The following is a 144,179-nucleotide window of genomic DNA, read 5'->3' as shown; positions in this document are numbered from 1 at the left end:
TGCTGAAGGGGAATTTCAGTCTACAAGCTTTCAGTCTTTATATCACATGTAATATCAGTAATTAATTTGTAAATTCCTACATTTACTGAAATAGTGAGCATAAAATCCACCACACACTCATGGAAATTAACTGTAATGTGAAACCTTAAGAATAATGAGTGATGACTCGAGCAGCTTGAAACATAACTAATAACCACATCTACGACCACTTAATATGCTATTCTGTTTGTTGTTGTTGTTGTTGTTGGTGGTGGGGGTTTTTTTATGGTGCCACTTTTAAGTTAATTTAGCCATGTTAAAGTTAGCTAGCAGTTCCACCATACACATACAGGAAAATTAACTGCAAATTGAGACTATTTGAATAATAATACAGTAGATATGACTATATCTACCAAGGAGCCTACATGTTAGCCCACTAAGTCCAGCTGTATTGTAGCATAATGTTATGGCTAAACCTTCCCCAAAGCTATCACTCCATGTGGCTAACATAAAGTGTACCGCACTCATGAAAATGTCACTGTGATGTGAGAACCTGGAAATGAAAAAAAGAACACCTTCAATAGGTCAGAACCTATGTAACAAGTGTAAACACTTATTGTATTATTCTGAGCCCAACAACAGGCTATTTTATGCTGCAGTGTCTTTAGTCAAGCTAACTCTGATCAGAACATCTGACAAATGCAAATAACTGTAAAGTACCTGTAAATAACAATACACAGTAACCATGGTGAAAATGTATTGTGCATATAAAGGTGATGTACTAGTCTACAGAGCAATATTTTACATTGACCAACTTAGCAGTTACATTTAATGGGATTTTTTAAATTTTTTTAAGTTGGGTTGTATGAGGTACATGGCAGTAGTAGTGGTATTAACCTTCAGAGATTTCAGTGAGCTTGGACTCTTCAAACAGAACATGCTAGGGTGTATAGCACCACAGACGGGTACACTTGCTCCACATAATTTTGTGTTTTAGGTAAAAATGGGCCAAAAAACAATGTGGCAGAAATGGGTTAAAAGTGGCGAAATTGGTGTAAATTGGCAAATTGTGCAAAACTCATGAAAGGTGGCTTAAAAGTGGTTTAAAAGTGGCACCAATAAATACTTTTAACATCAGAACCCAATAATAGTTTGAAACAATTTTTAGCTCCAAAATGAGGATACTGTTAGCCAGGATGCTAGAACAAATACTACTGATATAACACACATCCACTGATATCATTAATAAATCACAGCTGGGAAAGGTCCATTCTCTGTTTATCAGGGACCCAGCCAAATCTGTGTGCAGACTTACTTTGCATGGATTTGTCAAACATTACTTTGATTTCAGCAAAAATATTACCAAATTACCATGTTTTTATTTTACGTTAAACTCAATATTTGTCATAAAAATTTCTTAGTTTTTCAAGGTATCTGGTGACCCCCTCTCAGGGGGAAGAGTAACATTTCTCTTCATGAACTGGGACTAAATCTTGTGTTTTTTCAGTGCATGCATAGCTGCAAAATCAATCAGTGCAATCACAGTCATAATGGTCGCCAATAAACAAGCAACAACAAGTAATTTTTAAGTTACATACTTTATTTCTTTACATTTATTTACAATCTCCATTTAAAAAAATGTGTTCTAATGAAAGTGCATCAGGGCTCAAACGGACTCCTAACTTACACCGATTTTTTTTCTTTTGCTACGGCTCAGTTTCTTTGATGAAATTAAAGGAAATTATGCATCAGTGTTCCTCTCATCACTGAGGGAAGCGTTGGACCTGTAAAAAAAAACATCTAATTAATGGACTGTAAACTGCATATTGCACACAGCTTGCATTTTAAACAGGCGTGATATTGTCACCTCACCTGTTTAGACCAGAGGGTAGCTGGCTGCAGTAGCAATACCACACTGGTTGTCCTTGTTCCTGGACATCATGATGTATCCCTTGCTTCCCCAGCTCAGACCCCAGCTATAGAAAAACACGTATGATTATTGGCATAAATTAAAGACAAATGAGTGGAAATAAGTTATTATTATAGAAGACATAATGGTGATCAAAGTGAAGTGCTTTCATTGAAAGTGGCAGTTGGCAACATCCTGAGTGAGTTTCACTTCATTGTAGCTGCTATTAATAAGACTGTGTGTGGAATCAGCAAGTTGGACCTGTGTCTGCTTTGATATGAAGCAGGTTCACATTTGCAGAACAGCAGGACTTAATTTATGACATGTTTTACCTGTTCTTGACCAGCCAGTAGTCCTTTCCACCATCAGTGCCATAACCAACAGCCAGGACACCATGATCCAGCTCTGTGCTGCTGCAATCTGGTTCATCATACACTCCTACAGACATGCAAGCACAGTTACAAGAAGTCTGAATTTTCTACTTCCTTTTTTGCATTTGACAAGAGGGATATTTTTCTTTACCTGATTCATAGAGCTGGAAGGACATGTGGCCTGCATCAATACCCACAGACACAGGCCCGATGGTGGCCACGGCCTCCTTCAGGGCGTCTTCATCACCTTCTTTCACATCGACGTAGCCTGTGCATGTGGCTCCGATGGTGTCAGGGTTGAAACGGCAGTCACCATCCTATTTAGAGAAAAAAAAATCTAAATTCAAAGAATGCAGACACAAGCAACTGAAAGGAAGGCTAAAAAATAGCTTCAGAGTTTGGAATCAAATGTGTCCACAAGATGGCAGCATTTTTCATCTTTAACTTAAAACTGTCCTAGTGGCTTTTTGTGTCTCCAGTTTTGATTTTCAGCATTATCAGTGCATATTTTCATTAATGCAAGTGAAGGAAAATTCCTCTCACCTCAGCTTCATAAGGATAGGAATCCTCTGTGTCGATGCCTCCATTGGCCTGGATGTACCTGAAGGCATTGTCCATCAGACCTCCGCCGCAGCCCATGTTGCCATAGTCTCCTGAGCAGTCCACCAGCTGCTGCTCGCTCAGAGACACCAGCTTTCCAGTCTTCCTAAAGTTCTGACCCTCCAGAGAGCCGGTCTGAGAGAGAGACAGTCATCAGACACCAGAGAACAGCTGAGTAAAGTTAGAAAGAAAGGACTTTGTCATTGTACATACTGCACTAAAGGCCCAGCAGGAGCCGCACTGCTTCTGATCCTTGACGTCAGTGACGTATCCCTTGTCCCTCCAGTCCACAGTGGCGGGAAGATCGGTCAAGTCAGTGAGGCGGAGGAAGGTGGATCCACGGCGAGGCTGAGAGGTGTTGAAAGCGCCCAGGCAGCCCTGAGAGATCAGGCGTCTGTACTCGTCGTTTTCCTAGGGAAGAGAAATTCATCCGGGAAACTTACAAGGTTGGAAAGGATTAAGGAAAATGATGCCACATTTGTGTGTTTTGTGCTCACCATGTCTGCGAAGTAGGTCATGCCAAGGCGGTAGGACTTGATGCCCTGGTCGGCCATGATGTTATGCACAAGCACCACTCTGCGGTTGTTGAGCCAGATATCCTTTCGGTGAGCCTCCTCTGATGGAGAGCTGTAGGTCCTTCCTGAAAGAAATTGAATAAAAAGATTGGAAGATTATCTTTATGATTGAATGATTTTATGATTTTAACATTGTCCTGCCAGAAGATGTGGGTAGATTAAAAATCCTGTGTGATCACACTCCAAATACAAGCTCAGTATCTTCACAGAAAACCAGTCAAGATCGACTGCATTCAAAGAGACCACACAGAGGATGTTTCTCACCAAACTTGAGTTTCCAGGCGTGGAACTCCAGGTCCTCCAGAGAGATTCTGGCAGAGCTGGCCACGGCCAGAGCAGCAGCGACAACCAACAGCAGCTTCATCCTGACTGAGGAAGAAAAACACACCCTTGTGACTCGCAGGAAACCACTCTAGTTGAGACCCAACTCTTTCACTTCGCTTTTGCTTCTGAAACGCCGTCACACGCACACAAACAGAGTATCAGAATCCCTTTCATCTCTCACCCAGACTCTGTCTCATCTTCTGAGTTTGCATGCGAGCACAGGAAGGGTTGTGCTATTGTGCAGTAGCTGCTTACCTTTGTCGGCGTGTGGTGGAGGTTGAGGTATCAGCACCTGTAGGTGATGCAGGCCTGTGTCAGATATGAGTTCTTATATAGCCGACTGCAGTTATGACCTGCAGCATGTCCAGTCAGGTGGATGTCAGCAGCTCGTAAAGAGACAGAGACGGAGAGTGAGAGTCAATGATTGAAATAAGGAAGGAGGGGTTATTCATTTTGTGAAATTCTCACGACGCCATTCACTTGGGAAACATATGTCAGCAGAATAAGAGGAATCACACTCATACATTAAATCGAAATGCTTTTTTAGGATATGAGCAGTTACTCAACAGTCTGCATGTGAGAAATATACAGACCAGGGGATCTTTCCGTGAAAACCCACTGTGAGATTGTCCTGATGGGTATTTCTCAGAGCAAACAGTAAACATACACTAATCAAAGCGTGCACTAATGTGCACAGCCGCCCACCTTTATATTTGAACCCTACAAATTAAATGAGGGTAAAGTGGAAAATGTGTAGGCATCAAACGCTGCTGTTCAAATGTAGGTGGCACTTTCACTAACAAAGACTCACAGTAAAGTTTGATCTGCTGGAATGATCTGGTTTTATTTGAAATGGAGGAACCCTTTCTTTCCTGCTTCAGGCATCCCCTCCACAGCAAAGAAACTTAGTACTACATCCTTATCAGTAACTAACAGGAAATGATCAGTCCACATGCAAACATTCAAATTTTTAGTTTGACTGGAAATTGGCACACATTCTGTCAATTCAAGTCTTTTTCTCTCAGTTGATGTTGTTTGACTTATGATTCATGAGAATTTCCATCAGCAGTTCAAGACTTCCTTTCCATGCACACATCCTGTTTTCATCGCTACTGCAGATATAACCCATCTGTCATTGTCAGGAACATGAGTATTCTTTTCAATTTGGAAATCAAATACACAGAATGACACAGAGTAACAAGTGGAACAACAGAAATCATATTGATTTGTCTCTATAATGAAAATTAAAGCATCCGAAATGCTTGTCTTTGCTCATATAAACTTTTACAACCTCATATAAGCAGTATTTTCATCCTTAGCATAATTATTTTATTGTCTGTTTCTGCCTTGTCATTGTGTTTGCCCGTTTTCTTCCTGTTTATTTGTCCATCTGTCACAAGGCTTTCATGCCATGACAACACTAAGACCATAAAGTCACTATGTGGAGGAGAAAAACTGAGAGCTAAGCTTAAAGTTTACAGATGTCATTAAACTCTGTCACCTTGTCTCTTGTTTCTGCATGTCTGAGCAGTTTGAAGCCAGATGTGTTTGTACACATAGCTGTGTTTCTTCTCATACCTACAGCAACAGTGATTTTGAAAGCTAAAATCTGAACTTAGCACAGAAAGTAAGGAAATTTGTGTTTGGATTAGATTTGCTTCTTGGCAGTAAATCTTATACTGTTGGAAACCCTGTTTATTTCCCTTTTAAATGATACCACATTTGTAAGGAACATGCATTTATGGGATGAGCAACAGAGCTGAGTGTGCGAGTTGCACCCATGAAAATGTGTCAAATCTCTGCTAATGCCAAATAACTTATTCTCCTGGTGTTATAGAGTGGGGCAGGAATGAGCCCTAAAACTCAGAAGTAAGTTAACATTTTAGCCCTTCCAGTTCCCTCGTCTGAAAGTCTATGGGAATTTTGAATGAGTTTTCGGTTAAATGTCTGAAAAAAGGTCTGCGGTGAACACAAGCTCAAGAGAGTTTAACATTTTATCCTACAACATAAAATATATCTGAAACGTGCCCAACCTTTGAATTGTTTATCTTTTCATGCCTTAATAAAGGTGGTTGCTAAAAGACAGTTAACAAAGACAACAGCATACTATACATCATCATCCTAAGCGCAGCACTGAGCCTGCCGTTCACTTGTATCCACAGGTGATGACTTTAAATTCAGTTGACCATGTTGTAGTTCAATATAGCATGACAATAGCTTTTTACTTTCGCCAGTCAGATTAAAGAACCAGATATGATGTTTATATTATCAATTTGTGAAGATTATCTTTATGAACAAAACGTGCAACTTTCATGAACTTTTATTGGACACAGTCCTTATTTTCAGTAATAATCCAAAAACCCACTGAAAAATCCCATAGGCTCGACACCGAGCTTCAAGACTCTCGTTTTGAGCTCCTGGTAGCCCCAGGTGCTGACCATCAAGTGCCAATCAGGCACCTGATGGTCAGCACCTGTGGGCATGGGCCCTGCTACAGTGGTCAGTAGGTGTCTGCTCCAAGAATCGACATGTCGTGTTTGACTGACCCGGATAGGGCTGTGTGATAGGACAACTTCAAGCTGGTGTTCCACAAAACCAAGTTGCAGCATTATTAAGAGTTAGCCCTGGCTAACAATTACTTCATTTTGAAGCTGAAAAGTCAAGCTATTATTGGGTTCTGATGTTTCTGATTTACTCTTGCCATTTTAAACCCTTTTTCATCTCTATTTCTGCCTGTTTTACTACATTTCTTTTCACATTAAGCCCATTTTTACCACTTTTAGCCAATTTTTGCCACTCTTAACCCTTTTCACTACTTTAGTCACCCCTTTAGCTTTTTAACTGCTTTTCACTAATTGAGCTGCCTATTTTTGCAATTTTCAGCGGATTTTTGCCACTATTAACCTTTTTGCCACTTGTAACCTACTGTATTTTTTTCACTTTTTAACTGCTTTTCACCATTTTAACTGCCCACTCTTGCCATGTTTAGCGGATTTTTTTTGCCACTTTTAACCACTTTTCAACACCTCTACCATTTTTTCCCACTTTGAACCTATTTTGTCTCTTCTTAACAGCTTTTCACTATTTTTACTCTTTTTTTCACTTTAAGCCATTTTTGCAACTATCAACTCATTTTTGTCTATTTTTGCTTTTATTCCACAATTGTTACAATTTTAAAACTGTTTTTCTTTTAAATTTTTTTCAGTTCCTTCCTTCTTGAGAGGTTTTTATGTAGGTGTAAAACATGTTTATCACAGAATAACCTTACAATTGATCTTGATTTTTCTGACATCAATGCCCCATCATGATTGAAACACATGAATTCAATAAGTAACAGCTGTGGCCAAATACTTGTCCATGTGTATTGCTTATACTACTACTAATGATACATATATTTTTACCATCATTAAATGAATTGTTTGCATATAGAAAATGAGCTTAGAGGTCTTTCCTTTCCACTTAGTGGGCAGGCTAAATTAATGTCACCTTTTTTGTCTACATGACAAATGTTACCTACACAGCCCCTGTGTGGCTACACCCCAGAAAGCTCTTTCCTTTAGTTGCCTTATTGATATGAATATTGTCATGAACTGGCACTGCCTGGAAGTTAGGAAAAAAGGGAGAATAATCTGGATAATTTATGACATAAAGTTTCTGCAAGAAGTTGAAATCCCCTTGTGTACTGTAACGGAGTAGAAAGAGGGAAGTAAGGGTTGTTATCGGTCAGTACTGTTAACCAGCTCCTCCCGTGAACAGCTGATGTTGGTTAACACATTCAGTCATCATTTACAGTAAGGCAAACCCTAAAATAAACCTTTATTTAATAAGATTATCAGTGGATCCCCTGGCCTATGACCTATCATGTGACATGACTGCAGTCATTAGACTTCACATAAGAGATGATAAAAATGATTGAGAGTCTTATGAAATACTTGAATTCCAAAAGTGTTTTTATTTATTGCATAATTTATTCAGTGTAGAAATGTTTACCTTTTATTGTTTTTCCATCTCCAATAAATTCAGAAAAATGGCTTCAATCTTTTTACAACCAGACACTCAAAGACAAGTAAACAAAGTGTCATTCCTGTTTTCATTGCAGACACACTGCGTAACTTTGTTTTTTACATCTTTCAGAGTGTTAATAGTTCATTTCCAGCTCTGCAGCCAAACTGTCATTCCCATCATACACGAGCTAACAAAAACAAACACAAATAGGCTGCACCATGTGGAGGTGTTGGAAATTTGGTTCCTGGTTGTTGATTGGTTTCTTTTGACTGTTCAGAATGAAACATGACGGCACGTGTGCTCAGAAATCAGACATGGACTTTTAAAAGTACTCATAATAGAACATAGAAACACTTTCTTAAGCTGTTTGCCAAGGACACACAACACTACCTATGAACTTCTGTAGTCTGTGTGTATACCATATGTGTATTGTGCTGACTCATGAGCCTGCCGTGTCACTTGACTGTTGTAAAGGGTTTATTGTTATCACAGGCTTTATGTCTGTATAAAGGTGCACTTGACCTCTTTGTTTCAGACAAACATTTCACTAAATGCTTACTCACTGTCTTATGCAAAATTACATTAACGGCACAAAACACCAACAATCAGCCGTGTTCATATGGCTTCAACATCCTGATCACTTTGTTTCAAAATGATTCTGGAGTTCAGTGAACTCAAAAGAGCTGACAAAAGCCACTAAAAAGTCCCTGACACACTGTACTGATCAAAAGTGTTCATTGTATTATGCTGAACACTTGTGAAGTACTTTGCACACCTAATTCTAAAGTAAATAAATATTGTGTTATACTTACAAGATTGCTTGAATTATTCCCAAAAGAACTATTTTGAATGTACAGAACAACACAAAAAAAGGAAACAACCACAAAACTATTTCCCAAAAAGTTGGGCACTTTTTCTTTAACAACAGTGTGTAAACATCTGGAAGTAAGGAGTTGCTGGAGTTTTGTGAGAGGAATGTTGTCCCATTCTTGTCTGATATAGGATTCTAACGAGGGTCTTCTTTGCTAAATTTTTCCTTTTATTATGCTCCAAATGTTTTCTATTGGTGAAAGGTCTAGACTGCAGGTAGGCCAGTTCAGCACCAACACTTTTTGACTGTGAAGCCATGCTGTTGCGCTGAATATGGTATGTGGTTTAGCATTTTCTAGCTGAAATATCCTAAGCCTTCCTGACAGTAGATGTTGCTCTAAACCTCTATTTACTTTTCAGCATTGATAGAGTCTTTCCAGATGTGAAAACTGCCAACCCCATGAACACTAATGCAACATCATACCATCAGAGCTGCAGGCTTTTGAACTGTGCACTGATTTCATGCTGGATAGTCATCTCCTCTTTAGCCCACAGGACACGGTATCCGTAGTTTCCAGAAAGAAATTCAAATACGATTCATCTGACCACAGAACAGTTTTCCATTTTGCCTCAGTCCATTTTCAATGAGCCCTGGTCCAGAGAAGACAGCAGCATTTCTGGATTTTGTTTTCATATGGCTTCTTCTTTGCATGATACAGCTTTAACTTGCATTTGTGGATGACACGGCTATCTGTGAGCCCGTACAGGGATTTACAGCACAGAATCATGCCTGTTTCTTAATGCAGTGCCACCTGAGGGCCTAGAGACCACAAGCATCCAATACTGACCATCACCCTTGTCCTATATGCACAGACATTTCTCCAGATTTTCTGAATCTTTGATGATATTATGCACTTCAGATGGTGGGATATTCAAAGTTACTTCTGAGAGACTCTGCCTCTCTAAAATGTTCCTTTTAAACCCCGTCATGTTGACCTGTTGCCAATTAACTTAACTGGATGCAATATGCTCCTTCAGCTGTCTGTCATTAGTACCACTTACTTGTCCAGCCTTTTGTTTCCCTCCCCCTGCTTTTTTGAGATGTGTTGCTCCCATCAAATTCAAAATGAGCTCATATTTTTAAAAAAATGGTGGAATATCTCAGCTTCACAATCATATGCTTTGTTTATGTTGGGATTCTTTATCTTTTGAACAGCCTTGTGTAATCACTGAAGGTTGTCTTTGTTGAGCAGAGTGGTTTAAATCAAGAAGGGAAACTTGATTGGTAGCACATGAATGGAATTATTTATAGACTGGGTTTGAATTTCTCTCAGTACCACTACTTACCAAAGCAAATAGCTTGTGTCTGCCTTAGCCACATCTCTAAGCACGTATTATCAGAGTCCTGAAAAAGACATTTACGTATGTTCCTATCATCCATGACCAAAAAAGGAAGCAGTCAATACAAAAAAAAAAACGCACACACTAAAGAAAGACACTGCTGTTGAAAGATTCATTCACACCTTTTGTCTATAACCTGCAGGATAGGTCAACTGAAGTTAAAGAAAGGGGAGATCATCTTACTTGTATCTTTGATAAGGGTACAGTTATGCATGGAAAATAAAATTGCACAAAAATCACAACTACACAGACACTGAAGCTAAATCAGGACTGTTAAAATTATTGGCTCACAGCAAATCAAAATGGCTCAGACCAAACAGTAAAACACATCTGATATTGCAGCTCCCACACTTAAGGTCACCAAAATAGGGGGATAAAGGGGTGATCTTTCAAGGACCTGGCCAAATGGGGGCCCATGGAGGTCAGGAAAATTATGGTCCATTGTAAATATAAGCTGTGATGGCTGTGATATTCTACTTTTAACCTAAATAAAATAAAACTCTCATTAAAGCCACAAAAAAATTGTTTATCTATGTCATAGTATTTAGCCTTCTATGTAACCCTTTTTCTTAAATCAGAATAAAATGGGTAAAAAGAAGCAAGAAATAGGCAGAGAGTGTTAAAAATGGCTTAAAATTCTAAAAATGGGCAGATAAAGTGATTAAAGGAAGTTACAAGTGGCAAAAAATGAACATAACAAAGCAGGAAATAACATAAAAAGTGGTGAAAAGGAGTTAATTGTGTCTAAAATGGCTTTAGAGAGGCTACAAATGGCAGAAAGTGGCAAAATGGGTAAAAAGAGGCAAACTGGGCAGAGCAGGTGGTGGAAATGGTTTAACAGTGGCAAATGGGTAGAAGAGGTGGTGAATAGGATATAAATGGGCAAAAAATGGTTAAAGTGCCCAAAAATTGATTAGAATGGTAAAAACTGTTTTAAAGTGGAATAATGGATAAACACAGGCAAACAAAAATAGGAAGAGAGATGCAAAAAAATGTTTAAAAGAGGCAAATTGGACAGCGAAAGTGGTGTGTTTCAAAAAGTGTTCAAATAGCTTGCATGCAGCAAAGTTGTCAAAAGAGTGGTGAAGTAGGGTTTAAATGGGAAAAAAAAAATTTAAATTGGCAACAAAAAGTTTAGAGTGGAAAAAGGTTTAACAGAGACAAAAAGAGGTTGGGAGTGGCAAAAACAGCAGAAAAAATAAAGGTGAAAAGGGGTTAAATGTGGCAAAAATGGGTTAAAAGAGGCAAATTTAACAGGTAAAGCGGTGGATTTAGAAAGTAGCTCTATAGTAAAAATGCAGCAACATGGGCAGAAGAGGTGGTGAAATAGCATCTATACGGGAAAAAGAGCCAAAATGGGAACAGAATGGCAACAAAAATTGGTTTGAATTTGGGAAAAATGGGTTAACAGGGGTAAATATAGGTTGAGAGTGGCAAAAATTGGTTCAAAGTGGTAACAACAGCAGAGAAAATAACAGTGAAAAGGGATTAAATGGAGTAACAGTGAGTAAAACTCTGCGGATGGGCCTACCCACTCTCAGCCGCCTGTCCCAACACAGCAAAAGGTCCATCAAGAAAATGAAGGCCCTTTCTCAGCACAAGAAGCTGAAACCTACTTTTTCAGGCTGTGCTGCTGCCATCAAATTTAAATCATATTCTTTATGAAATGGTAAAATGTCTCAGTTTCAACATCTGATATGTTGTTTATGTTCTATTGTGACTAAAATATGGGTTTGTGAGATTTACAAATCATTGCATTCTGTTTTAATTCATATTTCACACAACGCCCCAACTTTTTTGGAATTGGGTCTATTTGGAGAAGAAAGCTGAGAGCACATGTAGGTTGCAGACTGGGCAATTTCTGTAAACCATTATTATTTTATATATTGCTTTAATCTGATGTAAATCAGGGCATTTCTGACATTTAGAACTCTTTCATTTCTCAGCTGCAGTCCTCCAAACACACCAGAAGAGGGCAGCATTTCCATACCCTTTAACGCCCAGTCTGATGAAGCCTTTACACAATTATTTCTAGGGTTTAATGATGCTTGTGTTGTAAAAGAAATGAGTCAAGAGAAGCGCTGGTTTTGTGGCATTTACTAGTCAAACAATGAAATTCACTGATGTTGTCTTCTGTATAGACTTTATTTATAATTTACACTCAACCTGCTATGGTATAATGGTTAATCATTAATACTATGAAGAGTCTATTGCTATGTAGGTGATATAGTGTTACAAAGGCCGTGTAGGCACACTAACTGTGAAGTCCATTCAGAGGTATGGTGTGAAAAGAAAGCCTCAGGCCCAGTGACAATACCAGTGTGAAAAGGCCTTAAGATGCTTGGCACAGGAGACTGAAAGGAACGCTATCCCTGGTAAACTGGGCTAATTTCATTACTCTACATGTTTCCTCAGCTTAGAGCCAATCACATAGTTGGCTGCTCTCTGGCGGGGGGTCAAACATAACAGCCGCTAAATTGTGACGGTGGCCCATGCAGACTGGCATACCTTAGCACATAATCTGATTATCGGATCAATAACGCAGCAACATTTGGTGCATAGCTGGAATGGTTGGCTTCTTCTCTGGTTACACATTGCTAGCATTCACCAGTCGTTCCCACTTTATAGGTGACAAAGTGTGAATGCAAGCAGGACTTCAAATGGAAGGCCTTTTGAATAAGACGTGCTGCAGAGTGTAATCTCAATCACATCTGGCTGTGAGCTACTGTCTCTGAGAGCTAAAAAAAAACTACACACATAAAATCAGAGGCTGATCTAAACACTCTCATCAGTTTCATATTAACAGTACATCCAGGAAGTATCCAGACCCCCTTCATTTTATACTTTTGTTAGGTTTTATTCTCGCTAATCTACACTCAGTACCCCGTCATAACAAAAGTAAAAACAGAATTCTTAAATGTGCAAATTAATATAAAATTGGAAACTGAAATATCACAATGAAACGACCAAGGCTGCCCATAAAGGGGGGATAAAAAGGAAAGCTCTCTGGGGCCCAGCCAAATTGGGGGCCCATGAAAGTGGGCAAAATCATGGTCCACTGTAAAGTAAAGCTGTAATAACCATATTTTATATTTAACCTGAATAATAACCATTCTTATCATTACAACAAAACATAAATCTTACTACTGTAGTACAATATAGCCTTTTTAAAAATGTAAACCCCTTTTCTAAGTGTATATAGGAGTACATATAAATGTCTCCCCTACCCAATCTGTAATATATTCAACATGTACATAACAGCTGTAAATATTATTTATAACTTTTTTGATTTGTAAGTTACATTTCTATATTTCCTATTTTGTTTTATTCATTGGTCTAATTGAATGCTCTTTTTACTCTTGTGTGCTTTGTTTACTCCATTCTTGCTGCTGTAAATTTGGAATTTCCCCTTGCAGGACTAATAAAGGAATATCTTATCTTATCCTGTCTCTTATCTTAAAACAGAATCACTTTTTGTCAACAAAGTGGATGGGCACACTGAACTAAACTATTTGGAAAGTAATGTCAGACTTCAGAGCAAGGCCATGGTGGAGACAAGCGTCAGGATGTCCCAGAGTGAAGACGAAACTGAGACAACTTTAATGGAAAATAACTGAATTATTGTGAAATGCTGCCAGAAAGTAAGCAAAAGAAGCAGAGATGGGTTTAAACTCATAAAAAGAAAGGGCAAACATAGGCAAAACAGTGGCAAAAAAAGTAGTAAAAAGCAGCAAAAATGTGTCTAAAGGGCTGTAAAATTTAGCCAGAAGCTGCAAATATTGGACAATAGTGGCAGATATGGACAGAAAGCAGCAAAAAGGATAAAAAGGAGCAGAACAGTGGCTTAAATGTGCATCAAGTGGCAAAAATTGGTTATAATGGGGAAAAATGGCCACCAAGCATGCAGCAAAATGGGTTGAAGGTGGCAGAACAGTGGCTCAAACACGTCAAGTGGCAAAACTTGGTTAAAAGTGGCAAGAAAGGGCAAGAAATGGGATGAAATGGCAAAAAGACAGACAACTGACTGGAGTTGCAAAAAAAAAAAAAAAAAAGACAAAAAATGGGTTGAAAGCGTCCAAAAAATGTAAAACAGTCAAAATTGGCAAAAGGGGATAATAGTGGTAAAAATGGACAAAAAGCAGCAAAAAAAAAGGTTAATATAGGCAAAAATGGGCACAAAGCAGCAAAAATTGGTTAAAAGTGCCAAAACTGGCAAATATGTGATAAAGGTAGCAAAATGGGGGGGGGAAAGCAGCAAAATTGGATTGAACAATGGCTAAAACATGTCAAGTGGCAAAAAAAAAGTGTCAAGAAAGGACAACAAACAGCAAAAATGGGTTAAAAATGGCAAAAAGACAGAAAACGTGAGCAAAAAGTGGCAAAAATTAGCAAAGATCGGAAAAAAACAGGTTAAAGTGTCCAAAAAACATGTTTAACTGAGCCAAAAGTGGCAAAAATTGGTTAAAAGTCGCTAAATGACAGAATACATTGGTAAAAGTGGCCTTGTGGGCTTTCATGTGAGAGTTTTCTGTCTGGACACTCTGCCATAAGTTCCATATCTGTGAAGGGCTGCAGTGATGATTGTCCTTCTGGAACTTTGTCCCATCTCCACACAGGATCTTTGGAGCTCAGTCAGAGTAAACATTAGGATATTTGTCCCCTTCGTACTGAGGCCCTTCTCCCCCAAATTTCTCAGTTTGGCAGGCTGGCCAGTTCTTGGAAGAGTCCTGGTTGTGCCAGACTTCTTCCATGTGAGAACTGTTGGGGCCACTTTGCTCTTGGGAACCTTCAGTGCACCTGAATGTTTCTGAAGCCTTCCCCAAATCAGTGCCTTGCAAGAATCCTTTTCTCTGAGCTCTGCAGGCAGTTCCTTTGACCTCATGGCTTGGTTTTTGCTCTTATATGCATTGTCAGCTGTGAGGCCTTCTATAGAGAGGTGTGTGCCTTTGCAAATCTTGTCCAATTAAGTTAGTTTAGCACAGGTGGACTCCAATCAAAGTGTAAAAACATTTGCATATTTTTAAAACTCTGTCCTCGTTTTGTCATGACGGGGCACTAACTGTAGAGTAAACTCAAGGTGGTATGAATACTTTCTTAATACATTACAGTACAGAAATTGAACTAAAATTACATTCTACCATAAATAGCATAAATAATTTTTGTGATGTGATGCAATGCAGAGACTTAACAGATGCAATAATTTACCATAAAAATATTTATTGACATCACAATCTTCCTGGGCACAAAATGAGAAATAGCACACAAATAAAGTCAAAAAATATTCATAAAGTCCGATCAAAGCATCCAAGAATGACACAGAGAAATAAGGAACAAAAATGGAACAAAATGAAAGAGAAACACAATCTTGAATCTGTCAGAGCAAACAAATACTTGTTGAACTGTTTGATATGTCTTCGACAAATGACCTTAGCTGATGTACGCCATCACCACTTCTTGCTTTAGAAAACAACTCCAGAACACTGGCCTAACCAAACATGTTTAGAAATGCACATACACACCAATAAATAGAATACTTTATTTCAAAATTATATCATAACAATCAGGAAAAAAGGTAATTGAGGACAGTCACGGAGAGAAAACCAGCAGAATCATCACTCCTGTTTATGTTGCATTTGTTGATACGCAGATAACTGGATGATGTTCGTTCTAACAAAGAACATGAGACCGAGATAGCCAGGGACATTGGAGGGAGTCCCTGCTCGCCGTAGTCCCTCCATTCATCCCTCTATCTCTCTGTCCACTGCTAAAGTCTGTTGTGATCCCGTCTTTCTCGGTCCAAACAGGTCACAGTGGCTCACACTTCGCCAAAGCAGCAGAGAGAGCAGAGGAGAGAGGCAAAAAAAAAAAAAAAAAAAAAAAAAAGAGAGAGACAACACAGATTTCTCTCCCTCGCTCAGCTTTATCTCCATGGTGCACACACGTCGACCTGGAGCGAGGCTGTGTACTGGCAGGGGGAGACCATGAAACAGAGAGCAGAGGGGGTTGGAGTGGGGGGTTTGTGAGTGTGTGTTGGTGGGATAAAGGAACACGCTGCTTCAATAGCGGAGCAGGTCCAGGGACTAATTGGATCTGGTAATGGCTGGTCAATGTGACTGAAGGGCTCGTTAGAACCAGTACAGCTCTTTGCCTTTCTTGTGCTGCTGGAGGCCTGAGAGAGACACAGAAAGACGAGGAAACAATGATGAGGACAAAGGCCAACAACAGAACACAGGTTGTCATGGAGCCTACTTTAGCCAAACATCCTGTTTAAGAGAAAGAGACAGAGAGTCTGTGTGATGATCATTGGTGTTTGTGTAAGTGCAAGGCTTATTACACATCACAAGTGTGTGCACTGGTTTTCTAGAGTATTTACCTGACACGCCACATAGACTGTCTCATACACTATATGGACATAAGTATTTGGCCATACCTGCTAATTACTGAATTCAGGAGTTTCAATCAAAACTGTTGCTACAGGCAGATAAAATCAAACACTAAGCCATGCAGCCTGCGTCACTGTGATGGCCACCTTTGTAATAGGATGGTTGGTGAAATTCCATCCCAGCTGGATATTCTCCAGTTAACTGAAAGTGATATTATTAGAAAGTGGAAGCATTTAGGAACAACAGCCTCGAAGCAGAAGAACACACAGAATCACAAAGAAGAGCCAGCGACTGCAACATGACTGTGCCCCAGTGCTAAAAGCAAGGACTAAAGACATGGTTTGATGTGGAAGAACTTGAGCCCTGACCTCAACGCCATTGAGCAGCTGTGGGATGAAATAAAATGAAGATTGCAAGTCAGCCCTTCTTGTCCAACATCAGTGCCTGACCTCATAAATGTTCTACAGAATGAATGGGTGCAAATTCCCACAGAAACACTCCAAAATCTTGTTTAAAGCTTTCCAAGAAGAGTGAGGGCTGCTATAGCTGCAAAAGGGGAGTCAACTCCATATCAAAGTACATTTGAATACAATGTCTTTAGTCCCTGTTGGTGTAATGGGCAGGTGGCCAAATACAGTGTATGTGTTCTGACATGTATTGAATAGTATGACTACCCAATATTTAGACTAAAATGTTTTGTTCAACTTTTCACTCAGAAAACAGTGGCTTTGCATCATTTCATTTTGTTATATAAATGACAAAAAAAATCATAGGTGACTTTTTCCAAACACTTTTGAAGACTAGGTTTACTTGCACAACAAAAATGTTACAGGTTGAAAAGTTACAGTAAGAATTTTTCAGAAATTTTGAGTAAATTTTTGGTATTTTATTTTATTTTATTTTATTTTATCATTCCATATTTAACTCTGTGACGCCCCTGCATGCTTTTACTGTGTTACTAAGAAGTGTCCTTCTGTCTGAGGTACCTTAAAGCTTTCTGATGTGGAGCATCATCTGGGTCAAACTGCTCCGCCCAGGCCGTAAACACTGGCTTTATGTTCATCTCACTCTCTCACTCAGCTAGACACATTTCTGTCTGCATTCTTTTTTCCCCGGAAATATTCATTTGTAGAGAAATTTCTATAGGAATTTCATTTTTCTTTGAGAATTCTTATCAGTAAAATCCTTGAAGAAAATTTTCCAAATATTTCCCAGAAATTTTCCAAAAACTTTCCATCAGATTATTTTAACTTTCAGAAATGTCCTTCAAAAGTCTCGGGAGTTTTCTGTGACAATATTTCTTGAGCTATTTTTCATGGATTTTCTTTTTTTTTTTTTTTTTTAGAAAACCCTCAAAAATCTTTATTCCCCCAATTTTTCCCCAATTTTTTGTCAGAAATGTTCAGCTTTTGACAACAGCACTTGACCAGGAATCTTTCTTTTAAGTTCTTTAGGAGATTTAATGTTAAAAATTGTCAGAAATAATTAAAAGAAATGCATCCAAAATGCTTTCAGAAATTTCAGCAGGAATTTTACTTCAATCAGAGATACTTGTCTAAAATGCTCTTTAAAATTTGTTGGAAAATGTATTTCCAAAACTTTTGACATATGGCGGGGATTTTTCTCTCTGAAATTTCAACAACAATTTTCTTTAAGATTTTTATCTTTTTTAAAACTTTAAAGTAGTAACATTTCTTTTTTAAAAGTCTTTATTTTTTATGGAAATCTGTGCTGGAAATGTACAGAAAATATTCATCCTTTTAACAAAAATTTAAACTATCATTTGAGCTATAAGTGAGCGGGCTACTTTATTACTTTTTTTTTTTTTTGCAAGTTTCATATTTCATACAGCAATTAAAAAATATAGATTTGATCTTTGTCTATTTCTCCTCTAGGGGATCAGGTGTGTTTATGTGAGATTTTCATACATAGTTTTTTGAGTATGTCATAAAAACAGTCTAAGATGATCATTTATCTTTCCATAGTGTTTGCAGCAGCCTGAAATGTGTCAGTGGTTACCTGCATCCATGTTGAGAGCCAGCGTCTGGCTCACGTCCCCTGGTGGCAGCAGGCCGGGCCAGGAGGCAGCGGGCTCCAGCTTGCTCACTTCATAGTGGCTTGGCAGTGAGGGGAGGTGAGGGGGCCTCACTGTGGGCATCAACAACGGCCCATAATGGGGCTCCAGAGCTGATGGTGAGTACAGTTCATGCAGAGGCCGCGGGGGCCCGTAGGCTTGAGCCTGAGGATACCCCCAGCTCTCTGGTGGGTGAGGGTGGGTATGAGGATGAGCGTGTGGGTGAGGGTGAGCGTGTGGATGCGGCAGACCAGGGTGCAGCCCTGATGCGTACGGGTCCATGGAATAAGAGGGCGCACTGGTCTCACAGTGGGAGCGGCTCTGAGGCGAGGAGTAGTTACTGTCCCAGAAGGATGGAGGGAAGCTTCGTCGACTGCTGGGTGACGGTGTTTCTAATGAGAGAAGGGGAAAGGAGGATAAACAATTACATTCAGGCCAAGGCACAGACTCTTGCACAACTGTGTAGTAATACATTTGATTTATAGAAACAAATGGAGAGGCTGGAGCAACCCGTGCTTTAACGCCGATGTCACTCACATGACTGCTACACCCTCTGGCCCAGATATCTTTCCCATTGGATCATACTGTCACACACAACCCTCACCCCAACAACACACCGAAATAAACACAACTAGTGTACAGAGGGAGAGAGAGAGAAAGGTAGAAAGAGACATCCCTATATCCTGGAGTTCTATATAAGGCAGACACTCTGACCTGGAGGGAGACCAAGGCCTGCAGGGCCCTAAATCTTCGCTGTGGTGACATCTCTCACTCTCATGTCAGCCCAGTACTTCTAAAAGTCTCACAACCCTCTCTTGCACACACAAACACTCAGTAATGCAGCTCTGGCCCTGCTCTTGCACCCGCCACCCCTCTCTTCTGTCTCCTGCACCCCCACCTGTTGTTTTCTCTGCCCACCCCCCTCCTCGCCCTTGACAGAATGTCAGCGGGCCATTATATGTTTTTAGCAGTATATTTTTATATTTAGATATTCCTCTGAAAAGAGACACCATGCGACACCCTGAGAGCTAGTGTTTCCCTGTGCACCCTTTCACACAGACCACAGCATGCGTGTATAAATCTGACAGGCAGGCAGGCAGGCAGGCAGGCGACTGACTGAGGAACCATTGTGGGGCTAGAGCTGGAGGGGGAGCCAGAGCGGCAGAGCGGAGACGTTTGAAGGGGATACGCCGGCGAGGCTGTGCACTTACGGCCATGTATAAACATAGCATCTGTTGTGAGGCAGGAAGCTTGTGTTAGTGCCGAAATGAAGACGTCCGGCTGAACCGGGAAAAGAAAGTAGCAGCGACAGCAGAGAGGGAAGAGAGTGAAGGCTGTAGGCCCTAAATGGATATCTAAGGGACATCTTCAGATTGCTGCTAGAAAGATATTTAAGGCAAAAAATGACAAGTTTTTCTCATGAAATATAGAAATATTAAAAAATTGAGGGCTTAGAATAAAGTTAAGAAAGTAAAAGATAATAATAAGAAACATCAAACAATGAGCTAATTCTGCTCATCATTGATGCTTTCTGAGGAATAACTATGAAAATTAACTTTATTTGCATTGTTTCATCTTAGTTTTGACTCCTAGCAGAGTCTGCCGTGCCAAAGCATACCACACAAGACGCCAAAAATTCAAGCCTGTTAATCGGAAGCTGCCTCTGATCATTTTTGGATTCCAGATTTATCACAGCAAATCCTCCAAAAATCCAGTCCTGTAAAGTGTGCATGTTTCCCCTTCTATTATCTAAATCTTTTCCTAAACCAGAGTCAACGAGCTCCCCTAACAGCTCCTGACCTTCATGACCCCTGAACCACGAGCCCTGACCTCTCCAGGGACAACAGTCACAACAAGCGGCCCTTCAGTCATATCACCTGATCACATCACCTGTCTGGCTCTCTGCTGTGCTCTGCAGAACTGTCAGCTCACCCTGTGTGGCCTTAAAATGACCACAGGACACCTGTTGAACCTGAGTTCACTAAAATAAATGGTGATTGTGAAACTGCTGGGCTGTAGCAGAGGGCAACCAAAAATTACATTGATTAAAGTTTCAATGGCAATTGAACACAATTAATCTTTAATAAATACATCGTTTTATTAGTTTACCTAAAAAACAGATTTTGGGGTATTTCTGGTCACATACATTTCTTTACTCATAGAAGATTGCCTCATATTTGTTTTATGCCTTGCTCTTGTGAACCTGTACATATGTGCAGCTTTAACATAGTATGGACAGTCAAGCCCACCCAAAGAACTGGCTGGGCCTTTGAACAACCCAGTGAATGGACCCTCCCAGCTTTCCATTTTTAACCAATTTTTGCCACTTTTTAGCTGCTTTTCAGCATTTTACACACCTTTTTTTTCCCACATTTTCTGCCTTTCTTAGCTCATTTTTTTCTACTTGTATTTCAATTTGCCTAATTTTTGCCACTCTGAAATGACTTTTCACCATTCTTTTCTATAATTTTGTTTTGCAGCTTTCAACCCATTTTGCCACTTTAAGCCACTTTTCACCATTTTAACTCTTTTCTGCCTTTATTGTTTTTAATACTTGTTTCCCATCTTTGCCTCTCTGAACTCATTTTTGTCGATCTGCAACAACTTTCTTCTGCAACTTTCTGCCACTTTCAACCCATATTTGTAACTTTTTAGCTGCTTTTCACAAATTTACACCCATTTTAACCCTTTTCTGCCTTTCGTAACTTATTTTTGCTACTTGTTTCCCATTTTTGCCCTTTGAACCCATTTTTACCAATGTGCAACAACTTTGTTCTGCAATTTTCTTCAACTCTCAAGCAATTTTTGACACTTTTTAGCTGCTTTTCACAAATTTACACTAATTTTTCATCCTTTTCTGCCTTTCCTTAACCAATTTTTACTATATATTTATACCACCTCTTTGAACCTCTTTGAACCCATTTTTGGCACTCCCAAACCACTTCCCCCCCCCCCCTTTTTTTTTTTTTTTTTTTTGATTTTTTGGCACTTTCTACGCATTTTTCCCCTTTTTACATTTCTTTTTTTTTTGCCTCTTTTCACAAATCTATAATTATCATTTTTACCTTAAAGCCTTTTAGGTTCTTTCTACTATATTCTCTAGCATCCTGTTGTTTTTGTACATCACGGCTTAGCTTTGAAGACTGACATTACTTACCAGTTGGTTTAGTCAATGTGCCCATCCCTATCGGTAACGTTATCAACTAAAGTCATTCTATTGTAATAAAAGGGTTTCATATTTTGAAAAAGGCTACTCATTCTATAGCATAGATAGCCTAAATAAAACTCAGCTTTATGTTGCTTTGATAAGAGTGGTTAGTATTCAAAATAATAAAATATACAATGGACCATTATTGTGCTGACCTCCATGGGCCCCCTATTTTGCTGGGCCCCTTAAGGCTCTCCCCTTTATCCCCCCTTATGGGCCTCCTTGTGAACAGTGTAGTATACCTGTGCCCTGTTGGTCTGGTGCCCTACGTTTGCCCTCTCCATCCATGTAGGAGCTTAGTGCCCTGGAGAAGTGCTCATCCACCACGCTGCTGATGTCACCATGGTAGTAGGTGAAGAGGACACATCGAGAATTCAGGTACTCCGCCTCAGGGGCCTCCTGCTTCTCCTTGGGGCCCTCTTCTGGCCTTAGAGCTGCAGGAGTGTAAGAGGATGAAGTAGAAGAGCTGGATGAAGATGAGGAGGAAGTTGATCCTCCAGTGCCTGGGCCCCCAGACATCCCCTCGGGAGCCCTGGGAGTGTCCATAAAATCCCGGCAATGAGGAGAAGTTCTGCTCAGACCTGTGGGAGCCTGAGAGAGGGGGGTCAGAGGGGGGTAGGGGGGCACAGGCAGAGGGTTATGACAGGTGCTGGAGAGGACAGTTCTTGAGTTGTGTATGAGACATTTTGGCATAATGTTTTTCTTTGTGTTTGGCTGCGCTGGCATAGAGGAGCGTGCGTAAAGATACGTTTTTAAATCCAGGGCGAATTCTAGGCTTATTTAGAAAGAAAATACATTTGCATATAAAGACAGTGGCAGACAATAACCAAAGCAAAGTAGACTTTTTCATGTACACATCAAGACAGACGGTTTTCCATGCGATGGTTCGCTTTTACGCACAAGCAGCATGAACTAGCATAATCGCTACCTAAAAGTTGAGCCCTACCATCCTATTTGCACTTTCAAAACTACAAAAAATATTCCTTTCATGGAAAGGCTGACACATGTTTTCACTGCTTACCTGTAAGCTGTTAACAAAAGCGGGAGCAGTCGGTGCGTACGGTGCGTAATGTCCATAGGCTGGGTACATAACATCCAAACAGCTCATGGTAAATGAGCGGTGTCTTCACTGCTCTCTGGAAACCGACCTTACTGCGAGAGAGAATGACAACATCCCGAGGTTTTTTTTCTGCTGTAGAGAAGCGCGCTCAGTGATCGCTGCTCAGTGTAATGGGCAAGCTCTCTCCAGACACGGCATAGTCACCCAAGAAAAGAGCGCACCTCTCGACTCCCTGTGTGCGCCACAGCAGCTGCGGCAGCAAAATGTGATGAGGTTTATGGAGCAAGCATGAGTGTGCCCTGTCCTGTACATCTCTGTGTCAACCCCTCCCACCTTCACCAGCCCACACGTCCCCCACATCACCACCACCAACACTCCCACCTCGGATTATGGATTGGACGCATGCAAAGGGATTGTTTCCTTTGATATGAAAATAAGAAGCTGTGATAATGAAAGCATGTGGGAATAAACCTTGTAAAGGTTAGAGAATATCAATTTAGTTTAAAGGCAAAGCCTGTCTCCACAACATCTTAATCCTGCTGTAAAATAAAGGTTAAGTTGAATGTGATCCAATGGCACAAATAGATCATGATGAGGTCAGTGAGCTTTAAAGCCAGCCTCACAACAATGAGCACATGATACATGCACTTTTTTATTTCTTTCCATGTAGTGAAGATCCTTGAAACTTTGTGCTCTGTCCAAGCTGAAAGTGTATCCACGGTCTTAAAACAGCCATCGGTTGCCAAGTAAACCCTCGAGTCATCTGAAGTATTTAGTGTGTTCCCAGAATGACACATAGGTGTCAACTATAGGTTGCATACACTGGTCATACCAACAGGGAGGAGAAAGGGACTCTGCACAAATCTATGACAAATTATCACCTATCAGCAGTGCAAACAAAAAGATATTTTCACATGCACACACAAACATCACAGGTGACAATCACAAACACATGAGGAACAGAGAATCTGCCATGCCTGGATGTAGAAAATCACAAAGAAATTCATCTTGAAGACATTAACTTAGAAAAACAAGAAATGTTGGACACATTCTCAAAAAGGTGCAGTTGATTTCTTTTGTTTTAAAGGCTTGCAGGTGTCTAATGTTGAGGCATGCCAGTCTTTTTGACAGGCACTTGCCTGTAGGCCTTGGAGAATAGTGTGGAAAATTTGCAGAATTCCATGGACGAGTGTCAGATGAGGTGGAATGTCTCTGATGTATGCGAGTGGACGAGCAACTCAGGAAGTTACATCGTCCCTCCGCTGCGTTCTCTAGATGGAGAACATGACCAACATGTCATCTGCATACATCACACATGGTATGAATAACTAGAGGCAGGTTATTGGCATGCTAATGAATCGAACATGCTCTTAAATAGCAGGGGATGAAGCTGACATGCAGCGTTGTAGTTCTCACTTTGAGCTTGTCTTGCATCAGTGTCTTGATAAATTGATTTAACAGCATAGTGCTGCAATGTAATACTGCAAGATGCACTGTATTGTGTTGCATATAGCCTCAGTGGAGCTCAGTGTCAGATCTTAAATGAATCCATGTTGCTTTGCAAACAGATCAATCATAAAATTATTGTGCAACTGATCAGTCAGTTTCTTATGCTGCAGGATTTGCAGTATGGGCCATTTGATCTATATCCATGCAGTGTAATGCAATGGAGTCATGGGGAAAGAGAGTGATGCAATGCTGGAAAGCTCACTGTTACACCAGCGTGATCAACAGCTGCAGCTGACAGAAGGGAATGGAGGCCACTATTAGTATTAATGGCCATGACTACATTTCTCTCTGTGTCTCTCTCCCGCCCTCCTGCTAGTCTTCCCTGGTGATACACAATTTTTTTGATCACCCAGTGTTCCCCCTGGAACAGGCACCCATGTCTGTGTTTGTGCCTGAAACACTAGTCATCAACTGACCAAACTAGGAAGAAATCAACTTAGCCTGAGTCAGTCTTCCAATTTGAGTTCATCAACAACACCAAACTGTACATGCTGAAATCTTTGCATGTAAAGAACAGTATGTGCAAGGGTCTACAGTTGCTCTTGTGTCTCTCTGTGTGTGTTTGAGTGCAACTTTGTGTGTCTGCATTTACGTGTATGTGCTGAAAATAAACACAGGTTACATCACTCCTTGTGACCCCGCAGCACATCGAGGCCCCTCCTCACTTAAAAGAGGTCTGACCGGTCAAAGTCTCTGATTGGTTGACATGTTGCAGGGCCAGTTGAGGTAGTAACGGCAACCTGGTTTTATTTAGAGCGCTATTCACATTGCAACACCGCCATTAATAGTTTATACTCGATGCTACAAATGCCTGTGTACAATTAAGATATAAGGGAGCGCCTGCACTTTAATCCTGACCAGTAAAGTTAAAGTGAATCAAAGAATCATGTGTGTAAATGCATGTCAGGACAATAAGAAGCTTCTGGTGGTGCTGAGAGATGAACCTGAAACCATGCAAGCTACCTCCTGAAACAACAAGGCCCTTTATTAAGGTCCCAGTCTGGCTTGGTCCCAAGGGGGTCAGACTTCAGGATTCCACTGTTGTTTATATGCTTCAGTGTGTGCGTATATGTCCAAGACAGAGATGTACAGCTGCCCCGTTGTCCAGTTGCACACAAACTTATCTCAGCTGTTCAGAATCATCACCGAGTGTCATCAGACACACAGACACACTGCTCTGCAGACACACACCCGCAGACACACACTCCACACAAAGGGCCACATATGGACAGGTTTGGCTCATTCATCCTGCTACACAAATGTTGGTAATAAATCCTCAGTGATAGAATGTGCAAGTGTGCAGCTATTTTCTCCCTAAAACAACTCGCGTATTGTCCACCAGACCACCAGCACCCAGGATACCACAGTGGATGAGTCACTTAAATATACATCAGGAATTTTAATGATCGTGTTTGTTTAAACAGCCTCATTAGAAAACTTATACAACCCCAGTTCCAAAAAAGTTGAGGCACTAAGTAAAATGTAAATACAAACAGAAGGCAATAATGTGCAAATCTCACAGGCCGATGTTTAAGTCACAACAGAACATGAACAACATATCAGATGCTGGAACTGAGACATTTTACCATTTCATAAAAAAAAAAACGAGCCCATTTTGAATTTGGTGGCAGCAGCCCACCTCAAAAAAGTAGGTGCATGGCAACAAAAGGCTGGAAAAGGAAGTGGTACTAGTGAGAAACAGCTGGAGGAACCTTTTTGCAACTAATTAGGTTAATTGGCAACAGATCAGTAACATGACTGGGTATAAAAGGAGCATTTTAGAGAGGCAGAGTCTCTCAGAAGTAAAGATGGGTAGAGGTTCACCAATCAGTGAAAAACTGTCTAAAAATTATAATATCATTAAAAGATTCAGAGAATCTGGAGAAATATCTGTGTACAAGGGACAAGGGCTAAGTCAGTACTGGTTGCTTATGATAGTTGGGCCCTCAGGCAGCACCGCATTAAACACCTGATGATTCTGTACTGGAAATCATTGCATGGGCTCAGGAACACCTTAAGAAATCATGTGAACACAGTTCACCACGCCATCTACAAATCCAAGTTAAAGCTATATCATGCAAAAAAGAAGCCAAATGAAAACACCATGCAGGAATGCCACCGTCTTCTCTGGTACAAAGCTCATATAAAATGGCCAAATGAGGCAAAATGGAAAACTGTTCTGTGGTCAAATGAATCAAAATTGTATTTGTTTTTTTTTGAAACCATGAAAGCGGTGTCTTGCAGACTAATGAGGATAGTGACCATCCAGCTTGTTATCAGCATTCAGTTCAAAGCCTGCATCTCTGTTGGTATGGGGTTGCATTAGTGCCTCTGGCGTGGGCAGCTTACACATCTGGAAGGCACTATATCAATGCTTAAAACAGGTTTTTGAGCAACAAACACTCCCATCTAGACAACATCTCTTAAGGAAAGCCTCAGCTGTTTCAGGTAAACCACATAACACATCCATCACAACATCAGGGCTTCACAGAAGAAAAGTCCTGGTACTGGACTGGCCTGCCTGCAGTCCAGACCTTTCACCAACAAAAAATCTGGCAAATTAGACCCAGGATGATTAAGTAGCTAGAATCCTACATCAGACAAGAATAGGACAACATTCCTCTCCCAAAACTCCAACTGATTTTCTCACTTCTCAGACATTTGCAGACTGTTGTTAAAAGTAGAGGTGATGCTACACAATGGTAAGCATGGCCCTGTCCCTACCTTTTAGAGATGTATTGCTGACTTAAGTTCAAAATTAGCAATTTTTTTTTCATGAAATGGTAAAATGTCTAAGTTTCAACATCTGATATGTTGTTTTCATTCTTTTGTGAATAAATGAGTTTATGAGATTTGACAATCATTGCATTCTGATTATATTGACATTTCACACAGTGGCCCAACTTTTTTATTGGGGTTGTACATTTCACATAATACTTTTACAGTCTATCATGATTAATGCTACTCCCTTCTCATTGGTTTTAGTTCATGGCAACAGGTTTGAAAAGTATTTCAATGGAAAATGAAAACCATTAGAATAATGGAAAATTTTTCAGTTAAGTATAAGGAAAATTTGATGTATTCCATACAAAATTAATTTTTGATATGATTTACAAGAACAACATGTAGCATCATAGTTCTGTTTTTGCCTTCTTTTCTCAAAAAAGTGATCAAAATTTTAAAATCACCATTTTAAGAAATCTAGTCAAAGTCCATTAAGGGGATATTTCTGTATTTTTTTAAATTGGGTTGTAAGGTAGTTGGCAATAGTAGTGGTATATTCCTCCAGAGATTTCAGTGAGCGTTGCCCCTTTAAGCATGGCATGCTTTGGGAAGCTAGGCTATACAGCACTACATACAGATGCAGACACCTTTCACAATGCTGTGCTTCCAACTTTGTGGCAACAGTTTGGGGAAGGCCCTTTTCTATTCCAACATGACTGTGACAGAAATGCAAGCTAGGCCTTCCAGTCTACCAACAGTGCCTGACCTCATATATGCTCTACAGTAGTTCTAAACTGGTGGGTCGCAAAAGTGGGTCCCGAAGCTGTGTCCAGTGGGTTGTGAAATTTTCCTGTGATAGTGAGAAAATTTGGGTCATTTCCTCAAGATTTCAACTTATATTTATCCTTTTTCCCAGAAGAGTATTCATTTTATCACTTTTCCCAGAAAAAAAAAAAAATTTATCCTTTTTCTAAAAAATAATATTCTTTTTCCAAGAAGAAATATTCATTTGTATCATTTTCCAAGCAAAATCTAATTATTTTTATTCTTTTCCCCAAGAAAAAATATTTGTTTTTATCCTCTTTCCCAGAAATAACATTTTCATCTTTTTCCCTGAAAAAAAATATATAATTTTTGTCAACAAAAAACATTCTTTATTTTTATCCTTTTACCCCCCCAAAATATTATTTTATCCTCTTCCACAAAAAAATCTTATATTTATCCTTTTCACAGAAAAAAAATATTAATTTTTCACCTTTTCCCCAGAAAAAAATAACTGATTTTTCTAAGATAATTAGGAAATTCCTCAAGATACTACCAAATATTCATGCTGTCTTGAAAAATGGAGTAAATAAAATGTATGCATGAATGTCCCTTTGTAATTTTGTGCTTTGTAAGTAGGTTTAATTTATCCTGTGTCTTTGATCAAGCATGTTTTCTTTCATTTTAAGGTCAAAATTGCACATTTTGAGTGGCTAAACGTTTTAAAAACTTTGGGTTGCAGTTTCTCATGAGTCGGGTGGTGGGTCACCAGGTGAGAGCCAATGCTCTACAGAATGAATGGGCACAAATTCCCACAGAAACAAATCTTGTGGAAAGACTTCCAAGACAAATGGGAGCTGTTATAGCTGCAAAAGGTCTGGCACACTCCATAATAAATGGTTTGTATTTCAATATAATGCCATTATAGTCCCTGTTGGTATAATGGGCAGGTGCCTGAATACTTTTGTCCTTATAGTGTTTGTGTGTTGATTAAAAAGGAAATGAGAGAAAATTCAAGTGTTGATTTAAGAGATCCTTAGAGGAAAAAATGCCTGTCAAATTTGCCTGCATTTACACATACTAGTGTGAGAATTTCTCCACAGGTAAATGCACTCAGTGTTGACTGTTAATTTAAGGCTAACCCTCTGAAATGTGAATTAACAGCATCCTCTAAGAGGCTGACAAGTGCTACATACCTAACATCCTATCAGTGAGGGTGCCCCGCTGCTGCACTGCCACTGGGTCACTAAAATATGCACACACAATCCCAAATTCACATACTCACACACAGGCACACAGGAATAAGGTTTAAAACACATTTAAACTGATAAAAGATGCACACAGAAACACTAATCTGCCCATGCTGGTGTGCCACTGAATTCCTGCTTCTGTGTGCCAGAGGTGGCTGCAGCTACGTGGGCACTGTGGGAGGCAGCGAGAGGAGGGAAAGAGATACGGAGGGTAGAATCACAAATTTGGCGTGTCACATGGTCAAACAGAGAAGATTTACAACTGATCGGGTTCCACATCGGCAGCATGGTGTTGTGGCTTCAGAATGCCAGGTATGGGAGTGAGATCAGACTCCGGCTTTAGTTTGTACACCCCTTCTGGCAACTGCAGCCGGAGTGACTGGCTGAAGATGGCAGTGTTATCAGGGGATTTGGCTTTGGGAATATAGTCTTTGGTTGTAAAGTCTTTTAACACATTACTGCTTGTGATGATTTACATTCCACCTAATGCAATCTTGGCTAAAAAATGTGGAAAACGTGTAGGGAAAAATGCCTGACACCAATGCAAGAAGGCATATTAAATTAGCCTGACCATAAAAAGAGATGTAAGATAGATAAGGAGAAACCTGACTATGTTGAAATAATACAGCCTTTCTTTTCTCTTCCTTCATTTTATTTCTTGCTGTACAGTCAGTGTCTTTGATTTACTCACCGGTGACATCATGGAGACCACAGCTATTTTTATTGGCTGGTAAATGGCCAGCTCTGCTCCATGCTATGCCACCTGTCCAATCCGCAGCAGTCAACAAGCCTGCGGAAAGAAAAAAGAAAAACCAAACAGCCAAAAATGATTGAGAGTTGAAAGGCGGAATATGATACAGGCATGCCATGCTACTGTCCTGCGCATGTTTCACAAGTCAAATGTCTTGTCACTGCTACTGGTTTTGCTACATCCCCATTTGTCTGTGTTATTATTACTCTGAGCACAGTTCACTCTGTCCTCAGCAGATACTCATATACATAGCTGATCATCACAGTCTTTGTTTTATACTCAGAGTATAATTTGAACAAGATTTAGAAAAAAAATCCTTTACCATGCCCCTGAGGAGTGACTTTAGCACGTATGTTTGTGTAACTCCAAATGTGGGATATTCCTGGCCTTGTGTTGTGTTCTTTGGTGCTGTTTAGTCACATGCCATGTGACTGACCCTTGGCCCTGAAAAAATAAGTAGCTGAAGAGGCCCTGCATCATGTCAACTTTAAGGTAAAGGCTAATGAAACTGTAAACTTGAGCTAAAGGTAAGAACTGAGTATAAATAATTCAACATTTGGGAGCATTTGCAGCTTTACCATCAGGTTAAGGTAGGCAGCCTTTGCCTATCATAAAAAAAAAACAGCTAGACTTGGAGGAACTATCAGATTGGTCCTCATCATATCTTACTGACAGGAGCTTCACTGTCTCTGTCAGGAAGCACTTGTCTGCCTCCTCGCCATTATCTTGTGGTGTCCCACAGGGCTTGGTCCTGGGACTTTTACTGTTCTCTCTATATGCAGATGATATACAGCTGCACTTTTCTATTAAACCTAGTGAGGCCTTAGGTGGGGTGCAATGTGGCACAGGGGTTAGCGCTGTTGCCTCGCAGCAAGGAGGTTCCTGGTTTCACTGAGTGCAGAGTTCGTATGTTCTCCCCCAGCATGTGTGGGTCCTCCCCCGGTACTTCTGCTTCTTCGCACCACCAAGACATGCTCATTAGGTTAATTGATCACTCCTAATTGGCCCTGGGTGTAAATGTGAGGGTGCCTGGTTGTCTATAGATTGATCGGTGACCAGTCCAGGGTGTACCCTGCCTCTCGCCCAATGACAGCTGGCTCCAGCCCCCCAAGACCCCCAACGGTATAAAAAAAGGGTGGATGGATGGATGGATGGATGGAGGCCTTAGGTTGTTCAGGCTCCAATACTGCCTTAAAGCTATAAAGAACTGGACTGCAGTTACAGCCCTCCCATCACACATCATCTTATCACTGTGATACAGCAGCAACAAGCTGAGCAAGCCAACCCAGATATTCCTCTTGACACTTTCCAACTCTTTTTGAGGGATCCAGAGGTGTTCCAAGACTAGACATGATATATAATCCTTCAAGCGCATTGTGGGTCTTCCCCAAGGTCTTCTCCCAGTTAGATGCGCCTAGAAGACCTCCAAGAAGGGCACCTAGAGGGCATCCTGATCAGATGCCCGAACCACCTCAACTGGCTCCTTTTGATGCAAAGAAGCAGCGGCTCTAGAGTTCTCCACATCACAACTCCTCACCCTATCTTTAAGAATGAGCCCAGCCACCATCTGGAGAAAACTAATTTTGGCCTCTTGCACAACCTCATTCCGTCAGTCCCAGAGTTCATGACCATAGGGGAAGGTCAGGAGGTAGATCAACTGATAAATTGAAAGCTTTGCCTTTCGGCTCAGCTCCCTCTTCACCACAATGGACCAGCACAACACCTGCAATACTGCTGATGCAGCACCAATCTGCCTGTCAATCTCACTCTTCTTTTTACCCTCACTCGTGAATATGACCCCAAGATACTTGAACTCTTTCACCTGAGGCAGAGACACACTCCTCACCCGTAGGGAGCAATCCACTGTTTTCCAGCAGAGAGCATTGGACTTGGAAGTGCTGACCCTCATCCCAACCATTTAGCACTCTGCTGCAAATCAGCCCAAGCCTGCCGGAGGTCTCTAGCTGAGGAAGCCAACAGAACCACATCATCTGTGAAAAGGTCCCAGAACCAGAAACCTTCCTTCTTGAGTTCCTGTCCGTGAAAATCACAAACAAAATCCAAGATTAGGGGTAGCCTTGTCGGAGGAAAGCACGGTCTGGGAATGTGTCCAACTTTGTGCAGATGCTGATGGCTCGCCACAGTGGCCTGCAGTACCCCCCACATGACCTCAAACACTGCATATCACCACAAACACACCATCCCCACTGTGAAGCATGGTGGTGGCAGCATCATAATGTGGGGATGCTTCTAGGCAGTAAAATGAATGCAGAATTTATGGGAAAATTGTGGAGGGCTGGAGAATTTGTGGCTCGACTTGAAAAGGGATGCAGTTTTGCAAAACAAAACAAAACTGAGTAAAATTGCATTGTCCCAATGTGAAAGGCTGACTAAGACCTATCCACACAGACTCAGTGCTGAGATTGCAGCCAGAGGTGCATCTACATACTGTTTTGAAGGGGTTGAATATTATTCATATATATATATATATATATATATAATCTATTTAAGTGACTTTACTTTGTACTCTGTTCTCACATTGACATTAAAGAGTTTTCCTGTAATTGTTTTCTGTCAGAAAAGCCAAATTATATTGACTATGATTGATTTATAAAATAAAAAAAAGGGTAAAACATCCAAGAAGGGGAGTACTTTTGTACCTATGTGTCTTTTATTTTGTTCCTATATTTCATGCTTTGTTTGTTTCTGCTTTTTGTGGAAACCACTTTGTGACCTTTGAGTCTAAAAAAAGTACTATATAAATATTTTTTTCTTACTTATATGCTTACCTTGAGCCCCTGTCAAAAAAACAACTTTTGTCAGTCTGTTATTATTGCTTGGTTCACCAATAATACATCGTCTTTTATGTCATGCTCTCCCACCCAACACCCTCAAACCCTAATCCAGGAGTAGTCTCCTTCTATAAGGTGCCTGTTAATCTGCAAAATAAGGAAGACTGCAGGGTGAGGACATTTTTGGGGAGCATTGTGCACTTGAAAAATCAACAGTATATTTGATAGATGCTTAGAAAAAAATGGCTTATTTAAAACTGCTCAGGAGACTATGAAGGACAATGAGCATTGCTTGTTAAAGCAAAGACCTCAATGACTATAAAGAAAGTCTAATGTATTCTTTTCATGAAAGGTTGTTGAATGAGCAGGTATATGCTTGGTGCGTCTGTAAAGGCTCTAAAATATGTAAAACAATTCCTACGAAAGAGCACTTCACAAATGGAAAGGATGCAATGGAAAGGATGCAAACCAAATCTTAAGCATCCTTGAACTGATAATGATGATATGTGAGAAGAACAGTTCTAAGAGTGTCTCACAGGAAGATATATGCATAACACTGCTGAGTGGATTTGTGGGATAATTGCAAACATCACAGAAGTTCTGGACCTCACTGCTTTCCTCGAATCATGAAAACTTGTCAACGACTAGGAGTCCACCTTGTGGCAGAGGCATGAAACAGCAACTACAGCTTTTTTTTTTTTCCAAGAGGGCATCGGACTATTCTGTGAAGCAACACTAGAGGGTGATAAAGAGTAAAGATAGAGATGAATGATGAAAGACCAAAAAGTTGTTAAAAAGACTGTTCTTTCCCCTGCTGTGAATTTCTTTCATAGTAATAAAGATAGTTTTCTTAAGGTGGTTCACAACAGTAGTTCACTTTTTATTGTTGGAGTAACTGACCTGTCATAAAAACGCTTAAAACAGTCTTGAGACATTTGACCTTGTCTGTGGGTTTGTTTTTGATTAAGTAAAAGGGGATATTGAGGAGCAGTGGTTGATCTATTTAACATCACTGTGGCTGCAGGGAGAAGTTACAGTGGCTTAACCAAGTATGTTGAAAGGGACAATAAAGCCTGTGGTTAATATGTAAAAACCACTGCACTAATTATGGACCTTAATTAATTGCAATTAATGTGATTTATCTTAACATAGCTAGCTGTTAAATTCTTCAAAAAGACATTAAATATAGGTCAGAAAAGCTATCAAAAATTATAAAACTTATCATGTATGCCTTTTTTTACAGTCATCTGTTAATTTGTATGCTATACACTTTTATTTATATATAATTTACTATCTATTTATTTATCCATTAACTGATAGGGTGTTGAGGCCATTGTGCAGCGGATTTGTTTTTGGGTTTTTTTCTTTTCCTTGTTCAAGTATTTTGACTGTTTTAGTGCTAAAAACATAAATTTTGGGGTGTTTTGGGGTATATTTATTAATCTCTATACATGTTTTTATACACTCACGGTGTTTGTTCCCCCAGTCATCAGCAGTAAAATTAAAAAAAAAAAAAAAAAAAAAAAAAAAAAAAAACTTTTATATTACTAGGCATCATTACTTCAGATTTGTAGTTTTTCCTGTTCATAACCAAATGGTAGCCATTTTATTACATTTGATATGAGGGGAATCTCGTGTTTTTTCTCCTTGGTTTCCTATAGTGGCACTATTATACATTTTATAAAAATATTATTAATATTATTATTATCATTATTATTATTATCATTATTATAAAAATCAGAGTTGTTGCTCATTATTAACATATTCAAGGCTGTGATAATCCCCTTTAAGGAAATCCAACTTGCATTGATGTAAATAAAAAACTTTTTTTTTATTAGAAACATCAGGGTTTTGTTTTGTTTTTTTGTTTTTTTTTACATTTAAACTAGACTGGTTAAATTCCTTAAAATTAATCTTTTTTTTTTTTTTACAAAAATGTAGTTTTGGCAAGGACACCCTGTGTGTAACAATTTATCAAAGCCAAAATTTAAGAGAATAAAAATGCACATATAATCAAATTTTTTGCTCATTATTAACATGGTGTGAAAATCCCCTTAAGAGAATCCAATTTGAAAGTAGTATATTAAACTTTTTTTTCGCGTGTGTGTTTTCTTACATTACAACCATTTGAGTTTTGCACTTAAACTGTCATTTAAAGGGATAATTTTTTTAAAAAATCAATATTTGATATCAATGATCAGATCTGGTCTTGCAAAAAAAAAAAAAAATTATCAATGTATTTTTTTCTTGCTATCATGCATGGTTTACATCCAAGACCCTGAGTGAAAATCTTGTCTTTCTTTAAAATCTTAAACTTTAAAAAATAATTGTTTTTGCTCGTTTATAACATATTCAATGCTGTGGTAAATCCCTTTAAGGAAATGCAATTTGCTAAATCAATCAATATTTGATATTTATGATTAGGTCTGTTTTAAATTATTTCATTTTATGTGTTTGGGATTTTTTAATTTTTTTTTTTTTTTTTTTTTTTCTTTTTTTTTTGCCGTCCATATATTTTGTAAATTTTTGGCAATTAACACCCTGAGTGTAACAATTTATTAACATTTATTAACATCTCAATCCTTTGTAATCCCCTTCAAGGAAATCTAATTTGCATGAAGTATCTAAAAATATAGTTTCTACGTGTTTTTTACATCAAAACCTTTAGCATTTAGCAACTGGCTTTTAAGGGTCAAATTCCAATAAATTAATGAATATCTCGTGTTTATGAATAGGTCTGCTATTGAGTTAAAAAAAATAATGCAAACGAAGCTGGGAAAAAATCATGTATATTATTTTAATAGTATTTATGCCTGGTACTATTTTTGGTTACCAACACTATGAGTGTTACGAATTCTTTACATTTACTGAGGGTTAATTGTTGTACTGATTATTTCAAAGTCCAACTAGATAGTTCGGAGTCTTTATTACCATGCCTGTGTTGTACAAACCTGGCTCCTCCACGCCACAGGGGGCAGGTGTCCGTTGCAAATAAATGCCATCGTGGGTTGACGAGGGCCGCCCAGCCATGTTGAGGAGTCTGTCAAGCAAACTGCAGCCCGCCATTGTGTAGAAACCAGGCTCTGTAGAGAGATAGGGGCGCTTGGCTGAAACTCTTCAATAGCTAGACCTATCCTACACCCTGCCGCTTTTATTTAGGAGTAAATACAGTTACACAGGCTCCGGGTGGGGAAAGACATGTCAGCCAGCAGCCTTCTTGAACAGGTAAAGAGAGGTATTTTCTGAACATTTACGAGGGCCAAATTTCTCAGCATCGCGACGGCTAGCAAGGATAGCTTAGCTCAAAGGCAGCGGCTGTGGCTCAGTAGTGCAGTAGGCCTGACCACCTGCTAAAGGAACTGACTGCTGAAATATATCTCTTCATCTATTTTTCCCCTTCCTCTCTTCTCATAAATCAAACCTTCATGAATCACCTGGACCCAATCCAGAGACCGAAAGGCCAAGCTAATAAAGGTAAGAGCTAATATTGTCTAACATTGTCGACCTGGGTCCTGTGAATGCGGATCTTTTACGTTCGGTACGCTTTGAAAATCTTGCGTGCGCGGATGCAATAGCTTGCCCCAAGCAGCTCGGTTTAGAGGCCTGTTTATTAGTGTTTTAAATGTTTTCACGCTTAATTCGCCGCTCCAATTCAACACAAAACCACGTTTCGTTTCACTGGAGTTTTCTTAACTCTTTATTTAGTACTCAGTACTTTCTTGTATCCCTGTAAAGGCACTCTTAAGGTTCCCACTGATAGCATTAGCTTCCTCCTGACTAGCTAGCGTTGAATGGCAGCATGATACACATCAGCATCCTTTTCCTGGTTGTACAAACAAGCCCTTTTATTGCAGTGACAGGTGTGTGAACACGCTGCTATTATACAATCTCTGTCTTTATCGGTCACTTAACACTTATGCTGGGCTAAGCTACAGGTGCCATCCCATCACGTTGACCACTCGGCTAAAGCTAAGTCCGTCATGTTGAAAGGACTCTTGGCGCTCGTTAACATGGAGACGCTACGCAGTGCATGCAGCTAGCCACACAGCTAGCATGCTAGCATAGCAGGTTGCTAAGTTAACCTAAAATGACACGTCTTCCGACATGCTTTTCCTGTGTCCAAATGGGCCGCGCACTTTCCCGTCATCATGTTGTTCAGACTGTTGTGTTAGTTACTATCTGATATCTGTTTGCTGACTGTTTTATGGTGCCATTTAACTCGTCAATGCTTTGTAAAAGGGTAAAACGATCTCACGTCTTCAAACATAGACACACCAGCCATAACGGAGACCAAAACAAAACTTGTTAAAACAAATTGTCAGACACTTACCACCCCGGATAAAACTTAAGTCACCTTCTTTGTACACTTGTATTTACCTTTGAGATGAATATTTTAACAAAAGAATATGCCTTATTGTGCGGTGTAACAGCTTGCAACTAACAATAAAGTAGTAGAATATATCCAGATGCCGATTCAGCTCATAATGCAAGCATAAGATAGGCGCACCATTTCATGCTTATTGCATACACAAAATAGCCTCTTTAAAAGGTTTAATAGTAACCTAAGTTTTTAAAATACTGTATGGCTGTACAAATTCCCAAGGTACACTTAGACTTGCTGCCACATCATTTGAGAACCACTGATCTAAAGCATACTAAGCAGTTATATTGTGTCCTGTCTGATTATATCCTTCTCAACTGCTTTTACGGGGTTTTGCACAAATTCAGCAAAGAGCAGTTTCATTAGGCAACAGGTTTTGATAAGGCTGATGTGAAATGACCAGATAACAAAATGTCACATAGACCTGCACACCATGTTTACATCAGTGTTGTCTTCTTTTCCAGTGCAAAACGGAGCTGTGACCCAAAAGGATACTTTGAATGACGATGAGTTTGAGCCTTACCTGAATACTCAGGCCAGACAGGTATGTTTTCATCGACCACAAATCACTTTGTTTTTACTTGGCATACCCTCTTGTTACCAAAAGACTGCAGCACCTTCAAAGTAGTTTTAGCTGGGGATGCATGATATCTGTATCGGCAGATATCCGCTTAAAGTGAATTATTGTTATCACCAGATATGAAATGTTTTGTTGATATTTTGTCTATGACAGTCTAAGAAAATATTCACTATACAAGCAAACATGGAGTTTCAGGCTGGATCAGTAGACCTATGTCAGCTGAAGTCTTGTTTTTTTTTTTTCAATATTCAAACCTATTTTGTTTTTATGACAGACAGGTATAAAAACAAACATAAAACAAATCAGTAAATACAATCAAAACAGTCAGGGAGACACAACAGGCAGCAATAACTGTACAATAATTGAGACTATGTAGAAGCATTATTAATGCATCAACTGTACAATTACATGAAGGTGTTTATACTGTCAATCAGCATCTTCATAAGATCAGGTTCTTCCTTCCAAATACAACTGCTAAAACTGTCCAGTTGCTCCTTAGAAGTCTTTTGGTTTGTTTAAGTTTTCCAGCATCTTTTTATCATGTGGCTATTGCCGTCATGTCTTGTTTCCAAATTTTTAATGTAAGAATTTTGTCATCTTCCATAATCGTAGGACCGACCAAGCAAATTTTATCAAACAGTTACTAACTCAAAATAAATATTTGCTTAAATTAGGTATAACTGTTTTGGAGAAGCCTCTGGCTTTTCTAAAAGCCCTTTCCTGTATTCACCATCAGTCCTTACACTTTAAATTTTTTAAAGGGCTGAAGTTTCAGGTCTGAACTGTAATGAGTAGATATCAGTATGGGTTAAAATGAATTTGTGAATGTTGGCATATCTGATATCGGGAAATATCCTATATCGTGCATCCCTAGTTTCAGCTCATAGTTGATCAGTCCTTTCCATCCAATCCATTCTCAATGAATCTAAATAAAAAATACCTTGATTCTTCACGAGTAACATGTTTCAAGATTCAATAGTTATGGTAGTGTTGGTTAGTTTTTAAATGCCTGTTTGATACCAATAATGATGTCAGTTTTCATGCTTGTTTATGTTCTGGCCTTTTGAGCTATCAGTGCATCCTTAAAGTTCTGCTGTACCCCTATAGCAAGCAAGTCAACTATGGGATCAAGGAATGTGGCTGGGGCTGATACTTGTTAACATTTTATAGAATTTTGCAAATAAAAAGGAGCTTTGCAGTGAAACCTTTGCTTAGTGTAACATTAGCAGAGTCTGTTGATGCTAGCACTGCTAGTATCTCAAAAAAAGTTTTATTTGCATATTATCTGTATTTTCTTGTCTGTTGTATCAGATTTTTATCTTAAAAACTCCAAAAAAACATGCTTATAACTGTCACCAATGTAACTGTATAGAAATTGAAGATACACTGTGCTGGGGTCTTGGAATGCAACGAGTGGGTCTTGAATAAGGTCTTAAAGTATTACATTTAAAGTCAGATTTTCTGTATATAGCCTGCTAATATTGGCATGCTGTTGTGGTATAGTATAAATTTTATTAATATGTCTGAGATGTGGGAATATTTTGCCAGATTTTAATCAAATATATGTGTTTCATATGCAGCAGATTGTTCGGGCAGTAGTTCATAAAATCCTGTGAAATCCATCTTTATGTTCCAAACTTTGGTTTTAGTTTTGTTTACATACTTGAAATTTCTCTGGAAGATTAAACGAATCAATGTGTAGACTGCGGCGTAAAAGTGGCCTTGAAGACTCTGTGTGATTATACATTGATGCTTTTGCATAACTGGGGAAGACAGCAGAACCATATGGGTGTGCAGCTGGAGTTCAAGCTTTTTCAAAGAGCAGTGATTGAGTGGCCTTAGCTTTATTTTTCCCCACTGTGTCATAGATGGAGTTCCCTTTGTGTGCTAACAGATGCACTGCAGGTGGGGTGGGCTTTAATGGAAATATTAGAGAGTAAAAAAATCCTCCTGTTGAAGAGGATTCTAAACTTGTTCTTGATGTGTAGTATGATGCCACGTTAGACACATCAGATAGCAGGAGAGGATGGGGGATGTACAGACAATTTCATTGGTTCTCTAGATGTAATAATATGAGAGAATTTCAATTATTCTCTAACTGTGCTCATCTTTTATGTTGGTCTGACTTTTTCATCAGGTAAGTTGCACACAATAATTAGAAGATTATGTTAACAGTATTGCTACTGTGCTGTAAGCTACTAAATCCGAGTGTTTTGTAGTTTTGTTTGTTTGGATTTTCTTAACTGAAATTGTTTCTCTTTCTGTTTAGAGCAATGCCTATACGGCCATGTCGGACTCGTACATGCCCAGCTACTACAGCCCCTCCATAGGATTTTCTTACTCCCTAAATGAGGCAGCATGGTCCACAGGTGGGGACCCTCCCATGCCTTACCTGGCTTCCTATGGACAGCTGAGCAATGGAGAGCCCCACTACCTCCCGGACGCTATGTTTGGCCAGCCAGGCCCACTAGGGAGCAACCCTTTCCTGGGCCAGCATGGTTTCAACTTCTTCCCGAGTGGCATCGACTTCTCAGCATGGGGCAATAGCAGCTCTCAGGGACAGTCGGGGACACCACAGAGCTCTGGCTACAGCAGCAGCTATGCTTATGCTCCCAGCTCACTTGGAGGTGCTATGATCGATGGACAGTCTCCGTTTGCACCTGCTGCCAATGAGCCCCTCAACAAGGCCCCTGGTATGAACAGCCTAGACCAGGGCATGGCAGGGCTTAAGATTGGCAGTGCCGCACCTGGTGGGAGTGGGGACATGGCTCCTAAGGTGGTGGGCTCTGGCTTACCTGGTGGGGGTCCCCTTGGCCCTGTATCATCTGTAGGACCACCCAGCATGCCTCCTGTTTCGATTGCCCCTGCCAAACCCGCTTCCTGGGCCGATATTGCCAGCAAGCCAGCCAAGCCTCAGCCCAAGCTGAAAACCAAGGGTGGTATGGCAGGTGCCAATTTGCCTCCTCCACCTATTAAACACAATATGGACATCGGCACTTGGGACAACAAGGGCACCATGCCTAAAGCTGCCACCCCTCAGCAGGTGCCCTCTATCCCCAGCAATGGGCAGCCGCCCAACCAGGCGTCCCCACAACCTGGAGCTACTGCTGCAGGGAACCCACAAATGCCCCTCAGCAATGGACAGCTGGTGCCGCCTGTTTCTCAAATGGGGCAGCATCAGCTTCAACCCAGTGGACAACCAGGTATGGCTCAGATGCCCCAGCCTCCTCTATCCCAGGGTCCTACTCCTCCAAGCCAACAGTCCCAACCTTCTCAACCTACTCGTTGGGTTCCTCCACGGAATCGGGCCAATGGATTTGGGGATGGCAGTGGGAGCGGGACGGGGCAGTCACCACCCACCTCTTCTGGTGTGGGTGTGGTTCCTGGGGTCCCATCTGAACCTCATCCAGTCTTAGAAAAGTTACGCATGGTCAACAATTATAACCCCAAGGACTTTGACTGGAACCCCAAGCAGGGCAGGGTGTTTATCATCAAGAGCTACTCGGAGGATGACATCCATCGCTCCATCAAGTACAACATCTGGTGCAGCACGGAGCATGGCAACAAGAGGCTGGACGCTGCTTATCGTTCTTTGGGTGGCAAAGGGCCACTTTATCTTCTGTTCAGTGTCAATGGGAGCGGGCACTTCTGCGGCGTAGCAGAGATGCGCTCACCCGTGGACTACAACACGTCTGCTGGCGTGTGGTCACAGGACAAGTGGAAGGGTCGTTTTGATGTGCGCTGGATCTTTGTTAAGGACGTTCCCAACAGTCAGCTAAGGCACATTCGGCTGGAGAACAACGAGAACAAGCCAGTGACCAACTCTCGGGACACACAGGAGGTACCACTGGACAAGGCCAGGCAGGTGCTAAAGATCATCGCTGGATACAAACACACCACTTCCATCTTTGACGACTTTTCTCACTACGAGAAACGCCAGGAAGAGGAAGAGTGTGTGAAAAAGGTAACAAAGTTACAGTTGAACAGTTCGGTTGATAAAAACTGATGAATGAAAAAAGTGATCTGCTTAACTTCTGTTGAAAAGGTACAGTCTGTGAAGCTCGTTTGGTGCTTGCATGCATGTACAGCTTTTCTTTTTACACAAAGAGGGTAGGAAAGTTTGAAACATTTACACTCGGATTGATAGCCTTGCCTGAGTGAACATAATTTCCCTGCAGTGATGTTCTCTGTATGATTACTTTGCTTTACATCCATAGATACCATTAAAGAGTAAAATTCAGAAATCATTTTACTTTAGGAGAGTTTAAACACTCAAGTTTTGTTGTAAAATAGGCACGTTTGGAGGATTCTACCTGTACAGATTTGATTATTGAAATAATTCAAGTTTGTTTTAATCAAAAGTGTTCTCATGAGTACATTTAATGGGATCTTTCATAAGTAATCAAATGCATGTCTTGAGAGAGTGAAATTTTTTTAGGTGTTTTTTTTTTTATTGTGGCACTGTTAGCATCAACATTAAGTGAAAAATATCCTCTGCAGCCTGCAATTTGTAATGATCCTTTCCTTATTTGTCTAAGGGAAATTAATTGACACTGGGTTCTTTTGCTTCTACAAGGATGTGTTTAAAAAATGGAAAAAAGTTCATGTGACAGAGACACGATAAGGGCAAAAGATTCTACGTCAGCATTCACCTGCCTTTAGAAAAACAACACTAATTTAACTGCAGTTGTGTTTCAACCTCCTGTTAGTTGTAGACATTTTTTCTTTTAATTCTGTAGATTTCAAAGTCTTCATTTTGATGCTGTTTTGTGTTTTGTTTATGCTAAGAACTGTTCTAGTTGAGTCAGCATTTTCTTTACTGTGTCTTTTTATTGGTATGTTCAGAAGCATAATGCAAAGCATGTTAAATCCACAAAAATGTGCTGCTTGAAATGCACCTTGAGGTACTTATAGCTTGAACACAAGTGCCTCATAAACAAGTGAGATGCTCTGATCAGAAAATGTGGGTTATGTTTCAGATTTTGTTGGTCAGGAGTTTTATGTTCTTGCTTTTTGCACTTGACATCAAGACGGTGGGCCTTCAGTAGGACTGTGTTCAAAAAATCAATTATCCGGTTAAGATTGATTCTCAATTTTCAGTAACTATCGATTCATATGATAGTGAGATTGATCTTTACATAAAGGCCTTCTTCATTTCCTGGCAGCTCCTTGCACAATCAGTCTCGAACTTGCGTCGCTCAACTTGCCCTGCACTCATCTCTTTGAGCCTTCAGACTTGGGCTCGAGTTTAGAATCTTATGCCCAGTCATTTTGTTTCAGAGATCTGGTGCACGTTATCAATACAAGCTGGATATGCAAATGCAAGATGTGTTACATGGATGTAAAATATAATGTCACTACTACAAGTTTGAGGTCATTTTTTTAATGCAAACCTTGATATTTTTGATAAGGATGCATGGTAATGGATTTTTGCCAATATCCAATATGTCGCTATTTACAGATTAATTTTGGCTGATATCGATACCGGTATTTAAATGTATTCCAGATCTAAAACTTCAGTCCTTAAAACACAATTTAGAGCTTGCAGATGAACCATTAAACAAATTTGTCATTTAAAAACACTTCAATGTGTAGGGAATGATGATGAATAAAGATCTGTTGGGCCAACCTAAAAAGCAACTAAGTTATTTGTTTGTACACTAATATTTACAGCTGATAGAGGGAGGTTTTTAGACAAAATATTGGTTGTAAATATCTGCAGAAATGTTCATATCTGCTGATGCCAATATTTCACTTTTAGAGATGATATCTGCAAATACCTATTCAATCAGATAACTTTGTGCAGCTCTCATTTTTAATATTGTGCCTGGTTGGACCGTTCTTTGTACTATTTTTAACTTTTGATCTGTGAGACTCTCTTTAATGTTGAAGCAAAATAGGTTTCCTAACTATTATATATCCCGACATGAATTGCTGTTGAATTGAACCTAATCAGGATGTTGTGCCTGAATTATCAGGCACTCGATGATATCCAGCCCTAGACTTCTGCACATTAGACTGTAACACATTCAGTCAAAATTCATGTTTTAACATGGTGCTATGATGCATTCTCTTTCAAAAAAATATACTGTGGGCTTTTAAGCACATTTAAGGAGCTTATGAAAGTACAAATGCAGTTTACAAAAACTGAAGCTCTGTACTTCTCCATACCCAAGAGCCCTTTGATTGTGTCATTGACAACACACTGATGGCAAAAGATGACTTCTGCAGATGCATGAAGCTTCAAAAAGTCTTAATTTAGATGCACTTATGCATCAGTATTTGTCTTTTTTAGATGAATAATTTCTTCATGTTTTACATAAAATATAGAGCAGGTTGTGTTTTGGCATGCAAGACCCCTAAATCTTACTCCTGTGTGAGACTTTTGGCAGTGATTTAATCAAAGCTTTTGATCCTGAACCAGTATGTTTCATCCAAAGTTGCCAGCCTCTTTTCAAATCCTCTGCTAAAAAAAACAGATGAGGTTTGGAACAGCAAATGTTAGTCCATATTTATGCCATAGATCTGATTTTAAATATAGTTTCTTGGCTTGTTTGGACTGTTTCCAAGTACACTCAGTTTCCACTCCTCTGTGTGACAGGTGGAGGTCCAAGGCAGTGAGCCATATCCCAGCAACCCCAGCAACAGGAGTCATTACAGGCTTCAGGTAAATGGCTTTTTCTGTCACCATGTGCCAAAGCAGTTTTCATCTTGTTGTAAAGCTCAAGCTTGATATCCATTTAGATTTATATTTCTGGAGTTTGGATGTTGCTCATAAATCAAACAAAACCTTCAACTGTAGTGTTTCAAGTTAATGTAAATTAAATGGATGGGAGGAGGGATTGTGAACTCTATATAGAAAACCATAAGAACGCTGAGATTTGTGACACATGCATTTTCTGTGTTGAGTTATATATCTATGCTACACTGCTTAACTTGTCTTCTTTTGCCCTGTTTAGGAGCGCCAAGGACGAGTCAAGTAACAGTTGGTGCTTTGGTCAAAAGACTGCTATGGCCCCCCTTACAGCCCTATCCACCCCATTACATCATTACAACCAGATCTCTAAGAAATTCTAACAGGGGTGAAGAATTAACCAAGGACAGAAAAACTAAATGAAGACTTTCTTGATTTCTTTTGACTTTAAAGACTTACTTCGAACTTGTAGTAAAAAAGAAAAGGAAACGATTATTCATAGGACTACAACTAAATGCATAGCATCCTTAGGTGAAATCTTTTTTGCCCCACCCCCATTCCACTACATACGCTTTCCCCCCTCGTATGCTGCTTTTTCCTTTTTAATGAAAGGATCATCCTCTGTTTTTATAGTCCAAGAGCAAGCCTGCATCTCTCACACAAAACACACAAATCCAATACAAATTTGTCGTGCTGGCTAAATGGTATCCCAAAAGTCAAGAACGGGCAGTTTGTCTCATTTTCTTTGTGCGAAACCCCCCCCCCCCCCCCCACTCTGTCTTTCTGAGGATTACCGCATCTTCACCCAGGATCCAGTGGAGTCTCCTTGTAGGAGTTTCATCAGCTCTTACTCCAGTGTCTGTTTTTCGACATGCTCGTCATGTTTTTTTTTGTTTGAGAGGACTGCAGGTGTTCAGAATGACCCTCTTTTTTTTCCGCATGTGTAAAGTATGGGAAGGGTCTGGTCTGGAGAGGAACAGTAGTGAATGGGGAAAGAGTGTGAAAGAAGAAGAAATGTTAAGTTGATGAGCCTTGCTTGGTGTATAATTTTATGGTCTTAAAAAGAAATTGGGGCCTCTGTTAACAGTCTTCATTGGACTTTATTTACCCTCTGTTCCTTCTCTTGGACAAGTTAATTCATCACTGCTTTGGGCTGCTTTCTTGTATTTTGTTTTTCCTCCTTCCTCAGTTTTCTAAAGACAGTGATGCGAGTGGCCTTGCCCCCACTCTTTCTATTAATCAGTTCAAAGTAATAAATGTGGTATATTCAGCAGAACTGGTGTGCATTCCCCTTGTTTGACTGTAATGAAATTTGTCACGCGGCGTGTCTGTACATTCATTTCATCAGTTTTTCCTTCCCCTGATGGGTTTAGGAATGAATGTTTTTCTGCTTACCTTCAGCCCGTCCACTCTGTCCTGTTTTTAGTCTCTTACCGCTATATCCAGCATTTTTTCCCCCCTCTCTCTCTGCTTTCACATCTTCTGCACTTCCATTATCCATCTCAGACTGCTCAGCCAACTTTATTATATCACAATCAGCTTCCACCATTTTCAGAATGTCAATGTTGGTGAGTAAAAAATAAAAAAGGAAAAAAATGCAAGGTCCTCTTTGAGAACTACTGGCTTTTATTTGTGGCATAATAAAGATGCTCCACAAATTGGTGTGGGTTTTCTGCCTTTTTTTGTAGTCACTTGGGTGGCTTGTTTTACCTGTCTACTTGTATCCCACTAAATGCAGCCTCTGTTTATTTTTACATTAATTGTTGTATGGAAGATATTTTTTAAAGATTATCATCAGCATATGATATGTGTTATATAGATCCTGCAAGTGTATAAATTCTTGGTCAGGAAGCTGCAATCCGCCATTTTCTTTCCTTGTCAGTGTGGTTGTAAGGCACAAGTCGGCCACAAGAGAGAGACAAAGCATTATGTAGCCTACTCCAGTCTGTCTTCATTCTGTGCAGATGAGGCTCAGCAGCCGGGCAACGATAGGTCTTCATAATGGGTCCAGGTATCAAGTTAGGCCTCCTCAGCAACCCATACCCAGTTTATTTGAATCAGAATGCCTTTTATTGTTTATATAGTAGCAGTCGAGATAAATATTCAAAATTAATGTCCATGTGGGCCTATATTCTTACGGTTTGACGGACCCGTATAGCCCTTGCAGAAAGTTTTAAACCCAACAAATATGGTTTAAAAACCCCATAGATCAGAACACGTAAATGGCGCCTTCGGGCTTCGCAAATGCGTCCCGCAGGCGCCATATGCAAAAGGTGGAGCCATACCTGACAATGAATGTAAGTCAATGACGGAGGGGGATCTATCATGATTGAAATGCTCCTAACTCAGAGGAAAATGGAGCCGTTTGTAGTTTCACAAACTTCAGACGTGCATTTTAAATTATTATTGCTTTTATTTGAGAAAATACAAATAAAATCTTTTCTCAGTTAACAAGGTAATCTCAATAATGAGGTATAGTTTAAATAAAAGACGAGCTCTGTCTGATGCATAGCCAAGATCTGATTCCAGTTAAACTTTTTTTTTAAAGTACAAGAAAGAAATACTCAATAGTATCCTCATATGACGTACTTCAACTATTACAACACTGAAAAACACGCCGTTACATGCCCTCACTCATCAACACTATAATTTAACAAAGTATATTTTCAAAAAAACCTCCAGACATCTTATTTTGTCTTTTTCTAGCTCCTCGTCCCATGCTTTCTTTCAAATATAACATTAGCCATGTTTATTTAAAAATGAGATTTTAGTTATGTCCCTTGGGTTGTGGACAGGTATGTTGGCTTAACAAACACCCCTTTAAAAAACAGGGAACATTAAAAAAAAAAAAAAAAAAAAAAGTAAATGCCTCAAACACTAACTTCATGTTCTGAATCATCTGAAGTCCATGGCAAGAAAAAGATAGTCATCTAGTTTCTGTGGATCTCTGATGATGTTTTGACAAAGCTGAGAAGGTTTGTCACAAAGTACTGTCCCAATGCCAAAATAACTTCTTATATTCTTTGTTTATACAAAAAACTTTTTTTTTTAAATTAAAAAAAAAACTCTGTCCTCATGCTGTTGGTATGGATTCCATGTAAATTCTCATCTACTTGCTTATTCTACACTCGAAACTCTTTTATTGTCAGTCCTCATGTGAACTGTGTAATGTTTTTTCCATCCACCCATGAGAATAAATAGTAGCCTAGTTCATAATTGTATTAGCAAGTAACTATTTCAGCTTTTTTATCTGAAAAAAGTTTCTCAGCTAGCATCAGACAGAGCATGTCTTTTAATTTCTTATTTACTGTTTTTCATAATTCTGAGGTTAGTATATTGTTTAGTGAAACTTTAGATTAGGCTATATTCTTATTTTCTCAAATAAATGCAATATGCTTTTATACATTAACATTTACCAAGTATAATGGCCTAATCCATACTTTGCTATTAGTCCCATTGAGAAGTGCCGCAATCTTATATTAGGTAAAGAATTTCAATACGAAAAAATATGTTTTAATGGAGCAGCTATCCTCCAACATAAGTACATGTCTGAAGTTTGTGGCACAACAAATGGCTTGAAAATTGGTTCATTTTTCTCTGAGTTAGGAGCATTTTAATTGAGGACAATCCTCGCGCTATCAAGCGTGACTCCACCTTTCGCAAATGGCGCCCGCGTGACGCAACCGCGTGACGAGCGAGCTAGTAGCCCAGGCGCAGCGAACTGAAAAGTTGATAGCAATATAGGCTTATATTTCCAAGGTGGCCTTGTAAAACGTTTTAAAAACCCGTACGAGGGTTAAAACCAACTTTATGTCAAGCTGCGCTATTTGCTTTAACAACGCAAGCTACTTATTAATGTGATATTTTTCATAAATTTAAAGGTAAGTATAAAATAATTTTGTAGGTTTCGACGGTTTGTTAATCCTAAATAGACACTGAATTTTGATGTAACTGACAATTTAAAAACTATTCTACACTACCGATTTGGTGTTTTACATAATTTGGTAGTACACATAATTAAAAGCATATTTATTTGTATATTTTCTCAAAATAAAATGCCTGACCCCTGACCGAAATGCTATTCGCCTTGTTGCCCTTAACACCACTAGACTGTGAGCTAATGGCCTAAGACAACTTAAGTTAGCATTTTCATAAATAGGCTAAACATCCACATGCAAAAAGCTATTCAGAAGCAAACCGTTTTCCTTACTTAAGTCCAAATTTGAGGACAGCATCACTCAGCTTTTTGTGATTCAAGTGCAGGTCTCAGGGAATAAATGTGTGTTTGTGTTTTCAAAGAGGGGGGTCGACGGCACGTGTCGTGTCTGCGTTGAGTGTGCGTGGCAAACACGCTGCCTCGAGGGGATCTCCCGTGACCCTTATCCGCGCGTCTCTGGGGACGCCTTTCAGCCACCCCTGGGATGCAAATGAACGGCCATAAAAGAGAGAGAGAGAGACAGAGACGGACACCGAGACGATGGAGGAGAAGAAAAGGGAATGGGACCATGGGGAGAAAGTGCAGGAGGAGGAGGAGGGTAGAGGCAAGAAGAAGTGAAAGGGAGGAGGTCAGCACTTAGATCTGTGAGTGAAGATCAAGCTCATTGCATGGAGGAGATGGAGGAACAAAATAGGTTGCCCTGCAGTGGTGAAAGAAAACCTCACTCTGGTAGTGTGTGTTGCCTACTTTCACTGACTGTGGCTGCAACTGAGACAAAATTAAAAAAAATAAAAAAGGGGTATTTAATTTTAAAATCTACTCACACGAAAAATACTATAATGCATGGTTCACATTACCAACTCATGAACCCTTTTGAATTTGGTCCTTTAAGAAAAAAAATCATCTTTTATGAAATGCATTGTTCAGTCAGAGCATTATACATGGGTGTCAGTGGGTTCATATTGCACTGCAAGGTCATGCTTTATTTTCCCCTCATTATCATAAAGCATCCATCTCTTTCTTCCATTAGTGACGCTTCACCATGTCGCCAACCCAACCTCTATTTACATGACTAAATTAGATTTCTCTTCTCTTTTGGTGCGTTTTGTTTTGGAGGGGCTTGCCTCAAATATTCATAAGATAAGAAATATAAAAATGCTGCGATGTAGGACAGTAGCTTTTGACTAGTTGGTGTTAAACAGAATGAAAATTATACACAGCCAGCCACTTATTTATCAAATAATTTTTCAGAAAGTTATTTTCTTTCTAGCCTATAATTCCACCCCAGGCACCGATATATCAGCATTATTTAGAATCACATATAAAAGCAGTGGACGTTTAAGAGTGTAACTATATGTATGCTATTTAAAAATATGTCATTATGATGAATGTTTTTAGCACTTAAGGGGGAGGCCCACACGCAGTCACCTGCTCACCCTCACCAGGGGTCCGGCACTGTTGACATATTAAGTATTACCCCCTCATTTCTCCTATGTGGCCCCAATTCTATTGAGAGTTTTTCAAAATGCATAATGTGCAGACAGGGGAAGGGGCCCGTAAACAGTTGATGACCCCTGTCTCAACACATGTGGCACACTTGCCCTCTGCTCACTTCTATTGTGCTGAGATGACAGACGATAATGAAATGTCATCCAATGATGCATCAGAACAGAAACAGGGTTATAGACCTGATATAGATGCTTGATATCTTTAAAAATGGCGTCTTTGGTAATGTTTTAATCTCTCCAGCCTAAATATTCTACTAAATTCTATACCATGCTCATCGTCCTACATTAAAAGGCAACCTAAAAATTCAAGCAGCAGGATGTGAAGTAGATCAAAATGAATCTAGACAAAAATCCAGGATTTAGCTTTTTCTCTTTTGATATTCCGCCTCCATCATCTGAGATGTAGGTCAGCTCACATCTCTATCGCCTACAGCGATTTACAGCTTGAATCATTTGACGCAGCTCTGTGATTATAGGAGTCGAGATGAAGCTCATTATTTAAATGACTTGATGTGCTTTGGGCCTTTTACTTTGAAGAGAAGTACTAGATAGTACAAATAGAAATGTTGTCTGTGTAATGACTTCTTTATTGAGACTTTTTGCAGAACAAAAAAACACATATAAAGCCATGACACTACAAATAAAAAGGTTTTAATGTAGCATAATTTCAAAATAAAGTTCAAAGCTATATGTTTGTAATGGATATGGCATGCATGAGAATGGCGCAGGAGGTTGTTGCTTATATGATAGAGGCATAATTAAGTGAATAAAAATTCGGTGCATCATTCTCACCCTGTTTTTCCATCTTCCTTTCATATTCAGCGAGTGTACGCTCATGCGTAAACACAGACCTTTGAAGTGGCCCTCTGTCACCACATGGCACATCCCCCTGGTGTGATCCCTCTGTCCATTTGGCCATGAGACCCACACTGGTAGGCTACCTATGGCTCTGTCTGTTCTATCATTATGGAAACCAGTAGCTGATTTCTCTCTATGTTCCCTGTATCATTCAACAAAACCTATGCTACACGCATAACCCCAGTCTGTTCACCTGTCTCTTCTGCTCTGTAACCTCTTTACCTAAAGCTTCCCCTCTGGCTTCTGTGTGACCGTTAATGTCATCTCTTGTTAATCTCATAGGATTGCGAATGTCCATCTGTGCAGTCATCAGAGCCATCGCTCCTGTCCTGTAGCGGCTTTACGTTGGCGTCTCAGGTGAGCGAAGACTGTGGCTTTTCTCTTGGCATTCACCGCGTGCCTTAATTGTATTGAAATTAAATCAAGGTCCACTGTGAACACAAAGAGCTCAAACCCAAACTTAGAAAATGTTCTCGTTTCCTTTTCCATATTCAGCTCTGCTCTTACTTACCCTGCGCTTAGCAACACTTTCCCTCCTTTATATTAACAACTATTTTCAACCTGTTTTCTTAGCACTGAGTCTTCAAAGTGCATCCTAATGTTTGGTATTTTACTCGTTCCTCTCTCCTCACCTGTGATCTCTCCTCCCTGTGGGCTCAGAGGCGGCTATGCGGTCCTTTCACACGTCAAAGTACATTGCATGCTAATCCAACACGTACATGCATCCTTTTTTTTTTGGAAATAAAAACAGGATTTCTATACAGACAATACAGGGGAAAAACATGATACAAGCCAATGACATTGTGAGTCCTTTAGCTGGAGTGTGTGAATGCATGCATGCATTTGTGAAGGTTTTACAGCAACACTATATGATTAAAAAGCAGTTGCAGCATTAAGGCATTCCCCGTATATATATATATATATATATATATATATATATATATATATATAGTACAGCAGATTAAAAAAGCAGCACAGACAGAGAGTAGAGCACAGAGAGGGAGAGAGAGCGAGTGAGCACAGCTACCTTTGTTGCACCATAAAGAGAGCAGCAGCCCAGCTACCTGACTGCTACCATTCCTGCAGACCATCTTCCCTTCAGAGCAAAACAAAGGATGACGACTAGATATTTAGGAGTACACACTGCGATGCGTAGCTATGCCTTATCCTCACCGTAGCGCTGCCTCTGCAGGTCCTGGTTAAGAGCTTGGTACGGTTTAATCAGACCAAGCAGTTCTTCATTACAGTTGGTAAAGCTGTGTCGTTATCTCCCCCCTTTCCCTCCCTCTCTCCCTCCCTCCTACTCTCCATCTCTCTCTCTCTCTTTCTCTCTGTGCACTCTGCGCATGTAACTATACCATGTACAGACTAGCAAACAGGATCTAAATAACAAAAGTCTTCTTCTGACAACTAATAATTTAGCAAATGTGGATGTCAATAGAGAAAAAAACACATGAAGGAATTTAGCTTCTTTGCAAGAGTCCCATCAAGAAAACTGCAACTGCTAATTTTAAATCCCTGTCTTTTTAAAGCTGCACTCAGCTCCATTCTATATCTGCCTTTAGGGAGATTATACAGCACAAGAAAAATATATTTTTTTGTCAGATCAAATATATCCTTCCTCTCTAAAGATGAGGCAAAAAACAGAAGATGAGCTGGAGAGTATTTCCTCCTTTTGGGTCCACGGTCCCGGTTTTGTTATTGTTGTTGCTGAAGTTGTAGATGTGACCGTGCAGCTCCATCCTGTGAAGAAGGTCCTTCTGGGGTTGGGAAGAGCAGGGGAGCAGGCACACGAGGGGGTTTTTGGTGGGGATGGTGGACAAGGAGGACTGAAGGGACGGGAGGCAGGCAGGTGTCACGCATGCAGTCAAGGGATAAAAAAATGAACAAATTCTACCCAGTCATCACCGTTAAAAAAATCCTTTGGATCTGCTCAAGACAAAACCAAAAAGGAAGAGGAAAAAAGCCCAAGATGTCAAATATACATATATAAGCCGGGTCGGTATATATGTATAAGGATCCAAGAAGGGGAGAAGGAGAAGGAGGAAGGAGATAAGGGATGGACGGACGAGGAGGAGGAACAGGCAACTGGCTCACACACAGACACACTGCGCCGAGGCGAAGGCACGGGCTTCAATTTATGCTTTCTGGTCGACACCACCCCCCACCTCACACGCAAACACACACACATGCAGACACATACACACAGAGACACACGCAGAAAGCGTCCCGCCCCTATCTGCCCCTGTCCCTGTCCTGTCCCGTACTGGATGCGTGGCCCAGCTGATCAGTGCAGAGGGATTAGCCAACGGGGCCAGCTGGCAGGGATTACACAGGCAAAGTGGGGGAGGTATATGTGTGTGTGTGGGGGGGTGGGAATGAGAGGGGGGGCGAAGGGTGAGGAGGGTAGTCCTAATACTGGAGGGTGAGGGGGATGGGATGCACTGTCTTGTCCTGCACACACACACACACACACACACACACAGATGTTCACATACACACTTCCTGCACATATGTATCATGCAGCAGCACCTGAATTACAAAATAAAATGCTTAAAATATTTCTTAATGCACAAGATGCAGCAGCCAGTAATGCATGTGGCGCATCCTCTCGAGTCACGGCGACACACACTGCTGATAAATGTATGTAAATTTGCAGCAGGCAGCGGGGGGATGGATGGATGGATAGATGGAGGAGGGGGGAGAGAGGAGAGAGAGAGAGAGAGGGAGGGAACCCCACGGGAGAGCAGGGCCAGGCTGACAATGCAAGGCTCTGACCCTTGCCCCCTCTCCGCTCCATCATCCACGGCCATCAGCTGATCCCGGGAAATGGACAGCCGCAGTAACACTCCCCCCCACCCCACCCCCGTCTCTTTCTACACACTCGACCACTAACAGGGCCTACCTCACCTCCTTTTTTTCCACCCATCCTTTTCCATCATTCGTTCCCTCCAGCACTCCATCGCTCTTTCCCGTCTCATGGCTCACTTCACCACTTAGCTCATCCTGGTATCCTCGCTCCTAACCTTTCTCATTATTTTGAAATGTGTCATCTTCTACAACTGTCATATCTGTGCAGAGGGAGATGCATTCTCTATATTTTCATGTGCTCATGTTTTGATTTTCTATTCACTGAATTTTTTCTCTTTCAGTCTCAGTTTTACTTTTTTTTTCTTGAGCAGTTTAGACCTATGTCACAGTGCTTCCATATTACATCCTCAGCCCTACATATGGGAGTAAAGGCAATGATGTTTCACCGATAAAATCAGTGGAAGAAGCATTTTTATGGCTTTTAAAACGAGTAAAGTATTGTTCTTTTAATACTAACACTTAATGCTCAATTCAGGCTGTGTGCACCAGCAGCAGAGTGGATTCTTTTTTTTTCTCATAGAGCTATCTTTCAGTTTTGGAGCTCTATAGGCCTACAGACTGATTATATATGTTTTTATTTTCCTTTTTTCAATGGTTTTATGTTTTTTTTTTGGCTTCATTAGCGTGATATGCACAAGGAGCTGCCAAGAAGCATGCAAGCCCAACAGCCGCATGTTTCAGTAGCGTTTTGACACACATTTACTTCACACCCTTTGATCTCTTCTTTTAGTAAAAGCGTAAAATATCTATCTTATCATCATGCAGAAATACATACCGAAAAGGATCAAATATCCCATATTATATTTCATGGAAAACACACTCTGCCCCTCGTCTTTGCAAAAATCTTCCTGCTATAGAGATATTTTAGTGAACGTTAGCATTAGCTGCATCCACTTTGGTTTTACAAAAAGCTAAATGTCAAAGTTTTGCAGACCGTCACCAGCAGTTTAAGCTGACAGAAAAACACACACGCCTGCATACACACAGTGGCAGACACAGAGTGATTCCTGCAAAATCAAAGAGACATTTTTTGGGCCTTGCAGGCAGAAAACAGCAGCAGTGTTTTATAGAAAATATAGAATCAGACATGGTTTATGTGTGACAAATAAGACATAAGTTTGGACCTGTTTACATGCAATGCACAAAAACATTGCAGCAGAGCTTTTTTGGGTGGAACGATAGAGAGAGCTCGGCCTTTTTATGTCTCAGGCACCGAAATATGGAGTTTAAGAGAGAATGAGGCAGTTTGAATAGAAGTACGCTAAAAAAATCCATTCTTTTTATTTGATTTCGGGGATTATACTTTTTCAAAATTTGTGCCGAACATTTTTTTTTCTATTTCTCAGAGAAGAATAGAACCTTATTATTTATGGGCATAAATTACACGCCGTAAATTTCACACATTCTGTACTGTATATGCCTCTATGTTGATTTTTGGCGTGTTTACCCTTGTGCGTGTTGGTATGAAGAGAAGAAGGAGATTTTTGCGACTGCATTTTGATGTCCTGCTACCCTGCTCTCCATTTTAAAAAGCTCGTACATGAGAGGATGAGAGCGGGGCGAACAGGCATGCAACCCCACAGTACTCGCAGACAGCGAGGAAGATCACAGAGAGCCAAGCAAAGAATTTTTTATCATGCAGAGAAACACAAGAGCAAGCAGTTATACAAAGTGACAAGCTGGGAGAGACAGACAGGCAGGCCGGGAGACGGATAGACAGGCCCGGGACACACAGACAGGGCTCGTCCCTAGTTTGGTAATCCGATGGAGAGATTAGCAAGCAGGCAGCATTTGGGTCGGATTATCGAGTCATTAGAAAAGACTGGTGCTCCAGAGCCTCTCTTATGTGTTAATGTGGCTTTACAGATCCTCAGTGCAGTCTGTGCAGATTGTGGAGATTGTTGAGTTTCTACAGTAGATAGTCTTTCAATATGTAAATAGGGCCACATGAACCCAATGCCCCACGGACTGATCTCTATGTACTGTTTGTCTTATTTAGATTACATACAAAACACCCTCGGCGTTATGGTTTCTGTTAAATGATTTTTAAAAATCTCAGCCTGCAATTTTAACAAATGAGGCAAAATTGATGCAGGAACCCCCCCCCCCCCCCCCCTTTTTTTTTTTGGAGGACATAATTGAAGAGAATTATATGAAACTATAAAACAAGCAAATTTGACTTTTATTTTCATTCTTGCATTTCTCACTTTAACATGAAATGCTTCATGATTTTCAATTTCTAAAAGCATTTCACAACATTTTATTAGACTTTATCCAAAATAAATATTATGCCATGAAAAAATAAAAGATGTCTCTAAGCATAGGCGTTAGCACCTTATCTGTTTAGCTGCAGAGCTCTATAGGCTGTAATATTTAGCGCCACAGGTCAGCAGAGAATACTCATATTTATGGAGTATATGGCTTTTATGCTTTTGCAAATCATACAGCTGTGATGTTCGGTGATGAAGGGATTTAAACAGGATCAGGAGGAAGCCAGAGAGCTTACGAGAGCGTGGGTGTCTGTGCAGGGGGATACACGTATTTACAGTACCTTCTGTGGATTTTCAGTGTTAACTCTGCAAATATCAGTGGCTATACACACAGTTTATATACATGTGTGTGTTTAGTCATGTAAGGAGTTGGGGGTAGCTCATCGACAGCTGATCAATGTTGCTGACACACTCTGTGTCAGATGTGCTGATATGGTCCAGTGACCGCAATATCAGTTTCAATTTCTCTGGAGTGGGCAGTGGAGCCTCAGATGACTCCGTGTGTTTGTTGCTTTAAGATATCCTTCACGATCATGTGTCAGCAGGTAGAATTGTTTCTCACACTGACCAAGCAGTTTCTGAATGAGCCATGTAACTTCACTTCCAGGTTGAACGATCCTTCACAATCTGATCCGCGTTCCCAAAAAACCTTCCCTTTTTTTTTGCTGCTGCCTCTGCATATACCCTGCCCCAGTTCCCCACCCCCACCCTTTTTTGTCAAATAAATTGCTATGTGACCTACTTCCCATTTTGCACCATTTCTGTCATGTTCAGATATTACTGTTTGAACATGAGTGATTTGCTGTGGGGCATACAGTATCAAAGAAAACAAGGTGTATATAATATGGGGGCATACTGCACTGTAAAGTGTATTCAATGATTTCTAAAATCAGGGAAGTGTTAACATCAGCGTCGATGGTGTTTTTTTCCATTGCAGCGTGTCAGGCTTCTTTGAATGTGTGGGCAATGCGTTTGGAGCATTTTTATATTTTAAGTCTTTTGTTTTTTAAAATTACCCTGCTATGATTTGTAATTAAAATACATGCTTCACATATTTTTCTGATTAACACATACAATAATACTCATCGCCCTCATAATAACAGGATGTCTTTGTGATGGTCATAGACTGGGGAAATAAGGTAAATCAATTTTGCAGCCTAGTTAAGCAGAAAGCACAGTGGTAATTTCCAGTAACAGGCATGGCTAATTCATTAGACCACATTGCATTTATAACCCAGTTAGGTCTGCACTAGTTGGCATGCAGTATTCTGTTTGGACTTGGATTGCATTTTTTCCTAAAGATGCTCCTCATGAGGATGGTATAGCGCAGCACACCCAATCCCAAATATCATATATGTAGCTGTATGGCTTATTTGGAGTATTGCAGAATCTCTTTAGGTACTGCACTTTTTTATCCAACTTGAATGCAAAATGTACCAAGCAATTCTTACATTTTCATAATTTTATTGTTGAATATTTGAACATGACCATTTGTGTGTAAGCTTTTGTGCAATATATATATATATAAAACTTATATATAAAAGTGTGATTTCCTGTCAGATCTATGCTCCCCCCTGTCTTTTCCAAACCGTGCAGGGATGGCACCGGAGACCACACTGACCCTGATTTATTGGGATCAGAATCCACATGACAGCAATTAATTTACATCCATTAACTACATCGCTCGCTCCCTCTTTCTGGCTCTCTGCGGACATTTTGCACTCTTGCACAATCACTTTGAACATTCTCCATTTCACCCCTCACTCTTCCCACTTTTTCCTTCCTCAGCATGTTCTGTCGCTCTCTCCCCTTTAATCAGTCACTCTTGCTCGACCAGTTACTCCCGAATCAAGGTACTGGGATTCCATATTCCTAATCCATTTGAAAGACCTTCAGCATCCTGTCTTCCCTCTGTGCATTAAGGCCTGCTACATAAATGATAATGTCATCAGGTTCTTATTAAGTGTGTGCATCTCTGTGTTTGTGTGTCTCCTGAATTCACCAGGAACCTCTAGCTGGCAAAGAACAAACCCTATAAATAATCATTATGTTACATGCACTCAGAGTTTTTAATAAGCGAACAGACTATCTGTGTAATCGGAACAAATTAAATAGTGCTCATCAAACAGGCTGATCGTGATTACACAAGGAATTTGACATTAACGTTACAAGCTCAGCATCTTGTGATCATTTTAACGGATCCTCCATGCCGTTTTCTAATTAAAGGGTTCAACTCCTGCAGGTTCTCGAGCTCAAGGGTCTCTCTCTCTGCCCCTTATGATAAGACACTTTACCGTATGGCCTACATCTTTCACTGCCTCTCTACCTCACGGTTTCTGTCTGCCAAGTGCTTTTTGCTGGCTTTTCAACTCGCAAAAAAAGGAGACTTTGGCTTCAGGGGGAATTTGCCATTTATTTCGGGAGACAAAAAAATGAAAAGGGGCTTAAGCACTTTGTATCTTCTCTCCTTTTTGTCTTCATTCTCTACGCATCTTTGCTCTCTGCACCATTGTGAAGTCTCTTCATCCAACTCTGGCCTCCGTGCCTTCGTCGTGTCCTCAGGGTGAGACGAGCAAGAGAGCTCGGCTGGTTAAATGCACTGGGGGTTGGGTTGAGGATGAATTCTGTAGACTCTCGTCTAAATCTGTATGAATTCAGGAAGCACTCTCAAAGAATTCTGGTCATGCACAAAGGTGCTCACAGACGCCATTACGCCATTGCATGCACGCCATGCTGCATGTATGCATGCTAAGTATAGCCATGTGTTATTGCACGCTAATATGCACATATACACAAGCAGCAAAGTGTACGTGCCTGCCTGATTGCAAATTTATTCCAAAGAGAAAGACAATGCAGAAATCCTTTGCTCATGTCTCCTCACCAACATAGCTTGGGGACAGGTTCTAGCTGTATCTATGTTAGGATTGGCTGAGGATGTGGTGCGGGAGGAAAAGTTGCAGTTGGCAGCAGACAGAAAGACACAGCAAGGGGAGCGGGGGTTCACAATAAAGGGTTTTAAACCAAAGCCTCTTTGGTAAAGAGGAGGGAGGAAGGGAGGGAGGGAGGAAAGAATGGGGTTGTGGGGGTGGTGGATAGATACAGGATGACACAAGGTCCAGATTAACCCTAATCTCAGGCCTGGTGGTTTAGGTGAGGCTGCAGGACTGGAGGAAGCTATCCCATGCCAGGTGGTCATGAGGAGGTTAAAACTGGGAGAGGGGTGGGGGTACTGGGAGGATGAGGATGGGACAGGGTGTTGCTGGGGAAGACACGGAAAAGAAGACAGCACTGAAATGAAATATTCCAACATATCAGCTTTCGGCGTATGAAAATCAAACCCAAAAATCCAAAATGGCCGACCAATAACAGAAAACAGTGAAGATGTTTGGAAACAGGGTGGGGGGTGGGGAGGGGTTATACAGCTAGCAGAACAGCAGGCGCTGTGACGGTGGCTGCAGGGTGATTGGGTAGTTGGTGCATGGTGACAGTGGCACATGCCCTGGTGCATGGGATTAGAGGGACACTCGGTAATCTGCTGTTTAGGCTGTATGTAGGGCAAGAGTGGCTTAGCCCAGCCTCTCTTAGCACGGGTGGAGCAGCAGAGCGAGAGGGACAGGAAGTGGACTGCTGTTATGTAGCTGCACTCATCCTACCTCAATCTCTTCTGGTTTTTAATTTATCCACATCTTTCCATCTTATGTGCTTGCATAAATGATCATTCGATCAAAAAGTTCCATCTGCCTTCTTGAAATTTTGCAAATTGCATCAAATGCACAAAGTAGAGATTACTTAAAACAAAGATTTTAGATTAAATAAAAGTTGTGGTGAGGAGGGATAGCTAGAAGTATGTGTAGGTAAAAACTAACATATGAAATACTCCTTTCAAAAAGGAGATTGCTGGGTAAATCCTGTTTTACAAATATTTAAAAGAAAGCAGTCTGCAACCGTCTGTCAGATACCTTGAAAAACAATACAGTTCTCACATACTGTCAAGCTTTTTTACATGCAAAATTGTTGCATATCTATCCACCTAAACATACACAAAATAAGTCTGAATTTGTAACATCTTGACTAACTACATTAAACTAGCACTTATATGTCAAAAGAGCATTAATAATCACCCAGAAAAACCACAACACTATTATAACTCAAGGGAAGATTCTGAGACAGAATAAATGTTTTGAAATAATTGATTACTTTTTAATTGTAATGGAGCTTTTGAACAGTGTGTTACTGCCTAAGTCAATGATCTAATTACTGTCTTTACATGTGCCTGCTGTTGCCATTTGCAGAACTATCAGAACTTTCCAGTAATATCACTGTGCGTGCAGCTAAAGTCAACTGGAGTATTAAATTCTTATCAGAGGGACAAACATCCAAAAAACATATCGGTGCAAAACAATCTCATGAGATTTTGTGGCTCATGAGGAAGAGTTTCAAACAATTTGTGTAGAGCAGAATTTCTCTTTTATGATTTATATTGACGAGGAGCTGTTAAATTTATAATTATGTCCCTGTAATCACAGGGACACTGTCAAGTAGATGCAGGAGCATCCTTGATTAAAGAATAAGCAGTGTTTGCACCAAGAACATTTCTAAAACCACCCAAATCATCAAGCAGATTAAAAACTAATAGCAACAACAGCATGAACTAGGGATTTTTTTACAACACAATCTGAAGAGAAAATTTGAATGTGGAAAATGCAAGAGGGATGTGAAAAGTACACAAAAGGCATAGTCAGCCAAACATGAGTGTAAGTGAGTGCGCCCTACAAGGTAATTGAGCCAATAATGTTTTTTTTTTAACAAAAATAAACAAAGCCCAAGATTATTTGATGGAGTCAAAGTGTGTTAAGTCATTTAGGGTGGCACAAGTATAAAACAGACAGATTTGATATCCTATTTTGCAGGGGGAACCCTCTACAACATGCACAGTAAATTATTTTTTACTCACCTTTAGCTGACACTGTAACACAGACAGTCATTCCTGTGACTTCTTCCACATGTCCTCTTCTTTGCTAATGGGATATGTTTGTATGTTCACATGCTCAGTTAAGTCAAGCTACAGTTGGGCTATTTACTGGGCTCTCGTCCTTGTCCCCATACACAAGCACCAGTGAGGAATTGTTTTTTTGATTCTAGTGCACTATATTTTAATTATTGAATACAGGTGCTTCAGTCAGACGCATTGCCACAGGTGTATAAAATCAAGCACCTAGCCATGCAGTCTTCATTTGCAAACATCTGTGATACAAAATGGGTCATTCTGTTTTTCAGGGTTTGGACTAGGCCCCATCTCCAGTGAAGGCCAGTCTTTATGCTTCAGTTTACCAAGATATTTTGGACAATGCTATTCTTCCAACTTTGTGGCATCAGTTTGGGATGACCCTTTTCTATTCCAACATGGTTGTGCCCCAGTCCACAAATCAAGAACTATAAAGACATGTTTTGATGAGTTCAGTGTGGAAGAACTTGACTGCCCCCCACAGAACCCTGACCTCAACCTCATGGAGCACCTTTGGGATGAACTGGAATGGAGATTGTGTGCCAGGCCTTCTCATCCTGGCCTCATAAATGCTCTACAAAATGAATGGGCACAAGTTCCCACAGAAACACAGCCAAAATAAAGAGCCAAAAAAGCTGTTTTACCACACAACTGGCCTACTGGCTATAGGGTGAGCTAACTACATAATTATACATTTTCAGTGAACTATTCCATATTTCTCGCAGTTTTGTGAATAATGCATTACAAATGCATAACTTTTTTATTCCCTTTGCCATCCTACAAGTGGGTATACTCTATGTAGACTGAAAAATAAGTCTGTATACCTGTATTTACCCTGTAATTACTATATGACTTTTTCCTAGTTTGACTATACCAACAAAGTAGCTAGCAGCAAAATGGCTGAATGTCAGTCAGAGGAAAAGATTCAGATTCAGATTCAGACAACTTTATTTATCCCAAAGGGCAATTCAGTTTTTGCAGTCTACCCAGACCATACATACAATCACAAACAGCAAACAGAGACAATAATAAATAAAAGTCAGTACATGACAGAGATGCTCATTGACACATCGACCCTCATGTGACCCTTTTAGTAACGACACACTCAGGGTCAGGCAGATTATAATTCACATTTAAGAATAGCAGCAGAGAAAAGAGAACATAAATAAAATACCCAAGGCGCATTATGGATTACATCATAAGTTTACATTCATAGAATGTACAAACGAGCCACCAGCATAAGCACACAGTTTTAACCACCATGTGGTTCAGCGCCAAACAAGGAAAAACACAATAATACAAAGCTATCAGTCCATGAGACTACTATGGAGGTTTAACAGCCTGATGGCAGAAGGAATGAAAGACTTAGAATAACAGTTTGTTCTCCTACAGGGCGTGATAAAACGGTGGCCTGAGGGCATTAAAGTAAACTCAGAGCACAGGATGTGGTCATGTTGGGAAATGATTCTTTTAGCTTTTCTGACCACCTGTTTCTCCCAAAAAGAGCGCAGATCTCTCTGCTGGACTCCGATTATTTTGGAGCAGATTTTAACAATATTGTACAGACTGTTTTTGTCTTTGACAGACAGATCATCAAACCAACAAACAAAAGAAAATGTCAAAAGACTTTCACTAAAGGACTGATAGAAGATAGTCAGCATTTTGTCACAGACATTAAAGGACTTCAACTTCCTCAGTAGGTGGATTCTTTGTTGACCTCGCTTAACAATACTCTCAGTGTTCACATCGAACTTTAGCTGGGAATTGAACACAGTTCTTAAATACTTGTATGAGTCAACAATCTCAACATCCTTACCGTGAATAGAGCTGGCTTTAGGTTTAACACAGTTTCTCCTAAAATCAACAATAAGCTCTTTAGTTTTTGAGACATTAAGGTCAAGGAAATTTTCATCCCACCAGTCGATAAAAGCAGGAAGGGCACTACCATGGTCTGACGCTGAACCTTGAAGAAGGGAAAAAAGTGCTGTATCGTCCGAGAATTTGACCAGGTAGCTACCCTCTTTATCAGACCTGCAGCTGTCTGTGTACAGAATTAAAAGAAGAGGAGACAGAACACAGCCCTGAGGAGAGCCTGTGTTAGACACCAGGACATCAGACATGACTCCATTAATGAAGACCTGCTGTTTCCTATCAGTTGAAAAGTTCACAATCAACAATAAAAACTGATCAGGCAGCTTAAAAAAAGTGGAAAGGCGGTCAATTAGAATGTGCGGTTGCATCTTGTTAAAAGCTGAAGAAAAGTCAGCAGATAAGAGTCTAGCATGTGACTTTGGCTTCTCTAAATGCTTTAAAACTTTGTCTAGAATGAAGAGTTTTGCATCCTCCACTCCTTTACCAGCTTGATATGCAAACTGTAAGGGCCAAGATTTTCAAACACCAAGGACACAATTTCGTCTTTTAGAATTCTCTCAAAGGTTTTCATTACCAAGGACATTAAAGTAACAGGTCTAAAGTCACTCAATTCTTTCAGATTTTAGGATTTAGGAACAGGGATTATAGTTGAAGTTTTCCATATCACAGGAAGCTGGCAATGATCAGCACACGTCTGAAAAAGTGTAGAGAAATCTCCACTGAGCTGGTCAGCACTGTAACGAAGAAAAAAATTGACAACTTTATAGCTCAAAATATTTCCTGCATACTCTACACTTTACTTTTTGAACAAATACAATGCACTCTATCCCTGTAGCTCATGGTAATAAATACAGGTACATCTCAAAAAAACTAGAATATCATGAAAAAGTTCAATATTTTTTGTAACTCATTACAATCTAATCTTGTTTTCTGAGACACTGAATTTTGGGTTTTCATGAACTGTAAGCCATAATTATCAACATTTCAAGAAATACAGGCTTGAAATATTTCACTCTATGTGTCGATATATGGGTTTCACTTTCTAAAATGAGTGACATAAAATATTGCACTTTGTCATCATATTCTAATTTTTTGAGATGTATCTGTACTTGGACTACGACACGGCTTCTGCTATGTGTAGCATTTATGCCATCCAACATCTGGGTCAGGGTAAGGCATGTCCAGAATGCTGTTTCCAGTTTGGGTCTGATTGAGGCCTTTACATGCAATAATTAAACGATCTCCAATGCATTATGTAAGACATTTGATAATGCATATTTGTCACACTTTAATGTTTAAAATCATAAAACCAATTTAAACGTTAGACAAACCTAACTCAAGTAAATAATGGCTAAAATTAACACACAATGCCACCATCTAAAGAAATTCAAGGACAAATGAGAAACAAAGTCATTAACATCTATCAGTCTGGAAAGGATTACAAAGCCATTTCTAAGAAACTGGGACTCCCCTGAATCACGGTGAGAGCCATTATCCACAACTGGAGAAAACTTGGAACAGTGATGAACCTTCTCAGGAGTGGCCGGCCTACCAAAATTACTCCAAGAGCACATCGATGACTCATCCAGGAGGTCACTAAAGAACCCAGGACAACATCTAAAGACCTGCAGGCCTCACTTGACTCAGTTAAGGCCAGTGTTCATGCTTCAACAATAAGAAAGAGACTGGGCATCCATGCGAGAGTTCTAAGGCCAAAACCACTGCTGACCAGAAAAGACATTAAGGCTCATCTCAGATTTGCCAAAAAAATATCTTGATGATCCCCAAGACTGACGAGACAAAAGTTGGACATTTTGGACAGTGTGCATTTCGTTATATCAGGCGTAACACTAACAGCATTTCATGAAAGAACATCATATCAGCAGTCCAACATGATGAGTCCAACGGGACTGCTACGCTGCTTCAGGACCTGGACTACTTGCCATAATTGATGTCAACATAAATTTTGTACTATACTAGAAAATCCTGAAGGAGAATGTCCGGCCATCAGTTTTTGACCTCCAGCACTAGGGTTATGCAGCAGGACAATGACCCAAAACGCGCCAGCAAGTCCATCTCTGAATAGCTTAACAAAACAAAATGAAGGTTTTGGAGTGGCCTAGTCAAAGTCCAGAGTTAAATCTGATTGTGATGCTGTGGCATTACTAGTGGGGCTTTTCCATTACAGCTTTTGGGCCAAACCAAGCCGTGCTGATTTGCATTTCCATCACCAGTTTGGCTGCGCCAAGCCGCGCTAAAATGAGCAGGGCCAAAGCAGGCCAGCCCCACCTTCAAGCAAGCTGACGTCGAAGTGCTTCGCGGGGTCCGATTGCTGGGGGAGTTTACCCCCTCTGCTACTGATAACCCCTCCATGATACATTTTCACTCCACAGGGAGATGGGGGAGATACGTTTTATTCCTGCCTCTGCTCCAGCTGTCCTTAACTCTGCTACAGCAGTGTCAGCAAGTCCAAAACTTGAGATTTTTGTGCTCATACTATGGTCGCACGGCTTCTCACACTGACCAGTTAGATCAGGAAGGGCAGGCGCAGATCCAGGAATACACCTTTTTCTGCACCTACTAATAACAAAAGTTTGACCCTTTACCCTTCATATAGACAAATGAATTCTGGACTTTTAAAGAATAAAATGCTGTAGATGTTCGTAACATTTCGACCATGACGGAGTCTGTCTTTAATTTATTAACTGGCGCAAGTAAAGCATGCTGTTCTTACTGCCAAATCCAAAAATATGATTGTGTTCATTTTCTGCTCTTTAGAGACCCATAAATCAATAATAAGGAGACTGTTCTTTAACTTTTTTGCAGGAAAAGCCTTTCCTTTTGGTGACAAGCACGAATATTGTTTGTTTACTGATCGCGGATAGAGAGAGACGGGGGAGAGAGAGCAAGCAAGATCAAGGAGGGCTCAAAACACTGCGTCATCAGCTCTAGATGCGCCCTCAAATGGGTTGCTCAGTTGTGGTGAAAAAGCAAACCCTCTGCTGCGCTGGGTCAATGATTTTTTCACCTACAGCCAGGCAGATTAGGATGGCTTTTTCCTTTTAGTAATGATCCCTCTTGTCACTGATGTTCTTGTTTGCTTTTGTAGTCCATAAAGAGGCATCGGTGTTCATTTCAGTCTGTTTCATAACAGCCAATGACTCCTCAAAGGGTCTTTAAGGTCATGAAATGAGAGACAGAGAGAGTTAATGTGCTACATTGCAAGGCCAGCCTGGTCCAGTTTACTATGGCCTGAGCTGCCTGTGGATTTATGTCCCTGGAGCTAGCAACTATCTTGGTAAAGTAACTCAGTGTAGTTTCCCATGAGTCTTTCTTGTCATTCAAACATATCCCAATCTCTTTTTTCCTTTTTCCAATGAGCCAAATGATTCATGTCAAGTGAAGTCAAGCATGGGCCAGCGTATGAATCAAAATTTGTCAAGTTGGCTTTTCCCACACACGTCCATGAAATGATAGTTTTCAATATGAATCCCGGGAGAGTGCCACGTTGCTTTTAACTGACGGTAGCTTCAGCTGAGCAATCAGAGCCTTTGTTTTTCACACCATCCCACAATCCCACCTGCTTTGGCGAGACGATGGAGGGCCCTTTGAAAACAACGAGGCGGCATGATTTATTATTCTAATTAGGCGAAGTGAGACTTTAGCAAAGCCACAATTACACTAAATGGCCAAAACAGTTTTCTGGTTGGCTGACTCCTGTTCTGCTCAGATGTTAATCAGAGGTAGCAATTGAGCCAAGGTGCAAACTGCTTGTGAGTCACACTATTGCCTGGTAATATCTCCCACAAACACACAAACAATCAAACAAACACTAGAGTCCTGTATTGAATTACAAATAAGCATTTTGGCTTATTAAATGAAAACTGCATAAAGCATATAAACACACAGCTTGAATTCAAACTACCTCTCATTCTCACAGAGGGCTTAATATGCAACGAAAATCCACTGCAGTGTTTAATTCCAGGTCATTTCATAATCTCTTTGATACTCACACACATCTGCACATCTCTTCACTCTCGCTCACTCACAATCAAACATCTGCAAGCTGGCATACTCACTAAATCCTCCGCTACAACACACAAGCAGCACACACCAAGCATATGCAGTCACCCGACACGTGGCCAACACACATGTGCACATCACAGAGCATGCACACAAATGCATCCAGGCGGAAACACTTGTGCATGCAAGTGTGGACCAATAAACCCCTTTACTCAAAATGCTGCTTCAGTCATGCAAATAAGCTGTTTTTATTCACTGCAAATTAAAGTCATTCCTTTCTCCATCTCATCTATACAATTTATATGTCATTTGTTAAAGAAATGCACACATGCTTTCGCAAATGTATCTAACACAGGAGATGTGGGCTTTCTGAACATGCACTGCATAAGGCTCCCTCCTGTCCTTCGCTTTCCATCACCTTTTTGTCCCTCCTCCCCTCTCTTCCTCCTACATCCCCACACACCAACAAAACACCCCAATCATCCTGCATCAACAGGCATGTGAACCCACTGTTCAGTTCATCTCTTTCTCTCTCCCTCTCTCTCTCTGCCTGCTCTATTTTCATCTGTGTGCTTCCACTCTCCTAGCTTTCGGGTAATTACCTGGCATTTGCATTGCAAAGTCCCCTGTGCCGCCCTCAGCTCCTCCGCAGGTGATTGAGCTTCATTTCCCCGGCAGATAAGAGAGAGAGAAAAGAGGAAGAGAGAGGGAGAGAGGAAGAGGAGGATTGCAGCGGGGTGTGATGCTATTCTGGCTTGCAGGATGTAGGAACAATGCCCTGGATTCTTTGTTAGCGGTAAATTGGCTGGTTCAAAGCAAGCACGAGAAAAGTTCCCACACGTAAATAATCGTTCTTGTTACAATCGCGTTTCAGGTGTGGCTGTAACGAAACTCAAGTGAAAAAGCAGTGGAATCACATCTGAGAGTGACCCCGAACTGTGCAGGCCTGCATCTTCATCACAGTCATGTAGTGTGCATCCCAGGCCACAAGACCGATAGGATGACTGTGCAGGTAACATTTTATCTTATCTACTTTGTTTCAGAATTAAAATTCTTTCCATGTTTGTCCAAAGTAGCCTTTAAATGCCTTTTTCTGTCCAACAAACACTCCTGAACCTTGAATATTTTCAGTTTCAGTTTTACTGAAAATTACCATTGCTGATAAATTTCCTTCAATCAGTTAATCATGTCAGCTCGACTTTAGCCTCCTTAAGTTCTTTGGTCCATTGATTTCCCATCTTTATCAGAATGAGAATCATGTTCAGCGTCAAATGACTGAAACACAGAATCAAATAAACATTCAGTCAGTGTTGCCGAGTTGTCCAGATGATTGACGTGAGACCTGCTTGAAGACATTTGTACAGCAATTTGCAACTTTCTGCAAGGCTTTACAGCAGACATGGCACAGCACGTAGTATTGGGGTTTTTGAAGTCAGCTTTATTAGTATTAAAGGGATATTTCAGTATTTTTGAAGTTGAGTCACATGAGGTACGTAGAATCAGTAAGTGGCATTAGCTCAGCGTTGCCAGGTCTATGGTTTTCCTGTGGAATTGGGCTACTTTTAACGTACTGCCGCAGGTAGATTTTTTTTGTCCGTGGGTTTGAGCAGAACCATTTTTATGTCTTGTGTAAATATCCGTAGCAGTACAAACTACTCTATTTACACTCAAGTATAACTTAAACAACCAGCAGAGAGGCAGGAAAACATGGAACATGGCACACAGACAAAGGTACACACTATCAATAATGTTTGAAATATTACATCTTATACCCAGAAAGCCTCTGGGGTTCTGTCACTACTGTGCAATGCAAGAGCACCCAACCAGCATTGCAAAATAGTGATAATGTTAGTTAACAGTTATGAAACTGAACTCTGCCCTGTACTCCTTCCTCTTACCTTGAAGGAAAAAAAAGACCTTCAGCAGACAAACCACACAGCATAATAATATCTCAGGTGACAAGGCATCTAATGACATTGGATTGTTTTATAGCTGTAGATAAACAGTCCCGCGGACTGTAAGCCCATGGCCGGCTTTACAGAGGAAAGACCAAAAAACCTGTCAATATTTATCACAGAAAAATAAAGTAGCCATCTCTGATGCTTTTACAGTTTATACAACAAATTGTGAATGTTCAATTGTGCCATTCAAATTTGTCAAATCCAAAATTAACTAAAGGTTTAACCAGTTTTAAAAACACAGGCTATGACATTTATTAAGACATCCTGGGTACCTTGATTTTGCTTTAAAATAGACTGCAGCCAGACTTTTTGCAAACATACTTAACAACATACAGAGAGATCTTTTCACAGATTACCTAAAGTAAAAAGAAGAAGCCTAAATAAAACACTGAAGTACAGAGAAACAACTGATCACAAAACCTGTACATTAATTCAGTTTCACAGCTAATGAACCAGGCTGATCTGTGCCTCCAGGCTCTGCTTCATGTAGTTGAAATCGGGTCCATATAAACGTTGGGAAAACCGGTTAATGACCAATATTAATATATCTGTTGAGTCCAAATATCCCTATTTAAGCAGATATTAGTCTGTTTTTCTCCTGTGACATCAGTGCAAACCCCTATTGTTGTGTGTGTAGCTCCACATTTTTGGGATAGACAGGTAAGCTTGGCACTCCTATGGAGGAGTGCCAAAAAGTGGGACAGTATGGGTCGGTTTATTTGGGCCCTTTCAGACCTTTGATAATGGAAACACAAAAACAACATGCAATGACATACCAAACTGAACTAGACCGCTCAGCAGAAACGAACTATTAATGTCCAGAGTCTCACAAAGTAACCTTTTTTTTTTAATGAATGGCATATTATCACATAAAACACAAATAGCTGCTCATGAAAAGTGTCTCAATTAAAGATCTTTTTAGTGAGTCTCTGATAAGACATCTTTACAAGCCTGTTCCATAGCTGCAACATTTCACATTTGTCTGATGTTTGGAGGCCCATATCTCCATTCAAAGTTAGGACTGATGTGAGTTTATGAACTCTCCATAAGGCCTGAAAAGCTCTGTAATGTACAGAATTACAACTTCAGTGTGCCTGGACACCCCCAGACACCAGAGGTGTAGTCAGACACTGGCACACGCATGAAGTTCTGTATAAGTCTGAAATCCACAGTAACCTTGGACCATGTTCTGTGCTGTTGATATAGTGGGCTCAAGGCCGCCAATAAGGAGTGGGGATAAAGGGGAAGGCTTTCCAGGGCAAAGCCAAATGGGGCAGACCATGGAGGTCAGCATAATCATGATCCATTGTAAAGTTAAGCCGTTTACTGTGATATGCTATTTTTGACCTGAATAACAACTACAAGTAATTTATTTATGTTGTAGTATATAGCTTTCCTCAATATGTCAACCCCTTTTCTTAAAACAGAATTAAATGGGTTTAAAGTGGCAAAAATAGGTTAAAGGTGATAAAAATGGGTGAGCAGAAGCAAAAAATAGGTGTAAAGCCATAAAAATTACTTAAGTATTGTATAAACAGGCAGAAAACAGTAGTGAAATGGGGTTAATAGTGGCAAAAACAGGTCAATAGAGGCATAAGGTGGAAAGTGGCAAATAAAATAGGTTAGCAGAGGCACCATGGGCAGGACAAAAAGAAGGAAATGGTTCAGAAAGTGGCAAAATGGCTCAAATGCGGCAAAGTGGGCAGAAAAGGTGGGAAGAGGATTTAAAGGGTAAAAGGTTAAAAGAAGCAAAATGGGTTTAAATGGGCAATATAAGTTAGAAGTGGTAAAAGAGGGATAACTGGGGCAAAAATGGGTCAAAAGTGGCAAAAATGGCAGAAAAACTGGTGAAAATGGGATGAAATACGGCAAAATGGGTAAGAAGTGGACAAAAGTGATGATAAGTGGCAAATTAAAGTGCAAAAAAAGGTTGGAAAAAGTAGTTTGATATCATCAATAAATCCCAACTTGGGAGGGCCTGGTCTCTTGGTTTGTCAGGGGCCCAGCCAAATCTGTAGGCAGGCCTGAATGTGCTAAGTGACAAATGTATACAGATGGCATAAAAGTGATAACCTTATAGGGCTAAGGCTCCCCTTCATAAAGATTTGTAAAAAGCTTTTTGATTGGTTAAATCTTTAGATCTTCTGTGGTTTTAAAAAAATTGTCAGTGGTACAGTAGTAGTAAAGGTACTCTTAGTACATAGTGACAAATTTCATATGTCCAGGGCTTCTGTTTTATGTTTCTTTGGTATAAAAACCAGCATCAATATTGTTTTTCTTTTTATTGGTTTTGTATCAGAGTTATACTTCTGGTATTGTGACAATAAAAAGATGTAAAGTAGAATTTAAGTAGTAGGAAATATAGGCTCATTTTTTAATTTTATTCAAATACTTCTCTTTATAGCCTAGCTTTATATAGCCCTATAAAATATCGTATAGTCAGTACTGATTGAGCCACAGTAAGCTGCTTGCTCGTTAATATTTGTATTATAAATGCAGGTCTTGAGTCATTTTGTAAGCTGTTAACAGTGGACTCTTGAAGTTGTTACTCATCAGGATTAACACAGCACGCCTGTAACATGAACCACAAAGAGAGACCTACCCAGCCATACGTCCAGCCTGATGTAGTACAAGCACCTCCCCCTGAATGAGAGCTGATAATTGGAGCGAGCTCATTTGCATGCAGCACGGCGTGGATATTTATTTAAATTTAATTTCGTTCCCGCACACGGCGCACTGTAGGCTTTTGTGCCAAAGTCATATTAACCCCTTGATTAGTTAATATGCAGTGCACGACGTTGCCCACGCACGATGAATATTCATATTGTTGGCGTTTTCACCGCCCGCCCCTCCCCTGTCCTGTCTCCCTCGCGCCATCCCCGCTACATGCAACGTAACGGCGCGACGCTATGAAGGCATCCCGGAAGACAGTGCCCCTTTTACAGGTGTTGTCCCAAACACAAACACTACATACCGTTTCGTTTCTTCTACTATCTGTGTCGCTCTCTGCCGCTGACTCAATGGCACACAAAACCCAGCTTCCCAGCAAAGACAGAGCAATGAAAGGAAGAGAGGAGAAAATGGATGTGGCAGGTAAAACTCACTCATGGTGGCAGGTTGTGTCAGGGGTGGACGTGGCGCGCGCGGGAGGGATAACACTTTAAACCGTTCACGTGCTTGAGTGTGAGTCTTAAACGCGCGCGAGTGACCTGAAAGAATCCAGTTTAGTGATAAAAGTGACTTAGGGAAGTTTTAATCAAAATATCCACCTTATGCTTGGGGCCGCTACAGTAAATCTGAATATGGGCAAAACTTCCTGTGCTAAAGCTAAAGTACATTAAATACATCTATTCTAATACAGCAGCTAACGATAGATGCTAACAAAGAACACAATTGTTTCCATAGGAATTCACCTCAAATTTGTAAATATTTTTCTATTTTTGTAATCACATGTTCACATTGTTTGTATTGTAAGCTGTAAGAAAATAAGGTGGATACCACCTTATTCCTGGGGGGTCCTACTGTAGCTATGAGTGTGGGTGGAAGTTCCTGTACAGTAACAATAACAGCAAAAAATGCAATTCTTCCAAGGGCTTACTAAAGTGACTTGGCATCAACAGTGGTTGTTCTGAAATAAACATTTGCTGCTATCTACTGCTACATTTTGTTTAATTAATATGAGCTGAAAGTTTTAAATATTTTCTGTAATGTTCAGTACCTGTTGCTTCGGTCGTCGTACTAATGATGTGACAAAGTTAAATATGTCTCTCACAACAGTGTTTTAAACATGCTGTTCACTGTCTAAGTGCATTGGGGATGTGATTCTTTCAACATTAATTTATCATTAATTTTTAATACAAAACTTGACCTTTATCAAACTGAAGAGCCGGCAACTTGAGCCATGGATAGTTTTATCAATATAAACTTAAAACAAAAAGTAAGGCAATTTTGTGTTTGGTACATTATTTCTTTGTTGTAACAATGCTTCTTGGTAATAAATCTTATACCGTTGGAAAGCCTGTTTATCACCCTTTTAAATGATGCCACATTTGTAAGGATCATGCATTTGTGGGATGAGCAGCAGAGCTGAGTATGTGGGTTGCACCCATGGAAAATGTGCCAAATCTACTTACTTCTGTAAAAGTAAAATTACTTATTTTAAAATATACTCAAAAACAAGTACCCCAAAAATTAATTAAATTACAGTAATCTGAGTAATGTAATTAGTTACTTTTTACTTTTGCCATTAACACCAGCCAGTCTCCAATTTTTCCTGAATCTGAAAGAGACTGGGATAGAGGTGGGTCAACCACATTTTTCAGTTCCACTCAGATATTTTTCTAAATTATAACATTAAACAACTAGATGCAAATTAACAGTGAAATCGAAATAACTTTTTCTTTTTTAAAAAACTTTGTAAATTTGGGAAAACAAGATCATTTCAAAATAAGTGTCTCTGAGTTTTTTCTTTAAGACACAAAACCCCAGGCTTGATGTGCAAACATTCAGTCATTATGTTAATGAACTGAACACAAACCTGCCCAGGTGTCTCACTTTGACGGTTAGTTGAAGGGAAAATATTAAAATAGTTTTGACTGACTCAGAAATCTTTGTCCTTACTTTACTGGCTTTAATTATCCTCCTAACTGAAAAACAAAATATTAAATTTGCCTAGGAAGCACAAATTAAAGCTAATTTAACAGTTAAAGGAGATTTGAATAAACACAGTAACAGAGCTCTGTGTTTCTGCTAGTGCAGGAAAACAATGGGTCTTCCTTGATAATTTGTCCTTATGTGAATATTCAGTCTACATGTCTGTCAGTTATCTCTTCTCGCTCTGTATCTGACTGTTCTGGTTTGTTTTTTTGTTCTTGAATTGATCTTCAGCTCAGTGAATGCTCTGTTTAATGTCATTTTAGTGGGCAATCATTTTAACAACACTTTATTCCAGGGTTGTAATCCCAGGAATAAAACAGGCTGTGGATATGGTGATAACTGAGGACCTCTCCAAGTTTTAACTACAAAAAGTGTTTCATAAGCAGGTCTGAGAGTGCTGCCCGCTAGTGTTAGCATCATAGCTAATCTTTAGCTCTGCCATCTCAACAGGGGAGATTTATGTGCTGCTGTTGTACTTAATCGATTTTTTCCAAAGCGTACGGATGAGCAGACACTTCGAAAGTTATCCTTTTTTCATATTAACCGATCTCTAATGTTAAAGCCAGTGCACTGACTGATTCATGTTACATTTTTACTGGAGATGTTAACGGTGTTGTCAATTTTGCGGTATCACGGCGGCAGAAGTGTCTCAGTGTCATTGTGGACATGTGACATTTCAGAAGTGGGTCTTCAGGGCAACAAGTGTCATTTTTTTTTCAGCAGTACTACGGTTACTATCAGCCCTTGCATACTCGTTCTTTGCACTCCACTCGCTGGCTGGATCTAAGTGCAAAAATGGTGGATGCTACGAGTGACAGGGGGACAAAGTTTTTAAAACTTAGCTGGTTAGTAAAGATGCTGGAGTCACAGTATAAGTATATATTTTTAAGCCTGGTGCATACCTATGACACTATTTGCACAAATTGTATATTCAAAGTGCAATTGTTGTAAATGCTTTATGTTTTTTGTTTTTTTTTATATCGGAATAAGTATAGTACCATGAACTTGTTACCGAGGTATTATCATACCATGAGATTTTGATACCGTTACATCCCTCGAATTTACGGCCCCATGGACTGATGCGCTTAGATCTTTTTTTCTTTTTAAGGCTATTTTTGGAATTTTAGTGCCTTTAATGATAGAGGAGAGTGGATAGAATAGGAAGCAGGGATGAGGGAGTTGGTGAGAGACACGCAGGAAAGGGCCACGGGCCAGATTCGAACCTGGGCCACCCGAGCACATAGGGGCAGCCTCAAACCACTAGGCCATCTGTGCCCTATGTTCAGATCTTTGATCTTTTAGGTCTGCAGAATGCCCTGATTTGAAATGATGACTAGGTGAAATCTTTACCCTCACAAAATGACATGTTCCTATCTAAAACTGCACAGCCCATGTCTCAGCCTTTGAGAGGTTTATGCATGTGCACACTTATTTTAATTGTTTTAATGATCAACATGTTAAAACAGATTATAAGTCATAAATTCACTATGGTGCAGTTTAAATTGAAAAGAGGAGTTGGTCAGGGATCAAGATGTGACTTGTCTGTCATTTCACAATTCAAGCAGTTGAAATGAAACTATAAGATTTATTGCAATCTGAATGGTAATCAAGCTCATAAGAGTATGCTTTAACGGAAAACATATTTTCACATCTCATTGTCAAACCTTGTTTTCTCCCTATGATTTATGGCTATGCAACAATGCCATCTTACATAGCCTTACATCTTGATGTTTGCACGTCAGTGTATGTTTAGAGCTGTGTATGTTGCATTACTGCCCAAGGCAATTTTCCCCCTTGGATAATAAAGTGCATCTTATCTTATCTTACAAAATATCTAATCAATCAAATTAAATTAGTATTTTTATTAGACTGATGATAACGTCTGAAACAAAATATTCTGGATGATTAAGTTTTTCATGAGTGTACCTAGTTTCGAGCCGCTCCTGAACCACAGACGTCATCAGCGTCTCACCTGGACTAAAGAGAAAAAGAACTGGACCGTTGCTTAGTGGACCAAAGTGCTGTTTTCGGATGAAAGAAAATTTTGATTTCATTTTGAAATCAAGGTCCCCAAGTCTGGAAGAAGATCAGACAGGCACTGAATCCAAGGTCCTTGAAGTCCAGTGTTTTCAGTTTCCACTGTCAGTGATAGTTTGAGGTGCCATTCTGTTGGTCCACTGTGCTTTATCAAGCTGTCAGCCTTCTACCAGGAGATTTTAGAGACCTTCATGCTTCCATCTGCTGAGAAGCTTCATGGAGATGCTGATTTACTTTTTTAGTAGGATTTGGCACCTGCCCACAGTGAAGCCAAAACTCCCAGAAACTGGTTTGTTAAACCATGCTATTACTGTGTTTGATTGGCCAGCCAACTGGTTTGACCTAAACCTCATAAAGAATCCCTGGAGCATTGTCAAGAAGAAGATGAGAGACAGCAGACTCAACAATACAGATGAGTTGAAGACTGCTATCAGAGCAACCTGGGCTTCAGAACACCCAAGCAGTGCCACGGACTGATCACCACCATACCATGTCACATAGATGCAGTTATTTGAACAAAACGAGCATAATTTCCAGAAAGTCAACATTTCTGTAGTATAAGTCCCTTTCTTTGACTGATGTTTTGTGATATTTTGAGATAGTGAATTTTTGTGAGCCGTAAGCTGTAATCATCAAGATCAAAGCAAAAAAGAAAGTCTTGAAATATTTCACCTCATGTGAGATGAATCTAGAACAGTGGTTCTTAACTGGTCTACCCTCAAGACCCCTTACAATCCCTCTGATGAGTAATCACAACCCAAATGTCTGATTTTTTAAAAAAAGATTTATTCAATGAAACACAGTGCTGTTTGGATCTCAGACAGTAAGGAACTTGAAGACACAAAGAGACTGAAAAAATACCCCAAATTTTTCAAGAAGTGTCTTCCTTCCTTGAAGGTTCACATAAATTCCCTAATGTTTTTTGTAAAAATTCATTTGCCTTCTGGAAAAGACTGCTAAGAGATTATGTGAAAAGTCCTAATAATTCATGTTGAACATTCTAAAATGTTCCTGGTTGCTTTTGAAATTTTTTGGATTTTTGGGAAAAGTCCTGGAGAACATTACCAAAAGTTTCTAGGAAAATGCCCACAGAAAACTCTCAAAAATCAGGAAAATTTCTTAAACATTTTTGGGGAAAATACTGTAAGTTTCCTCAAAAAGTTAACAGAGAAAATTCCTCAACAATTTCAGGTAAATTCACAAAGAAACTTCTGTTTTTGGTTTCCTTTCTGCTGTCCTCCACAGACTGAGATTTTTCTCCCCTGACAAACATTCATGACACACTGGAGACGGCTCCACGACCCACTTTTGGGTCCTGACACACCAGTAGAGAATCACTAATCTAGAAAATATGGACGTTTCTTGAATTGAATTACGGGAGCAAAGAAACCCAACTTTTTCGTTTTTTTCCAATTTTGAGATGCACCCGTGGTCATGGAAGATATGATAATGAAGTTTCTGCTATGTTTTCTTAGATCTTGAGTTAGTCTCCCTCTGCATGAAGACACTTGAAAAAATTTGCCACCTCATTTTGTATCATGTTTTGAATTTTAACCTATCATGATGTTTTAACAAGTCTAACCTCTCTACTCATCCTACCTTTGCCTTTCTTTGATTTAGCTTATCAAAGCTATTGTCAACAATACTATTAGTTGATGTTGTAGTAAGTGTAGTTGAAGCATGCTGCAGTTTGAGCCTTGTTCTTGCCCCCATCTACTACGTTGAGGTGCCCACAAAGTGCATTGTGGGAGCAGGGTGTGAGGGCATAGGAGGAAGTGGTGCCGCAGCGTCCAGGGGCCCATCTGGGCATTATGCGCATGAAGGCTCCGCCCCGTCGTAAGTTCCTGCTCCGTCTGTCGAAGCAGCTCGGAGACACCGCATGGCAGAAATCTGTTCCTCCCCTTTCACAGTGGGGTGCAGCTTAGGTGGGGACGGGCTTGTTCTTGTGTGTGTTTGAATATGAGTGTTTATCGCTGTGGGCCAATAAGCATGGGTAATTTAGGGGTTGCAGAACTGTTTTCCCATATTCCCTGTCAGTTCCAGCCTTGTGCGTGTGTACACATGCGTCTCCTCTCTGCAATGATGATCTCTAGTTTTGAAAGTTGCATCCTCCCCTCCAGCCACTTTAAAGAAGCTGCTGCTTCCTTGTTCTTCTGTCCCGGTGTCCTGCGTCCCCTCCCTTTGCTTCAGTCTGCATAATGTACTCTGTGACCTTGGCGAGAATGATCCAGTGGCAGATTGCTACATGGTAGGGGCACACTGGCTATTATTTTGAGTCAGTGCAGTATAGACTGCCAATATTTCTTCCAAACAGGATGGGGGAGGTCAGCTGACCAGAATCAATCTCTGTTACATGCTTCACTATAACTCTTCAAAGCAGCTTCATGGCGAAGATATATTTCTGAAATTATTTCTCTGTTGTTTTCCCATCTCTGCCGTCCTAGATGACCTTGATTTTTTGTGCCCATTTTTGCAGATGGCTTAGAGGGGGAAGAAAGAATAAGTAACTAAATGGGAAGACATGCAAATTAAGTATGAGACAGATAAATAAATAAGAGAGATTTGCCAATGGGAAGCACTGTGGCTCACTGATAAAGATTGTCACTTCAGTGCTAAAACATCCTATTTTCAACCGCAGTTTACATGTTCATAGATGTAGATAACTTTTGATCCCAAAATACAGATGAGGGGGAAATTATTAGAAAAGTATTTCCCAAGTGCTGTCAAGAAGAGCAAGGAATTTTTAGCATAGCTTTTCCAATCATCCTAGCTGTATTTTGTATGCTTACATTATTTTACTTTGCACACAGAAACAAAATTATTCCACCGAAACTACTAGGCTCAAAATTATTAGCATACTTTAAAACTGACATTTTTGTTGAGCCATAGCACAAACCACTGTTGTTTAATGATGTGCTTTAACTTTGAGATTCTCAAAGCTTTTAAAATCAAGTTAAAACTGAGTGTTATCTTCCAATTTGCCCACGGTATAGCAACTTCAGTAAGGGTTTGATCTGTCACTCAGAAAGCATCATGGCAAAATCAAAATAAATCAGTCTAGACTCGAGAAAAAGAATTGGTGATGCTCACAAAGCAGAAGAAAGATAGACAAAGTTATCACAGCATTTCCAAGTGTGAAGAACTGGAGTGAGAAGAAATTCAAAGAGAGCCACACAGGATAGAACAAGCCTGGCAGAGGTAGGAAGAGAATGATTTCAAAGACTCTAGAAAGAAAACTAGTGAGAGACCTGTCTAAAGACCCCAGAACAACTGCTAAGACATTAGTGAAGAACTTAGCCAATTCAGCAACTGTAGTCCCAAAGAGAGCCGCTAGAGCCAGTGGACCAAGAAAAACTTCACTTCTGCAGAAGAGACACCTTAAAGCCAGACTGAAGTCTGCTAAGGACAACCTGAAAAAAAAATCTGCATATTGGAAGCATGTCCTTTGGTCAGATGAGACCAAACTAGAGCTCTTTGGCCATAGAGAGAAGGGAGCGGTGTAAAACCCAAAGAACACCCCCCCCAGGAAAACATGGTGGTTCAAGTATTATATCGTGGGGATGCTTCAGTGCATCTAGAGGTGGGAATCTCATAAAAGTGTGAATCCTGAAGAAATAAAGATGTGAAGGTTTTGGAAGAAAACCTCAAGCAGTCAGCAGCTAAAGTGGGTCTGGGTCATCCTGTTGCTAATATTCCCCAATTTTACACACTGCACCTTTAAAGCTCCACAATAAAGTGCACGTTCCAAACTTTATAAATAAGTCAAAAGGCTCAGCTTTAATGCTTCCCCTACAGTGTTACAGGCCAATCAACAAAAATATGCACTGGCTTGCAGAGACGCTGAGCCATTATACAGTTCTATTGGGGGGGGGGTGGGCTTTCCATGCAAATTGGTCTTATTACATTAAGCATCTCATGGCGAGTACGGTAATATCTCAGCTTAGATAGAGCAAAGATTAGCCTGCTGTCTGCAAGAGCTGATGGAAGTGCGCTGCAGTTTTTTTGATGCGCAAAATCTCCAGAGATCAGGAAACAGTTCCACCTACAGTATGTATGACTTTAAATAAATAATGACAAATGATGATAAATAAGGTCGCTAAATATTACTTTGGCATTGTTATTATTAACCCATAACCAGTAGTTTAATCAGTCTGAGGCTCCAAGCTTTGTTTTTATCCATGTATGGCACTATTATGCATGACAACAATGTTACCGTTGTGGCTGTTTTGTTATTTTTCCTTAATTCAAGGAAACTTTGTCAAGGTGGTGCTTCAGTGAACACATTAATTAAACGCATTGTCTGTTATTCCAAATATTTAGCATGGATTGTCAGAATCCGTCAGAATCGGGATGCGAGCAGGGTTGGACACATCGTTGCAGGTGCAGGCATTAAGTGCAGGGTTAAGAAAAGAGTCCCACGCAGGGCTCATAGTAGTTTCAACCCTAGTAGTTTATATGAAATAATTTTGTTTCTGTGTTGAAAATAAAATGATGTAACCATCTGAAATAAACCTAAAAATGGGAAAAATGCTTGCTCTGCTTAACAGCACTTTGGAAATACTTTTTAAAAATGAACATTTTCATAGTGGCCTAATAATTTCATCCTCATCTGTAGAGACCCTGCATGAATGCCTGATAGCTGGACTCAGACATAGAATGTAGAGGTCATTTCAGGATAGTTTCCCTTTGTTGTCAAAAAAAAACACCAGTTTAATTCATTAGTTCCCACACGGTCCATCCCATCCTCTTCTTTCTTCATTAAGTTTTGGAGTCAAGATAAACTGCTGGGCCTCAACAGGATGTGCCTCCATCTTGCTTGAGATAATACAGCCAGACCCACAGTAGGTAGCCCTCGCCATAGCAACTGTTTCCGTTGCTAGGATACAGTATGTATGGAATGCATGGATGCTCTTCAGAGTTGTACCCTTCAGAGTCCAGACGTGTTTTCCAGAGGCAGTATTAAGTGGATTTAAGTGCCACAATACCAAGTTGGGTCAATTGTTGCTTACCTCTTACTGTTCATACAAATCGACCACCGCCCATTAGTCTTGCCTCTTTCCTCCCCTACCCCTTCCCCTTCCCCTTCCCCTCCCTTCAGTTGCCCCACTCCTTCCTCCCCTACCCATCCTCCCATACAGCAGAGGGTAGTTGGCACTGGCATAAAGCATCAGCCTCCTCCGACGACTCGTGCCTGACTCCCTGCCAACCTGTGTGAAGCTAGAAAGAGGAAGAGGGAGGGAAGAGGAAGAGAGAGAGAGGGGAAGAGAGAGAATGGATTTTTTTGGAAGGAAATAAACAGAGCAGACTGGAAATCGACCTTTTCTGTTACCAGTTTTGGCATCCAGGGATAGTACCTCTTCTGTTCCTCTGCATGAGGGGCGCAGCAGCGCTTGGACTTCAGTTTTACGGGTGAGAAACGCGGAACCACGGCGAGAATCGAAGGCTAAAAAAGATTAAATACCCGCAGAAACAAGTCAAACTTGATCGCCATGCAACAGATTGTTAACGGTAGCCATGATGCAAGAAATGTGGCAAAGCGCCGGGTCCGATGTTTTGGTTCTGGTCCAGCCGCCTACAACCACCAAGCTAAAAGCAACAAAAGGTGACCAAAGTTTTCCGCCTTAGCCCTGCTGTACTGTACTGTTCTTTTCAAATATCCTCAAAAACAAAGGTGCATAAAGGAAATCACGCCCATATCTCATCCAAGTTGGTAAAAAAAAAAATCTTTTCATGAATCCTTCCCCCATATTCAGCCTGTTTTCTCCTTTTGTAAGCGCAGTCACCCGCCCTGCTTGTGTTTTTGTCGTCCTCTGCTCTTTCTTTTGCTGGCGTAGTGAGGCAGCGTAGTGAGGGTATTCAGCCAGTTCTTTCTCTGTGCCTGTGTGTGTAAAGGTGGGGTAATTCTGGCAGAATGGGGTGTGGGCGCTGGGCTGGCAGGAGGGAGGTTGGAGGGGGTTAGGCACAGTGAAAAGAGCCAGCCTGGCACCACCTGGACCTCTGCCAGCTGCTCCATGGGAGAAATACCCACAGCAGAGGTTGGTGTGTGAGCGATTGTGTGGCTGATTGCGTGCTTGTGTGCGAGCAGGCGGGCATTCACGTGTTTGTAAGAGCAGAGTGAAGGATGATGGGAAGTTGGAGTGAGCAGGACAGTGTGAAGTGAAGATGGAGGACGGGATGGGTTTGGCTCACACTTGGCTTCTCTGGACAGGGCTGAGTTGGCGTATTCTTAACAGTCTTCATTCTTACCTCATTTTCTGTTTGTTTATTTGTTTGCTTGTTTGTTTTCCCTGTGTTCTCTCCTGGATGAAGTGCTCACTTGCTTTATATAGCGCCCAAAGGCATGGTGGTCTGAACGCCAAAAGAATCCTTCACTGCTTTTCTGCTCTCCCTCATCTGTTGCTTCTCACTGGCTATTTACTCCTTTTATTGTTTTGGCAGGCTGATCTCTCCTCCTCCCACTCCTCCTCCTCCTTTATCGCACACTTGTCTCCCTCTCACTCTCTCAATTTCTCTCCCTCATTTGGCAACTTCAGTGCTTTTTATCTCTCTGGCCAGAGAGGCAGGACAAGAGGGTGACAGTGAGCAGAGGATGGAAATGGAACTAAATTTGCTGGAGAAGGAGAGAGATTTTTCTACCTATCACCTTCAGCCTCCCTGTGGAATATTTAGCCAGCACAGTCACTGACACAGATCCACTCTGATTGTAGCTGACTGTGCCCATGAACATGACCTGGCAGAGCCAAACAACCCGCTGCTGAAAGACAGAACTGTCGCACAACAGGAGGTCAGGAAGGGACTGCCTGAAGGCAGCCAGGCCTTAGTGACATTTTAGTGGTCCTTTTTAATGCTTCTGCAACTGTTAGAGCACACAAAAACCAAAGAAGTTTGTCTCCTATCAGAAAGTGCCCCTGAGGGGGCACAGCTAGACAGGTGGTATCAGGTCAAGTGCCTCTTTGGCTTCTTACAGAGATGTTCCGATTACATTTTTTTTACTACCAGTACTCAGACTTAGGTTAAAGCCAACGCTGAGTACCTCAGCTATACCAGTGTGATATAAAAGATAGACATAATACTGTTAGGAAAAAAAACACAGATTTTTTACATTTCACCATATTTATCCTAGATGGCATTCTGTGTTAGCACTGCACATTTTTTGTTCATTGTCACACTAAAATTGACGTTAGATAAGTTGACTTTGGCAGCTGATCCATCATGACCAAGGCACTCACTGATGTCTGCAGGGCTTTTTGTGTAGCGTTGGCTACTGGTGTCCAATACCGGTACTGGTGTTGACTCCAAGAGTTTGGAAAGGTGAAATGTCTGTGGTGACTAGACTCCAACGCAGGATGGCATGGAGGACAAAGACACAGATGAGGTGGTATGGAGGTGGCTGGGGTGGAGGAGGGTTGCAGCAGTGGCACTGAAACATCAGGCTGACTGTGTAGGACAGGAGAACAGATGTTGAAGTTAGAGATAGACCAGATACGATCCAACACCAGTACCGGGCCTAATATTTTTGTTACTTTTATATCAGAGATCAGGCTGATGGCGCCGATACCCGTTGCTGATCCGAAAGTAGGGGTCAAACCCCCTGTAGGGTCCCAAAACTCTGAGAGGAGGGTTGCATGATGCCTTTCCAAAATACAAATAACATTCTTTAATTATTTAAAATTGCATATTTTACCCATATCGCACAAATGAGTTTGATTAAAAATCAAACGATAGTCATTCGGTGGGATTTTTGCTCATACAAAGTAATGTTTAAAAAAATCCTTAATTTGTAAGTCTGCGCACGACTCTTCTTATATATGCATGGCTGTGTATACTTATTGGGGTCAACATAACAAAATAATCCCTCTCTGGATTGTTATTGTAGGGGATGCAGGCTGAAAAGTTTGGGAAACTCTTTTGCAAGCAAACCGGCTTGTATAGCAGTGAGCTATATAGGAGACAGCAGCTTAGTCTGATCCACTCATCTCTAGGGATGCGCACAGTTAAATGGTTAAATTCGTTTATCAAATTAGCAGGCGCAAAATTTACAAGTCGGTCAAACTAAATGACCTATAGCTAAGCCACACCCCCTCAACTCACTCGGACAAAACAATGAACATTCAGTGACAGACACTATTGCAGGTATCACAGTAGGAGACATTTCACAGGAGGCCATTGATGATTTTTGGAGACAGAAAGATCACATATCATCTAGAAGTCACCAAAAGGGTCTTAACTACACGTTGAAGGGATATATTAATCATTTTATTGTCGAGAAGGTTGATAAAAAGCTTCAGTTACAAGCCGAAATTTACAGGTCCCAGTGGAAACGTGATAAACTGCATCTTGTTGCTATCACAATGTCAGACCACAAGATGGAGGATCAGCATCAAAGTGCCACTGAAGTTAAAGTTTTTTGGCTCAGAATATGAGAAAAATATAACAGCCTTTTTACCATCTTTACCAAGAGTGTCTCTCTGTTAGTTTGGTGCTACAGTATTTACATTGAATCAATCAGCATAACGTTTGCCAACCTTTGTTATCTCGGTTATTACAGATAAGTTAACAAAGCTAAGCTCCAGAAGTTACGTTAGTTTAACTGGAGCCCTTGGACAACAGCTAACAATGATGTATGATCACCAAAGAACAAAAACTAGAACAAAAAATGCCAATGAACTCCCAACAAACAACGTGACACAATGAACAACGCAGCTAGGAACTAACGTTAGGCTAACTTTAGCTAACGTTAGAGATGTTAAAGATAACTTTATATTTCTTTCCAGCAAAGTGACACGCTGAGTTTATTCACGCTGAGTTAATGTTGTGGTCTACAGCACAACTTTATCCAGAGATGACACTTTTCTCGGTTTAGATGTGGCTTAGGAAAGGGTAAAAAATATACTCCGTCGCCCAGCCTCTCAGGATACAATGTGTTGGAGTCGCATGTACCCCATGAACACCGTTTGACCATTTTTAAACTTAAAATATCAAAAAAAACTCATAAAACCGGGCGAAAACTGACTTTATCCTATACATTTCAATGGACGTCCAGGCAGCAGATGTCAAGAGTGTATTGGAATGGTTATACTCACTGTGATTGGCTCATCACGTTTGAGGTCAATTACCTATAATTTTTTATAAACCATGATCTTGAAATCCCAGTCTATAATGCCATTTTAACCTGTAATGAACCTCCTGCCACAAGAGGCCACTATGGCTTCAGTTAATGGCCGCTACCTTCCTGTCTGAGTGTTCCCCCAACTGGACATAATTATGAGAAGCTTAACAGTTAGCGTGTAGTAGTAACAGCACAGTTTGACAGTTTTTCAAGTAGAAAATGGGATAAAGTGCTGTGTAAGCTGTTGAGGGTTGAACTCATGTATACCTATTCAATAGGAGTGAATAGAGGCCACATATCAAAGCACGATAATCTGCAAGAGGAATGAAGGCTGGTGGAGCTAGCTGCTATGTAAGCCACGCTGTACAGAGTGTATCAGGCTCACATCATACCTCCTGACATTGTGACCCTGTGAGGAATTTGAGTGTTTTCTAAGTATTTTCTCTCTTTTAGAATAGTCGGTTCAATGTAACTTGAACGGGCTTGTAGCCAAATGGGGATATAGAGGCCTGGGAACGTCCTTACTCATCACCATATTTCATTCCGACAGTTAAAATCAGTTAGATAATCCTAACACTACCTGTTTGTGTCAGCATGATTAATGGGAAGCACATTACTTAAGTGAAAGGTGTGTTCTCTCCTTTCTAAGTTTAATTCCTGCAAAAACAACATACTAAGTGATCATAATCCGTCATTCTGCCTGTGGCTTTAGCTGCAACGACATGTTTCACAACAGGGTTAATAAGCTGTTGACAGTTGTTTCAACTCGTAACTGAAGTTCATGATGATTCAAAGATGCAGGGTGTGGCATTTACCGTATAGAGAAACAGCTCTAAGGAGTGACTGTGAACACAGTGCTAAAGCTAAGTTAAACCAGCTATAAATGTGGAACTTCAAACAGACCTTTCACAATAAAAGTCTGTAGTTGTTGTTTTCCATGAGTGCTTTATGGGCTCTATGCACAGCAGGGGGTGGCATATTTCCGGTGGAAAATAAGACCGGTTCTCAACTTCCGCCTAACGATAAGTGCTAGGCCAAAACGGAATCTAAACCCTCCTATACTGCCTTAACTTGTCCATTTCGTTGTTTTTTTTTTTGTTTCGATTGTTTTTTTTTTTTTGTTTCGATTGATGTTTGTGTTTACTCTACCATCATCGTTGGGCATCCAAACATGCTAAAATGATGTTTCAAAAACAGGTTAAAAGCACTTCTGGACATCGTTGCTGCGTGCTGCAATGTACATCTTCAGCTAAATTTAACTCGTCATTGACAGTCAGCTCAGGTAACTCATGCAAACAGCAAGTAAACCGCAACAATTTTGCCATCATACCCCATTCTCTTCTCCCGACTGGAAGTGTGGGAGTGGTCTAATGTGAAATGCGGAAGCAGTTCCTGCATAGAGCCCATTGTCAATGCAAACAACAGGAAATGTAGTGCTTTCAGTAGCAGCTCGCACTTTTGTCAAGTTTTAGTTTTAAAACTTCACATTTCTTGCTTTCTGTTGCAATTGTCCCTAGATATATCCTGTTCAGTTTGATCATTCTTTTTTTACTTATTTATAACGTTTTTTTCAGATATATATTCTACATATTTACTTTTTATACAGTATTTCTGTTTGCTACAGTAGCCCAGTGCTGCAGGTGGTTGATTATCGTTGTTGCGGCCTTTGTTTACAGTTTCCAACATTTAGTTTAATAACATTACATTTGTTGCTGCTACCCATTCCTAATATTAAGATAAATTCATTTATTTTATTTAAATACATTTATTTGGAATAATGGAGGGTATACATGTGATGTCACCACAGCGTGAGTCTCTGCCGCTCAAGCCTCTGAGTGGCAGAGAGGATGAGCTGGTGACAAAAATTAGTGGGGAGTTAGCATTAAACAGCTTTAATTCAGCTGAAAATTGCTGTTTCTTTAATAACATCTTGAGGATGTTCACTGCAGTCTTGACAGATCAGCAAACAAAATGTTTTTATAAATATTTAGAGCAGTATGAATACAATCAGTACTCGTTCCCCTGACCTTAAAAGAAAATGAAGACCCAAAATTTCAGCAGAGATACGGTAAAATAATATCTAAGGTGATAAGGCATTTAATCATATGTTCTACACCCTTGGTTCCCAACCTGGGGTCTGGGACCCCCCAGGGGGGGCACCAGAGATGTTGGGGGGGGGCGCAAGGCTTTGTCTGCTCTGAGGCTGCCAAAAATAGTTTTGCAAATATTGACTAAAAGCATGATAAAGCAGTTATAAAGTAGTTCATACAAATTTCTTTTGTTAATAAAAGTATGCATGGACCTTTTTTTAGGGTTTTATCAATGGAACAGCTAAAATCTATGTTGATTTTTGGCAGCAATGTGTCACTTTTTCTTCTCTCTTGGGTCCTAGGGGGGCTCTGCTTTTCTGAGGAGCATGTAGGGGGGGCTCCAAGGAAAAATGGTTGGGAAACACTGTTCTACACTATCACTATTAGGTGATGTCCAATTAAAATAGTTGTTTTTTTCTGTAGAGAAAGACACAAAAAACAGTCGAGCCCATCAGTATTTATCACAGATTAATTGATTTTTATTTAAATAGTTAAATACTAAGGTTATTTCCAAGAACACTTCATAGTAGTGAAGTAAACGTAGCCTATCTGAGGCTTATTTAACATAATATAAAAGCTGAGAGCTGTACTATGTGAATTTGTGAAATTAAAGAAGGAAAATAAAGGTTTAATTGGTGTTAAAATTGAACTGGATTAGGAAAGACAGCGGGGGTACATTGATCTGGTTTTGAAATACACCCTGAGTTTTCCCAAACAGATTTGACAACCACAGAGTGATCTTTATACTGATTAGCTAAAGTAAAAAGAAGTAAATGAACCATTAAAATGCAGAGAACTGATCTAAAACTTGATATGAACAAAACTTTTTAAAGTTAACACAGTTTAACATCCATCACTGATGAACCAGGCTGATGTGTGCCTTCAGGCGCTGATTTGTGTCTTCTTAGAATCAGGTCCATTATAATTGTCAGGAAACTTTATAACCACTATTTGTCTGTTTTCCCCCTTTTCATCAGTTTCCCATAGAGTGGCTAGCAGTGTCTCAGACTGTTTGCCACTCGGCCAGACTGAGCAGCCGTGTCGCATGCTAAAAGTGACGTCAGTGCATACCCTCGATATTAAGTTTTATGCATTTTTTTATGTGTTGGTCTTTGAATAAGTAATACTGTTTCAGGTTTAGAGCTTTGTGTAACCTTACTCATAATACCACCAAAAACGATATTAATTATGATTTTTTTTTTTTTTAATATAACAAATTAATAACAGGTATCAGTACGTTTGTATCGGATTGGAACTGGAAAAAAAGTAGATTCTCCCAACTCTGTCCCCATCACTTTAACATTCAGGAAAAATTGGAGAGTGGCTTGTGTAAATGGTCCGCCTATATTTATATTTATATTAATATTAGGGCTGGGCAGTTAATCGCAAATTAGATTAAATTGCAATCTGGCCTGCTGCAATTTACAAATTGCAGAAGTTGCAATATTTCTTCAACTTGAAATATCTCAAAATAGCAGTTTAATACATTCATTTTTGCAGCAGCAGAGATTTTATGCACATTATGCCAACATTCAAGTCTCATTTTTTTTAAAATGGTTCACAAAAATCCTCCTTTTCATGTTTTCTGTGTTTTGTTGAAGTAAAAATAAATGACATAAAAATGATTAACCCCTTCAATAAAACAGTTGGTATCAAATCTGCAATATGAGCAAAAATGAATAGTTCATTCTATCTAATATTGATGAAACTTAGCATTAGTTCACGGACGTCATACCCCCAGCTGCGATAAGCACATAACCAGCTTCATCTCCTCCACCCCAGCTGCCTCCTTTATAGCTTTAAGCTATGAATCATACTCAGATTCATGCTACTGAACTAATTTCATTGTTTTTAATACACATTGACATTTATGTATCCATCCATATGGGTTTTCTTTTTTTAGCCATTCACGCCCTGTAATGTCAAAGCAGCTGCTCGACTTACCCAGGGAGCATCTTTAGAACAGAGCCTTCTCCAACCAATAAAATGTTAAATGTATGAGTCCTCCTGACTGAATATAGGTTATAATATAGAATGATTAATTGCTTGAATTTGTTGAAAAATGCATAAGTTGAGGGACCTATTAATAATCACATATTAAATTGCAATTGCAATATTGGGTATTTAGGTAATTGTTCAGTCCTAATTAATACCCCCTGTGTGTTTGACTCTATAATGTCCCATCAATAAAACATTCAATGGCCCAGAGAGATCTTTTAATATGTAAAACAAAAAAAAGTATCAACCTATATATTTTTTTCTTTTTCAGGCACCATTTCTCTGAACATCTTTTGTACAATTTATTTTTACATTCATCAGTGGGGTGTTTGTCAAAGTTCACAATCATGTAACACAGAAGGAAACAATTAAGTCAGCTTAAGGTTTGAGGTTTGCTACAGTTCACATCCCTTACAGCCAGAGAGCATTTACACATTGAACCTAGTGCAAGCATCCATTAATGGTATGTGCCTAAGCCCTTAGTGTACCCTGTGGCCTGTTTATCTGTAGACTAATATTAGTGGTTGCAGTACAAACCAGCCTTGCTTAGTGGAGATTTGCACGCTAAGTCACCTCAGTCTTCTTAAACCCTAATCCTCCTCACACATCTGTGGGGATACACATACAGACACACACTTCCTTTTTAGCACTCTAATTCCACGCAGCGCAGTTGGCAGTAGAGTGCCATCCACCACCCCACCCCCCCCCTCCTCCCCCCGCCACCTCTCAGTACTCCAGTTTGTTTTACTTATGAGGTATTTTTACCAAGCAGAAGATTAGGCCTGCTAGTGAGGTTATACAAGTGTGTGCCCCCAAAGTGTCTTTGGTTGTTTGCTTTGTGGCAACCGTTGGTGCCAAGCCTTGCACTTAATACACTCACTTTCAAAGAAAAGCAGTAGAGTAAAAGAGAGATCAGAAAATAACTGCGTGATTGTGTGTAATTGTGGGTACTGAGGAGAGGACAGCAGGGATAGAATGGCGGTCAAAGCCGTGTAATCTCTTAAATGTCTTCCAGTACAGAGGCCTTCGCCTCTGATCCGCTGGCCCGGGTCAGCCTGTGACAACGTGCAGACCTATGAGCCCCAGTTGGGTTGACTAATGGGCCTCTTTTACTCTTAAACTGATATTTGTGCTGTTGGAACATTGTTTTATTATCTAAATTAACATTTATGCACTGTTTTTATTTACAGACAAGCATGCAGTCAATGGGAATCCCACTCTGGAGCCTTTTCCAGACGGCATGGAGACCATCATGTTTGGTGAGACTGCACGATCACACATTTTTGTAATCAGATTCAGCCCAATATGGAATTTAGTAATAGCAGTTTGTGGTTATTGACACATTTTGGGGAGGTGTTGGCCTCTCTGTGGATGCTATCATAGCACAGAAGCGCTAATGCTACGTGTGTGTGTGTGTGTGCAGGTTTGTGTGTGTTTATTTGCATGCTGTCTTTATTTGCAGGTATGGGCTGTTTCTGGGGAGTGGAGAAACTTTTCTGGAAGCTTCCAGGAGTCTTCTCCACACAGGTGGGCTACGCTGGAGGCTTCACACCAAACCCCTTTTATGAAGAGGTCTGCACAGGTAAACGCACCGTGCACCAAACACACATGCACTGCACTTTGATATATGTTACCTGATCGTGCCCGTCCCCGTGCGGAGGTGAGGCAGGTTGGCAGGACATTTCTCCGTCAGATCAGTCTGGGTTCAAGAGAGCAAAAAAAAAAAAAAGCAAAGAGAAGAAGAAAAAGATACATTTTTTTGGAGAGGGCGTTTTAAGTACAGCGCTCTCATCCTCTTGCCGCCTTCCCTTCATCTGCAGTCAACTACTCAGAATGCACCGCTCCAGATGGGCTGCCCCCCCCCCCCCTCCCGTCCCCGCCCCCCCATGACCTACTTGTAAGGATTGGGCTCTGTACTGTGCTGTACTGCGGCGTTTTTTTTTTTTTTTTTTGCAAACAGAGGTTAGTGTGTATGAAGCAGCACAAATTTGCTGATGATTTGGCAAACATGATGTTGCCGATAAAAAGCTAGAATTCGTTGCAATTTCTGTGAAAGTCTTCAAATTTTTTGGTGTATTTTTTTGGCTATATCTTTTTGTTTTCTGCATCAAATATACTAATGTAGGGCATTAATGCATAATTCCAATGAAGCCCTCTAGATCTATGTTGCACTCCTCTCCTGGGTTTTGGGAGTCGTGAGCCGTTAGTTTTTTGGCTCTTTCTCTTTTGAAAGGAGCATCATTACAGGCGGGTTTGGAGTCTAGGTGCAGACACAGCACAGGGGACATGCAGAGGAGGGAAAGTGTTTGGGTTTGGTTGGCAGACTTTCTGAGCAGAGCCCTTAAAGGGATTTTATGTTTCCTATGCGTCTCCAAGCCTCTCTTTCTGTCAGCTTCCCAGCAACACGTTGGTCAGCTATAAGAGGAGGATGGAGTTGGAGACAGATGACAGAAAATGAGAGATTGAAAGCTGCAGCCAGGGAGGGCAAAATGGCTAAAATAAACTTTTCGAGGAGAAAGAAAATTGTCGGGGAAAAAAAAGTGTGAGAAAGAATGGTTGCCTGTCCATCGGCTGAGAGAGTGCAGGCGTCGCTCCAGTGGCCATGACGGAGCAGTACACTGCGACGGCATGAGACCAAGGAGCTGTCAACACAGCCAGGGCAGGACAGACAGCTGGACGGACAGACAGACGGACGGACAGGAAGAAGGGGATGATTGAACTGTCAGCTGAGCCAGGAAAGGATGGAAGGACAGGCGGATCGGTGCATGGCCTGACAGACAGAAATGGGAGGTTGAGGTGCAGTCAAATTAGTCTTGAGACGACAGATGATGCAGACAGCTGAGAGATTGATAGAAGATGTTGTTATCAATCGGCATGTTTTAGCTTGACTAATTCACAGCATAGTCTCATTTGTGATGCACTTGGAGTCCAGAATCAGGAGCTGAAGCAGTAACCCTTTATGCAGCCCTGATTCCAGAAAAGTTGGAGCACTGTGTAAAATGTAAAAAAATAGAATGTGATGATTTTTAAAACCACATATATAATTGAAAATGGTACAGAATGTCAAACCTTGAAACTGAGAAAATTATCTATATAGATATATATACAAAGTATTCTGATCACCTTCACTTTTGTTAATTTTGCTATGTTGCAGCCTGATGCCACAGTAAAAAAAAACATTCTCATTGATCTATACTCAGTACCCCATAATGACAAAGTGATAACAGAATTTTTGATAAAAAAAATCAGAAATATCACATTGACATAAGTATTCAGACCCTTTGCAAAAAGTCTTGAAGTTCAGGTCAGGCTCACTGGTGGTAAATTAATTTGATTGAGCATGATTTGGAAAGGCACACACCTCTCTATAGAAGGCCTCACAGCTGACAATGCATATCAGAGCAAAAACCCAAGATATGAGGTCAAAGGAACTGTCCTTTCAGTGACAGGATTGTTGCAAGGCACAGATTTGGGGAAGGCTACAAAAATGTCTGCTGCACTGAAGGTTCCCAAGAGCACAGTGGCCTCCATAATTCTCAAATGGAAGAACTTGGCACAACCAGGACTCTTTCCAGAGCTGGTCGCCGGGTCAAACTGAGCAACAGGGGGAGAAGGACCTTTGTGAGAGAGGAGACCAAGTACCTGATGGTTACTCCAGAGATCCTGTGTGGGGATGGATTCCAGAAGGACAACAATCACTGCCTTCCTCCAACAATCTGGGCTTTATGGCAGAGCAGCTGACATGCATATATGCCCATTTTGAATTTATGGCATCAATACTTTCAAAAAAACAGTGGGAACTGAAGACTAGAAAAGTGATGCAATGCTAAAAGAAGACATTCAGTGCAACTTTTTGCAATAAATAAAGCTAACTGGCAACAGGTAAGTAACATGTTTTCCTCAAAAAAGAGCATTCCAGAGAGGATGAGTCTATTTTAAGTAAGGATAGGGAGAGATAAACCACCTAGTTAATACTGGGCTTGAAAATGTTGCAGCAATTTATGAAAATATGTTTCTCAATGCAACATTTCAATGACTTTGTGGATTTTTTGGTCAAACCGTTTTTCAAAAACAATGAACATTGTCAGCCTTGGTATTGAATGTTTTCTTTTGCTCCTTTAATCACGCATGGGTTTTCACAATCAACATCCATTTTTTTATTTACATTTTTACACGTTGTTTCAAGTTTTTTTGTAATGGGGTTTTTCTTTTGCTTTTTTACAGGATCAACAATCCTTATTCCTATAAGACAGAGTAGGTAAAAAGTTTGTAATGTATAACAAAGTGACTATCATGATTATTTCAGAAACGATTTTCAAAACAGCATTTTCTGCTATGCACAAGTGAAGAGGCCTTATATTGTAATACTGCTTGGAAATAAAGAAAAGTGGTTAAAAAATGGGACTGCTCAATATGCTGACTTCTCCCTTAGCTAAGGCTTTATCAATCCCACCAGAAGATGCAGCTTGAAAAGAAAATATGCATTTTAAATATTTGCTGATATGTTTGTGCACCCCATGTAAAGAGCTGTTGACCTCAAAGCATTCAGCCCAGGTTCATAGTGACTCCTTTCCTGCACGTCATTCCCCTCTCTTTTGCTCTTTCTCCAGTTTCCCTCTCTGTCCACTGTCCTATCTACGTAAAGGCATAAAGTCTGAAAAATAAATCTGAAAAACTGCTTGAGCAAGCAACCAGTGCTTCTATTTTTCCGGACAAGGACACTCCTCATAAGGTCCAGTTTTAATGCATTCGCCTGCATAGGACAATTAAACAATAAAAGATCAGGACTGCCTGTCGATTTTTGAGGTTATTTAATCCATCCTGCTGAAGTGTACTTCAGCAAAACTATCTATGTTGGCTTTATTAGAGCTGGTCTGCATCACCTTTAACCTACTTCATGTTGGAGAAGTGGGAGAATTCATGGTGAAGCCGAGGCAGTTTTTTCCCAGTTCTGAATCTGCTTTCATTGTCTGGGTCTCGTGTATAAAACAGCACAGAAAAAGTGATTAACATGTAAGCATACAAAAACACCTAAAATGCAAAATAATTCAGACTTATCAGCCAGGCATGCACACCTTTTTAGAAACTGCAGTCCACCTGGAAATGCTTGAACCCAGATCATCCTTGTGTTCCTCCATCTGCATGCTTAGATTCAGCCATAAATGGTCAATGCAAAGCAATTCATGAATGAAAATGCATTAAAATAAGCTTCAGGTGGCAACTGCAGTAAGGCCAAAATAAACTTTATGGCTCAAAAAATCAGTTGCTTTTGAATGAAATGGCACTTTGACAACATATTGTTTGAAGAAGTCACACAAACAAAAGGAAAAACAGACTTACACCAAGTTGCAGGTGCATTCTGCATCTATGCTTCCACCCTAAAGAGCCAAAACATCCACCATTTATCATTACATAAGCATCACTATTATGCTAATAAATGTCAGGGTGCCCACATCAATCATATTTTAGAATATGATTCAAGAGAAGTGATCTAAAGCATTTAAATTTTTATGATGGAAAACTCAGCTTGCACTATGGCTGATAATGATGATATTTACACTTTGCCTAATTTTACAATAAATCCGTATGTATGATGAAGACAAGACAAGTTTGGATACAGTTCAGTCATCTGCACTCCAAGTGAATGGAGGTAAGATGGCGCTTATGAAATAAAGCAGGGTTTAGATAAATGTATCTTGAAAAACAAGGGTATGGCTCATGAAGCAATTGTAAAATAAAACTGTTGGCTTTTATATTTAAGATGACAGGGATCTGTCAATAAAGATCAATAACTAGAGAATTTAACTGTGTCAGAAGCATCAGTATACAAACTTTCCCCACTGCGCGTTAATCAGAGTTTGAGCAAACTCTACAGCCAGGTTTGATGGATCAACCATCCTGTGAGCGTTTGCATACACTAGCTTTAATTCTCCTTTTTGTAGATGCACACATTGACAAATAACACGCTTTCTCTTTAACATTTATGTTGATCTTTTTGCATCATTAATGCTTCCCAACAACCCAACATTGCTGGCTCAGACCGAAGCCAGAGTGTTTAAATGTGATGAGATTTTGGGTATTGTGATGCACTGCCTTCTGTCCTGGAGTTGTCCTTGCCAACCTTGTTTAAAACACCCGAAAGTGGAGGCTCACCAGGTGATTAGGTTCAAGTAAGACTTGAGGGTTTAAGCAAGCTTTTCACCACCTCCATGCCATCTACTGGTACATCCAATTTTGTCTTTATTTAAGTAATGTTTTCAAGTCCTTTTTTTATTTTGACTTATTAAGCTGTTATGACATGAATTTTGCAGTATGAAAGCACCATCGGTGCATGACAAGAGTATATGCTCAAGCAATTCATCAATGTCCAACATATACTTGCTAAAACTGTCTTTTTGCCCCTCAGACAAAATATTTTTACCAGTTTGGTTTTTCAAGCAACTTGTTACACACAACCATTGTTATTTGTTTTTGACATATTTCAGCATCAGGGATTTTTGACATCTTAAAAATAACTGAGCACATATTATTATGCCATATGTTGATACTCTTTATGACAACAGTCACAACTCTTGGATTTTGGAGTGGTTTTATGGGAATTTGTTCCCATTCATTCTGTAGAGCCTTTATTACTCAGGCACTGATGTTGGATGAGAAGGCCTGGGTTGCAATCTTCATTCGAGTTCATCCCAAAGGTGCTTGATGGGGTTCACATCACAGCTCTGTCAGGTTCTTCCACACCAAGCTCATCAAACCATGTCAGCCTGGTATTTAACTGATCTAAATTACCATATTTCTAAAGTCCCATTGCTGTGGATCACAGTACAACCAGGGTGCACGTTTAGCAGTTTGACTTAAGAGAAGAACGAGTACCGTGCCAGGCCGTGGCAGGCACACTCTGTGCTGGTATACACATGTGCGTTTGCCTTTTGTCAAATTGCCCAACATCTTTAGCAGGATTTCATTTATCACATTTAAAACATCTTTACACGCTGGCAGTGGTGCTGCTGGTGGGTATTATGAATATACACGTATTGCACAGCTCCGTCTTCAAGCTGGTAACTAAAGCAATACTGTAGCTATTTTTTAATATCCTGCAATAAGGCCAATTCCTATTTGAGGATTGAAGAAACATTACTGAGTGTTGCATATCCTTTTACTAATTTTTTTTCCTCAAAGCATATTTTATAGTGTCTTAATTGGTGATTTCATTGATGACCATATCCCTTAAAATTCAAATCTGAAGGAAGATTACCCTCCTCAAGTAGATCAATAACTGTTCTTTTTAAACTGGGGTCATGTGTTCAAATTTGAAAAAGTTAAACAGGCACAAATCTTGTAATCGTTGTTCCAAGTTAAGCCTGATACTGAGTATCTATGTCAGGATTTCACGGCAAACTGTTACCATCCACCTGAAACTATGCCTGCTGTGGATGGAGCCAACAACTGTTTAAACAGGTGAAGTCTTCCATGTTTATTTGGCATGAGAGGATCCTCTGGGCTTCATTTAGAGGCAGAAAGTGGGTCTCTGGCCAGATGCATAAATTTGGCAGCCCTCCTTCTATTGTCCGCAGTGCACTTTCATCATGCATCACCTGTGTGAGTGTTATATTTAATGTGTGAACGCGAGAATGGCTACTGTTGACACAATCCTCTGCAGACTAAACTTCTGTATTTACAATGAACCCAGGGACATGTTTGCGATGAGGTATGTGATTATATGTTTTCTGCCGTGTGCGTGCATGAGCCTGTGTGTGAGACCTAAAGCACGCCCAAGTTTGAGAATGCCTGCAGGCAACATGTTGAAGCTTTGGGGTCCTGGCAGCTGCAGACAGTAGCAGGTGTCTGTGTGCTTTTGGCAACTTTCAACATAAGCTCCATCCTTTACTGTGCCTTCTCTCTCCTCCTCTTTCTCTAACACACACACTTTGTCTGTATCTCTCTCTGTCACTCTCTCTCTTTCTCCCATTGTGCCATGAGCAATAACAAAGCTCTGTGTGGATTCAACCTGAGTATCTTCTACCCCTGGCGCATGAACTCAATGACACATACAACACACTCACAAAGATGCTATTCATAATCCTTCTTCCCTGTCCAATTTTTTGCTCATTTTTTCTTATTTTGACAAGGTGTTCAGACATTATGGGTTTCAGTTATTTATGTTCAACAATTTAATGGTAACATGAGAAATACTGGGAAATGTGAATTGAATAGAATTTTATTTAATAGAGACGGTGCAGTTTAACACGGGTTTCATTATAGAGCATAAAGCTGATGTGCTGCATGGAGAGTTTATAGTGATGAGAGTTACACGCCCCAGCAGCTGAGATGGAGAAACTCTACAAAAAACTGTTGCCAGGATTCCTCACCACAAACACACCATCCCCACTGTGAAGCTAGGGAGTGGCAGCATCATGCTGTGGGAATTCTTCTTGGCTGCTGGCCCCAGAAGGCTTTTAAAGGTAGAGGGTAAAATGAATGCAGTAAAATCTAGAAAAGTTCTGGAGGACAATCTTATTCAGTCTGCAGGAGAACTATGGCTTGGGAAGATTTATTCTCCAGCAAGACAGTGACCCAGAGCAGAAATGGTTTAAAGACAACAAGGTGAATGCTCTGGAGTGGCCAAGTCGAAGCCCAAACCGCAATCAAATAGAAAATTTGTGGCTGGACTTGAAAGGGTTGTTCACGCTGATCCCTGTGCAAGTTGAGAGAGCTTGAGCAGTTTTGCAGAGAAGAATGGAGTAAAGTCGCAGTGTCCTGATGTGCAAGCCTGACTGAGACCTATTCACACTGACTCAGTGCTGTGATTGGAGCCAAAGTTGCATCTACTAAATACTGACATGAATGAGTGAATATTTATTCTTTTTTTTTTTTTTTACATTATATATTATTTAATTTGCATTGATTCGTAGAAATCTTTCATTTTGACAAAGTTTTTGCTTTTTTGTATTTCTTTTTGTATTGACTGTACGAGCCAATAAGTTGAGTTTTAGGCTGGACTAACAAGCCTACATCAGTCTTTTCCTTTATTCATCATCATTCCTTACACATTATTGTCTGATTTAAATTTGGAGAGAGGTCTGGCTTCAGACCACAGATCTCAGACCCCCCTCTTGCATACCACTACCGTGAGACGCTGCTTCTGTCAGAAGTTAAAGTCTGGCTTTTACACTCCTGAAAAAACGCATTGAAGAAATTGAAAACTAAGCAACATTTAAGAAATTAAACAGAATAAAAGATTACAGGTCTATTCTGGGATTAAATAATGTATAGCCCTGTTTTATAGGATATTAGGAGAATAGTTGCTTACCTTACTGTGGTAGCTGTAAGTAGCAATGCTAGCCACATATTTGAGCCAATGTAGCTACATTAGCTGTAGCTAAAGCTAACAAAGCTTAAGCAAGTCATCGTTCCCGTAACTACTTCTAAAATGGGTCAAGCTTAAACAAACAAAGCATAAGCTTCATTGGTTTTAGCCACACTAGCTGAATAGCTTTGTTCCTACATAGCTTACATAGGTAACTTAGCTTTGGCAAGCCGCTGTTCACATAACTACTTCTAAATTGGGTATAGTTGTAGCAAATGCAGCATTAGCTTTGTTAGCTTTAGCTACATTAGCTGCATTAAAGTGTTTTCATGTAGGACAAACTTTTGTCCTGTAAACAGACTGTTTTATTCTGCGCTATTAAAGGTTTTTTAATCAGCTGTTGCAGGTAATATTTTATAACTTTTGGTATCCAGACTGTTGTCCTGAGCCTTATTGGAAGTTTAATCAGAAAGTTTATTTTGAAAGTTTAAACCATAGACTGTAAAAAGAACTGGACAAATCCTGTGTGATGTCAGCTGTCTGCTTACTATAGGCGGACTCAAACAGCTCTTGAAGCCAATCCACGGCGGCTTCCATATTGAAATCACCATCTGAACCGAACTTTGGATCAATCTAACAGCCCACCCACTAAGCTCGACTTCCTGTCAGCTTGCTAGCTAGCATTCTGGTTGACAGAAACGTAGCTTCTGCCTGTCGAGCTATCTGTCAGTCAAATGAGACACACCAATCAGGCCGCAGTGTGGTTTTTCCTAAATATTATCTGAATCATCGTGGTACAAAAAAATTCACCCTCCTTACAGTGAGAGCACATGAAGACATTAGCTAATCAGACACGTTTGTTTTTTGAACCAGGCTGTAAACCAGTTTATTTCTAGTGTAAAAACCGGCTTTTCAACAGGTGTCCAGATGGGACTTCCGGTGTTCCTGCAGCCAGCCTCAAGTGGACACTCGACGTATTGCAATTTTCTGCTTTTCAGCATTGGCTTCATTTTTCAGAACCGGAGGTTGCCGCTTGTTTTAAGAGTATATTTTTGGTTCTGACAGAGGTGGCATCACATGATAGTAGTCTTTCTTAGAAGTTTGTTCATTTATACATCCTCAAACTTTAAATTGTATATTTTTTGGTCTGAACTACATTTAAATATCATTATTAATATCAGCTAAAATTATTTTATTTCAGCTTAACAGATATGGGCAAAAATCTAATATCATGCATCCCCAAAAAAGAGAATAAATGCATAATGACAAAAAGGAATACATACATTCTATAAACCAGTACCAATGGGAACTTGGCCTTTGTTAGAAAGGATTTTAGATCTGTAGTGAGCAATAATTCAAGCAGAAGCTAAAATGTCATCCACCTGAATCTTTTATTGATTCAACTTTGTGTTTCTTTTTCAAGGTCTGACTGGTCACACCGAGGTGGTGAGGGTGGTCTACTCCCCAAATGACATCAGCTTCGAGGAGCTGCTCAAAGCCTTCTGGGAGAATCACGATCCTACACAAGGTAGCAACACACAAACCCACACTCAAACCCAAAAAGTTGCCCTCAAATGAGACCCTTCCCGAGGGGCACAGGGTGTATTAGAGCAGAAGGATGTTGCCCAGACGTGTGCGTTGTGATGTTGGGGGTTAGGTAGGTCTCATGGGTGTAAGTCAACGCCAGACAGTGTTAATGTGTCTGAGATCCAGCCATCCATGGAGAAACACACCAGTGTGGTGCACGTTCAAGCCCTGAAACTTTCTGTTTGAGCATGTGCATGGCACGTTCTTCATCCAATGTCAACCAGGCTTTTGTCATTCACTTCACATATGAGCTTTTGACTGATGCAACAGTGATCATTTCTGGGTTGAGAGGGGATTTTCTTTCACTTTCACTTGGAAAACAGCACGTCGAAGGGGTGTTTAATCACCAGGAAAACTTTGCTGTAAAGGTTTACCATGGAATGATTCAACAAGGATATATAGCAGTTACATTTATGCCACATATGTTCAACTTCCTACCATCTGACTCCTCTTCCCTCACCTTTCCTCTTTAATGACACATGTCTCTTCCCCAACCGCTTCCCCTTCACGCCAAGCGGCGACAGGAACCCCATCCCCCCATAACTCATCACTCCATCTCTCCCAGTCCTTTTTTGCTCTCTTGTTCTGTGCTCACTGGAGGAGGTGATGTAAGAACATTAATGCACCGGGAGGGCACAGGGAGGATGTGTGTGAGGGAGAGAGGACAGGAAAAGAGGTACTCTGCTCACTCATATTGAATGTAGGGAGAGGGAGATGACAAGTTGGGAAGACATGGATCAAAGATTCATGGGCTTGGACATTAGTCTTAAAACAGGCGCAACCACACTTACTCAGTGATATCAACTGCGTCATCTCTTCTGCCTTTGTCATGCATGTACAGTTTGACCAAAATTAAATATTAAGTCACTTTTGCACCAACTAAAGCATACCTTCATGTAGGTATATGTTTCAGACTTCCTCTGCACCGAGGTTCATCCAAGAACCATCAGATGCGATTCTTCTCCTGTTCTCCGTAGCCGAGGGCAGAGACACGTCTCACTACGGGCAAAGGCACAAACAGAGTCAAGCCGACACGCCATGGGGCAAAGGCACTGAGGCCAAAGGAGTAGTCATGCATTTCCCCTGACTCACCGCCGCCTTGTCTCATCTCATGTTTTATTAATAGCATGCAGCTCATTGACTATGCACTCCGCTACTTGTGTTTTTATATATATATATATATATATTTATTTATTTATTTTGTCACAGTTAAGACCAGGCCAAGAATGAACTCATATATACATTTTCCTTTGACTTTCATGTGAAATCCTTACGTTTCTCCTCACCAATCCTCAGTTCACATGTAGCAGAAACTCCTCTGATTTGACAAATGTGGCGTGGAGTGGTGGAAAGGGGCCCGTCGGCTGTGCCTTCACGCATGCTTAAACTCCAATTTATTCTGTCCACCTTAGAGCCGGGCTTAAAAGAGAATGAAGAAATTAAGGAAGTTTGCTCTTTTCCCTTTCAACTGTGCAGAGTCACCAGAGATCATCATTTATGGAGACGAGCCCAGGAGCATTAGGAATTCTGTTTCCTTCTGACACTATCAACACTGAGCATGTCTTGGTTTATATATGTATACATATATATATATGCTCTCTGTGTCGGAGTGCATGTGGAGCTATCATGTACAGATGCATATTCAGTTTCATGCAATGCTTCCTTTTAATATGTGGGTGTGTGTCTCTGAGTGTGCATGCTCATGTGTGTGTGTTTTGAGATCTGTGCCTCTCTGCTTTGCCTCAGTTCAAAAGGGTTTAGTCCCGACAACGTGATGTCGGGCTGCGTCAGCTCCACCAATCCCAGCCTGGATAGCAACATTAGCAGCCAATCAGAAACTCCCAGCAGCCTTTGCTGTGTGCCCTCTTTCCATATTCAGCAACGCTAGTCTCAATCTGCTGGCTTCCCTGGGATGTTGCATAAAGACCCCCCATTCAACACGCTCCCAAATTATAAGTTTCTTATATCTGTGTTGAAGTAACTCTTCGGTAACATACCTCCACATACGTGCGTATGGAAACACTTGGGCTCAGATGAACTCTCAGCAGCCAGAATGACATGTGCATGTCAGAGGGCAACAGCAGCGCTGCCTCAACTTCAGGGCATTAAACCACGATTTGCTGTATCTAGAATGATCGTTGTTGATTTGCAAACACATTTTGCTGTTCTTTCACACTCTGCAGATCAATTGCGCACACATTTCCATACACAGGCATACTGTTCACTTCACATTATGCACAAGTGCTCATCATGCCTACTCATAGCCTGCTTTACTCCATTTATGCATGCATGCGGATGAGCAGAGCACACACAAATGTATCGTGCATGGAGAAGTGTGGACAGCTGCACCAATGGCATGGCAGTTCCTTTATTGGTTACTTCCTTGTTGCAGAAAAGAGGCCTTCCCTATATGCCCCATCTTCTTATCTACCTGAAGCATCTGTTTTGCCACTTTTACAGTGTCTCACTCTTGTTTTGCTCCCTTTTTTGCCCCGTTTGCTCCAAAACCAACCTGATATGAAAGGTCACCTCAGCCCTTCTCCCTTTTTTGTGATCTCTCATGTCTTCTCTTCACCCCCCCCCCCACGACTTCTGCAACTTCTATTTAACCCCACCTCGACTGCCTAACCTGCTCACGCTCTACACCCCTGTCCTCCTCGCAGCAAGTGCAGCAGCAGGGCAAGCGAGCAAACGGCCCTGGAGCCCGTCAGCAGATCCGCAGAGCAGCACAGTGAGTCGACCGCTCCCTGAGGCCATCCGCTCATCGCACAAACACACTCGCATCCACTCACTCCACTTTTATCTCTTAGTCACTCTCTCCTCCCTGCCCCCCATTCCCCTTCCTCCCATCTCTTCCTTGTCTTCCCTTCCTCCTCCTTCCCCCACCCTCCGCCGCCCTTCATCTTAACAACCAAGGCTTTTTCCCCTCCTCTTTGTTTCTTCCATCTCTTTTCCTCTCCCCCTTCCCTTGGTTCCTCCATCCTCTCTTCTTTTGAGGCCATGCAGTTTTCACAGTGTGGGCTGCTGATGCTGTGTCAGGGAACAGGCATTATATGCACACACAAATACACACATACACAAACGCATGAAATGTAACTCCATTCTTCTCAGCAAAACTGCTCAAGCTCTCTCAGGTTGCACAGGGATCGGGCGTGAACAGCCCTTTTCAAGTCCAGACACAAATTCTCTCTTTGATTGAATTCTGGGCTTTGACTCTGCCACTCCAGAACATTCACCTTGTTGTCTTAAAACCATTTATTGTGTAGCTTTCACTTCGGGTCATTATCTTACTGGAGAATAAATCCTCCCCTAAGCTGTAGTTCTCCTGCAGACTGAATAGGATTTCCCTTTAGGATTTTACTATATTTTGCTACATTCATTTTGCCCTCTTTACAAGACTTCCAGGGCTTGCTGCTGAGAGGCATCCCCATAGCATGATGCTTCCATGACTGTTCTTCACAGTGGGGAAGTGAGTGTGTTTGTGGTGATGTGCAGTATTTGGTGTCTGATGGCCAAACAGACCTATTTTGGTTATAGGTGTCATAGGTGTCTTGGTGGCCTCCCTCACTAGTCTCCTTCTTGCATGGTCACTCAGTTTGTGAGGACAGCCTGATCTAGGCAGATTTACACATGTGCCATATTCCTTCAATTTCTTAATGATGGATTTAACTAAACTCTGGGGGATGTTCACTGCCTTTGAAGTTTTTTTTGTATCTATCCCCTGACTTATACTTTCCAATAACGTTTTCTCTGAATTGCTTTGTGTGTTCTATTGTCTTCGGGGTGTAATGGTAGCCAGGAATACTAATTGACCAGTGATTTGGGCTTCCAGACACAGGTGGCTTTACTACAATTACTTGAGACACATTCACTGCACTCAGGTGACTTATTTTATCTTACATATTTTCATTTAATTGACATTACTTTGTAGAAATCAGTTTCCCTTTGACATTAAAGAGGGTTTTATCATATTTTCTAGTCAAAAAACAAATTATATCGACCATGATTAATTTATAAAATCATGAAAGGGTAAAACATCCAAGGGGTGAATACTTCTTTTTGGTACTGTAAATTCAAAAAGTAACCAGCTTCCACTTGTCTTTTTTACAAGCTCAAATCAAAATGCGAAAGCATAACCATCAGTGCACCTTGCCTGAAAATCTACATTTCCTAAGAATATTGTCAGAAACTGCTGAGGCAGGTCAGCATTATGTATGATTTTTAGTGTTTTATGAAACTCTACCCAGAATGGATCTTAACACTGTGCACCCCCTGAGAATTTGCCACTGGTTGGCTTCCTGATATTCATGCTGTTGTCAGCACATACTGTAGCATCTTTTCCTTATGATTATCAGAATTTTGATAATTCAGTATTTTTACACACAGTATCTGTTATTTTAACCTATGCATGTATCTGATTCATAAGATAAGTGCATAGGTGAAGGATGAGTCAATCAAAAATTGCATGCAACTCCTGCGCACTGTCTAAATCAGGCAAAACAAGAAGAAGAAAAACAAGAAATTACCCATTCTTGAGTGAATAGGACTTGTATTTTGTTGCTGTAGTATCAAAGCAGGTCTTTATATTGTGCTTGATTTTGATTTGATTTACATATCAAAGTTTAAAAACAGATATCATGACAACCTTACTCTTTGTGCAAGATATTTCTTCTGCTTTGTTGTGACAAAAAAACAAAATGACAACATTTCCACCCAAATTCACACCACATTTAATTTCTGTCTTATTATATGTAGTCTAAAAACTGCTTATCACACAAACTCACATGCATAAATAAACATCAGGTCAGATCACAAACCAGACTAGAATCAATCCATCTTCCACCTGCCAAGTCATGCTGGTAGCAGTTAGTTTCTTCAATTAAATTGAGCATGAATATTCCTTTTATATAATACAGCCACTCCAGCTGGCTGCGACACACGTCAATTCCCTGTTGGGGTACCCCCAGGTCCCTTCCTGTGTCACCACATCCCTCAATTTAAGGATGCGAAAGCCAAGCCCTACGGGAGGTGGCCTTGACCTCTGATCTTTGACCTCTGCAACCCCCCGCACCTCTAACCCCACCCCCTCCCTGTGTGCCGGTTGGCTGAGTAAGGCTTGCTCATTACCAGGTGTCACTTATTACACCCTTACACACTGACGGACCTAATTTATGGAGATTGCGGCACGTGTGAGACGTTGTGGGGGTTGAGTTATATGTGACAGATTACGGAGACGGTATATATTATAGAATTTAAAAGTCTTATTTTAAGCGTCTGTTTGCTCTCTTTAGACACAGCTCAGCATGTTTTACGCTCTTTTGTTTTCTTTTTCACCTTGCATGGAAATACATAAACATCCACAGATAAGAACGTGATGGGAGTAGAGTTGGAGATGTAAACATTTTTAAGTAAAGGAGCTTAGAAAAGAAAAGTCCACAAAAAAAAAGTTACGCCCTCAAAAATAGAACAATAACAGATCCAATCTTTAGCTTTGAGTCTTGATTTGAGGCAGAGATCACAGTATTGGTGTTTCCCATCAAATATATGTAATTTGATGGAAAGAAAGGATGGATTATTATTAGATTTTGGCATCTGCAGATAGGAAAATTTCTTCCAATATTTACAACTGATATTTTGGCCAAGATAGAAAAAGACAAATAACTTACACCACGTTTTTCCAGACCCAATACAAGAACTTATTTTAGGGTTCTCGGCACTCATGAGAACTTAACAATACCATAGTTATTCATAAAATTATTTTAAAGTTTTTTTCATTTTCATCAGATGCTCTCCATCCCTCCCCTTGGCAATTTATCAGTGCATAGTTTTCATTCTCCTCTACTTTTGACAACCTCATTTATGTTAAAATATCACCAAACTGCAGATATGGCACCAACATTGACTAAACAACTCTCACATAATAAGAGACTAACATGCTGTAAAATAATTCTGAGAGTGCACCATGCAATCTGTATGTGTACTGTGCTAAAGCCATTGACCTCCCTCCCTTCCCAGTCCCCATTTTAGCCTACACTCACAATGCTCAATCCATCCAGGCCTGAGCATGGATACACGCACCAACGTCATCACACAGACCATCCACTGATGATGGATTTGTAAGTCTAGATGGCCCACCATAAGTATACTTTAAGTATTGTTGTTTAAGGCAGTGGTTTTCAAACTTTTTTCCCAAGGCACACCTTAGATCAATTGAGTATATAGTGTTAATTCAGGCAGGCCACAGAGTCAGGCGCTGCCATATAACTGAGATGAGCTGATCTGATGTAAGCCCTCATCAGCTGAAGTCAAGCGGATCATTTCTTGGCATGCTATTTGCTTATTGCACTCATGCTTCCGTGTTTAAACTGCTCTAGCCTGGCTACGCTTTGCTGCAAGCTGCTTTTTACCACCCTCCTCCACCCCAGCTCCTCCTTTATTCACACATCATGTGTTTCTTGACAAAGTGGACCTGACTGAACTTGAGTTAATGTATAGTTGTAATAATTACGTATGGTTGTACATATTCCCATGGCACACCAAGACTTGGCCTAAGGCCCGCCAGTGTGCCTTGCCACACCATTTGAGAACCATTGGTTTAAGGCTGTAAAATAGCAACCCATTTATACGATATCATTTCCTTAACACGGTTTCTTTCACCTGACCTGGGATCAGTGTATTAACACAGAGTCCAGTGAGGAGAGAGAGTAAGAGGTTTATTGCTGCAATTTATCCCTCAGCAGAGCACCTAATCTGGAGCCTAATAAGCCCATAGAGCAAAAATGTGTACTGGGGATATTTTTATTTGTAAACATTGCAAATCAGTATTTTCTAAAATTATCCCTCTTTTCCCAAAAGGTCTTGCGTATACGTCAGGTCCACTTCACCTTACATCACATTCCTGCATTGGTGCTCCTTCATTTGCTTTCGGGCAGTGCTTTGGCCTACCTCATCCTTCCGTGCCGTGGCCAGAGAAGTGTGCCGTGCTCAAGCGCGGAATAATGTTTTCACACTGGTCAAAAGTACTGGACCCAGGCTCAGTACAGATTGCCTGTGAGTGCGTCCTGAGTACAGTATCTGCAGTGTGGAGAAGGTTGTCCACACAGGATCTCTGGAGCTCAGTCAGAGGGACCATCAGGTTCTTGGTCTCCTCTTTTACTACAGATTTTTTCCCCGATTGCTCAGTTTGGCCTGTCGATGAGCTCTTGGAAGAGTCTTAGTTTTGAAAAACTTTTTCCATTTAAGAGTTATGGAGGCCATTGTGTTCTTGGGAACTTTCAGTGCAGCAGAATTTTTTTGTAGCCTTCCCTAGACCTTTGCCTTACAGCAATCCTGTCTCTGAGCTCTGCAGGCAGTTCTTTTAACCTCATGGCTTGGTTTTTGATACAGGTTTTCTGATATAGACTACATTGTCAGCTGTGAGGTCCTCTGTAGAGAGCTGTGTGCCTTTCCAAATCATGTCCAAACAATTTATTTTACCACAGGTGGACTCCGATAAAGGTGAAGAAACATTGCACATGAGAGAAATTTGCTGGGTTTTTGCAAAGGTCCTGCATACTTATGTCAATATGATATTTCAGTTTTTTGTTTTTTGTTTTAATTAATCTGCAAAATTTTTGTAAAATTCTGTTTTCACTTTGTCATGATGGGGTACTGAGCAGAGGTTGCGCCGGACTTTTTGTTGTCCGTCATTTTGATAGAAAGGGTTGTAAAAATTCAGTCATACAATTTTTACGATCCGTCATTTTAATTTTCTCTGTAACAACTGTAAAATAATATAATTCAATGACTTTATTAGTAACGTTTAATTAATGAAGCCCCCTTTCCCAACTTATATTTAAAGAACAATCTTTGAGGTAACGCATTTTTAAATGGCACTAAGAGAAAGATGAACACAGCAGCACAGCGTTTACTCCTCGTCATTTTTACCCAGTGACATGGAGCAACAATCCCTGTCTTCAAGCAAGCAACTATGAACTGCACCCCTTTAGATATCACATACAGTTTTAAGGATATTTTTAATGACAAGATGTTGTAGTTTGACAACCATAGCTAATAACAAGTTGTTTAAAGGCTGCAGTATGGAGCTGTGCTCATTTTTGTCTGCTTCACAGGAGTCGTAATCCGAAAAAACGTCAAGCTCTCGGAGCTTGCACACTGAGTCAGGTGTGTTTGTGTTTGCCCTCACTGCAAAATTCGTAGAATGTGGCAAGTTGTTTCATACTGCAGGCCTGTGTCTCTGTTGCTTCTGTAAAATCCAGCTGGATCCATCCTGACAGAGAGATTCATACAGTAGACGCTCATGCATCATAGTGCTGAGACAAGTTGGAGAGATGGAGAACAACATTTTAGTTTTGTCTCTGTTATGACCTGTGAGTAGTTTACAGACATATGTCTTTATCTGTTATATTTCTATGGTTGCTATCCACATAAACTTTGGTGTTTAAAGTGAGGTTTTGGTGTGAGAGAGGGGGAGAGATGGAGAGTGGTTTGGCGGGGGTGAGTGAGCAAGAGAGAATAAAGCAACAGGCACTTATCTGAATCATCAATCACCCATCTCTCTGTGAAATTTCTATGGTTGATATCCACATAATAAATGAGCAAGCTTTGGTGTTTAAAGTTAGGTTTTGGTGTGAGAGAGAGAGGGGAGGGCAGTGGTGAGCAAGCGAGGTGGAAGCAGCGAGAACCGTTTTGAATCATCACCCATTTTAATGACTTGGACTGATATGAAATTTCGCAGAAAATCGAACCTGTTCTGAAAAAACGGAACAACAAAAAAACACAATTTCGGCATCAGTGTGCAGACATGATCGGAACAACATGAAACAGATTCATTATGCAAAGGCCTTAACACTCTGCATGACAACCTGTATCCCTCTGTGACGTACTGAGATACCTGCACTAGCCTCTCAGTGCGCTGTCAGCACGGAGACCAACACGCTTTCACTAATTTACACTGTCGGGGTCAGTGAGGGGGCCCACTGGCTACAAGGTATTTTAATAGATTAAATAACCTCCTTGATAGTCCATGTGTGCAAAATGGAAAAGATCTATCTGTCTCTGTGTGTGCGCTGAAATGCAGGCTCATCCTCATCATTCCAGTCCGTCAAAATGACGGACAGCCTTCAAAATTATCCGTCATCCTTCAAAAAATCCATCAATGATGGAGAATATTCGGTTAACGTGACCTCTGGTACTAAGTGTAGATTGATGAGAATAAAAATGAATAAAAATTTTTTGACTGTAGCATTAGGCTGCAACACAAAAAAATAGAAAAAAAGTTACTTTCTAAATGCATAGTATTTGCATCATTTTCTGAGGGTATTTCATAGTCAAGCACTATCATATCAAATTACAGATTTAAATGTGGGGAAATTTAACTACTGGCGCCACTATTTGAATGCATCGGTAGAACAAGCTCTTCTTCGCAGCTAAAAATAAACATGAAAAGGGCCAGAATCTCAGTGCTCTGACAACATGCCCAGAACCATGAAGTGATCATGTTAGAGAGCACTGCTTGTGTAGCGAAAATAAATCAGGAGATAAAGCTGATTTTTTTAAAAGACACTGATAGTTACTGCAGTAATCTACATGATGTGCCTGTATACCTTACAGTCATACACGCACACACGTGCACACTGCTGTTGCCAAGGCACACACAGTTCTGCTGTTGGTTTAAGGTTGCCTCCGTATGTGTACTGTCACCATCTGACAGCCAGCAGAGCATTGCTTGGCAGTTTTTTGCTTTGTATGTTTGCATATGTCACACATTCCCTCCCCTTAGTATATATAATCTGTGTGTGTTTGCACGTGCAGGGAGAATGTATGTGAGTCCGCTGGGGATGCTCTCACCATCCCAGCTCCGTACTCTGCCTCTGTCTCCAGCGCATCAGGAGCGGCTTACATAAGAACAGGGCAAAAATAGCAGCTGAGAGGGGAGAGGAGGAGAGGGCTCTGCTGGCACGCACACAGTCGTAACGGGACCGCGGGGCACAGCACAATCCGGAGTACTATCACGCACACGCATACACATACTGAGGAAAGACTGCAGTTATCAGCCATTATATTGCTTTTAAATATGTGGTGCAATTTTTTGACAGAACAGTAGAAATAACGACTGCTGGTCGGACTCCATTAGCACAGAAACACCAAATAATCCCAGACGGGGAAGGGGAACAAGTGTTATATTGTGTGACATTCCTGAGAAGGAATAGAGAAATAAAAGAAGCTAAATTAGATTGTTCATAAGTGCTTAGTCTAATTGGTACGAGATGCCAAACGCAATCATTTAAAATTCACTTTCTTTCCCCCTCTATGCACGGAAGGATGCAAAAATCACCAATTATGCAGAAACATTTCTTAATTGCGGACACTGACAAAAGCTTGACTGCTGAAAATGTTTACTCTTTCTGCTCTGTAATTAAATGCTTTTGTTTTGGGGCCTCATTTGCAATCTTTTTGTATTTTACATCTATTTTAAACTCTTAACGCCCCCCTGAAATCCAGAGGAAGGAGGCTGAGAGTTAGGAGGTGATGAGTGAGAGAGGTGAGGCTAATCTCAGCTTTTACAGTTGTTAGCACATGAAAGTTTGTTGTGCAGAAAAGATGCAAGGGTGAACAAGCTGGGGTCAGAGTACAGATTACAGTGAGGACGTGTCTAAAGCTGGAATGCTCTGTCTCTTTTTTTCTTTTAATTCTCCTCTCTTGGTTTTGTTTTTTCAGCAGCCAACGTTTTATTCAAATCATCCCCACACTTAAACTGTCAAAAGATTCTATACTTTCATACTTTACATGTTTTCAAACATTACAGCCAAAAGGACAAATGTGTTGTAATAAATTAATCAGAATTTGCTGGCAAAGTCCTAGTCACTTTAAACTTACACAAATGCACTGCTTTCATTTTGTTACCATATGTTGCTGACATATTGTGCAATCCAGACAGTGTGCAGGATCTTAGTAACAATTTTTGATCACTGAAAGCAGCGGCATAGCCAGACTGTTTTTGGCTGGAGTGGCCTGGCTGTAGCAGTGACTCATGCAGGGGTGGCCTGAAGTATGAATAACATTTATTTACCCTGTCTGAGTCCACTTAACAACCAGGCATCTAACTAAACAACTAGCACAAAACATCCTGTACTTGTTTTATTGCAATGTATATACAGTGCCATGAAAAAGTATTTCCCCCCTTCCTGATAACCTGAGTGAATAAAGTTTTTAAATGATGATTTCATTAATTAAAGGAAAAAAAGTCCTTCCCTACAGTTACAAGAAAATCCTGGAGGAAACCCTGCACATCAATATTGTGCATCACCAGAATGTACCTTTAACTGTCGGCTTGAGGAAAAAAGACGCCTGCGAGACGCATGCAATCATATCCTCCTGCACTGGGAGTAACAGGCTCTCATATCCCATTCTTTCGTAGCTTCAGGACAGTTTTCTTTTTCAGCTGCTCAGATAAATGCTGAAAGTGCTCCAAAACTTTGAGCAATTCCTGTTTGTTAAAAGTATCAATCCAAAGTAGAAATTTGTGGTGGAATCAGCAGAATTAAAGTTAATTAGTGAACTTTATGAACTAAAGACGGAAAATATGATACGTTCAGGTAACCTCAGTAAATTAGACGACTGTATACTATATGTTATGATGTGTTCAAATGTCACATAGAAATGGGACAATTTAGTATTTTGTAGAAAAACCTTCATAAGTACAGTTGTGAATATCAGAAGAATGTGTTTATATTTTAGGGATATAAAATAGATGTGACAGACTGAATCATAGCTTTTCAACTCAAGCACTACTCAGCTAAGACTACTCGAGTGTAAATATTTGTCTCCATTTTCTTTTTCCACCAAACTATAAAAAGTATCAATAGTGGTATCGATAAGGACTTGGATCAATAAGGAGTATTGATAAGGGTATCAATATCAATAAAAAATAATGATCCCCATCCCTAGCGATAACTGGCAAGGGTGTTTCAAGTCACTGTGGTGGAATTTTGGCCCACTTTTCTTCACTGAATTGTTTTATTTCAGCCACATTGGAGGAATTTCCAGCATGAGCTGCCTTTTTATGGTCAAGCCACAGCATCTCAATCAGATTAAAGTCCAAACTTTGACTAGGCCATTCCAAAACCTTCTCTTTTTTAAGCTACTCAGAGGTAGACTTTCTGGTATGTTTTGGATCATTGTACTGCTGCATAACCAAAGTGTGCTGGAGCTTAAGGTCACAAACTGATGGCCATAAATTCTTCTTCAGGATTTGCTGGTAGACAGCAGAATTCATGATTTCATCAGTTACGGCAAGTCGTCCAGGTCCTGAAGCAGCAAAGCAGCCCCAGACCAGGGCTTTTCCAGTACATTGAGCAGCTTGGCTCTGCTTGGTCTGACCGGGCTACCCGTTTCAGGGCCCGTCTAGAGCTGATGACGTGTCGCGTTTTTGAGTCAATGACATGGAATAGCTGCACTTCAGTAAGCATTGTTTCAAGGGATGCACGATATTATCAGCCTGATAACGGTATCAGCAGATTTAAAATTTTCTGCCAGTAATTACGTCTGCTATTTTGGGTGTAAATACTGAAATTTTTGTACTGTAAATTTGGCCATATACAAAGAAATTTGTGTAGTTTTAGGCTGGACAAACAGAGCTATGTCAGTTGAGATCTTTTTATTTATTTACCCTCATTCTTTAACCTTCAAGTGTGTTTCTTTGTTCATCCCCAAACCTTAAAGTGTGTTCAAAGGGCTGAATTTTTAGGTCTGAAATACATATTTAGATATTGGGATAGATATTAGTATTGGCTAAAATAAATCTGCAAAAATCGACATATTGGATATTGGCAAAAATTCAGTATCCCTAATGGTTTCATTACTCACATCACCAAATCCAATGGTTTCGATAATATGAAGAAGCACCCGTTTTCTTTATGTCAAAGTTTCTTCTTCTACTGGTAAGGTATTTCAAAGTTTGCTGCAGTGTTTGCTATTTAAACACATCTGTCAGACACCCCTGAATGATGATGAACCACTTTGACGTCGTAGTACACTTGGAGGAAAGGTGGGTGCGTTTGGGCCCTGCTCCAGAGCAGGACCATTCTGGGCACTGTGCAGTGTACCCCAGCATGGCCAAACTGGTAATGAAAAAGTATATCAGCACCACTTGGTTTGCATCAGTGCGGCAAAAAAAATCACAGTGAGAAACCCTCACGTCACATTACCACCACCATGTTTGACTGTCGGTGTGATGTTCTTTTTATGAAATGCTGTGTTAGTTTTATACACATGTTCTACAGAGATCTTGTCAGTCCACAGAATAATTTCCCAAAGTTCTTTGTCTCTTCAAGATGTTTTTTGGCAAATATGAGACAAGCCTTTGTGTTCTTTTGGTCAGCATTGGTTTTTACCTCAGAAATCTCCCTCAAATGAGGCCTACAACTGTTTAGAAGTTTTTCTGGGTTCTTTAATGACCTCCTGGATGAGTTATTTTTGTAGGCTGACCACCCCTGGGAAGGTTGGGCACTGTTTGCATTTTTCCCCGTTTGTGGATAATTGTTCTCACAATGGTTCGCTGGAGTTCCAAAGCCTTAGAGATGGCTTTGAGGCCGCTTCCGTACTGATAGATGTCAGTGACTTTGTTTCTCATCTGTTCTTGAATTTCTTTTGTATTAAAACAGGTCAATATCATTGTTTCAGTACTTGAGAAGGCCACTGAAGTATATTTCCTGACCTTTTTTCATTGCATGTAAGTGCATGAAGAGAATGCTTTAGAGACATCCACTTGTACATCCCTTCTGTCTATTTACTGATTGAGGTGCCACATCTCGTGTTAAAAAAATGAAGCATTGTATGGTTGCAATACATTACCTTGTCACAGATGCAGCTTGTCTGCTGTGATCATGGACTATATATAAAGTGAAATATTAAAAAAGGTGAGTCGTATTATCTTCAGACAACGTACTACTAAGAGCAGAACACAAAAAAATCAGTGTACAGAATGAAGCAGTGCGGGATGGCCACCCCATTGAATATAATTAAATCTTTTCCAGTATTATGTTCTGGTTTTATGACAATCCTACTTCATTCTGTTTTATTTCTTTTTGGGCTATAACTCAAACCAAAGTCTGGACATTCTTTGTACATCTCCACCCATCCATTTAACATGCTTCGACCACTTCCATGGCATCCATGGCCTGAAGGAACAAGAAATAGAAGTAGGTAAAAAGGAAAATTATTAAGAGGGGAATAAGGAGGCATTCAATGACAGAAGGTGAATGAGCATTATTTGCAAAAGGAAGAAATGAAGGTGAAGTCAGAGGCAGCAGAAGTAGAAAGCTTTTATCCCCGACAGCCAGCAGGGACAAGCTGAGTGGTGCCATTTTTTGTGTGCGAGGATAAACACTGGAAGAGATTTAACAGACTTGCAGGAAATCTCAGCGGGTTTAAACACAACAAGCCAAAAAAAGTGAATGCATGTATGTTTGTGTGTGCAGGTTTGTGCATGGAGAGGCTCCCTCTGAGACTCCAGCTACTCCACCACACCTCCCACTTTGTCTGATTTTGCTTCCATTTGTGTTGAAGGGGCACCGCAGAAATTATCTGATTTAAGAGGGGGAGCAATTAATTAATATTTTTGGCTCTGTGGGCGTAGGTCAGTGACCCTAAAAGGCAGCGTGTCTATGTGTGAGTGCACGTGTGAGACCCGTAGCCCATCCCCTTTCTGTCCACCCCCCATTACCCTGTGCTTTCAGAGGCAAGGCTCTCATGCATAATGCAGAGAGAACGGGGAGGCTCTCATTAATAATTACTGCCGCCTTTGATGGATGGAGAAAATAACGAAGGGGGCTGTTAAAAATGGAGAGAGCAAGAGAGAGACGACGGAGGCGGGAGGGAATCTAAGTTTTTTTTTTTCTTCTTTTGGGTGGTATTTGTTGCTGTTGTAGTTCTTTGAGGACCAAAAGCTGTTGGGATGGATTTGGACTTAGTATAGTCAAAAGCAGCGCTGATGTTTTGGATGGGGTTCATATTTTGATAAGGGAGTAACTCCTCTTCAGATGCTGAAAGGATCTCTGAAGATGTGATGAATCCTAATTGTCTTTGTGTTGGAAGCTGTTCCGCCACTCCAGGGTTTTCTCTTGACTTTCCTCTAATATGCTATATCACCAAGCAGTCCTTTTTCATAAAAAAAGCTTTTGTCTGCTTCAATTAATATATGAGATATTAAATGACTACCTTTCCCTGTTGCTTTTATCAAATTAAAGCAGCCCAGGCAGTAGCTCCATGATGTATGATGCTGGGTTTTATATGTATTTTTCACCCATGTATGATAATGCACATGTATACCTAAGATTAGTGGCCTATGTGTTTTTGTATGTGTGCTTTTGGGATGGTCAGAACCTCAGGGGTCAGCAGGGAAGGTCACAGGGAGCAGCAAAGCTACAAGACCCCTTCCAGTCAGCCAATCAGGCTAAAGGCTCCGCAGGGCAGCCAATGGCAGAGCGACTCAGTGGCCTTTGATGAAGGGGGCCACCATTAACCTCGTCACTGAACAACAGTGCTGCGGGCAAGATGGCCTCCATCCAACACTGCAGAGATGTGGAGAAAGAGGGCGAAGGTAGAGATGGGTGCAGAGGCAGAGGCAAATGAAATTGAGACATGAATTTAAAATATAGAATAGATGAGATGAAGTTAGTGGCTTTGGAAATCATGAATGTTTTAGCTGGGTAAGATTAGGACAGTCATACAGTTCTCCTGCAGTTTTGACAATGCTGCCTTTCAAAGGTAAAACAGTCAACACTTTGGTTCACGATAAAGTCTTGAAGAATTATCTTCAACTCTCACCATTTAGCACAAGCTCAACATAGACTTTCCCCTTTGTAAATGCACTATATGGACAAAAGTATTTCATCACACCTGTTAATTACTAAATCCAGTGGTTTCAATCAGACCTGTAGCCACAGGTGTATAAAATCAAGCACCTAGTCATGCAGTCTCCATTTGCAAACATTAGTGATACAAAATGGGTCGTTCTGAAGAGCTCAGTGACTTCAAGTGTAGTACTGTGATAACCTGATGCGCTAGATGGATTTGTTTCACACATCCATCTAGGAAAGCTTAAATAGGAAATGTTTTTAAAAAAAAAAGGCAGAGGCTTTGAAAAATCCTTGGAGTATGACTGGGTGAATGTTCTGTCTGTCACATCTCTACGGGCCAATCAGAGCAACAAAGCATGTGACGTAGCCGCTAGCAAGCTGCGCGTGCGCAGCTACCGAGGAATAACGCAACATGGCGACTGTAGACATGTAACTTCTTGACTTTTGTCGTTTTTGAAAAGAAAACAACTCACTGCTGTTCTTTGTTCTTCTTTTAACAAAGAAATGTCGTCAAGTTCTGATAAAACTGGCGCTTTAGCAGCATCCACGCTTATCTCTTCTTCCATAACTGCACCAGCTCTTGCTGCTGCTTGTTTACGTCATGACTCTGCCGTGCCTGAAAGTACTGCCCCTTGTCGCTGATTGGTCCTGTCACTTTCTAACCGAGCCCAAACGGTTCAGATTGGAGCTTTGCAGGATGGATTCGCCAGTGAAAAACAAGGAAACGGGCGCATCCATCTGCTTTGCAAGGTTAGTACTGTGATGGATGCCACCTTTGCAATAAGACATTTTGAGAAATTTCATCCATGCTGGATATTCCACAATCAGCTGTAAGTGATTTTATTACAAAGTGGAAGCATTTAGGAACAACAGCAACTCAGCCGCAAAACAGAAGACCACGTAAAATTACAGAGTGGGGTCAACAACTGCTAAGGTGCATGGTGCATAAACGTCACCATTGCTGAAGAGTTCTGAACTTCTACTGACATTAACGTAAGCCCAAAAACTGTGCTGCAGGAGCTTCATTGAATAGGTTTCTATGACTGAGCAGCTGCAGCTGCTCCTCACATCACCAAATCTAATGTCAAATGTCGGATGGAGTGGTGTAAAGCACACTAACACTGGACTGTGGAGCAGTGGAAATGTGTTCTGTGGAGTGAACAATTGCACTTCTCTTTTTGGCAGTCAGATAGAGGAGACTGGGTTTGGCAGATGTTGGGAGAACATTACCTGCCTAACTGCATTGTGCTAACTGTGGAGTTTGGTGGAGGATGGATAATGGTATGGGGCTGTGCCCTTATTCCAGTGAAGGCCAGTCTTAATGCTCCAGCATACCAAGACGTTTTGGACAATGCTATGCTTACAACTTTGTGGCAACAGTTTTGGGAAGACCCTTTTCTATTGCAACATGACTGAACCCCAGTGCACAAAGGAAGGACTATAAAGACATGGCCTGTACAGAGCCCTGGCCTCAATCCCATCAAGCACCTTTGGGATGAGTTGGAATGGAGATTGCAAGCCAGGCCTTCTCACATAAATGCTCTACAGAATGAATGGGCACAAATTCCCACAGAAACACTCTAGAATTGTGTTAAAGGCCTTCCAAGTAGAGTGGAGGCTGTAAAGCTACAAAAGGGGGGCCAACTCCCTATTAAAGTACATGCATTTTAGTTCAGTGCCGTTACGGTCCCTGTTGGTGTTATAGTCAGGTGGCCGAATCCTTTTGTCGATATACAGTGCTTAACAAATTTATTAGACCACCTGTCATATTTGTCTCAGAGACCATCCAGCATCATGAAGTGCTTTAATGCAGACTCTTTCATTTTTAGTGAGCTCTCCACGTTTTACCATTTTGAACAGGAATGAGGGATTTCAAACTGAATTCACCCAAATTTGAGCTGGCTCACTGGGCTTCTCTGAGAAGTCAGAAATTAATCAAGCATAACATTAAACCACTAAAACTATTTTTTCTGTTCAGAATGCAAGTAAATAACTGTAATTTGACATATTAATCAAGAAATATTAAATTGCTTTACTATTTTTTCAGTTTTTTTGTAAATCAGTAAATTTGAAAATTCATGGATAATAATAATAATTATATTTTAGCATTAAAAATATCATTTGGGTGAAAGAATTTCTACATATTGGTGTATTAACCATTGCAGAAACATAAAAAATGATTTTGGTAATTACCAATGCTGTTAATTTAGGGCAGCTGTGGCATAAACCTTACTTTGGTTAGGGTTAGGGTGGTCTAATAAATTTGTTAAGCACTTTATATGTATGTCCACAAAGACTTCTTGGTCCTTCATGGTCTTATGCAGGGTTATACGTTATCAAATAATGTGGTTAATCTGTAACTAAATGGAACAATGCATTACCTCATTTAGCACAGGCGAGCAGGGCCAAAGTCTGGTGATGATGCTTTCACAGCATACCCGCAAACAATTTAAAGCAACTTGTTTTCCATTTTGGCAGTTTCTGAGTATTTTTATTACCTCTAGACTAGTTCTTACTTTTATGCTGGTTTCTGCCATCCAGTTGGGCAGTGTTGGATCAGACCTTTCTCATTGAAACACTTGCACAGTTATTCATGGCATGTTGGCATGCAGTACCAATCCTGTGCTTAGTTGCAGCCTGCAAAGCTACTTGCATGACCTTAGACTCTAAATCTTGCTCATATTGTAGCTACAGATCTAGAGATGACAATAGAAGATAGAGATGGAAATGTTTTGAAATGGGCAATGGAGAGAAACGTAAAGAGTTAGATTGTTTTGTGGCTATTTTAATCCAGTAGCCAAATAAGGGCTGCAGTAAAATATTTTCTCTAAATAAAATGCATTGTGTGATTTAAAATATACTTTATAAAAGCTCTGTACTGAGCAGAAGCTCACATTTTGTTCAGTAGGGTAATCTGCACAGCACTCCTTTTTTCCAGAATCATATTTGAACAACTCAAGCATTTAATATTGTTGATGAAATTTTCAGTGAAGCAAATTCTCTGAGGCGTTCAGTGTGTGCCGGAGAGCGGCCGACGTCTGCTTGTCTGCTCTGATTTGAATGAAGACCAGATGAATACTTACAGCCATTACATCTGAACAGACTGTGTCAAAGATGGGTTGTGACACTCTATGATGTAAGGTAACATTTAATCTAAGGAGAACAAGATATGCGGATCACTGACAGGGGGGGTGCCCGCCTGTTTCGGTGCCAGCTGCATATTTATTGAAAATCATTTTTCTCCTACAATATAAATAGAAAACAACATTCAAGATGCTACTAAATATAATGTGGTTGGACAAAATGTGAAACATTGTAAAGCTTGGACGGGCAGCACGCTTTCACATGACCTTAACTCACAAGGAAGTGTGGAAAACAGGCATAACATCTGATTGGTTTATACACACTTCATCACACAAACCTACGACCCAAACTAGGAGTGGGGCAAATACCAATACAGCAACATATTGTTGTCCTCACTCAGGTAACACAATCAATATATTAAAAGTGCCAAATATGCATATTTTATTGGGGAAAAATACAGCACTCTAAATACAACTCCATTTCCAAAAAAGCTGGGGCGCTGTGTAAGATGTAAATAAAAGCAACGATCTGAAAATCTCATTAACCCATAATTTATTCGCCATAGAACATAAACAACATATCAGATGTTCAAATATTTGCTCATTTTGAATTTGATGGCAGCAACACATCTCACAAAAGCAGGGACAGGGCCATGTTTACTGTTGTGTGTCTGTAAATGTGGGAGGAGACCAGTTGCTTTGAATTTGGGAGAGGAATTTTGTTCCATTCTTGCCTGATGTAGAATCAACATGTCCTTATTCTTCTCCGTCAGAATTCATCTTTTGATGCACCAAATGTTTTCTATTGATGAAAGGTCTGGACTGCAGGCAGGCCAGTTCAGCACCTGGACTCTTCTACTGTGAAGCCATGCTGTTGTGATGGATGTGGTATGTGGTTTAGTATTGTCTTGCTAAAATATTGAAGCCTTCCCTAAAATAAATGTTGTCTGGATGGCAGCATATGTTGCTTTAAAACCTCTACACTTTTCAGCATTGATAGTGCCTTTCTAGATGTGTAAGCTGCCCACAGGCAATAATACAACCTCATACCATCAGAGATACAGGCATTTGAAGTGTGCACTGATAGCAACCTGGATGGTTCCTCTCCTCTTTAGTCCACAGGTCACAGCATCCGTGGTTTCCAAAAAGAATTTCAAGTTTTGATTCATCTGACCACAGAACAGTTTTACATTTTGCCTCAGTCCATTTAAAGGAGCTTTGGCCCAGAGAAGACAGCAGCATTTCTGGATTATGTTCACATATGGCTCCTTCTTTGTATGGTACAGCTTTAACTTGCATTTGTGGATGGCACGGCCAACTGTGTTGACAGACAGAATCATGCCTGTTTAAATGTAGTGCCAGCTGAGGGCCCAAACATCACGGGCATTCAATTTTGGCCTTTGGCCTTGTCCCTTGTGCACAGAAATTTCTCCAGAGTCTCTGAATCTTTTGATTGGTATTGTAGACTGTAGATGGTGGGATATTCAAAGTCGTTTATGTTTTATAAACTATTTTTATTAAAATTTTACACAGTGCCCTAACTTCTTGGGAATTTTGGTTGTATAAGCATTCCAACTGTTCCTCTCAACAACTACTTGGAACAATTGCAGGCTGTAAGAAGGCATTATCTCACCAATATGGCTGAAAATAAGCTACAAAGTGAGTAAAGTTGCAGTCTGTGTTGGTCTCCATTGTGCTGACTCTGACTGGGCTTCTTGTAAACAAAGCCCTGCATGTGTTGTGTTATGATGTGATGACTTGTGTAAAAGAGGTAACTGTGCTCAGGCTCACTGAGAATGCTGGCCAGCAGGGGACTTGGAGTTGGGACAACAAGGCCCAGTTTGAGTGCACCCTAAAAGAAGCAAAGCGGCCTCTCCGGTATAGCTGCTCTTTTCCCCTTTATTTCAGTCCACAGTCCTTGACTAATAGTCACTTACTGCCTGTTGTTCAAACGATGTTGCTGTCTGATATCTAAAAGGCAAAGATGTACTCCTTGGAGAGCACACAAGCCGTTGCCCCAGCCCATAACAGAAGGCCAGAGATGGAGATTGGGAAAGATAAATGAAGACATGAATGTTGCTTTTCAGCAAAGATTAGAAACAAAGCCTGAGTGGGTGAGAGAGAAAGACATAGACAGACAGTTTCCCGCCATGCTGTGGTCCACGCATGCCAGATCCTCTCAGCGTTGTAGCCTCTGAAAAGCAGAGAAGTGATGGCAGTTGTTTGGCCTCCTCATCAAGGTACTCCAGACCTGGGCCTCTTCCAAACACAGTGATGTAAAGCTGACGAAAATGTCGACAGTGTCGCACAGATGACAAAGAAGAAGAAGGAGGAAATGCATCCACCTACACAAGCACATACACCTACACACCGCGGGCCTCCCTAATGAAAGCCCCAAAATCTTCTGTGATCTCTGAATTCATTTGGCTTCATGAATTCAAGATGCAGGATGATGACATAATTGTGAAAACCTTTTACATGCAAATGACATTGTGTCTGTGGTGATTGTGGAACTTACGCCTTTTTGTGGGGCATCTTTTTTCCTCTTTGTGTGTTTTTTTTATGCAGGTATGAGGCAGCACGCTGACCAGGGTACTCAGTATCGTTCTGCCATTTACACATCCAACGCCGCTCAGCAGGAGCTTGCATTGAAGAGTAAAGAGGCCTTCCAGCAGGTATACGCACACTCAAACACATACATCACAAGGTTTCATTACAGCTTTTCTCAAGCTTGGTGTTGCAACTAACCAAACCATGTGTGAGGAAGTCGCAGGAGAGCGTCCTTTGAAAATGTGCCTGTATATTTCTTTATATTTGCTGCTCAGTCTTGAAGTGTTACTGGCACAACAAAGTATCACCTTGTTATCAATCGAAGTAGCTTTTTGGCCGTTATGCTGAGCAGAACCAGGTATTTAAATAACAATTCAAAGCCAGTCTCTAGAGTGGTGACCTCTCAGAGTTTGATGCTGTTTAGTTAGGAAAAGCTACCTCTGTTAAGTTGATCTCCCTCTACATCCAGTTGGTGACCCTCTCTAGAGGTCAAGGGGTCAGCAAAACTCATTTCTAAAGCTGTCAGTGGCACACGTGCCGCCCTTTTGTTCCTTCATCCATCCGTCTGTCCATTAGTCCATGCATCCGTCCGTTGATCTCTCCTCTCCCTAAATCGCATTCATGGACAGGCTGGCAGGAGGTAGAGGGGAGCAAATTATCATTGCACGGTTACTTAGGGACCCCCAGAGGTCAGCAGTCATGGTCCGTAGGGCTACTGGGTTGCCACAGCAACAACCTCCCCAACCTTGGCCTTGGGCTGGGGTCAGAGGTGAGAGAGGAGTGGCAGCTGGGACCAGGAAGGTGGTGAATGGAGGGAGGGAGGGAAGAAGAGGAGGGAAATCAGATCAGAGGGATGTGACTGACAGGCAATCAACTGACAGTGACCCCAGAGAGTCACAGAAATGGATGAACCCCACTTTGAAACCAGGATTGTTTTAGCACCAACTGACTACTGTGCAAACTCACAAAAGTTTCCATATGCTTTACCAAGACTTAAAAGTTAAGTTTAAATGTTCAGGGTTTGCAAGTACATAAAATAATCTAACCTTCAACACAATAATTTTAATCTGTATTATTATAAGATTTATTATGGTAGTAGTTGTTGTTTGTGGTTACATTTCAGTAGACGACACTCATGCAGTGGACTTTGAACTCCTCCTTTAGGCAAACAAGATAATATGATAATAACGTCTATGATTGAATAATAACCTTGCAAAGCAGAGCTCTGAAAGCACCTAAATGCACTTTTAGGTGTAAAAGAAAGTCCTCAGTATGTGTGTGTTTTTACCCTATAAATAGCTTTATTTCCTCTGCACATTTGGCTGGTGTTTGTATGATAAAGGTATTGTGTATACAGTGTTGACCAAACATGAACTGCCTTTAGGCATCACACATTAGTAAATTAACCCTTAAGATATCTATTTTTGGAGATTGGTGCCATCCGTGATAAGTAAGTGAGCTGTGTCCACTAGCTCTGCCTCTCTGTCTCTTGCTCACTGATGCAAAGGTTCTCTCTGCACAGAAACTTTTTCTTTATGTATCTCCTGAAAATCCACTTGTTTTTGTGAGACCTCTCCTGTCCTCTCCTGGACACTTCATACCAGTGTCGGCATAGGGCCTCACTTTGGCCAGAGGCAGCTCTGTATATCATTGTCCAGAGTATTTTGGTATGATGAAGCATTAAGATTGGCCCTCACTGGAGATAAAGGGCCTAGCCCAAAACCTGAAAAACAGTCTCATACCATTATTCCTCCTCCACCAAACTTCACAGTTGGCACAATGTCAGTCAGGCAGATAACATTCTCCAAACATCTGCCAAACTCAGACTTGCCCACCTGACTGCCAAACAGAGAAGCATGATTTGTCACTCCACAGAACACATTTCCACAGCTGCACAGTCCAGTGTTGGTGTGTTTTACATCACTCCATTGAATGTTTTGCATTGGATTTGGTGGTGTGAGGCTTGCATGCAGCTGCTTGGCCATAGAAACCCATTCATGAAGCTCCTGTTGCTCCTGTACATTAATGCCAGTGGAAGTTCAGTTGCAGTTGTTGACCCCGGTCTGAGATTTTAGCTTTGTGGCTGAGCTGCTGCTGTTCCTAAATGCTTCAACTTTCTAATAATATCACCCACAGTTGACTGGAATATCCAGTAGGGATGAAATTTTTATGAACCATCTTATTGCAAGGGTTGCATCCATCACAGTGCCATGCTTGATGTCACTGAACTCCTCAGAACCACACATTTTGTATCACAAATATTTTCACATGGAGACTGCACGGCTAGGTGCTTGATTTTATACACCCGTGGCAACAGGTCTGGTTGAAACACCTGGATTCAATAATTAACAGGTGTTATATGTGTCCATATTGTGTATATGCCGTATGTAGGAACGGGAAGTAAAATGTCACAAATGGAGTGATTAAAAGGTCTTGAGAAACTATCCTTAAATGTAGAAGCTATCCTTAAATGTCCTAGAGTATCCATTTTGATTGGCTTAGAGGGTAGATTAACATTTAAATACATTAAAGTATGTCTATGGCAGGCCTGTAAGACATGTAAAAACTGCACTATAATCCTCTTAATCTGTGAAAACAGCCAAGGGTTAAAATGTTATTATCGTATCACCTCCTTGCTAAGGAAAGGCCGAGAACCTTAACCCACTTTACAGCACAGAGTCTTAAAACACACCCATTTGACTTCATATACTGGAGAAACAGCCCTCAGCCCCCCCCCCCATCACTGCTGACACCACCAATCTGTCAACCACTTCACTGGCACCCCAGTTTCATCCGAGGGCCACTGGGACACGCTTCTTCTCAAAGCAGCTGACATGCTCTGAACCAAAATGGCAGCTTCCTGCCCTGAAATGGTTGCCTCTGCCGCATTGATGCTGAGTCTCAAGAACGCCAGGCTCGAAAATGGCATCTCAACAGAGGAAGGGCTCGCCGTGTGAGGTTGTGTGCTAGAGTGTGTGATTTTATCCTAAAAGGCCAAAAACTCTATATCAGGAGAAGTGGGTGCATGTTAGAGTGACACGAGAGAGTGGGTGGAGGCGATCTAAGACGATCAGAGATAAGACAGGCATCACAAAATCCTGATTCCACCCTACTGCCAGCACATGACTCACAAACACTCGCTCGCATGTACGCACAGACTCACACACTCACTCAGAGACATACATTTGGCACATACACGCCCAGCCCGATGAATAATTAACCCATACCAAGAGTCTCTTCTGCAGGGCTTTCAGTTTCTTAACTTCAGCATTGGGGGGGAGGCAGAAAAGCTTGTTTAAGCGCGAGAGCAGAGAGGGGGGAGGAGAGAGTTGGGGGGAGAGAGAGGAGAAGGGGGTTCTCTATAATGAAATTTGAAATTTGCAGAACATCAAAGGCTTCTGTAGCCAAGCCGCTGTGGCAGCAGAGCAGAGAGGAGGAGTGCATCTCTTTCTCTGCCTCTGTCTCCCCCGTCTCTCTCTCTTTCCTTCTCTCCATCCCTCCCTCTCTGCTAAAAATTTGTCTCCCCAGAGCTGGGTGGGGGAGAGGGTGAGAGAGAAGGGATGGGAAGAGTTGATTAGGAGGAGATGGGTGAGAACAGGGGTTCTACATACTTGTGTATCAGGGAGAGCGGGTGCATGTATGAACAATAGGTTTTAGCAAGCCAGCTTGAATATTGCATGTGTACGCGCACATGCATGTGTGCAGGGCCTTGGAGGGGTGACTGTGCCCTCTGATAAGGCATCCTAACTTAATGAGCTTGAAAAGGGGGAAGTATTTAGGGGAAGGGGGGGTGCACAGGGGTTCAAATGATGGTTGAAAAAATGCAGGGGGATCATTTGGGGCTATAAGTCTGGAGGAGAAGCCTAAAGGGTGGTTAAAAGAAGCGCAGCGTGTCACATGAGCTCATGCTCCTTTTTTGGAAAGTCATCAAAAGTCAGATTCAGCCGCCTTTTTCCCAGCTTTACATGGAAGATTTTCTTTATTTTCTCATGCAACCAGGGTAAAATATGACATATAAAACAGATAAATTCTTCATAAATAACTTTTCTTTAATTGCAGGAATCCTCCAAGCAGCTTAAATCTTTAAATACTTTCACTTTTAACAGCAACGGAAGGATCCTCCTTTTTTGTCTTCAGATGTCGAGCTACTTGTTGTCTGCCCTGGAAAGAAAAACAACAACAATAAAAAAATAAAATAAAAAACGCTGGAGCGTTCACCGCCTCGCTGCGAGACAGAAGCTAGTGCATCCTCTCCTCTCTCCTCTCCGAATGTAGGAGTGTTGGCTTCCTCGCTCACAAAATGTAGGAGCGCTTGCTGAAGATTAGAGCCCAGCTAAAATGGATGCCTGACCCCGCACTGAGAAACAGAGCAACAGAGCAGGGCAGGGGTAAAAAAAAAAAAAAAAAAAAAAGGAAAGGTCTCTTGTGTGTGGACAGATACACAGAGGGAGTACAAATCCTTTAGCTCACACATGAAAAATAAAAGCAATTTTTTTGGGCTCTCTAAGGAACAAGAAGCAACACATCCTTTTTTGTTTCAGACTATATTTTATTTTTTTTTTTCTCTTTGTAGTCTCCTTCCCTATGCGTGTCTCTGCACCATCTCGCTGTCTGTCTTCCTCCTTCGTCCTCGTCTCCATCACTCCCCGCTCTGACGCCCCCCCCACCCCACCGAGGTCATTGAGGGCAAGCGTGGTGCCGCGGACTAGTCGATAAGTATCATGTCAGGCTATTTTATGTGTTTGCAGCTGAAGCTACAGTCTCTCTGTTACCAACACTGTACCACAGAGAAGGCAAGCTTCTGCAGCACTCGCGGTGTATTTACATTTTTAAGATGTTGAAGGGCTTTTTGTGCTCGTGCGCTGCTCTTGAGTGAACGTTTTAGTAGGTTTGCATGTTAAAATAAGATCATGAGTTGGTAATATTGGGCAAAGCATTAAATGCATTTGTAATTTTGCATTATAGTGATGTAAATTCTTTAATGGATTAAGCAAAGGTTTTTTTATTATACTCTCATTTAATATTTTCAGCACCATTTTTTTGCAGCCATATTCACAAGTAAAAGATCAATATTTACAAAATGCCCAGTGCACATCATGCAATACATGATACATTTTAAATGTGCAACATTGCATTGCATTAGATTTTTTCTGCAACATTTTTGCAGCCATATTCACATGTAAAAGATCAAAACTCCAAAAATTCAGTGTGCACATAATGCAATGCATTATGCATTTAATGTGCAACATTGCATTGTTAATTAAAGATGAAAAATCCCTTAGAAATATTTGAATTAAATCAAATTTGCATAACTAATGAATTCCTTCTAAATGCATTGCTTTTAATTACTGCCTTATTTGTCACTTTGTTTAAAATAATTCTAAGTTTTCAGAGTTAGAAGAATTTTGCATTTATATTCAAGGGATTTAGGGCCTAATTTTTTCAGTTTTTATGAGGTAAAATACTACAACTCTTTCTCCACCATGTCTACATCATTTGGTTTACATTGTCCACCTTGTAAAACAGCCCATCTAACCAGTGTATTTTGTTATGGTAATGTCTATAAAGCATATTTGAATAGAGATCCAGTCAGAAATGAGGGCATTAATAAAACAACAGAGCAGTGTAGACAGTGAAATGGTAAATAGTGGTGACCACGCACACCAGTCACAGCACAGGAGTGGACTCAGGGATGATTACATAAATCACAGAATTGAGGTCATATCCCTCTTCAAATGTCTCCACCATGAGTCATCGGGTGTCACAAACTCTATGTCAACGTGCGTCTCTTCCCCACCACTCTGCAGCCGAGGGCCTTCTGAGTCCAAAAAAAAGAAAAAGAATAACAACAACAGAGAGACAAGACAGTGGGGTAAGAAGAGAGTGCATTTTTTCCTCCTCCTCCTCCTCCGCATCTTCCTCCTCCACCTCCACCTCCACCCTTTCTCGGGGTGTCACGTCCTATTTGTGTCCTGAGGCCGTCTCTCTGGCGGTGGCGATGGCGAGAGGGGCTCTTTCGCTTGGCTGGAGAGCGGGGAGGACTTGGTAGCACGAAGCGGTGGTCTGTGCTCACATGGGAGAGAGAGAGAGATAGAGAGAGAGAGGAACATGGAGAGAGAGAGAGTCAGAGAGGTAGAGAGAGAGATGCACCCGTTCAGCCATGTCTTTGACAGGGGAGTCTTTCCGACAGGCGTGAAGAAAGGAAGGGCTGACTGGGCTGAGTGAGCTCAGCCCTTGACACACACGAACCACACATGCATGTTTGTGTCGCGAAGATCACTGAATTCTTTCCTTTGCGTTTAACCTTTACATTTTAACCTTAATCTCAACCAAACTACACATCCCAAGCATAAAATCTGTTTTTTTTTTGTTTTTTTTTTTTTGCCTTTTTATGAGCCGGTTCATCGTGAAATAGGAGCTGATTCCACATGTCTGATGTGTTATTTGTTCCCTCCTGCACCAGGCCCAGGTTGTCGGGTATTTGTGACCCCCAGATTGAGTCTTGCACATTTTCATGAAAAGAAATGACATGGCCTCCCATCATTTCTCAACCTCATCTAGATGTTTACATTTTGAATGTCTGGACATCTCTCTCATATATTCTCCCCTCCATCTTTTTACCCTCCTACGCTGCTGCTGCAGTGAGAGAGAGAGAGCGAGTGTGAAGCCACATAAGGTTATACACAGTGGCGTGACGCCATGCATTCTGATTTATAGATCTAAAATGGCCGCCGTGTTGTGACTGCTGTACAGGGCTGGATGGAGAGCGGGGGAGTGGAGCGTGCGGCGTGGTGCTTGTGGAGGGGGTGTATGTTTGCCCAGAATAGCAGACCTTTTCTTGGACATGTTGTTCTGCGCACATGAAGCATCCTCTGCCCTGAAGCGTTTGCTAACACAGTGGTTTGGTGATGATGACTGATTAATTAGGCCATGATGTCCACGGCTTATGTCGGCCGCTTTACCACAGTGTTGCTGGATGCTAGGCAGGGTTGAGAGAACCGGCTCTTCCTGTCAGAGTGCACGCATTTGTGAGGTAAATATTTCCACGCTTGTTGAGGTCAGCGTTGAGCGTTGAGGGCTGTTTAGTTTGAGGATGTTTGGTCGTTCCTGCAGGGAGATTAGAGCCCTCACATTGTAGCAGCAGCCACTGAGGACTTAGAGGTCAGCTGCTGCCTCAGCCTCTCTGTGGGGCGCAGAGCTTTGATTTACTGACTCCACTGCATCACCTCCAGCACACACACACATGCACATATGCACACACACACACAGCTGGTACCACACTGCCTCCATGTGGACAAGATTATAACCTACCCTCCTGCCCTTCACTGACATTAGATTATAGGTGTTCCACTGTCATATAAACATCCTCCTCTTTTTAAAATTGACCTCAGAGCATTAACTGGATCTTGTTGCCAAATATCAGCTGCTTTACATTCTTCAGTGAATGCAAAAATTTGTGTGGGTTTATATGTTCGAGCCTCCTCTTTCCTCTTTAGAATGTGTCTCAATTTCAATTCAGGTGCTTTAAATGGAAAATCTGTTTTTACAACAGAAACACTTTCCAAAGAAAACAAAAATGATATATAATCCTTCAAATTGTTGATAATTAATAGTAATTAATGATTTTAAAATGTTTTAAAATCAGTTTACAGCTTTTAAATTGCAAAGAACAATATGATTAATATTTCTCACTTTTTTATGAATTTTTATGGAGTGTTTGAAAACAGCTGTATGTACTTTAGTAAACTGTACAGACGGATCAATGTTAAATGAAAATAACTTTTGGTTAATAGCTGTTGGAAGGTTAGCAATCAGGCACACGCACACATCCTGTAGACATAAAAGCAGCTGCTGTTTCTTGTTTCTGCCCTCTGCAGAAAAAGTGCCCTTTTAAAAAAATCCCCTTTTGCACACAGCATGGACATCTAAATAGATTCTGGGCTAGTTAAATGTCTCCTCTTTCCTGGTGCAGCTGCAAGACCATGTGCCTATGCGTGAACGTGCATTCTCACTAAGGCTGAGCAAATAATCCAAGTTCAGATTAAATCAGAATATGTTTAACTGAAATTTTCTAATGGCAGAATGTGCAATATTTCTTTAACTCGGAACTCAGAATACCAGTTTACTTTTTTGCAGCAGAGATGTTATACTCTACACATCATGCAAACGCACAGTGTTATCAGCATCGGGTATCAGCAGATATCAGTTCAAAAAGTTTAATATCAGTATCTGCTGATATATCAACCGTAAACATTTAAATCACAAATCAAACTTAAAAATTGGCAAGAGTACCATCTTGTACATTGTAAGACCGAGCAGTAGAAGGTGGTTAAAAATAGAGTTGTGTTAACTTGTGTTAACTCTACTTTTCTGAGCTGATTGAACACATTTTTAGGTTTAAGTAAACATTACTCTAAGTATTTTTTTCATTGTACTCAAATTATGTGACACTCATCCCTTAACCTGTAGAGTTTTCCCAGAATGCCTTAAGGCATTAGACACTTTTGCATCATGAGTGAGTTACCGACTCAGTTAGAGAAGTCCTGCCTGTGGGGATCGTCCTCAACATGACAAGGAGAAGTAATTCTGTGGAAGTGTTCCCTCTGGTCAAAGTGCACGTTTGGTCTTTCATTGTAGGATGGATGGATGGGTGGATGGATGGATGGATGGATGGATGGATGGATGGATAGATAGATAGATAGATACATACATACATACATACATACATACATACATACATACATACATATTGTATTAATCCTAAGGAAAACTAAAGACTGAACATTTTGAGTTTTTTTCAAATATTAAGCTGTATTAACATTAAAGTTCATAACAACTATTTCAGTTTTGTTTATCAGAATAGATAGGAAACATTTCAGTACTGAATCAGTGTTTTACAGTACTGAAGTATTTATTTGTTATTCCACTCAATTTTTTTGACAGTCATTCCTTAATCTGCAGAGTCTTCCTGGAATGCTTTATGGCATAGGACACTTTTGCACCATGAATAAAGTCATAGCCTCAGTAAGGGAAATCCCACCTGTAGGGAGCAACCATTGTATACTGTGGATGGTATACCAAACATGATGGAAGAGAAGATTCAGTGTGCACTTTTCACTTATTTTCACTTGTAGTCCCTTACGTTGGCCTACGGTGACTGACATGCATGTTAAAAATTAAAGTCTGTGGTAAAAATGAGGGAAAATTGCATTCGAAAATGATGAAAAATACTTTAACACGTTGTTTTAGATAGATGGAGGGATGGACGGACAGACTATTAATCCAGAGGGAAATTCAAGAGAAACTTGAGTCCACTCAGAAGTTAATATCCACTAGTTAAAAATTCCTGTCATAAATTTCAACAAATATTTTGAGTATGTTCAACTTGTCCAGTTTTACAGTGTATAGGTGGTTGGCCAGGGTGTCATACACTCAAGGGGGCCCATCGTGAGCCCTGAACATTTTAAATGAAGCCCCAAGCATTAAACCACTACCAGACTGTCTACTTCCTGGCTAATCTCTCAGTTCCACTTTACTGAGCCTCTCTCTCTCTTTGCAAATTTATAAATCACCCTTCATACCTGTTGTTAAGCTAGGAAAAATATTTCTGATATGAATAAATATAATTAAAAAAAAAAAAAAGGTTAATTTTCTTTTTTGTGCACTGTAAAGTTAACTGTCTTTATAGCAGTGGTCCCAACTGGTAGGTCGAGACCAAAAAGTGGGTCGCCGAGATGTTTCTAGTTGAGCACAAATGTGTGCCAGGAAAAAGACAAATGCAGCAAAGAGTTTGATGTATAAAAGTCAGATGAGAACATCCGCACTTTTTGGGGGGGGGTTAGAAGTGTATTTCAGTCTTTTTCCCAAGATTTCAACTTATTGATTTCCTTTTCCTAGATAGAAAAAGCTGTTTCTCTTAAGATAATAAGGCAATTACTCAAGAAATGTCCATGCCGTCTTGGGAAAAATGGAGTAAAATAAAATGGATGTATAATCATCCTTCTTTAATGATGTGCTTTTAAAAGATATGTTTCCTTTTTTCCATGTTTTTAATAACCATTTATGGTCCAACTGTGACATTTTTATTGAATACATCCAAGTGGTTGAACATTTTGAAGAATTTGGGTAGCAATTTCCTGTTGTGAGGGGGCTGGATCCTGTCTTCTGTGAGAGGTGATATAAGAAGTATTTTGAGGTGAGAGAAGGTTTCTTTACCACTAACGTTTCTGTAGGTGAAATGACAGAATGGAAGGTAAGTGCTGAAGTGGTTAACATTTGAGGAGAAGTATTGTAATACAAAATCTGCTCTGATCCTAAAGCCACTAAAGGGACTCTATGGGCAGGTTAATAGATGACTCACTTACCTTAATGTTACTGGCTTTAGAACGGTCAAACATTTCGCCAATACAAGTACAGTTCCCACTTGCTGTGTTCTGGCCTTGTGCTGCAGTGAGACCCTGAGTGGTGCTCCTCATCTTTCTTCTGAGAGACGTTTCTACCTTTATTGGAAATGACCCACGGTACAAAGGTGACACCTCGACTGGACCAAGACAAATACTACACTCTTAACCCCAGAAACAGCTCCTACAAGTTCTTTTAATGATCTGTTATATATCACTGAAGTAACCCTGAGTTATGGGTTTGTTTTGAATACACTTAACACAAACAGTAAGGAAATTTGTGTTTGGCAGATTTTTTTTTTTTTTTTTTTGTAGCAACAATGCTTCTTAGCAATAAATTTTGTACCACTGGAAAGCCTGTTTATCTCTCTTTTTAATGGTGCCATGTTTTTAAGGAACATGCATTTGTGGGATGAGCAGCAGAGCTAAGCATGTGGGTTTTATCCATGAAGAAATTTCCATATTTTCTCTGCCAATGCCAAACAGTTTTTATTGCTATTGACTCTTGTTGTGACACTCTGTCAGCACTTATGATCTGTATGTTGTCTTGGACTGCACACAGCCAATCTCTGGTCTCATAGGGCTGTCATGACTGCCCTTCAGTGTCAGGCCTGTTTGCACTGCTGTCAGGAACAAATGCACCGGAGCATGTAGAGGAGCGTTATGTTTGCCGATGAGTCCCGATTCCGCCTACAGCAGTTGGATGGTAGGGTCAAAGTTAGGAGAAGACACAGAGAAGTCATTGCTGATTGCTGCACCGATAGAGTAATATCTTTTGGTGGAGGCAGTGTGATGATGTGGGGCGGCATCTCCCTAATTGGAAAAATGAGGCTTTTCATCGCTGGTGCCAATCTCAATGCTGAGAGATACTGAGATGACATTCTGCAATCAGTGGCAGTCCCATATCTCCACAGTCTGGGACCAAGCTCTGTCCTCCAAGATGATAATGCTCTCCCCCACAGAGCAGGGTTTATCAGAGACTACCTCCAGAGTTTGGGAGTGGAGAAGATTGAATGGCCTGCCAGCGGTCTTGACCTCAACCCCATTGAATTTTTGTGGGATCAGCTTGGGCGTTTATGCCAGAGTGACCAACACAACCACACTGGCTGACTTGCCACAAATGCTGGTTGAAGAATGGGATGTCATCCCACAGCTGTGTGTAAATTGGTAAAACGGAAACTTTGCCTTCTGGCCCAGCTCCCTCTTCTCCACAACGGACTGACACAACACCCACAGTACTGCTGATGCTGCAGTAATCTGCCTGTAAATCCCACGCTCCCTTTCACCCTTATGTATGAACAATAGCCTGAGATACTTGAACTCCTCCACCTTAGGCAGATACTCACTCCCCAACTGGAGGGAACAGTCCACTGTGTTCCTTTACCATAGCCTTGGAGGTCCCCAGCTTAGGAAGCCAACAGAACCACATCATCAGCTAAATGCAGAGATGAAATTTTTGAGGTCCCTGAATCAGAAACCCTCCACCCCCTGACTGCGCCTCAAGATCCATCCTTGATATTTGTTCGTGAACATCCTAGGTATTTTTCTGTCTCGTCTTTTCATAAAGTAACCACGCTACCAATTCTACCAGTTGATATAAAATTTGATCACCTTCAAAAGAAATCCTCCTACCTTAAATCCTCCACCAGCATCTATGATAAAATTAAACAGAGAGGACGTACATAGAAGCAGATCAGAACAGGCTGGGCCAGAATTGTCTACATTTAGCATCGTTTTCATGGTGTTTTCTGAACTCTGCCAGTTGACGCCCCCGTAAGGCACAGCTCCATACTGTTCTAAGGTGTACAGAGCTACATGCAAGCTACTTGTTGCCCACAGACAGTCCCAGTGCACCATGAACTTGTTGTTTTGTCAGCTCTCAGGAGCACAGATCTTGAGGGGACTGAGTGCTTGTATTATTAGATAGAGAAAACCACTCAGCGCACAAGCTATTTGATATATTTGTCAAAGGTGTTTAGTGTGTATGTGTGCCTTTGTGCTTTTTTTTCCTTGTGTCTTTGAAGCCTTTTCTCAAGGTGTTTTAAAAGTGTAAGTATGAAAGTGTCTTAAGGAGTTCTCAAAGAGAGCGGATACCCTTTGATGCTTTGTCCCACAGAGAGAGCCACAGAGGCAAGCTGCTCTACAAAAAGGGAAAAGATGCTCCTTTCTTCTGTCACTCAGTCACCCTGCTTCCTCGCCGACGAGCACAAACTCTTTACTGTATTAGCAAGAGGTATCGAAAGTTCACATCCAATACACTGCAGAATAAAACAACCATTTAAGAGGCCTGTTTGCTTTGAGAAAGTTACAGAAGGAACGAGGAAGAAGTGCTGAATGTATTTCATGACTGAGCTGGTGGGAGCAGAATCTGAACGCATAAGGATGCTGCATTTAGACGTTTTTGTAGCCAAGTGAATTATTATGCAGAAGAAATTCAGCTTGAAATAACTTAAATGTACAAATTCTTTAAACTTGTTTAGCACATCTTCTGAATACTAGAACTACACCTGGTGGTTATATAACTGCCAGACAGGGAAGCAGTGGTGGTGGTGGAACAAGAAGAAATGCCTGGGTAGTTTCTGTGGTAGCATGATAGGAAAAACATTTATAAATAATAGATGAACATGAAGCCCAATAACCTTCAAAATCTAGCCAGTTTATCAGTAAGTTGAAGTAGATATTTGTGCAAAATAAAGAAAATCTTTTAAAGCATTCTTGTCCACGAGCAAGGGATGAACAGTAAGACTGGTGACCTCAGTGTTTGACCTCCAAAATCTAATCAGTTCCTCTTAAGTCTCAGCAGACATAGGTGCCAAGTTTGAAGAAAGTTCCTGATTCTGAAGACTAGAGCCCTGCTCGAGACTCCTTTCTCAATCCTGTCTGCTCCTACTGGATTTCTGACCATTACCGCCCACTCAAGCAGCATGTGCCATCCACTTCTGCCCACGACAGGTGTTTCCAATCCTGCATGGATTTTGACAATCCATTTTAAATTTTCAGAATAACAGTCAGTGCATTAATTCAAAGGAATGGTAATCTTTACGTGTTCAGTGAAGCATCACCCTGACAAAGTTTCCTCCTTGAATGGAGGAAAACTCTAAGAAAACAACCACAACAGTCACATCATTGTTATGCATTATAGTGCTACACATGGATGAAAAAAAGCTGACAGCCTAAGGCTGATTTAACTCCTGGTTATGGCTCAGTAATTGTAAATGTCAAAGTAGTGTATATCAATCTTACTTACACATCAGTTATTTTAAAGTCATACATAGCTGGAATTGTTTCCTGATCCCTGGAAAGTTTGTGCACCATAAAAACTGCAGCACACTTCCATCAGCTCTCACAGACAGTAGGCTAATCTGAACTCTATGTATGCCTTGCTGTTACCATCCTCATCATTAGATGCTTAATGCAATAAGGCCAATTTGCATTGAAAGGGGTGTTTTTCTACAAAAAACTGCATAATGGCTCAGTGTCTGCACACAAGTGCGTTTTTGCATTAAATCTTTGCCTTTTGACTTATTTAGTTTAAGTTTTAGAGCATGCACTTTATCATGGAGATTTAACATAGCATCACCAACTACAACTGAAAAATAACAGCAATTACACTGGGATTTCTAATACCAAGGTGTGAGAAATCTCCTGTGTTATCTTGATTAATATGAGCATGGATAGTGCTTTAAAGAGAGCTTTCTTCAATCAGGGATCGTGGGGCAGTAATATCACATCCAGGCGTGCCAAATATGTTTCCTTGTGGGCATGTTTCAACAAAGTCCAGTTGTTTTCCAGCTCTTTCAGTTTTTCTCTCAGTTATAGAGAAAAAGTCATGAAACTGATGCAGTTTCTGTCTTTACGTGTAAGTTTGAAGGCTAAGGCCATCTTCTCTTCGGCATTGTGGTGGAGTGTTCAAGTATACAGGGGAAGGGATGGCACCTGATGGCGGACGGGGAACGGGATGATTTTTCTATGGCACCAGTTTCAAATAAGTACACGAGTGAAGTCCTCTGATAGGCATCAGGACAAGTGGAGCGACGTTGTTGCATTCAAACCAGGACAGACAGATACATAGAAGATATGACTTTAACAAGCAAGGGATGAATATGAGGCTAAATGACCTCCAAAATCTAGCCAGTTTATTAGTTAGTTGAAGTAGACATTGGTGCAAAGTGAAGAAAATCCCTCAAAGCATTCTTGTTCCCGAGCAAGGGATGAACATGTAGACCAGTTAGCTCAGCCTTTGACCTCCAAAATCTAATTGGTTCCTTTTTGAGTCTAAGCAGACATTGTTTCAGAGTTTGAAGAAAGTTCCCATGATTCTTAAGCTATGGTTTTATGACTTTAACAAGCAAGGGTTGAACATGAGGCCCAGTGACCTTAACTGTTGACCTTTGACTACCCCAAAACATTTTTTTGTCCACAAGCAAGATTGGAAGTTAATGAAAAGTTGAAAAACATCCCTTGAAGCATTCTTGAAATGTTATGATCACAAGCAAGGGATGAACATGAGGCCAATAATCCTCTTCTTTGATCTCTGACATCCTTAATCTAAGGACTCCATGAATCAAGTTGGATATTGCTTGAAATTTTGAAGAAAATCCCTTGAACCATTCTTTAGATATTGTACTTCAAGCAAGGAATGGATATAAGGACCAGCAACCTTGACCAATGACCTCCTAAATTAATCAGTTCATCTTTGAGTCAGTTTGCAAAGAAAATCCTGTTGATATCTATTCACAAGAATGTCCAAGGCAGACATAAGAACTCTTAGATCAGGGGTGTCCAAACGTTTTCCACTGAGGGCCACATATAGAAATATATAAGAATGGGTCACTTTTATATACAGCACCTTGAAGAGATTAGTTATTATAACCAGTCTAATATAGGTAAAGATATTCTGATTGAATATGCTCATATTGCTTGTTAGTGGATGGCCAGGCAAACGGCCAGTCAGTTTAAGGATTTTAGGGAGGCCAGCTAGATTTCAGGGGCCCTGGTTGGCCCTGGCAACCTCTAGAACCTGCCCTGGAATACTGTTGGTGCTGCTATTTCCTTAATCAAACAGGCCATTATAAATTAAGATATCATTATAATTTTGGTTGCCAATATGTTTACCGTTTCAAGTATCATCTTAGTTTAGTGACAAATTAAAAAGCACATCATTAAATTCTTCTTGTCAAAACATTTGTTTACAGAATTAGCATGTAGCAACCTTGTGCCAAGTAGCACCACTTTGTGCTGAAACTCAGAGGTACAATACACATAAGCAAAAGCTTCATGTTCTAATGTGAGCCATATTTCATTTTATTTATAAGATTTGCTGCAGGCCAATCAGAAGTGGACTGCAGGCCGCATTTGGCCCCTGGGCCATAGTTTGGACACCCCTGACTTAGCTGGATGTTTGTTTTTCTCCCCAGGAGCTGACTAACAAAGGCTACGGACCCATCACTACAGAGATCCTGGAGGGGCAGCATTTTTACTACGCCGAGGACTATCACCAGCAATACCTCAAGAAGAATCCTAAAGGCTACTGTGGTCTTAAAGGCACTGGCATCTCTTGTCCCAGGATTGCCGCAAAGGATGAGCTGTGAGGGATGTGTTCTGCGAGAGACGGAAAGAGAATTTGTAACCCTCCAAAATCATTCAAACTTGACTCCCTATAGCAATTTAGGACAAAAATGTCAACTGTGAAACATATTAATTGAACATTTTTTAATTAATTTTGGATCACATTTAGTAAATAAGTTCTTTTCATCAACTTCAGTCCTGACTTAAACGACCAAATATTTGAATATTTGGGGGGATTTTAACCTTTTAAATGCTAGTTTGACTTCAAGAATTCATGTTTGTTTTTTTATGGAAAAATCACCAAAAAGACAAATGTCAGATGGCTGTTTTTTTTTTTTTTTTAAGCAAAGTCCTGGATATTAATAAATAATACCTACTATATTTCAAAAGACTGGCAACAAAACTAGTTTTGATTCATTATTGTTTTTGTGTAGTGTCTCAAATTTTGCTCCCTAATAAACCATCCATAGACAAAACTGTACACTTCCAAAAACTGCTATAAAATAATACAGATCATTATTTTTCAGTTTTTTTCAGCTTAAATCTTTGATTTAACTTCAGTTATGATCAAAACTACCAAATACTTTCAGTATTGAAACCCTTTAAATGCCAGTTTGAATAATGGGTTTCACTGTTTTAAATGAAAATTACACAAAAAAAAATTGTTACGAGTAATACACATATTTGCAGAAAATGAGTTATTTTAAGTATAATATGTGATAGGGTGCTGGGTTCTTTTTTCTAATCATAGTCTTAAATGTGCCAAAGAGTAGCTTCAAAACTGATTTTGGTGCATGGGGATTTTTTTTTTTTTGCAATGTCCCATTTAAAACTTTAGTCCCTAATAAGCCGTTCATGGATGAATATGTCCCCTTTACTCCAATTACAACTGTTTGTCTTTTTTCAATCTCTCTGCCATCACAGAACAAAACCGTGCATTCTTTAATGTCAGTTATTCCTGTAGAAGAAAAAAGTGAAACATGTCATTTTTAGTGTCTACAACTAGATGGTGCTGTTTTTCTACTATAAGCCTATGCATGGAATTCAGTGGTAAAACTCCTATGAAATATACCATAGTAATGCTATTTAAATTTCACTGGAAAAAAAAATTATGTTGTAATTTAGCATCAGCATTCTGGGACAATTTTGTGAATTTTACAGAGCAAACTAAATGGACTTAAAAATTTGCAATCCCAAAATTTATCAAGAGAGCAACCTCCCTAAAAAATATTGTGCTATTTTGCAGCAACACAGGCAAAATTATTACTAAAAAAAAAGTGAAAAATTTACATTTTGGGCCAAAAATGTCCAGAGTGATCCCAAAGGGTTATTGACTTGGCTCTGCTTAAATAGCATCAGTCAGATTACAAATGCAGTGGATTCAGAAAGTATTCAGACTCCCTTCACTTTTTTCATTTTTTTGTGTTGCAGTTTGATCCTGCAATCATTTAAGTTCATTTTCAGTCTCATGAATCTAAACCCAGTGCCCCATCATAACAAAGTGAAACAGAATGTTAGATTCTCTTGCAAATTTACAAAATGAAAAAAAAAATCACATTGACATAAGTATTCAGACCCTTTGTAACAACAGTTGAAATTTAGTTGTCCTCATGGAACTTGGTCCCATTTCACCACATGATCTCTGGAGCTCATTCAGTGGCCATCAGGTTCTTGGTCATCTCTCTAAGGCCCTTCTTCCCTGATTGCTCAGTTTAGCCAGCGACCAGCTCTTGGAAGAGTTCTGGTTGTACCAAACTTCTTCCAATGGAGAATTTTTGAGGCCACTGTGCTTTTGGGAGCCTTCAGTGCAGCAGAAATGTTTTTGTAGCCTTCCTCAGATCTGTGCCTTGCAATGATCTGAGCTGTGCAGGCAGTTCCTTTGACCTCATTGGTTTTGCTCTATTATGCATTGTCAGCTGTAAGGCCTTCTATAGAGAGGTGCATGCCTCTCCAAATCATGTCTTATCAATTTAATTTAGCACAGGTGAACTCCAGTCCAGGTAAAGAAACATCTCAGCAAAGATCCAAAAAAATAGGTGGAACCTGAGTTCCATTTCAAGTGTTGCTGTAAAATTTCTAGAACGCTGTTTTCACTGTCATTATGAATGTAGATTAATGAGAATGAAGATGATTTTTTTTTTTTCAACTGTGGCGTCAGACTGCAACATAACAACATCCGCATGAATGACGCTTTTGTTGTTTATCATCATGTAATTTACTGTTTTTTAAGTGGGATAACAGAATTCATAGAAATCTGCTCATGTCAGAGCAGTGCAAAGAATTGCGTTTTGGACTGCAGAGACATATGACTGCCACAAGAGGGTGATGTTTCTTCACATAAAGCAGTCCAAGCAGACTGTTGACGTTCAGCCCTTTTGGTGAGAGTTTCTATAATGCCTCAACATGCTATCAGTATTTTTACATCCTTTTGAAACCTAATATTTGGCACAACTTGACTGGGGTGGATTTTTCTTAAATGCAGAATATTTTTATGATCAGTAGCTCGGGGAAGAGCAAATGTACCAGTTTGAATCTATGCAAACTTTAATTTAGTGGGGATAAAGGGTGATAAGGATTATTTCATTGTATAAGATACTGCCTTTTTCTGCTTGCTTGCCAAAGTCTCATAAAAATATTCAATAAACCTTTTTAAATTTTCTTTTGTGCCACTTGTTCTTATTTTGTATACATGTTACAGTGTGATAATTCATACCTCTGCTTGTGTGCTTACATGTGTATTTTTAAAGATGAGCCGCTGTTGCTGCCCCGTCTGACAAAAGGGACGCTGTGGGACTAACAGGTATGAGTCACTGTAACACTGACACACTCAGACCACTCATTTATTACCAAATGACACACTTGAGGCACTCATGTATGCAATATGATACACACTTTCCTTTCACACTCCTCTCTAGACCATTATTATGTGTAAAAAGTTGTGTTATAAATCATGCCACTAGATATACAACTGCTGCAGTGTTTATTGTTATTGAACAAATCTACCTGAAAGTCAATTTAAAAACTAAAAATCACACTCATCACTGTGCTCCAGAAAACTGAGATGAGATGATATCCGATAAAGAGCTTTTTGGTCGACCGCAGTAGTGTGATTCAACCCGCTCTCGTTTTCCCCCTCCCTCTTTGCTATCTCTCCCTCTGTCTGTCTTTGTGTGTGTGTCACATCCTGACACCTGTGTGTAGGTGTGGACCAGGGCACAGGTGCAGGTGCAACCTCTCAGGGCCTATTTTAGTATTGGGGTAGATATTTTTTGCATGTGTCTGCATGCAGCAGCCGTGTGTGTGTGTTTGTGAGTGTGTGTAGCTGTGGCTTGCTTGATCGAACCACGTAGAGTGGTATGTGGTTGGGCCAGCTAGCTGTTTTCCATCGCCTGCCTTTATTTTTGCATGCTGTAGTGTTTTGAAAAATGTGCAAGAGGAGATAACCTTTTTATAAAGAGATCTGATCTGTTTGAAGAGAGGAAAGCAGGAAGGAGCTAATCACAATATGAAATCAGATTTTTCACCATCCGTCTGGCTTCAAGAGACACATCAGTGAACTAAAACATGTCTGAGTTTTATGCTGGAAAGCCAAAATAACTTTATGAGCCAAATAAATATAGTAAAAATCAATGTTTGATGCTTTAAATAAGACTATTGATTTATTGATATGGCATTGCAGCAACACAACAAAAGGCAAAGAAGGTGGTAAAAAACAATAAAGTTTATAAAAGAATAAGGGACCATGAGATAGTGAAAAACATGGTCCAATAAGGATTAGAAGTTACATGTGCAGTAAAGAGGAACAAGATATTTACAGTGCCTATAAAAAGTATTCATCCCTTTATATATTTTACCCTATTACTAATTTTATTAATCAATCATGGTCAATATAATTTGGCTTTTTTGGCCAAAAAAATCACTAAAAACTCTTTAATGTCAAAGAAAAAACAGATTTCTAAAAAGTAATGTCAATTAAACCAAAAAAAACTGTAATATTAAATACGTGACTGCATAAATATTCACCTCCTTTAAAGTGGATGACCTAATTCAACAGAGGTCCAGCCCATTGGTGCCAGTAGTCTCACAATTAGTGAAATGTGTCTCAAGTGACTGTAGTATAAACCTGTGTCTGGACGATCCAGTATGCCTGGCCACTATAACACCATGAAGACGAAAGAACACGCCAAGCCACTCAGAGAAAAGTTGATTGAAAAGTATAAGTGAGGGGATGGATACAAAACAAAATCCAGGGCACTGAACATCCTCCAGAGTTCAGTTAAATCCATCATCTAGAAATGGAAGGAATATGGCACAAAGGTAAATCTGCCTAGATCAGGCCGTCCTCACAAACTGAGTAACCTTGCAAGAAGGAGACTAGTGAGAGAGACTTCCAAGACACCTATGACTACTCTGAAGGAGTTATAAGCTTCAACAGCTAAGATGGGAGAGACTCTGTATACAACAGCAGTAAATGCTTTATGGGAGAGTGGCAAAGAGAAAAACACTGTTGAAGAAAACTCATATTAAATCTGGACTGGAGTTCAGCAAAATGCATGCGGGAAACTGTGGTCAAGTGGGAGAAAGTTCTTTGATGATGAGGCCAAAATGGTGCTTTTTGCTATGTTTACTACAAATCACCACAAACACACCATCCACACTGTAAAGCATGGTGGTGGCAGCATCATGCTGTGGGAATGCTTCTCGCACAGCCCTGAAAGGGCAAAATAGCGGAAAATCTTATTCAGTCTGCGAGAGATTTAAGGCATGGAAGGAGATTTATTTTCCAGCGAGACAATGACCCGAAGCATACATCAAAGGCAGAACAGAAATGGTTTACAGACAGCAAGGGGAATGTTCTGGAGTGGCTGAGTCAAAGCCCAGACCTGATCCCCTTGCAACGTGCACAGAACTTGAGCAGTTTTGCAAAGGAGAATAGAGTAAAATTGTGTATCAAGATGTTTGATTGAGACCTATCCACACAGACTCAGTGTTGTGATTGCAGCCAAAGGTGCATCTATACTGACTTGAAGGGGATGAATATTTGCTGTCACTTATTTTACGTTACATAGTTTTATCTAATTGAAATTCCTTTATAGAAATCTTTTTTCACTTTGACTTTAAAGAGTTATTATAGATTATTAGATTTTTTTTTTTTTTTTTGGGTCAAAAAAGTCAAATTTTATTGACCATGATTGATTTATAAAATCAGTGAAAGGGAAAAACATCCAAGGGGATGAATACTTTTTATTGCCACTGTCAAAAATAAAAACACATATATAGATACAGAAAATTCTGGTATTGAATTGGAATATTGGAATAGTAGGAAAAAGCATGTGTGATATAAAAGTTAAGGAGCTATTATATTATATTATATTATATTATATTATATTATATTATATTATATTAAGCATTACTGGTATAATGGGTATACATTATAGTGCATAACTAGTATAGCTTTAGATTGATGTGAGTTACAAGTATGACAAATACTTTCACATTTAATGACATTTGGAGTAGCTGCATGCATGAGTGAGTGTATGTTTTCAGTGTGTTCCTTTGTAATAGATTAAAATGGGGCATGGTACTCTCATATACGCATCCATACACAAACACAGTGAACCAGGGCAGGACAGGAACCAGGCTGTGTGTGCCCTTCAGACAGAGCCTATTGTCTGCAGATGGGCCTTTAATGGCCCCACAGCTGGCCACAAAGAGCATGTACCGCTCCAGCTCACTGCTATGCCTCTCTCTGGCCTATCCTCAGTCAGCCTGAAGAGAATAGCGACAAAACCGGGTATTTGCATTTAATATTTAACACGCCTTTAGAACACGATATGTTTATTTTCCTTCTTGACCACTTTTTCCTCTTCTAATAGAAACCCTAGCCAACATAAGGAAAAGAATAGGTTCACGAGTGGGCTGAGGTGCTGCTTGTTTATCAAGCGTACTCTGCACGCTTACCCACACATGTACCTACACACACTTACATAAACACACGTCCCAACCACCAACTCCACCTCCGTCCTGTACCGCCGCCTAATGCAAAAGGCATCGCCCACGCAAAAGAAGCAAACACACCAAAAAGACACCTTGCAGAGACGTGCACCCACACAAATTTCTTGCACTCTGATATGCTCTCTTTAGTGTCCTCCTTTCACAGCTTTACATTTGTCTTCCCCCTGACAGTTTTAATAGATCTCCCCCTATGTATGGCATATACAGCACTGTCTGTGTACATCAGTGTTAGAGTTCTTTAAATGCAGTGCTGTTAAATAATTTGTTTCTTTAGACCTCCCAACATGGCATTGTTTGGTAAGCCATAAAAATAGAACAACAGCAGAGTGGGGTAGTCTGGTGCCATCCTACCAGCTGGGGAATTGTTCTGCCATCTTGTCTTCTTCCACACATTACTTTTGTAGATTGTCGAGGTAGCAGGCACACATTCGTAGCTCAATATGTGTGGGGGTGTGCGAATAGAAATCAAAACACTCTTTTCTATATGGCCTGTACATTTCTCTTGTGATGTTGTAAGAGTTGTATGCAGGATTTTTTTTTCTTGCAGATGCCAGATGTGTTTGCATCCCCTCCCTTGCTCTCCCTTCCCCTCCCTCTGGTTCCTGCATGGGCGCAGGGTCTCAATCAGAGCATCAGGGCTCCAGGAACCGGAGCACAGCAGTCTCTCTGTGCTGCCCAGAGAAGTGCAGCCTTGTCTGGGTCGGTGCATCTGCAGCCTGGGGGCGAGTCGGGGGAAGCGGGTGAACCCTGGTGCCCCTGCATGCTGGTTTCACTCGAGGTCTTCTCCGTTAGCGCGGCCTGACCCTGAACTGTGGGAGAGAAAATCCTTTTCATAGTAAAGAAGAACATTATAATACTGAGGATGCAGTAAAGCTTCTCAAATGTGCCCTCAAACAGGTTAGTTCAGTGCAACAGTAGCCCTCATTGACAATTAAAAAAGGCATGCTCACACATGTAAAGTCATGTGCTTAAATGTCACAAGCCTGTTCCTCCTCTCCTCTGGGAATAGCAGTGGGCTAAGGGTGGGGGGATGGAGGGCAGCACATGCTGCAGGGCCCAGTTGGCTCGCTAACCGGCCCACTGGCTTTCTGGCTGACAGCCCACGCTGTGACACTCGCTCTGCACCTGGGAGCCTGTGTGTTGTCAGCCATGCTAGCTAGCTCGAGCTAGCACCACATGACACACACAGGAAGCACAGAAATAACTGCTGAGTGTCTTCAGTGCAGTAACCACTGACTGGAGGTGTGCTGCTGACAGAACAAGGCTGAGGAGAGGGGTTAAAGGGAAGAAGGAGACAAAGGAACTCTACTTGGGATGGAGAGGGTGATAGTGTCAGGGAGTAAGAATAGAACACTGGAAAGGAAAGTGAAACACAAAGATGCTAAGCCACCTGCACCTGTGCTGTCACAATAAGAGGAATATTACACTAGCCTCGATCTAGATCAGGGGTTCTCAGACTTTTCAGCCCCAAA

At 40.5% G+C, this 144,179-nt stretch overlaps 4 protein-coding genes across 4 annotated transcripts; 2 read left to right on the top strand and 2 right to left on the bottom strand.

The window, feature by feature from the left end:
• Positions 1–1,558: 1,558 nt before the first annotated feature.
• On the bottom strand, positions 1,559–4,171 carry ctsl.1 (cathepsin L.1). Its single transcript, XM_041813381.1, has 9 exons — positions 4,014–4,171; positions 3,699–3,803; positions 3,357–3,499; positions 3,073–3,270; positions 2,803–2,994; positions 2,411–2,576; positions 2,221–2,326; positions 1,852–1,955; positions 1,559–1,763 (listed from the first exon to the last, which is right to left on the bottom strand). Exons 2-8 carry the CDS (start codon positions 3,796–3,798, stop codon positions 1,856–1,858), a joined length of 1,005 nt encoding a protein of 334 aa, XP_041669315.1. The 5' UTR covers positions 3,799–3,803; positions 4,014–4,171; the 3' UTR covers positions 1,559–1,763; positions 1,852–1,855.
• A 10,863-nt stretch (positions 4,172–15,034) lies between these two features.
• On the bottom strand, positions 15,035–22,965 carry vgll2b (vestigial-like family member 2b). Its single transcript, XM_041813035.1, has 4 exons — positions 22,661–22,965; positions 21,882–22,230; positions 18,377–18,823; positions 15,035–16,143 (listed from the first exon to the last, which is right to left on the bottom strand). Exons 1-4 carry the CDS (start codon positions 22,745–22,747, stop codon positions 16,100–16,102), a joined length of 927 nt encoding a protein of 308 aa, XP_041668969.1. The 5' UTR covers positions 22,748–22,965; the 3' UTR covers positions 15,035–16,099.
• Positions 22,966–35,508: 12,543 nt separating this feature from the next.
• Positions 35,509–45,822, top strand: ythdf2 (YTH N(6)-methyladenosine RNA binding protein 2). The gene is made up of 6 exons (XM_041812568.1): positions 35,509–35,712; positions 35,937–35,961; positions 37,333–37,412; positions 39,718–41,412; positions 44,050–44,115; positions 44,408–45,822. Exons 1-6 carry the CDS (start codon positions 35,686–35,688, stop codon positions 44,429–44,431), a joined length of 1,917 nt encoding a protein of 638 aa, XP_041668502.1. The 5' UTR covers positions 35,509–35,685; the 3' UTR covers positions 44,432–45,822.
• Positions 45,823–71,230: 25,408 nt separating this feature from the next.
• On the top strand, positions 71,231–139,261 carry si:ch1073-358c10.1 (peptide methionine sulfoxide reductase MsrA). The gene is given in 6 exon segments (XM_041812171.1): positions 71,231–71,540; positions 89,528–89,596; positions 89,800–89,919; positions 99,068–99,172; positions 120,743–120,849; positions 136,542–139,261. Coding segments are annotated over 6 exon segments (885 nt in total). The 3' UTR covers positions 136,716–139,261.
• The last annotated feature ends 4,918 nt before the right edge of the window (positions 139,262–144,179 follow it).

The sequence above is a fragment of the Cheilinus undulatus genome, linkage group 18 (genome assembly GCF_018320785.1).
Source record: "Cheilinus undulatus linkage group 18, ASM1832078v1, whole genome shotgun sequence".
Lineage (NCBI taxonomy): Eukaryota > Metazoa > Chordata > Actinopteri > Labriformes > Labridae > Cheilinus > Cheilinus undulatus.
Note: the sequence above shows the minus strand (reverse complement) of the source record. Positions and strands in the feature narration are given on the sequence as shown.

Bases quoted from the DNA above. Each gene is read 5' to 3' on its own strand.
- ctsl.1 (XM_041813381.1), bottom strand. From the start codon at position 3,798: ATGAAGCTGCTGTTGGTTGTCGCTGCTGCTCTGGCCGTGGCCAGCTCT. The intron at 3,500-3,698 runs GTGAGAAACATC...AATTTCTTTCAG, and splicing joins CGCCTGGAAACTCAAGTTTG to GAAGGACCTACAGCTCTCCA. The intron at 3,271-3,356 runs GTGAGCACAAAA...TCTCTTCCCTAG, and splicing joins TGACCTACTTCGCAGACATG to GAAAACGACGAGTACAGACG.
- ythdf2 (XM_041812568.1), top strand. From the start codon at position 35,686: ATGTCAGCCAGCAGCCTTCTTGAACAG. The intron at 37,413-39,717 runs GTATGTTTTCAT...CTTTCTGTTTAG, and splicing joins TGAATACTCAGGCCAGACAG to AGCAATGCCTATACGGCCAT. The intron at 41,413-44,049 runs GTAACAAAGTTA...TCTGTGTGACAG, and splicing joins AGGAAGAGTGTGTGAAAAAG to GTGGAGGTCCAAGGCAGTGA.
- vgll2b (XM_041813035.1), bottom strand. From the start codon at position 22,747: ATGAGCTGTTTGGATGTTATGTACCCAGCCTATGGACATTACGCACCG. The intron at 22,231-22,660 runs GTAAGCAGTGAA...CCCCTCTCTCAG, and splicing joins CTTTTGTTAACAGCTTACAG to GCTCCCACAGGTCTGAGCAG. The intron at 16,144-18,376 runs GTAACCACTGAC...TGTCTCTCTCAG, and splicing joins GGCTCTCAACATGGATGCAG to GCCTCCAGCAGCACAAGAAA.